The 110153-nt window shown below is 38.2% G+C and overlaps 4 protein-coding genes and 2 long non-coding RNA genes across 7 annotated transcripts; 5 read left to right on the top strand and 1 right to left on the bottom strand.

Annotated features, from left to right (window-relative positions):
- Window positions 1–2988: 2988 nt before the first annotated feature.
- LOC139117101 (serine beta-lactamase-like protein LACTB, mitochondrial) lies at window positions 2989–18689 on the bottom strand. 2 transcript variants are annotated; one of them, XR_011548455.1, is made up of 8 exons: window positions 18160–18689; window positions 17194–17260; window positions 13782–13972; window positions 11923–12328; window positions 10589–10754; window positions 9739–9893; window positions 4440–4942; window positions 2989–3487 (listed from the first exon to the last, which is right to left on the bottom strand). XR_011548455.1 is itself a non-coding variant. In XM_070679942.1 (7 exons), exons 1-7 carry the CDS (start codon window positions 18550–18552, stop codon window positions 4536–4538), a joined length of 1785 nt encoding a protein of 594 aa, XP_070536043.1. In that variant the 5' UTR covers window positions 18553–18683; the 3' UTR covers window positions 3851–4535. The 2 variants fall into 2 exon arrangements, 1 of the variants encoding a protein (XP_070536043.1); XM_070679942.1 differs by lacking the exon at window positions 2989–3487 and having other exon boundaries at window positions 3851–4942; window positions 18160–18683.
- A 199-nt stretch (window positions 18690–18888) lies between these two features.
- Window positions 18889–28021, top strand: LOC139117103 (riboflavin kinase-like). The gene is made up of 4 exons (XM_070679944.1): window positions 18889–19057; window positions 24153–24304; window positions 24794–24896; window positions 26911–28021. Exons 1-4 carry the CDS (start codon window positions 18904–18906, stop codon window positions 27054–27056), a joined length of 555 nt encoding a protein of 184 aa, XP_070536045.1. The 5' UTR covers window positions 18889–18903; the 3' UTR covers window positions 27057–28021.
- An 11964-nt stretch (window positions 28022–39985) lies between these two features.
- Window positions 39986–44157, top strand: LOC139117815 (uncharacterized). Its single transcript, XR_011548589.1, has 3 exons — window positions 39986–40383; window positions 42976–43065; window positions 44081–44157. It is a non-coding gene; the product is annotated as an uncharacterized lncRNA (long non-coding RNA).
- A 2198-nt stretch (window positions 44158–46355) lies between these two features.
- On the top strand, window positions 46356–52424 carry LOC139117644 (uncharacterized). The gene is made up of 6 exons (XM_070680885.1): window positions 46356–46575; window positions 47587–47805; window positions 49338–49556; window positions 49863–50048; window positions 50425–50652; window positions 51685–52424. The coding sequence occupies exons 1-6, from the start codon at window positions 46356–46358 to the stop codon at window positions 52047–52049; spliced, it is 1437 nt and encodes a 478-aa protein (XP_070536986.1). The 3' UTR covers window positions 52050–52424.
- A 2427-nt stretch (window positions 52425–54851) lies between these two features.
- LOC139117643 (mucin-like protein) lies at window positions 54852–109612 on the top strand. The gene is made up of 32 exons (XM_070680884.1): window positions 54852–55253; window positions 57222–57353; window positions 58257–58364; window positions 59376–59609; window positions 60530–60652; window positions 61533–61649; window positions 83041–83172; window positions 88579–88689; window positions 89371–89481; window positions 90193–90303; window positions 90662–90796; window positions 91667–91786; window positions 93711–93833; window positions 94365–94516; window positions 95320–95487; window positions 96105–96290; window positions 96541–97030; window positions 98041–98235; window positions 99012–99131; window positions 99222–99430; window positions 100644–100728; window positions 100918–101112; window positions 101776–101874; window positions 102382–102630; window positions 103369–103524; window positions 103958–104160; window positions 104551–104743; window positions 105345–105482; window positions 105909–106031; window positions 107142–107267; window positions 108859–109110; window positions 109446–109612. The coding sequence occupies exons 1-32, from the start codon at window positions 55070–55072 to the stop codon at window positions 109610–109612; spliced, it is 5247 nt and encodes a 1748-aa protein (XP_070536985.1). The 5' UTR covers window positions 54852–55069.
- Window positions 66999–69590, top strand: LOC139117100 (uncharacterized). The gene is made up of 3 exons (XR_011548454.1): window positions 66999–67227; window positions 68187–68309; window positions 69480–69590. It is a non-coding gene; the product is annotated as an uncharacterized lncRNA (long non-coding RNA).
- Window positions 109613–110153: the final 541 nt, after the last annotated feature.

Below are 110153 nucleotides of genomic sequence, written 5' to 3'. Positions count from 1 at the left end.
GCTTGGCATATCGAACTGTTCCCTACAGCTACACTTAGTGACAACAATGGAGAGATGTTATATTCCGATTGTGGACAACAATAGCAGTGAAAACAATAGGTGACGTTATCCACCTAATCCACTCGTATTCAATTGTACACTTTTGCTATCCGTGATACGTTTCGCTACTGTCTGTGGTTTCGCCGTAATCTCGTACTTTCAATGTGTGAAAGTGCTCCGGTGTAATAGTTCATGACGAATGAGCGCCCGAGTGCGTGAGTGTGTATTTATATGTGTGTGTGTGTGAGAGAGAGAGAGAGAGAGAGAGAGAGAGAGAGAGAGAGAGAGAGAGTTTGTGTGTACGGTTCAAGGTCAAGGCGCAGTACTGTAAACAATAACATATTACAGCAGTAAAACAACATCACACACGCGTTATCTAAGTGCAAGAAGGGGAGAAATATGAATCAATTTATAGACATTGGATTGTAATTGAAAGGGAAGGATCGTGTGGTCCGCATGGCTCAGTTAGGTTGTTACAGAGATATTTTATCTCAGACAAAGGTTAATGAACCTAGCGGTCATCGACACCAGTAAAATGGTTAATTAAAACAACAAGAATTCAATTATAAGTCGATATGCATACAAACCATATTTTAGGCAAACGCACAATAACGCTAATTCCGTTTTACGAGGGTGTTTACGGAAGTCAGGACGAAAGCAAGAACATGTGTCACAGTGAGGTTTGAATATTAATTGTGACACTGACGTTTATGATTGGATGTATCATTTTATCTTTAATTCATGTATATCGTATGATCGAAGCCACGCCTTACAACGAGCAGGGAGAGTTGCTCGGAGAGATTGGAACATTGAGAGGGGAACACAGCGGACCCAAGACATTTAGACAATGGGAGAAGCGTATCTTGGGCGATGGCAACTGTCAAGCTTGTCTACAGGGAAATAAAGTCTATGCAGAACCAATAAACTCTAAACGTCTCGTGTAGTCAATACACTGAAGATCCCCAGGGTACCTCTCAGCAGCCAAGGCGAGTTCAACACATAAACTCCCCTTTGAAAGAACGAATAGTAAAAGGGTAAACGGAACGTAACTACTACTTTGAAGAAAAAACGATAGTAACAAGGTCAGCGTTGTTTCGAGAGAGGGTCCCTGCCCGAGGAAACATCCTTAGCCAGCAAGGTTGAAAGAGAAGTGGGATTACAAAAGGTTGACGACTTGAAAAATTTAAAGTCTTCAATTGTAGATGAAATTGGTGTAACCATTTCGTAAATTTCAAAGTAATGCACATATCCTTTGACGAATTTGACTTTAATTTGCACCAACCAACCGACGATGAACGGCTGGTATACAATCTTTTGTGGAGACTGAAGAGGTTGTTACATAATTGCGGCTAATTGAAGGGTTTGACTCTTGGTGTCATTTTGAGGATTTATCTCAGTGACATTAAAGTTGAGAGAGAGAGAGAGAGAGAGAGAGAGAGAGAGAGAGAGAGAGAGAGAGAGAGAGAGGGAGGGAGAGGGGAGACATGTGAAGCAAAACGAAAAGGTGGGGTAAAGAGGGATTAAAGAGGGATAAATCAACATTAAGATTCTCACATTTTTCAGCATATTTACCAGTATTTTTATTGCAACATTGTCAAGACCCCATGATTTGTACTGAAAAAAGAGTACACATACCGGTACTTTGATGCCCTACATTGTGTCTCATACTTCTCAGTCTTTCTCATGTCACACTGATTGGAGGAAATTGTTTTCAAAAGTTTCAGGACCTATTTGCCAACTGCTAAATACCAGAGAACCCTAAACAATATGGATAAAAGCAGTGTCCTTCACAACACAAAAATCGAAAAATCAAGGAGTGACGCCTTGACAACAGCATTTCCTTGCGGTAATGTAGTTTAATCAATTATTCATTTCAAGATCAATAAGTATGCCTAAGAAATTGCTGACCATAAAAACGTCATATAATTGTCCCCATATTGTATATCATTGTTTCAGTACCTTTTTTCATATGCAGGTAATCTGCAAATAATATTTTGCTTTCTTGACTTGATCCTTGCATTACAGAAAATGTTATGAAATTGAGTTGTCTGCAATCAAAACCTCGTTTTTAACAGATATAGACTGTTTACTCCCCTTAATTACTACTTTCCCTTATATTTTCAAAACAGAACATTTTTTATACAAAAATTTTTTTTTCAATACAGATTTTTTGAAGTAATAAATCATAGAAGATAAACTCATTAAAAATGGAAAGCAACTACGTCTTCAAGACACCTTAAATGTACAGGGTTTCACATAGTAAAAATGGCACTTTACCTTTGTTCTCATCAACAAGCTGCAGAAAAAATGCTGGCTGTCCCAAAGAGAATCAAATGCACCCAATCACTTTAATGGAAAACACATACTGTACATACAATTCAGATGTTCAACAAATTTAGCTATTCACTCAATTTTTTTACACAAATCAAATCTTGTTATTCAAATTTCTTTCAGAAGCAACTAATTGACTGAAGCCTATACATAACGCTGGCGAAATGACTAAATATAGGCTTCAGGGTTTGTAGCTGCAAAGTTCTTCAAGGGACGAAGGCACCAACAGCTTGTCGTTGAGGGCGCTATTCAACTAAAACTTTTTCTCGAACACCTTACAAGGCCTTGTATTGCAAAAGTTAAAAAAAATTCTCTGAAAAACACTTATTTTAAAATGGAGTGCAAAGTAAAATATTGCAGTATGCATTCTTTAATTGTAACATCTGTATATTAAAATTGGAATAAATAATTTCTCTTTGCATTGTAAAAAACTGCCAATGTCGGTAGACAGAACCATCATGACATGCATTGGGAAGGCTAGGCTTGTAAATCAGTACAAATGTAAAAAAAATATATATATATCTTGTAAAATTCTAGTGTAAAAGTTGAAAATTCACTTTGTTTTGCACTGTTGTGATCCCTGATGATTGTTTGAATGTATCCAGTTGATTAAACCTAAATGCCAGGAGGAACACTTTTGTGAGAAAAAACCTATCAATGATCAATGATAGTCAGTGTAATTACCTGACATTTTACAATCAGTGAGGTATAGTTAGGATTGAGGCAATTATAAGTACTGAAAGGGTCTTACAATACCAATGACAACTGACGGAACTGATTAAGGTACATTGCATCTCAACCTTGACCTTCAGAACCAATGTCACAATGTCATTACCATTAGACTTTCTCTTTTTAAATATCACAAAATAGCTTTCTTTTTTTAAAATGTCACAAATTTCAAAAGGTTCATTGTATTACCACGAATAATGCTATGACATCAGAAGCTGTATAGACACCTGAAGTGTTTGTGGAAGCTTCACAGGATGTTTGCAGTTATTTGACCTCTTGCACAACCTTCAAGGTGAGAATGTAACATTCATGTACAACCATCTTAAAATTCAAGGTTGTCATAGGGGTGTGTTTCTATTTACCGTTAAAGTCATTTTATAAGACGCGTCTTTTATTATGATGTTGCAAATTTTGAACTCGAATTATTTCTCCAGAGAAGGGGTGCGACTTATAATATGTACTTTTGTGTTTTTTAAAGAGGTATACTCCTTCGTCAACCAGTAGGTTGAGAAACATGTGAAGTACGGTAATACAATTTTATTAAAACACAAGGAACAATAAAGTATCAACTTTTGATGAACATAGCCAACCTCAGTGGTGGCCGGTAGTGTGACAGATCTGCTGAAAAAGGGGTGCGACTTATAATGCATACATTCTCCATTTTCGATTTTTCATGGATTTCATCCTACACAAGTCAATCAAAGGAGGGTGCGACTTATAATGCAGATGCGTCTTATAAAATGACTTTAACGGTAATTATGTTAAAAGACCCCTTAAGAAAGGCAAACTAACATCAAATGATGATAGCAACCACAATGCTTCAGGAGTGTTGACAAGGGTGAAAATTCCCAAATTATTACATTGGATGGATGTGATTGACCTGACAGGAGCGTGACCAGTTTTTTCTGTCACACGGACAGGGTCATCCGACGGATCCTCCAATCAAGTGGCCGCCATATTGTATTTGTCGGCTCCCGACCAAAATCGATCAGGCTAGTCGGGGTTCCCTGAATAGATGTGCGGGGCGCAATCCCCGAACCAATCAAGTATGAACTTAGTGGCCTGCGTGCACCAGTTTACACCGGTCATCCCAATCAAGTCCACCCATTGCTTAGACTGAATGATCCGTTGCCCGAGGGCACGCTATACGCCTAAGAGGGGGGAGCGTAGAGAGCGCCCTCAAACAACAGATCTTTCAGTCTACACATTGTTGTGTCCATGAATTTGCTGTGAGCATGATTGCAACGACTGCTACAAAGGAGGGTATTTGTGAGAAACTGAAAAATCAAAACTGGTTGGACTGATGACAGGTCAACAGTCAATGAAGGGATTTTTTTAACAAACAATATATAGCTAGCAAGGATGTAATTGCTCAAAATTTGTGAACTGTTGTGACGACATGGAAAACCGGAATTGTGCTTGCATGTGTAATTTGTTTATTTCCTCGTCGCTTCCTGAAAGATCTGCGCAATCTCCAAGGCCAATGACCTCATTCCAACTCCGTCAAGGTTTGCCAGAATAGCAACCACTACACCCTGTGGGGGAGTCAGCATCCTTGGCACCTGGCTTGTGTTCTTGCTGTTGTCTGTCAATTCCTGCTGGGGTGCTGACGGTAATATCAACAGCACACTACTTGCTCCCATTGCACCTCCTGTGTGGTTGGTGTAGTACTGTTGGTGCCTACAACAGCCATGATCGGCTGTTTCAGGCACCACAAACCACCCCATTCCACTGTATTGCTCTGATTTCGGAGTGGTCCTTGCTTCTTTAACTTCTGTCCACATTGTTTTCAGTGTCTCCGGTTTCAGATATCCAGGCAGAAGTTTGGTACCCTCCGATGTCGCTGAAATTAGAGACAATAAAATAATTTTCATGATTGTTGATGAATTGGTGATTTTCATGAACCTTGTATCTTGCATCCTGATATTTCTGATAGTTCGTATTATTTAAAATAGTATTTTTCAGTAGGAAAGGGCACATTTTTGCTTAAATAAGGTACATTGATATTCATTCCAGGAATCAGAGAATATGGTTGGCTGTCACGCAGTAAACTATGAAACTGGTGGAGTTACATGAGGGAGAGTGCCAGGATGTATATGTGAGATCATGATGTGGTCAACAGCTAAGTCATTAACATTTTTATGTTGGTTTCCCAAGTGTTGTACGGTACCTTCTCATGATAAGGCAACAGACTATACAGATATGGCAATTTTGAACTGTAAGGTTGGTTTTGTTTCATATCTTTCATTGGCAAAATCACAACCTACATCTCTACTTCTGCTAGATATTGAGTCATAGTGATAGGACAAAAATGTCACTTGGTTTGTAAATTTTAGTATTAAATAAGTCATGAATCAGTATACACATATTGACTGGCCATGAGGGCAACAGCATACGTCTGTACCCCGAGGGACTGTGAGTCACCCCCAAAAACAGACTGTTTCCCGAGGCCGTAGGCCGAGGGAAACAGTCTGTTTTTGGGGGTGACTCACAGGCCCGAGGGGTTAAAGACGTATGCTGTTGCCCTAATGGCCAGTCAATATGTGTTTTGTAACACACCTCATCCGTAGTCATACATAAGAACGTACCATACACAAAAGTTGTCGCATGTAAGCTATATGATGTAATATGTTGGAGTGGTTCAGCAAGAAAAAGTTTTTGCCGACAGGGTCGCAATACTTCTGCAAAACGTTCAATGCACCTTTGATTATCGTCTTCGTTCGTTTCAAGTCCTTGTTTGAAACCAGAGCATTCAGTTCTTCTTCAGAAAGTAGGATAAACCGAGAAATTTCTCGACTATCGTTTCGCTCGTCCGCAGACGGCATCTTTGTTTACATTCCAGTTCGCGCATGCGCCAATGTTTTTTGACGTCAGCGGGCATCATTTTTCGGAACTGATGCCTGACAGGCAACAGTTCCGACAAATGATGCCTGATGACGTCGTTTACGTGGATCAGCACAAAAAGAACGCATCCCACGTGACTGTCAATTGGCGAATTAGAACACAGACTGCGGATGAGGTGTGTTACAATAAATTTTGTTGATGCGTTCAGTATTTCTGTTATTACACCACATAAACTTTCCCAATCGTCATCAACTTGGCATGCAGTAATACCAGCTATTTTGTTTGTCAACCTTCTGCAAACAAGAGCAATTTGCATCTTGGGCTTATGTGCAGCATCTCATAAGATTTTGATTGATAGGTTGTCTGAAACTATTTATTCTAATTATTTCAAAACAGCCAATCAGGTCAAAAATAGCCCTGAAGTTCTATCAATCAGATGTAACTTTCTGAGTGATAACCAGTGTGTCTTTATTGTGGAAAATCAAATTCACAAGTCCACACAGAAATTAAATTGAAATTACTCATAATGATGTAATTGATATATACAGTACAGGTTGTGTTTCTGAGGGCCCTCTTACTCAGCAAACTTGTTGAGTTAATGCAGGAATTTCTAGAAACATCTTTGTGTCAGCACACCTCTATTGCAGTCAGTGTACTATTGCAGTCAGTGTACTATTGCAGTGAGTGTACTATAGCAGTGAGTGTACTATTGCAGTCAGTGTACTATTGCAGTGAGTGTACTATTGCAGTGAGTGTACTATTGCAGTCAGTGTACTATTGCAGTGAGTGTACTATTGCAGTGAGTGTACTATTGCAGTCAGTGTACTATTGCAGTCAGTGTACTATTGCAGTCAGTGTACTATTGCAGTCAGTGTACTATTGCAGTGAGTGTACTATTGCAGTGAGTGTACTATTGCAGTCAGTGTACTATTGAAGTGAGTGTACTATTGCAGTCAGTGTACTATTGCAGTCAGTGTACTATTGCAGTCAGTGTACTATTGCAGTCAGTGTACTATTGCAGTCAGTGTACTATTGCAGTCAGTGTACTATTGCAGTCAGTGTACTATTGCAGTCAGTGTACTATTGCAGTGAGTGTACTTTTGTAGTGAGTGTACTATTGCAGTCACTGTACTATTGCAGTGAGTGTACTATTGAAGTGAGTGTACTATTGCAGTCAGTGTACTATTGCAGTCAGTGTACTATTGCAGTGAGTGTACTATTGTAGTGAGTGTACTATTGCAGTCACTGTACTATTGCAGTGAGTGTACTATTGCAGTGAGTGTAATTTGTTCAATTGCCTAGCATGCGAGTGAATGCCAATTTAGCTTTGTGGGTAAACTGCTGAGCTCATGAAGCTGGGTACTGGGAATTTCCACATAAAATACAGTATGGTGTACACCAAGGAACTGTGTTAATCGTTGAAAGATACATTGTGCAAAAATATTAACCCTTTGAGTACCAAAGTCAATTTTTGTCACCTTTAGAAAGTATATTCCAGTTAATTTTTTCAGATTTTTGTCAAAATTTTGATAACAAACTGTCGCAATGAAATATGATGTCAATTTAGTCTTAAATTATCAAAACAATTACAGAAAAATTCATAAAAATTGGTAAAATGTTGCACTAAAATTTGGTTTGAACAATTACAGCACTCAAAGGGCTAAGAGTGATATGTACAGAAGGGCCGTTCACATTAGCCAAAAAGACTAGGCCCTTGTCCTAGCCAGGTTCGTGGCCGACCAAAAAAACAGGTGTGAACGGTTCTGGCCGGCCACTGTCCGGACAATTTCTGTCCTAGTCGAGAGGGGTGGTTTGTGGCCGACCCAGGTCTCTGGCCGAGCAGTAAACAGCGTATGTGAACGCGTTTGTGTCCGACTCAGGTCCCAGTTGACGCCCTCTGTAGTTGACATGCAGTGTAGTCTTTGACCTATTCGACGATTCAGTATCATTTTAGACATGGCGAGTCGAGGAGTCAACTGGGCTATGGAAGAAATCAAGTGTTTTTTAGGCATTGGAACGAAGATATGGTTAAAAATCTGATGTCAAGGGATCGAATAGCCTACAATATCATCTCACAGCGTTTGTCAGAGCATGGGTTTGATGTAGTAGCCCAGATCAATGCAAACGTAAGATGAAACATTGAAGTCCGCGAATTCAAAAAAGTTTCTGATAATAATAGGACAAGCGGTCGGGGAAGAAAGACCTGTATGTTTTACGAAGAACTTAGCCAGATTATGGGCAGCAGACCTGCAGTAAATCCCGCTGCAGGCTCGGTTGTGGACAGTTGCAGACACTACCAAATGATCTAGGCTAGGACAGCGTTGAACGTAATGTGAACGCGGACAAAAGATTAGCTTATCTTCTCACATTCTGCCGGATTAGTTCTGGCCGGCCCTGGGCCTAGATGTGAACCCCATAAGAAAAGAAAAGAGAGCTATGAAGTTACTCAGGGTTTACATACTGTAAGTTGTTACACTTATTTGTGCTTAAAAATCCTATGTTATCTTTGACCATGAACCTGTTTGCTCAAGGGTCTGAAGTTTCAATGCAAGTCAGTCTGACTCGTGATCACATGATACCATGATGCAATCACATCAGATCTGTGACAGATCACATGACTACGGTTATGTGATCAGTATATCAAAAACACCAAAACGACAATTGCATCATCACAGAAGCTCCGGTCAGGTCTGGTTGTGACCTCACCTAACACAGCCCTGAGACAGAGCACCGACAATTGACTAATCGCTTTCATAATAAAATGACGTAAATCACCTTTCAACAAAATATAAAAAACATGGCAGATCCACGTGCAATGACATCCGCTCAGTTACACAAGCCCTTACATAAATTCTTATCGTGTATTTTGGGACAGAATATCTTAAGCTGAACTAACATCAGCAATGGAATATTTGCACAGGGTCTTAAGTCTGAAGGCTACTCCCGTCTTCTGATAAGACAACATTGTAATGTCCTAAGTGTTTAGAGAAATGCTGATTAGGAACCCATGAGGAAATGGATTCACCTCAACAGAAACTTGAACTAGCAGCAGCATCACTTTGGATATTCTTTGTAAATACAACGAGTTTACGGTGACGAGTTTACCAAAATTCCGCTACAAATTTTATTGACAAATGAAACATCAAGAAAAGGCCGGCATGAATTACGCAAGCTTTGGGGATAAATTTTACGTCAAATAAATACCTCATACTGAGACTACCTGTATACATGACCATAGAGCAAAATTTTATGTAAACAGCCTGGACATTTTTCTTGCATACACACTCCTATTCAACAAGGGCCTTAGTATTGAACCTTTATTATACATGTACACCGTTATGTGCGATAAGAATCTCTGCTGAACATTTTCATTAGATTCATGTTGCACTATGGGTCTTTTCCTAAAACAAAAATAATTTCTATACCCAAAACCAGAGTGACGGCAATACTGCTGACCATACTATGGAGACTCCACAAAGCTAATGAAATGGTGAGCTAAACAATTCATTCTTTGGGTATTCTGAGAACAAGCATTTAGATTAATTTGGAAGATCTTTTGCCTTCTTTGGCAATCTTGTATATAGCAGTTTTATCAAACATCTGCATTAGCATGAACACTTTGACTGAGTACTGAAAAGGAAAATTATCTCATTCAGGCAAAAGATTCAATGGTCCTGGACTTTGGTCACACTGACAGGTCACACTAACTGTTCAACAAACGCAGAAATTGCCAACTTGAAACTTGGAGGAAGAGTGGCAACTGCATTTTTTTATGTTTTGGCGGCTGACACTTACCATGTTGATTATCAGTATACTGGTAGCTGTATAACATTGCATTGCCGAACTTGGTCAAATCATGGACGTCAGAGATGAACCCACCACCTGCCCATTTGTAAGACACGTCCACATACGGTGCATTCATCAGTTTTCCATCCTTTCTATTGTAGTATCTGTGAATAGAAATGATTGTAAATAATCAATAAAAATTGAACAAAATAAAGAAAAAATTCATCATTTCACATGAAAACGTAACCATTATTATCACAAGTATCATCATCATTCTCATCTTTACTATAATTATGATTGATCATCTCTAGCCTTAGAATTTCATAAAACACATTTATTTCTGCTCTTCCTCTAGGAAATGAAGCATAATCATAATCCCAAATGCCTAACATAATCATTATCACACCATCATCAACCCCATCACCATCATCAACCCAATCACCATAATCAAATCCATCATTATTATCATCATCATCATCATCATCATCATCATCATCATCATCATCATCATCATCATCATCATCATCACCATCATCATCATCATCATCATCATCATCATCATCATCATCATCATCATCATCATCATCATCATCATCATCATCATCATCATCATCATCATTATCATCTTCATCATCACCATCATCATCATCATCATCATCATCATCATCACCATCACCATCATCATCATCATCATCATCATCATCATCATCATCATCATCATCATCATCATCGACATCCAAATTCACCACGTCTCTGCAATGACAGAAACCATTGACTTCACTACTATCATTGCCATGAAGATGCACTGAAAGTTACCATCAACTTTCATGATCTTACTTCATTACTCAATGCCTTTTACCTTGTTCTGTTGTAAATCAATGGTTCATGTTCATCCGGCCCGGTCTTGTCAAGTCCAAGTTCCTTGAAGATTTGTTTCATGTGGGGCACAAATTTTTCCTTAGAGGCAGCTTCCACCACGGCACTGACCACTGTCCATCCATGAGTAGTATATGCATATTTCGTTCCTGTATGATAGAAAGACATTTATCAAAAAAAACAATATTCAAATTAGTAAAGATAGTTGGAAGTAATTCTGTTATCTAATTTACCGCATTTCATAATTTTTCTGCCAATTTCCATGTAAAAGCAAGTCTTTCTTTTTTATTTCATATCTATTTTTCTGTTGTTTCTTACTATGAATACACACTACACACATGCATTAATATAATGTGATTATTGGTGTTGTACACATGATATTGACATACTGAAAACACACAACATGGCAGTTGTATCAAAGCTGCTAATAACTCCGTTCAAAGTGCCCATTATATTGTCTTAACAACTTGCCTAAAGGTTGATTGAACACCTAGTAGTACTCTTGTCAACGGTGCACACATAAGAAATATGGGCAATAAATATTGCCATTATTGATGATTAAATTAAACTCTCCACAGAAATTACATTCTGTGCAGTCAAGATGAACCCCAGGATGTAAACACTGTGGTGACAAGCAAAATACTGGGTATTGTCACATCATGCATGGGGCACACCAAGATACTGAGGCTGATTCACAGAACAAAAGTTTTCAAAAAAATTTTAGAGTTACAGTTACTGGCACTAAAACTTTTTTCCTGTCGCCTTCACCATGTGATACAATCCTATCATTTTATTTGGAACAGCTGAACATTTGTGGAGGAAAATCTCAGGTAAAGTAAGAGGATTGATAACAGAATTCTGATAAGTACCGGTACTACAAACAAAATTACAAAAAATTACAAATTACGGTTTTTGAAAAATAAGTTAATATTTTGTATCAAAATCATATTAATAATGATGATGACAATATCAGAAGAGCATATTCAATATTATATCATACCAGCATATTGATGGCGCAAATACAGCAATCTGATTGGTCAAGGCGCAAAAAGAACCATTATATATTAACGATACACCATGGCTGGCACATGCGCGAGCTCTCGGCAAAGGTATTTCAATATACTGTTATGATATGATAGCAATAAAACACACCCAGCGACGGTATACCACTCAATTTTGACCAGTTCACTTCATATATGCACTCGCTATTGCTCGTGCATATATGTCGTGAACTGGTCAAAATTTTGTGGTATACCGTCACTGGGTGTGCTTTATTGCATAAATATTGCTTGTAAAGTGAAAATAATGAGTTTGTACCTGGTTTATGTTTCAGTGGATCATTCTGGAACATTTTCAGAGCTTCTGTGACAGAATCACATTTCTCCTTGATAAGGAATTCTTTATATTCTCCATCTTGTCCTTCAGCTTTCCTTTTCTTCTTCTTTTTCTTGCCTCCCTGTGAGTCATCATTCCTTATTGCACCATCTTCCGACTTTTTAAGATTGTCAATGTCTCTGTTTGGTGTATTCTCACTGGGAACACTGTTGTCTTTCTCTTTATCTGCTTTCTCTTGATTGCTGACTTCAGTTGCACTTTTCTCCTCAATCTGAGTTGTTCCACTTTTTTTGTCATCGACATCATCATTCTTCTCCTCCAGGTACTCTTTGCTGTAGTGCCTGATGCCACTGAGATGAGAAACCAGATGTCTGGTTGTGATGGTGACCTGAAACAAAAAAAATCACCGTACTATTCTATGACACTCAAAGCAGTGATGGAATGTTCAGAAATGCTTAAACTACTGCTAAAATTAAATTTGCATAAACTGGTGATTTCAACATGAAAGATCCAAGGCTTCTATAAAAAGTCAAACAATTTACTATGAAGAAACATGTGTTTAGCTTTAATGGTAACGTATCAAGATTTAATTGGTAGAAACATTTGTAAACTGCCGTTTCCAATTGTCAAAGTCTGTCATTAAAGACAAGGAGTAAATATACTCAATAATTGAATGTAACTTTGTGATACTAAGTCACATGTGATGATGGTGTAAACATATTTCTTTGGATGGCCGTCGCCGTTAGAAGCATGTCATCTTATAAGATTCTGTACAGTTTTCATTGATAAAAGTGAAGCAAAGCTCCTCTCCTGATTTTAGTTTGATACAGAAACAAATACATATAGAGGTATAAAGTATCATGTTTTCCACATTTCAATGACACATCAAAGATGTACATATTTTGGTGACATCAACACAACACAGCATTTCGTTTTCTTGCTTTAATTTGGCCAGACTCTCTCACCGCTCTGTAATAACTTCACTCAATTGTACGTAACTTCAACACAAGAGAGCTGAATGTAGTCTGTGCCAATGAGCGGTATGATACACTGCCTCTGTAGTGATATGCCTCCATTACATCTACACTGATGTTTCACTATTGCTGTTGAATCTATTGAGTTGCGTTAGAATGTGCCTCCTGGACAGATATTCGGAATCTCAAACTTTTACATTTCTTTTCTGATCTGCCACTTGTGGGGGTTCATTTTAAAGCTCTTGGTGTAAGAAAACTTGTTATTGGCTTAGTTTTTTGAAATTCGGAAATTTTATTTTTCTACATAGAGTTACACAGGGATGGCAGCCATTTTGAATTTTAAATATCAGTAAATCTTAGGTCATTTGTTTCTCTAGTTTTAAAATTGCATGGTGACCCCCGATTCTTATTCTTTATTTTGAAGTGAATTATTGAACGATTCCTTAGGGAAAGTTTGAGCAAAAGTTTAAGTCTTTCACTTTCGAGGCACATATTACCTTAAGGTAGTTTGTGCCTCAAAATGAAAGACAAAAACATCCCGATTTTTTCAAAACCAAGCCAATGACAACTTTATTTACTGCATAAGCTTCAAAATGAGCCCCCACAAATGGTAGGCCAAAAGAATATTGTAAAAGTGAGAGAGTCCGAATATCTTTCCTCGAGTTGCATTCTATAGCGATAATTCATCAAACATTTAGGATGGTTCTACTGGTAGACAATTACCCCCTCAACTTTGCCTAGCCACCTCAACACTTTCACTGACCCTAACTCTAGCCCAAACTAGAGGTTCGCATGGAAAATGTCCAGCAGCAACCATCCTGTTAGGACAAAGGTGAAGCTGAATGATCTGTGATTTAATGTTGCTACCTTCTCTCCTTTATGTGTCTTCTCTGGAAAACTTGGCACATATTCTTGAATAGGTGTGTCTAAATTCAACTTTCCTTCCTCCAGAAGTCTGGCCACTGCAACCATTGTGAGTGACTTGCTGATACTGGCTATTCTCATGACGGTGTGGCTGTGACATTTGACCCTGTTCTCCACATCTGAGAATCCAATCCCTAAAGAGAAGCGGCAGAATGTTTAGTATCCACATAGAAAAATGAAAACTTTGACAAGATGGAATTAAACGAATTCTAACTCTTAACCAAAAATCAGCATTTAAAAATACAAATGCCATCTGTAATTCTCTGAGAGTATGTTTATTATTGTTCATAATTTTCATTTTTTGTAGTAATTTACAAACGTTACCAGTGGCAGTGAGAGCATTAGAAAACAAAAGATAAGGATGATGTAATTAACTACTACACTGTTCCTTTGATATGCACATGTAAACTTTGTTCTATCATTAAACCTTAAAAAAGTAGATTTGTAATTGTTGCAGGCAAAATCTAACAGTTTGTACACACGTAGTAAAGAATACACTAATCTAACAGTTTGTACACATGTAGTAAAGAATATACAATGTCACTGAAAATTGCTGAAATTGATGGCATTCTCAAAATGGTGGAAAGTATGGCCTGTGGTCATTGACCTTATTCACAATACAACATTGCCCAAGATCTGGATTTTGATGTTGAATGTTTCAACTTCCTTCCTTTATATTAGTGCAAGATGCAAGGTATATATTACCATTAATTTATGCAAATTATATTAATGAGCATTATTTTGGTATTGAAATTTTATGCTAGTGATTATTTATCAAGTGGAATATTCATGTATCTTACATCTTGCATTATATATTTGTTTATCTGGATGTTGACATTGAATGTTTCAACTTCATTTGTTTATAAACTTAAAACGGCAATAGCTGCTTTTGCTTTTGATATTTTCATTCATTTCCTCAAAAACAAGGGCACTTTCTCCTTCATGTCTATGTGTTGAAATGCCAGGTATCACCCTTGTAAACGCCTGGCCTTGTGCACTGTAAAAATCAATGTTATTATTCACATATGCATTGCAGTTAGGACTAAAATTGTCAACAACAAAATGAAGCTGTCAGCAGTAACATATTCATTACAACGAACAGGCTATGTTGACTAGTTGAGCACTGTGGCTTTGTCAACACACCGTAGAGGTAAACTAAAATTAGATTCAAAGATTCAGTCACATGTCGGTACATTCCACCAAAATCAGTCCTAACCAAAGAGCAAATGATAATGTAATTATGACTTGGTAATTATTTTAAATGAGTCATTAGGAATTTTCCGTCATATGCAACTCCTTCTGTGTCAGGTGTGGAGAGGTACGTTACGTATTTCAGTTCACCATGGCAACTTAAAATGTAACTTCAATTGTGGTTGGGGTCAAAACTGGCAGAGTACTGCACTACATGTACATGACTGAATCTGTTGATCTAAGTCTAAAGATTGCTCTTCAAAGACAGAACATATTGACAGAACATGCAGAACAAGTTTCAGCTAATGGTTTCAATAGTAAACAGCACACAACTTCAAGAACATTCTCACATTGTACTGTATGTAGTTCATCTGTGTTTTAATAGCACTGTGGGAATGTTGGCAAACATAATGAGTTCACATAAGGTCATCACTATCCAGACTTTGAGCATTACTGTACGTGTAAAATCAATACTTTTTTAAGTGCTAAAAGGAAACCTGAAGCCATTTTCAACACCCCTCAAATGCAAATCAAAATTTTAAAGAGGCACTCCCACTTTGTAACATTTTTAAAACACATTTTTTTAATGCCAACGGTCGATATTTGACTTGGCGACTGCGCGCGGATCGCGAGATATCGATAAAAACATGTCATTTCCCGAGCGTATTTTTCACATCCCGAAGTTTTACGATTGTTCTAAGTTTGACTCGAAATCCCCCGAAGGTTTGTTGTTGTGCTGATTGACGATATTCTAGGGAGTCTACAATAAGTTTGAATGACGCAATTAATTTATTTCCCACTGCAAAGACTTTATATACAGCATTATGCCTTTACCTCAGGTAAGTTTTTAAAAACTTCTCCTTAGTTTTTGTCGTTTTCATTATTCTAAATCGGTTGTATTATATTTTTAACCAATACCACATAAACATCAGTTTTTACATGTCAAATATTAGCCGCCTCCGATGACTACATTTTGTCGTCTGCCACACAGTACGCTGCGCGCGTGGTATGCGCGCGTGGCATGCGTCTATGCATATCACGCGGCGGCCGCTATGTATCAACCGCACGTAACTGTGCTAGTCACCTTTGCCAATTCTGGTGGAATCAGCAAAAATTGTTTTTCGTTCATACGCCAAGTCAGTAAGACTCAGCTTTCTCCCACATGCCATGACCGATCACCGACGCCAGTGGTACTGTGATACAGCAGCGTCAGCGTAGACTCGTACTCCCTAGCTGTGTTGACAATAGCCCCAGTGCCGAATGGTCGATGTTCGGAAGCTGAATTTATGTGGGCCACCGGAATTCAAACTTTTACTTTTTTGAGGACATGTTTTTATCGATTCTCGCGATCCGCGCGCAGTCGACACGTCAAATATCGACTGTTGGCATTAAAAATGTGCTTTAAAAATGTTACCAAGTGTGAGTGCCACTTTAAAGGGCTAGTAATGCTAACTTTTCATGATTTTTTCACTATTTTTGTTGTTACTGTCATACATAATTTCTTGTTCAACACCGCCCCCAAAAAAGCATGTTGATATAAACATTATTCAGCTTGTCTACTCAGCCTGTACATGCAAACTGCATTGTTATTGTTAACAAGTGAATTCTAGTCCAGACTAGAATTCAAATGTGAACAATAACAGTGTATTTTACACATATAGACCTATGTTGAAAAGCGAAATAATGGATGTTTCAACATGTTTTGGGGAGTAGAATAAGAATGCGCAATTGACATGCAGAAATTAATTAGCATGACAGCAACTTGGCTCTGTTCATTGTTCTGTCTGTCTCCAGCAAAGTAAAGTTTCAAAGAGAACTCCTTGCTTTTTATAGCATTATTTCTAGATCTGGTATGAAATCTGCAGGTGAACAAAGTCCTGACAGATTGAACGTCCTCTTACATGTGGAACTCTGATGTTGCCCCTACAAAGAGTTGATATCAAAGGTGATTTTATTGGAGGTGTGTATTCATGTCTCGAAAGATATAGCATTTTGTAAAAGAACCAAAGCCTAACAGACATATGCCATCCTGCTTCACAGGCAAATTCCTCTTTGTCTTGCTCTGTGATTGCATGTACATCACTTAACAGTGTTCTTGATTATCTAAAAATATAAATATGGCAGGTAATTAGCATATTCATATCCATATATTACTGTTTCCCACCTGTTGACCACATTTCCTTCCCATCCACTGTGACGGCCACTGACATACCAGGAATACCCATTTCATCCTACAGGAATGTAAAAAAGGAAAGAATAAACACTGATACAAATGGGATGAGATGTGTGTCACTTAGTACAGCACAATGTGCAATACTATATGGTCGAAAAGTGATGACTGCAAATTAACTTTCCAGTGGAAAAGCAGATGGTCCATCACACTAAAGTCTTCATGCTAGTACTGCAATGGTTCTACTCCAGAATAAAAAGGACGCGATGAGTTCTACAGACTCAGTACGCCTAAATAATCATGTGATGCCGGTACAAACAAGCCCACATGTGTACTAACGCGTATGGAAATACATGTACGTCTCAGTGCGTTTGCGCAGTACCGTGGTCGATTCGAATTCTGGGTTTGGCCTATTTATGGCCTATTGTGCCACACTGATTCATTCAGTCACTGATTCAAACAGTCATTCAGTCACTGATTCAAACAGTTATTCCAAATGGTGGAAGATTATTTTTAACAATAGAAACCACAGTCCCTCCAGAGGGACTATGGTTTAACCATTATCTGAGGCTTCCTCGGTACATGGATAATGCTTGTTTTAAAATTGACATTTAATTGGAGACTAATGAATATTCAGAACTGGTGTTATAGATGGCATCAAGAAAGTGCCCACTGATAATCAGTTTCTCTTTAAATGCATGAATACACTAAAACTAGAAAATTGAGATAGATTCACAGATGGATGGATGTGGAAGTATAAAGATTGATGGATGAGTGGATTGTGATATTGTTGTTGTGATATTGTTGGACTGTGTATACGTATACAGTACACAGACTATAAATTTGGGGTGAGAGAGGGGAGGGAGGGAAGGAGGGGGTCAGAACAGATCTTCAGATCTTTCAACATGTACCTGATATCCATGGGTAAATGACAGTTTATGTTATTTTTTGACACCTTACCCTTTTCCTGATTAGACAGTCTTTTGCTTTTCTGATCGCATTGTCCAGTTTGATTTTGTAGTCAATGTCATCTTTGATGTCATCAAGTCCATGGTCTTCCTTTTTCACCTGTTCAGCACAGTTGACCCTTTCTGATTTTTCCTTGGAACTGGTGTACAGCGCAATCGCAGTTATCCCAATACCCACCGCAAACCCAGTAATTGTGGCGTATTTAGGGTTTCTTCCATGAATCGGATGAGCTCTTCCAGGGTGGGCAGTATTTACATGTCTCTTCGGCAGAATTTCGGCTTTGTTCAGAACGCCGATAGCAAGTCTACGTTTTGTACTGAAGTTCGACCGATCTCTAACAAGGTAGGAAGTCGCCGTTCGATAAAAGAAAGTGTTGCAGGCCATGGTCACTCCTCAACACAATCGAAGTCCCTGTGTGACAGCACCAAAGGATAACAACATCCACAAATACGACTCAAAGTACAAGCTAACTGCATACATCACTCAGCTGTTTATCAGTTGGTTGACCCCACGCGTGACCTAACCTCCCTAGCCTTGCAAAAATATGTAACCAAGATTTAAAATCGAAAAAAAGCGGCTGTTTTGCTCCAGAAACAAATCATGAAATTAATTTTACGAATTGAAAATATCCAAATAAAAACAAACCACAAAACGTATAGAAAATAAGCTTTGCAATCGACGTAATTATACTATGAGTTAGGGGGTCTAATTTACCCTTTGACTTTTAAAGCCACTATGACGCGTTTCCTCAATCCGCACCGGTGCTCAGTGTTCATTCGACAGCTGACAACGTACGACGTCAAAATGAAGATGCCGCTGCCATACTTCTGTCGAGGAGAGGTGGTGAAAGGATTCGGAAGAGGCAGCAAAGAATTAGGAATTCCAACAGGTACGTCTTTTGGTGTTTGAATGTGTTGCTTATTCTGTTCAGTTGTGGTGAGTCAGTACACTGTACAGTACTCTAGCAGAACGAGAATCGTGAGAAGTGCATGCTGACCCAAAACCTGGGGAACATCACGCGCTTGTTTGTGACGATGTATCTTTATCTTTATCCCCGATCAGACTGACCATGGCAATATTGACCATACCTGTACCTGTTCATCATCCAATAGGCAAATATTACTCTTGAATAATAATATCATTTTTCAGTCCGCTTGCGTGCACTTGGCTGGTCTTTCGTCTCCGAAGGTCATTACGCAAGGCTTTACCGGCGCGTTACTAGTTTCCTCATGCCTCAAATTTTAACCGGTGAAGCTTATGAAGCACGGCATCGGTTGTCAGTGCACTTGACACACTTGGTACGCGTACTCTCGTTGGGTTTTAAATGTCATCACGTGTATTGAAGGGCTCTTGTGACCATGGTTTGATGTTATCAAATCTTTCAATGACAGTCGAAATCAAATTTATTACGCGTTATACCACATAACCGATAACGCCAGCAGATATGCGACCGCGGTCCGCCACGATAGGACGATGACAAAGTGTTCGTGCATGCACATGTATCTCAGTTTTGCACGCTCTAACCCAACGCTGCCTTATGAATGGTAGTATTTTATCTAGCCGGGCGTAGGGCCAAACGATAGGGTTTATGTACAACTTAGCACAGGACTTGCGAGGGCTGTGTAACAGCGTGTTTCGCAACTTGCCTACCCGCATTCTGTTCTTTCCGGTCTGCAGCTGCTGTAGTAGCGAGCCCCCATGTTTTCCTGCCAACTCACTCCGCTTCTGATCGTATTAAAGATGTTTTGTTGTATTTACAGGAAGTGCAACAGAGCCCATTGGACTTGTTGATTAATGCTTTTGTTTTTATGCTGTTGTGTCGACACGGAGTCATTTCCATGTGTGAATCCTCTTTGTCACTTTTATATTTATTTCAAGGACTGAATATTACTGTAGTATCTCCAATCACCAACCAGCAAATGTGATGCGGTGTTTGTGCCACTCTTTCAGTGTGTAGTATGATTGGTATCATCATCCATAGATAACTAGATGCCAGATACCCAGTTCAGGATCACACAAATTTTCTCAAATATTTTACATTTATCCCCCTTGTCAATGCAATGATTCTACCTCAATGGTTTTATTCAAACTATAGAACAGGGTCTTCCCTCTACTGTCCATACCATCTCTTCCTACCTCCATGGTCAAACCAACCCAATGTCCTCCATTGGTTACTATTATTATGTCTTCCATATACAGTGCATTTGTACATCTCACTGCATGACTAAATCAGTGCATCCGAAGAAGCCTGAAATTTGCCAGAATGCCCGCTGTGGCTTTGCATGCATCACACCATGGAGGTAGAAAGAAACACCTCCATGAGCACGCTGAATTTGAATGCAAGACTTTGATGTCCCCTTTGATTTTTTGGTACCTCCTGGTTATTAGTTCCCGCGGACGAAGTCCGGCGGGGACTTATAGATTGGGTCACGTCCGTCCGTCCGTCATCAACAGTTTCTCAGACACTGCTGAACCAATTTCGTTCAAACTTGGCACAAAGGCATAGCACTATGACCTACAGATGCATGTCGATTTATTTTGTGATACGATCGAATTTGGCCGCGAGGCGGCCATTTTGTTGCGATTTTTCATGTCTTTGGACCACAACTCAGACATCCTTGAGCAGATTATGTTCAAACTTGGCACAAAGGCATAACACTATGGATGTCAAATAATTTGCGATATAATCCAATATGGGCGCGAGGCAGCCATTTTGTTGCGATTTTTCGTGTCTTTGGACCATAACTCAGACATCCTTGAACAGATTCTGTTCAAACTTGGCACAAAGGCAAACCACTATGGCCTACATGTGCATGTCAAATAAGTTTGCGATACGATCCAATATGGCTGCGAGGTGGCCATTTTGTTTGCGATTTTTCGTGTCTTTGAACCATAACTCAAACATCCTCAAACTGATTCTGTTCAAACTTGGCACAAAGGCATAATACTATGGCCTACACATGCATGTCAAATTATATTGCGATACGATCCAATATGGGCGTGAGGCGGCCATTTTATTGCGATTTTTCATGTCTATGGACCATAACTCAGACATTCTTGAACCAATTCTGTTCAAATTTGGCACAAAAGCAAAATAGTATGCCCTTCATATGAACACCAATTTATTTTGTGAAATGATCCAATATGGCTGACAGGTGGCCATTTTGTTTGCAATTTTTTCATGTCTTTGAACCGTAACTCCAACATCCTTGAACCAATTTTGTTCACACTTGGCACAAAGGCAAAGCACGTACTGTGGCATGCATATGCATGTATCAATTAACCTTGCGATAGGATCCAATATGGCTGCAGAACTGCCATTTTGTTGGAATTTTGCATGTCTTTGAAGCATAATTCAAAGGTCATTACACCCATTTTGTCCAAACTTGGCACAAAGATCAAGCACTATGGCATACATGTCAATTTACTTTGTGATATGTTCCAATATGGCTGCCAGATTGTAAATTTTTTTCCAATATCTCTGCCCGATGGTCATTTTTGGATTTTTCATGTCTTTGAGGCTTAATCATATGCAAATATTCCTTAACCAATGTTGTTGAGACTTGGTACAAAGATAAAGTACCATGGCATACATATGCATGTCTACTAATTTTGTGCTATGATCCATATGGTCAAGAGACAGCCATTTGATTTCAATTTTGGTGTGATTTTTTTATGTCTTTGAAACATAAACATAGGTCACTGTCCCTCGATGGACTGATTTTGTTCAAACGTGATACGAAGATAAAATACTATGACTGCATTCTTGTGCACATTAAATTGTTTCATTATATGATCCGAAATGGCTGATGGCTGATTACAACAACATACCCAATCCCATAGCATTTCGAAAATTCCACCAAACCATGTGTATAGTATGTGCCGTCATGACACTAGAGGCAGTGAGGGCATCGTTATGTGTGATGTAATCAAAAGTTCCTTCAGTGGTCATTACCGGCAGAGATGAGTCATTTATTGAACGTTCCTAAGATTACTTCATTATGCAAGTCACAGGCCTGATGCACCCGTTGCATCAATGTCATTCCACAGCGACCTCGACCACAGCTACCTAGACACCAAAGATTATAACAAAATGGACAAGCGGGGACTGTGTCATCAACGATGACTTGTATCTTATAACATTTTGCAGATATACACACATAGTTAGCAGTACTATGGAGATCTGTCTATTACCACCATGACTTTACCTATGTATATAAGCGAATGTAGAGCTTGGGGTAGGGTGTGTTTTCAAGAAGCATCTGTTGTTGAAAAGCCAGGTAGATTGTACACCAAGGCAGGGAGGTCCTTTATGCAATTAATAATCCTTTGTGCATACAAATATTAAACACAGCCACAGTCCATGCCGTGTGGCCTCAACACAGCACACTCTTGTGAACAAGCTTTGATTTCACCATGGAAGTAGCACATCAGTTGTGATAGACTGGCCTTGTCGCTTGTCATTGCTTTGCAGCAGTTACTGGCTGGCCAAGCATTCACCTCCACAATCTACATGTATGCAGCATACTATCACAAACACAATAGTCTGCTGAGATGTGTATATCTCCATAGACTTGGAGCAAGTCTACAGTAATTACTCCGTTTGTGTGCTACCTCAATGGCTTTACTGTCTCTGTTCATTGCTACATTTTATTTAATATGTTTATCAGTGAAACATGGATTGAATCATTGAGATTACTAATTATTATTATTATTATTTCCTATACTTCAGGTCCTTAGCCCATACAATTACAAAAAGGAAGTCTAAAAGTGAGGAAAACTCTGAGAAAATCATTTCTGATGACAATGTTTTAGAAAAGCAAAAATATTATTGTCAAATCATTACGGAAAACATGCACAGTCCATCCAAGGGACTATGTATATATATACTCATTACAGTCTTGTGATGAACGCCTGGTACCAGCAATTTGCATTGTTTCATTATGTTTGGCCTTGGTTTTACAAATCACTGTCACTCCGGTCACTCTGTGGTTCAAGTGAACATACAGGGCTCTCCACAAAGAGATTTTTAGGGGTCGGCTATCCATCTGCTTTTTTAGCAATCTTTTCATATGTTGTATAAAAGAATACATTTTCACAACAAAAGAATATGCAAAATGATATATTGGTCACCCCTCTGCTTTTCCAAGCTGCGGAAACCTGTTTGAGAATAGTGGCATGATTTGAGTTTCATGCATCGTATTATTATACCATCACATCAACAAACTTCATAGCTTTACATTTTCCTGTTTAAAGCAAAACTGCAATATTTTGAGAGCAATTCATCCAACTTATAGTGGTCTTAAAGTCACAATCCTCAATCTCTGTTGTCAAATTACCTTGACATTTATCATGGTGTTTGTTAACCCTATGTTTGGCTTTTTGAAACTCTATCAATTTGCTTTTAGATTTAGCTGATAAATAACCTGTGCCTTCAGAAGGACATTATCAGAGTTGGAAAAAAGCTTATTAAATCATTCAATAATGAGAGGTGGATAGGTCTCTTCAGGTTGAAGCTGATGTGAAATTTCAACTTTCTATGGGTTCATTTCACTGCAGCTAGCAGTAAGCACAGTATGCCCAGTATCTAAATGTTCTGAATTTATTATTGAGAAATGTAGAATTAAATGCCTTTCTATGTAAAACTAGTCACAATGTTCAGTCATTTAGAGTCTGACCTTCATAGAATATCAAGTGCTGCAAGCAATACTAATGCTGTTCATTCCATTTCTTTTGTTAGTGTTTGGACAAAGTTGGACAAGCTTGTTGACGAGTGTGCTTTTTGCTCAATCACAGGGATGGAGGGTTTCCTCTTGAACACATAACATGTGTGAACTGCATATTGAGATGCTAATTACCCATTCAATAAAAGCTTGAAATCATATGGGGGATAATGTAAACTTGTTTGATGAACATGAGATAAACAGGCTTAGTGTGAAATTGATTTGTCCATCTGATTGTTGTATACATTTCATCTTTCACAGCAAATTATCCAGAAGATGTGGTCGACAGTTTGCCAGAGGGCATTACAACTGGTGTGTACTATGGTTGGGCATGTGTTGATGACGGTGATATACATAAAATGGTTATGAGTGTGGGCTGGAATCCATTCTACAAAAATGAAAAGAAGTCTATGGTAAGTCTATATATACAGACCATGAAACAAGTATAGATAATTTACTTGTTATTTGAGACCGTATAATGTCCTTTGTACATCTCCTCATGCAAGTGGTCATAGATTTTTCTATACAAGCTTATTGTAATGGTTTTACCTAAGTATAAATGAACTGTGGATGTCTGTCCAGTTCACACAATGGACTCTTAATCATAAATTATTATTTACAACAGTACTTGTTTATTGATGTCTAAAAACTTATTTTAACCATATTAAAAAGAATGCCTTATGTATATCCTAGGAGTGCTTTCAGAGGTTGCAAAGTTACAGCTGGGTGGCTCCAGGATATGGTGTAGAGCACCACCAGTGTTCAGTTTTGCAGTATCATTTGTTTTTGGTATGGTGAGCTCCCGTGGCCTCTCATGCACAACTACTGCATTCATTTTCTGGTGTATTAGTGTATATAATGTACAAATTTACTGATTTCAATATTTTTGCAATATTTGTCAGGAAACCCACATACTTCATGACTATCAGGCAGACTTTTATGGATCAACTCTCAGCCTAGTGATGATCGGTTATATTCGTGGAGAAAAAAATTTTAACTCACTAGGTAAGTCAACAATTATGTATCCGTTTATTCAAGTCATTTCTTGGAATGGTTCGTCACTTGTTTCGAAATTTTGGTTACACTTGTGAGAATCCATGGGTGCCTATCCCTGGATGGAGAACAACTTTAAATGAGTTTACAAAGGTGGCGCGTTTCAAGAGCCACATTTTCACTACACATGTTAACAGGATGGTTGATTTCTTCACTCCACAAGAACCAGTTGATGCCATACAATATGAAACCATTGTCCATCCTAGAAGATATTACGGTAAATTCCCATAAAAAAAACAAATCAGTTATTTGGGAATGAAGTAGGTCTGTCAACTAAAAATCCAAGATCTTCATGTGGGACTTTTGACCTAGTGAAGACATAGTGGACTTGTTTCAACAAGCATTAAAAATCAAAATGACCCTTTGAAAGCTACCAGGATTTCATGAAGGCTGGATTATACTTCACTTTGCCATCAATTTCAAAATTCTTGCTACAGCAAGAGCTGATCTTTAAGCCAATACATGTCTGGCGTATCATACGTGGTAAAAAAGATGCTCCACTTGGCTGCAGCAATTCATTTCTTTTTAGTGTTTTTGCATGGCCGCATTTTGTCCACGTGAAATATTCTCAATTCTAAGACATCATGACAAATCGTTCTGGCATCTCTATGCTATCATCTTTGTGCTGTTGATCAGGATATGCTAGCAGGGTTTTCTCTCGACTGCGTGATTGTAGAAATTGCGCATTTCGAGCCATTTTATGCCGACAGCACGAAAATCGCGCACAAAACACAGCGAGCAAATACATCCAGGCTATTGACAAGGTTGAGACGACCCAAACTAGCCAAAATTAGCCAAACCACCATAAACCACCATAAACGACCCATATCATCAAGTAAACGACCTAAAATAAGCACAGGGATGAAATATGTCTCAGATTTCTGGAGAAACCGCCCCAAAAACGGCGAAAACCAGCCGGCATTTTCGATCATTGCAAATTCCTATACATGCCATCAACGAGTTAAAGGGTTCGGTTTGTTTCTTCAATAGAGGGCGCTGTGCAAGATTGTTACTGCTTTTACAACGTAAAGTGTAGCACAGGAATTTCCCCGTTGTCGTGTTTAGTGGCTTACCAAGGAATGAGATCAAAGTTTTTAGTTTATTACATTTTTACAGCTCATTCACATTTTTTTTGATACCAACATTAATTTATTTGAATAAATTCTACAAACCAAATATTAAGATAACATGTGCCGTGGCCCTGGTTCCATACATGTACATACACATACCTGCATATATGTGCATGCATGCATGCATGCACACAAACATCTATATGCGTGCATGCAGGTTACCATGGTTAACATTATTGGCCGGTGAATGAGAGTCTGAAGACCACATGTTTTCGAAAATTCGTCAATTATGCCCCACTAGCACTGCACTGCACAAAGTTTGAAAAAGCGCCCTCCTTCGGTGAGCCCAGTTACGATGCTGAAGTTATTTTCGTTTTCAGTTGTGTCATCGAAATGAGCCCCACAACTTGGTAATTGATAGTACCAACAACATGGCTGCCCGCAATTCTGTCGACGGTTTCTCCAGAAGGTGGAGTTTTATTGTATCCCTGAATACCTAGAATGTTTGTTTTAGGTCGTTTACTTGATGATATGGGTCGTTTTTGGTGGTTTATGCTGGTTTGGCTAATTTTGGCTAGTTTGGGTCGTCTCAACCTTTGTCAATAGCCAATACATCCATATGATAGTGACCCAAGCGCATAGTAACCGGTAGTGACCTGTGACTTTGCTATTCTTTCTGCCCCCTAAAATGTCAAGTCTGCCCCCAAATTTTGATGAATGGGGCAGAAATTGCCCCTTCAGTGAACATGCAGACAAAACACTGTCCTAGTATTTAGTAGCATTTAGACACCCCAAATGAACAACAACAACACATCTTCTGCAAATTTTCACAAAGAACCACAGACGACCATGACCACCCCCAGTATTAACAGTCTTTTGTTTGTCTTTTGTTTCAGATGAACTTATACAAGCGATAAAATCAGACATAGCAGAAGCCAACGCACAACTAGAGAAACCAGAAAATCAGCAATTTAAACAATCAAATTTCTTCAAGCCAAAGCAAATCATCAACGCCCAGAAACCTGAAAGCCATCACCTTTAGTAGGGACAAGTTCAGGTGCCTTTTTTTTTTACTCCAACAAAATTTATCACAGGGATAACAGACATTTTATAGCTGTAGGTATCAGGAAAGATTGACCAGACTAACTGCTTGACAAGTGCATACGACAGTTTGCTACGTGAATGTTACCAATACATTGGAACCTGGATCACCAGTCTTAAAAAGTGAGAAAGACAGAGGCTAGATTTGTGTCATGCCTTCTCAGAACCTTTGTATTTTCATGGTTTTGTCAAGGCCAAGTGTATTTGAATGGCACTGTACAAAGTTTTAAGATTTGGAGCTCGTGTAAGTGGCATACATTATTGCCTTCATCACTGGACATCTATAACTTGAATTGACCACAGGAAACAGAAAATGGGTGCAGCAAAATGAATTAAATTCACAATCAAGAAATACCAGAGGCAGGAGTCTTGCCAAATTGCTAAGATGTAAGTTTTCACCATTTCAGAAACAAAATTTGCAGGAGGTGTATTTATGTGTTTTCAGTGAGAAGAAAATATAATGTGTTAATTGAAAAAAATACTTGAATTGCTCTGTACAATGCTGTACTTCATACTTTACAGCAATCAAATGTTCTCTACCTGTACGTCATATTACTGAACTACTCAAGACGTACCTTGATTGTGCTAAACTGCACTGCATTGTGCTGTACTGTACTGTACACTGTGTGAACAATGTTGAGGACAGCCTATAGCTAGCTGATTAGCTAGCTTTTGAGACTTTGTGTCACTTTCTTTATCTGTTCTGAAAGTACATTGCTGTCAACAAATCCTTCAGAGCAGTCAATTTCTCTGTCTTAATCATGACTTCTCTGGTAATAGAAATTTGGTGAAAAAACATGCAAAAATCAAGAATATATTAAACATGTTGTCATACAGCAGAAGTATGTGAATAAATCTGCCCCAAATTTGTAAAAAAAAAAACATTTGATGTGGAAAATTAAACATGCTGGTCTGATAGAGAAGCATTGCTAAACAATATATTGTTCAGCATCATATGAAAAGTAAGTGGGAATCAATCATGTTTTTACAGACATTTCCACTTTAGTTGTTGGATAGAAAATACAGGGCGATGGTCATACCACAACAGCTGTGTTTTTAAAGTGCAATACAGTGACTCAACCAGGTCCTAGACAGTTGGAGATAGAAGATTGTTTGTTCCCGTGTTCGAAAGTGTGTAAGAGAATTCAGCATTCTCAAAATGGTTCAGTGACCAAATGTAGACTTCAAGAATTCTCACAGTCATTGAGAATGTGAATGTACATTGTCAGAATGTGTGTGCAGTAAGTTTCACTCAAACTGTCTGTCTGAGGCTTCTGTTAAATTTTTTATTCTTTTAAACATAGACTTTTGGTAAGCCAAAATATCAAAGACTAGCAATTTTCATATAATGGTAATTTTTTGATAAGATTACATGGTTTTATGTCTATTCAAAATGTTCATAGTTTTAAATTTTATTACTGTTATAATTTTTGTCCTAATTTTATGCTTGGTTTTTAGGAGTTTATGCAGATAAGTACTTGAATCCTTGGCAGGAAGGATGGAATTTTCAGTGTTTATGGATAAATTTTGGAATTTTCAGTGGGAATGATGTATTTTTCTAACTTTAAGGCTTGGAAAAAAATCGCTGGTGATTGGTTTCAACACAGTCCACCATGTTAGGGGGGTGTTGTTTTCACCATTTATTTTGATGCTTTCCTCAAACCTTTTTCTGTTCTGTGATGTTGTCCAAATAAACCAGTGACACTGCTGAAGCGAAAACACAAAGTTGTGATTTCAATACTAAACAGAGCACAGATGCATTGCCTTGACTAAAATAAAACAACATAACATGAAATTTATGATTGAACAACTTACATTGCGTTCTGTAATTGCATGTGTTATTTTTACTGTGCCATAATGTGCTTTTTCAAGCTATGGCTAATAGAACACAATCAGACATTATGGAACTCTAGAGCCTGATAGCTGTAGTATGTGCTTGCCTATTTTGGTGCGCAACACATGACAGATGAAAGATACTCAATTATCACACTGACGTAAGTTGTTTGCCAATCTGGCAGAGATGCTGTCCTGATTTAGCAAGAGTATTGATGTGGACACTGTGCAACTGCTTGCTGCTATCCGTGAACCTTTCTTGGTTTTAAAAGAAAGTTTATCTCTGAGACGGAAATTAAGTCCCATATTTTTGTATGGTAAATAATCTACTCATAGGCATTCATCTATTTTGAATACTGCCTTGTGTTCTTTAAGACCAGTTGCTGTAACTTTTGATGCGATTTTTTTCACTATTTTTGTTCTTAATGTCAACTTAAAGTTTGCTATTCTACTGCACATAGTATATTTAGATACACCGTATTCAGCTTGTCAGCTCAGCCTGTACATGTGTAGACTGCACTGTTATTGTTGACAAGTGAATTCTGGTCAAGTCTAGAATTTAAGTTAAATAGTAACAGTGCATTTTACGCATATAAATGCAATGTTGAAAAGCTAAATATGTGGTGTTTAAACATGGTAAAGGGAGTAGAACAAGAAAATGTTGACATTTAAAACCGAGTTCGTAAAAAAAATTATTAAAAGTTATTGCTACTGGCCCTTTCATGCCGGAAAATGCCGAGAGGTTTTGACCGTTTAAGAAGGGCTTGACTACGCAGTTTCTGCGTAGTGAAGCTTCATTACGTATTCATGGTGACCCCTGGCCAGCTGTCAATAACTTTGGGGGTTTTGTCTTTTGGCCTGCTTTGCATATGCGTCGTTGGACACGACCTGCCAATCACCCAGGTAGTCAATTAAACTATTAATTGACTGTTTACCGACCCAATTAACACTATCCAGCAGTATCAGTCATATTTTAATCGCGTGGCCCGGGTGGGCACAACGTAGGAACGCGTGTATTTCTGTGTGTACGTTTCACTTGTGGTGTTGTTTGTACCATCGTGTGTCCTTGTTTCACCTACAGCATTACCTTCAAGGTGACAGGCTTACTATTAATGTTCAGTATCATTGCACCGAGTTCTGCCCACGGTGAAAACCACCTGTTTTGCCTACTAATTACTGCCCGTCGCTGCCCGTCCTGAATGTAGCCTATCTATAGCTACAGTAATCACATAAATCATTTATCAGTTTTGATATATACTCCTAAATTGTAAGTTTGATCAAATCGAGACCACATTCAAGGGCTATGCAGACTGTCCATGTAAGCACACACAGTGACAAGAAGGCGGCAAACACCTACTCACCAAGCACATCGAATCGGCGAAAAGAAGCATAAAAAGCTAGGCTTATCGCCAAAACAAACGCGCCAAGCGCTAACAAAAACCCATACCAAGCGGCCCTTTTCAGGGCCACCAAATACTCCAAAAAGGGAACTACCAAAAAATACGATAAGATGACATAGAACACACAAACACTTAAAAGAAATAACAAAAATCGTACACATAACAAACAACTGAAACACAACATTAAATACAAAATAAACAATCACAGTAACGTAACAGAAAACATGGCCGTGGAAATAAATCAGCTATTTCCAAAGAAAAGCCGACAACAACATGAAATTCAACAACAACCTATCATCGCTCAAACTATGAAACTCCGAAAAATAGTACTAGGCAAAAGCCTTAAAATTCATTCGGACACCAACAAAACCAAACAGAATAAAACCACCTCAGGATTTCAACAAATAAAGTCGTATAATGTGACTACGCTACATCGTGAGACACAAACAATCGCAACAACACCAATTCAAAGAAAAGTCAAATTGGACTCCACGAACAACAAAAAAACAAAAACTTGAAAGCTATCTGAAGCTTCTAAACTCGCACTTCTAGAGATACCCTTTCAAACAAGGAAAACATGTCGCGTGCCAAAAGAATCGCGATAAACCAGCTTGCAAACATTGGACAAATTTTGGGAAAATAACCCTTCGACAAGGGTCGGTTTTTCGTTATTGTCAACACAAACGATTACGTACTCGAATGCGAAAGGCAATTACGTAACACTCAGTATTATACACAACAAGCCAGAACAAACAGTAAACAAAGTAAATGAACTATTAATTAAAATGTACGAGAACAAGCACATCAACCAGGATACTTGTAAGTATCTTGATTCAATAAACATAAAATCCGTACCCCGCAGTGGTACTTATTGCCTAAAAATTCACAAACCTCCGCAAAAATCTAAAAGACACACCAGTCAAAACAAAATTTACCGAAGTAAAGAAATATAGAACAAACAAACCGAACCACCAAACGGACTCACAACGTGACCAAAATTAATATACTTGCCTCGCTAATCGGAAAGCAAGACCACTAAAATGCATTAAAATAAATTTTCACAAACACAAACTAAGGAAAGAATCGACACTGCGACTGATGAGAAACCACACTCGGGTTTCGAAACGCAAGCGTCAAAGGGCGACTCTATCAACTTTTGTAACAACATAGGTCCGGCTGCGTCTCGCCATAAGCTTTCCCCACACCATGGAGGTAGTAGAGACCTCCATGCCCACACAAACAAAACATTACCGTACACACTAATCCAAACTTCTCTACAAATATCCAAAGCGAAACAAACATTTCATTAACACAAACAATCGGATAAGGATGTAGGAACACATTTTCGAAACGAATCAAACACAAACTCGACACAAAAACATCTAGGATAGTTAGGTGGGGAGCCTGTTTCACATTTTTTACATCTCGCCATACTGTCTATGATTCTAAAAATAAAGTCATCTGCCACTTTTTCTGTATACGCGGTTTGGCAAAACTCATCTCTTCAATCGAAAGTCGGGCGATTTCATGGTTCTTTGGGGCACTTAAGTGTACGTCGAGCTTAAGGAATGTAGTTACATTCGCGATGTTTTATTCGAAAATTATTTATTCCTTCAAGGGCAAATGCACATAATTTATGCTGTTGGAAATACTGGCCGCTCATAAACAAGACAATAAACTCAATATATGTGCATTTTTACTTATATTGTCAAAGTACCACCGACACCCACAAAAAACCAAATGGTTCAGTCCAGGTATTTGCAACTCTGCCATCCGACTGGTCAACAGGAAATCAACCATAGGTGTCTTTTGGCACGCGTATACGCCAGTCACCTAGGCGACGGTAATCTGCACCACTTATCACCATCGGGAAGGTACTCCTCCCCCTATACCACTGGTGATCCCACCCTCAAGGCACTGCGTCATTCGACCAAGCATTGTTATTGTAATTTCCTGCATAAAATTAACAGCGAGGTCAAACGGTCAAAACCTCTCGGCATTTTTCTCATGAATGTTAGTATGCAAATCATGCATGGGGCATATCATACAAGTATCTTTTATCACATTTCTTGCAAAACCTACAATTTAGAAGTAAAAGTTTTCATTAACTTTGTATTTTTTACCACTTCGTGAAACCAAATTTTAATTTTAGACAAATGATGTCGTAGTTTTTGTCACAGTGTACTTCTCTTTTGTATTTGTGTTTCATATTTTTTTTCAATGAATTATATCAACAGCTCATCAGAGTTTAAACATATTTTCATGTAGATTTCCCAAAAATGGAAAATATATAAGTGGCTTCATTCATTGGTTGCGGTATTTTAACTAAAATGCAGTATAATACCTGGATCTATTTTTTTGCATAAAAAATTGAAATAAACAATCATAGGGCTTCATGGTCTATGATGCAGGGTTACAATAATTTGAATGTTGATTCGTGTGAAATTATTCATGAGTTATGGTAGAGAGTTACAGAATGAAAATCCTCGGGTTTCTTGTTGTTTTCTTGGTGTTTTCTTCACCAGTAAATCATACACAAGATAATGAAAACTTTAATTTGTAATTGCCCCAGTAGGGATGATAAAGTGACAGAGTATGAAAAGTTGCAGTCTTCAGTTCCTTGTTCTCGCATTAGTTCTTGTTTACATTCATTGTGTGCATAGTGTTAGTCCTTTGTCCTTTTGGAAGTTGTTGTTCATCAATATTTTAGGGATAACCAGCCTGGAAGAGAAGCTCAGTTGGTTCAGGATTATACTGCTACCAACAACTGCCGCTTCCAAGTCTCCAGCTTTGCACTGTAAAAGGCCTGTGTTTCCATTTGACATCTAGTTCGTGTATTTTGAGGTATACTGACTCAAACTTGCTCTGCCGCAGTTTTACAAGAGATTTATGTACACACCAGGTTTTTTGCGTTGCGTCAGTAGGTATCATAAACTATAGGTGGCGCTTCACCATATGGAAGCACAACATCTGAGTTTCAGTGAGTGACCGTAGGTGACGCTGCTCACCTAAGCGCTCAACAGGTAACCCCAAAGCTACACGCACGACCATGCTCGTCAACGGATGTCAGAATGTTATTCCGATGATATGAACGATTCATAATCTTTTTGAACTACACACGAGTGTCCAGAGTGTTATATAACCAGGGGCCCATGCTTCGTAGGGTTTAGATCCTACAAACAGATCGAACAGAAAATCGATCGATCTAGCAGACTACCAAACCCACTGGTGCCTGTGAATTTAACCCATGTTTTATAGTTTGTGAAATAGTACGAGGGTTTCCTTTCTGCCGACCACCATACCGCCGAGGTATGCACTGTAAACGTCCATCTCGTGGTTCGTAAGTCACCGTAGGTCATAACCCTCTGTTAGTCATACTGGCTGTCGTTGTGTGTCGTAATTTATAGCCTGTGGCAATTGGAAAGGCTCCTCTGCTAATTCTGACAAAGGGACGGTGGTCAAAATTTTTAAAATCCGACCCCGTAGCAAATATTTTTGCGGAAGAAAACTGCATCTTTTTACAAAAATTTTCACGATTTGAAAATTTTCATAATTTTAGATAACTTGAAAATAAACTAAAAACTTTGGAATTATCGTATCAAAAGATGCATATTCTAAACAAAAACTATTTCAAGTATAATAGACTGTTACAGAGATATTTATCTCAGACAAAGGTTAATGAACCTAGCGGTCATCGACACCAGTAAAATGGTTAATTAAAACAACAAGAATTCAATTATAAGTCGATATGCATACAAACCATATTTTAGGCAAACGCACAATAACGCTAATTCCGTTTTACGAGGGTGTTTACGGAAGTCAGGACGAAAACAAGAACATGTGTCACAGTGACGTTTGAATATTAATTGTGACACTGACGTTTATGATTGGATGTATCATTTTATCTTTAATTCATGTCTATCGTATGATCCAAGCCACGCCTTAAAGATAACGTTTAAAATCCCATCCTTAAACATACAACGAGCAGTCTGGGTTGCTAAAGGGAGAGATTGGAACATTGAGAGGGGAACACGGCGGACCCAAGACATTTAGACTATGGGAGAAGCGTATCTTGGGCGATGGCAACTGTCAAGCTTGTCTACAGAGAAATAAAGTCTATGTAGTACCAATGAACTCTAAACGTCTCGTGTAGTCAATACACTGAAGATCCCCAGGTACCTCTCGGCAGCCAAGGCGAGTTCAACATACAAACTCCCCCTATGAAAGAACGAATAGTAAAAGGGTGGTCGGAAGTAGTTACTACTACTTTGAAGAAAAAACGTATAGTAACAAGACGAAAACACAATCGGACCGATAGGCACAGAGTGACAGACATATAGTATCGCTGTAGAAATGAATTGAAGGTCTGGACTCCACCATCGTGGTAAGCGTGAATCTCATCGCATCACTACACCTTAAAACAGAATGTTCATATTACGCTCAGTCGTGCCCGAAACACTTCAGAATGTTTACGTGTCTGTATGAATATACGAATCGGTCACGTGCTTGTAACCTAGGCTACAAGAGGTCATCGATCATAAAAGCTGACGTGAAGAGGTATATTTCTATTGTTTAGTTTGAGCGTTACATACTAGTATATATATATTATATATATATAATATATATATATATATATATATATATATATATATATATATATTATATATATATATATTCTATTGTTGTGTATCCAAAACGGCGATGGTGATTACCAGATCATCCCATACGAAACGAGGCACAAGTTGTAATAGAAAAACAAGAGAAACTGTTTGCCAGGCTTGAATAAGATTATCTGAAATAAATGTGAGAGAGTGTATGCGATTTACAAATACAGAAGACGCAGTGCTTTAGATCGACGCCCTAACTATGATCATCTCAAATTATAAAAGTAATACCAATTTCGAAAAGGAAATGAAAGGACAGCGATCGAAAGTTGACGAAATAATATAGCGTTATTGCTTATTTTTGATGACCGAAAGTTCTCACCGGCATTATATCAATAAAGCTGTAAGGATTTAACCTTGTGACTTTTGCGTCGCAGTTAAGAAATGGCTATTGACAAAGGTTGAGACGACCCAAACTAGCCAAAATTAGCCAAACCACCATAAACCACCATAAACGACCCATATCATCAAGTAAACGACCTAAAATAAGCACAGGGATGAAATATGTCTCAGATTTCTGGAGAAACCGCCCCAAAAACGGCGAAAACCAGCCGGCATTTTCGATCATTGCAAATTCCTATACATGCAATCAACGAGTTAAGGGGTTCGGTTTGTTTCTTCAATAGAGGGCGCTGTGCAAGATTGTTACTGCTTTTACAACGTAAAGTGTAGCACAGGGAATTTCCCCGTTGTCGTGTTTAGTGGCTTACCAGGAATGAGATCAAAGTTTTTAGTTTATTACATTTTTACAGCTCATTCACATTTTTTTTGATACCAACATTAATTTATTTGAATAAATTCTACAAACCAAATATTAAGATAACATGTGCCGTGGCCCTGGTTCCATACATGTACATACACATACCTGCATATATGTGCATGCATGCATGCATGCACACACAACATATATATGCGTGCATGCAGTTACATTATTGGCCGGTGAATGAGAGTCTGGAGACCACATGTTTTCGAAATTCGTCAATTATGCCCCACTAGCACTGCACTGCACAAAGTTTGAAAAAGCGCCCTCCTTCGGTGAGCCCAGTTACGATGCTGAAGTTATTTCGTTTTCAGTTGTGTCATCGAAATGAGCCCCACAACTTGGTAATTGATAGTACCAACAACATGGCTGCCCGCAATTCTGTCGACGGTTTCTCCAGAAGGTGGAGTTTTATTGTATCCCTGAATACCTAGAATGTTGTTTTAGGTCGTTTACTGATGATATGGGTCGTTTTTGGTGGTTTATGCTGGTTTGGCTAATTTTGGCTAGTTTGGGTCGTCTCAACCTTTGTCAATAGCCGTTAAGAAACGGCTGGTCGGGCCGTTACCCTGGTTTCGCTCCAGTGTAAGTCTAGGGTCGGTGAACGTTAAAATAGGCTACCGCCTATGGCAGGATGTGCCTTGGGGATAGATATTCTGACTCTCAAACTTTTACAAAACCTTTTTGGTCTACCACTCGTGAGACTCATTTGGAAGCTGATAATGCAAATAAGATCATTCTCATTGGCTTATTTTGTGAACAATCAAAAATTTTATTTTTCCCCATAGAGTTAAAATCTGGATGGCGGCCATTTTGAATTTCAAGTGTCTTTATAAATAAGGGACATTTTTTTCTCTTGTACAAAATTCTGTTTGGCAACCTCTGATTTTTATTGTTGATTCCGAAAGGGAATTTCCCTTGAGGAAAGCGCTTACACTAATTTGCGGAACGGAATGAGCGGAACGGAACGGAACGGAAAGGAATAGCCACGCCAATTAAAAAATTAGTTTCTCTTCATTGGAGTCCATGTTTATTCGCCCACTGGATCATTTGAGGCGTAACAGAATGGAATTTCGGATCTAAAACAGAAATATATCATCATTTTTTCAACCCTATAAAAGTAATGCGTCTGTTTTTCCAAGTTTTCTTTTTTTTCCTGTGATGAAAATCGTGAATAAGACTACTATTAAGAACTTTATTCATAAAAACACACTTCGAGAAGTGTGGTAGAGGAAGAGCAATAAATCAAACATATATAATCAGGCAAGACTGCTCCCGAAACTGCTGTTGGGAATGAATAAGACTATTGGACTGAAGCTATAATTCAAATCTGAAACTACCCGAATCCAAACCTTACCCTGGATATCGCATCTGATAGAGGGTGATATGGCTACCATGAGCCATGTGAGGTGGCGGTCTGTGTATCAAATATTCACCTCGATGGCATGGCGCCAGAGGAAAAGAAAACCGGAGGTTTCTACAATTGATACATTGTCTCCTAAAATTGATACATTGTCAGAACATGGTATGATACTATATGCAAATGTTTCAGTACCAACAACCATATTGCTTAAACAGAAAGTTTTGTTTGCTGTTTCATTTCATTCCATTCATTGGAAGATTTTGTGTAACAAAGAGAATACTGTAGAATATTTTCACTTGGAACTTTTTTCAGTTGTTCGCTGAACTCATTTTTGTGCTAAAATAAATCCCAGTGAATATTCTTATTTTCCATTCTTTGCACATATATTGATAAGAAAGAGTGAAAATAAAATCACAGTGATGCCAGAACTGTTTGTTTTTAGTGAGAATAAATTCAAGTGATAATAAAGTATTCTAGAGTACATACTGAACACCACCGATGTTGAGCTTAAAAACCAATTAGTTTATGAATTGAAGGGTTTTAGGGAAATCCACTATAGTAGCCATGTCATGTGACTTAAACTATTTGTCTCTGCAGTTGCATGGTACTCTTATATGCACAGGATATCAATCCAAGTCGGCTTTTACCATTCAATAAAATCCCTGGGAAATTCAGTGGGCAAAAACAGAAAAATAAGGACCCAATGAAGAGAAACGAGTTTTTATTTTGTGTGGCCATTCATTCCGTTCTGTACAAATTAGTGTAAGCAGCGGCGGCAATGTCACAATTTTAGAGGTCAAAAGTCATCATCACCTCAAGTGGGAATGTGTCAGCGGAAGTTTGATATAGCCTTTAGACGGTGAAAGCATCATTGATCAATGAGCCAGCAGATAATTTTACCATTCACATGCCGATTTTGAATATTTATATAATTTAGCGTCAAACTAGGCTACATTGCCGATAAAATGATGGGAATCTTGGTTAACAAATCTGGCGGGAGATCTACAGCTTTTGTTATTTGTTGCCAAGGGTCTGCAGACTAAGGGGGCATCATTTTATTGGGGGGGGGGGGCACTGGAGGAAATGGACGTGTCGACAATTTTTTTTTCAAAGCATGCTCGCGCAACAAATTATTTTTTTCGGCATAACTGAAGGCAACACAAAATATTTCATTGGTTCTCAAAATGAAGTCCACGTGCATTTTTTGTGCTTGTCAAATTTCATTCATGTAACCTGTAATCTTTAATGGTGCAGAATTTTGCACATATAACCCTTCCCACATTAGAAAATTTTGAAATATGCAGATCTCAAAATCTAAAAATGCATTTTCATGAACTCAAACTAAACTGACTTCACAATGTTTATGTTGTATTAAAATTTTCTGATGAAATGAATCTGCGTCCATTCTTCAAATGCTAAACAGAGCAAAATTTGGAATAGTATATCATAACGGAGGTGTCAAAATCAATTTGGTTATTGTGAATTAACTACATGAATGTAAAGGAATCAACTGAAACATACACGTTGTAATACGATTGCCACAATAGGCGGCAGCTCAAAATACTAAGATCGGTTCTAAACACTCATTTTTGGTATTTCTAGCACCTCACATCACTTTTTTACCACCATCTCTAGGAAGTGGTAACTTCTTTGCTCACCTTGGGGTTATGCAGCAAATTATTTTTATTCACCATGCATGGGGGACGACAATATCCTGCAGCCCCTCCCTCAGAAACCAAATTGTTCTCCCCTTAGCATGCTCGGTTAAAATCTTTGTGACGTGGGGCTGAAATTAATCTATCGATTGGCCAATCACTTACACATACATACATACATACATACATACATACATACATACATACATGCATGCATGCATGCATGCATGCATGCATGCATGCATACATACATACATACATACATACATACATACATACATACATACATACATACATACATACATACATACATACATACATACATACATACATACATACATACATACATACATACATACATACATACATACAAAAGAACATCACAGTCGACAGTCGATCAACGCGGTAACTTGGAACTACGGTCGTTTTGCAATTTTAGCCATTCTTTTGTGAAAAGTTTATGACGGCAGGCTGTGTTGTCGTTGTATGCCGTACATATGCAATTATTGTTTGAAACTAAGTTGCGCTATTGCGATCGTACAAAACAGAGTGCGTAGTTACATGTTGGCCATAGATACGCCCTCTTTTGGGCTGACCGCCCATCCACAATATGGTAGTGCCCTCTATTAGGCGCGATTCTCGCGGTAAGATTTAAATTAAGATGTTGCTTCAAATTGAAGTTGTAGCTTTGTTTCCTGTGGTATTTGACACAATTTTCATCTTGAAAACTTCAAAAAATGAGGTGCTTTACTTGAGGTGAAGAAATAATAATATTTTATTTAAATTCTGCTCCGCTCCAAAATCCAGTGGGCGAAAAAACACGGACTCCAATGAAGAGAAAGTATTTTTTTATTTGGTGTGGCTGTTCCGTTCCGTTCCGTTTCGCTCATTCCGTTCCGCAAATTAGTGTAAGCCTGAGGAAGATTAAGTCTTTCAATTTCGAAGCGCGGCGCCGTGCTACTTTATTGACGAGTTTCTTACAACCCAATGCGTTAATTGTCGGAGTGCATTATCTCTGCTGAGATATATAAAAATAAAAAAAACAAACAACGCATACAACAAATAAAATACCGCAGAAACCAACCAATGGTAGAAACTCTTCGGGACCCCGGGGTTACGCCAGACTAATTCACCTTTGAACGATACCAATATTGCATGCAGTTTACTGTTTCCCTTCACATTATAGTACAATCCGTCGCTCGAGGCTGATCTGCCGCTTCCTCTTGCTAAAGAGGAAACGAGTGTTGGAGTGGAGTGCCCTCGAATTCCAGTCTACCTGCACAATGGCTGCCTGTTTCAGATGTACGTTGTTCCGAATTGTCAGATAACAACGTCCGATTACTGCGCCTTGCGATTAATATAAAGAAGCCAAGGTGGATTAAGATCGCAACCAACCGTGGAACAAATTGGTGATGTTGAGAATTTTTGTGTACCTTTTCCGTGTACGTTGAACTGATATTATGGGTGTACAAACAATAATTATGCTATACTGTGCAATATTGGCTATATTGTTAGCACAGTCACACACTAACACTAGTGGGATAGATTCCCCGCCTGGAAAGAAATCTGACCAAGAAATTCTTCATTCTCAAGGTAAGTGCATTTTGTCGTATAACCTGACTGCATAAAATCGATTAAGTATGTTTGAACAGAAGACAAATGTTGTTTGCCCAATCATTGTCCAGAAAAAAAAACTTGCCTTACATAAATGACAATAAAGATCACAATTTTTGACGATCGAGAGACCGACAGGCTTTCTATTCATCCAGTAGTAAAAAGACAGTAGCTGACAGGCTAAATATTTTCGTTCGATGACACGCTTCTTGACACACTGCATCAGAAATGCAATGTTAGGGTCAAAATCCGATGTTGTCAAAAACTGATAATATCACCAGCAGCGATTGCACTATTTGCTCACAAATATAGTACACGGTAAACTGGTTTTTGCCCGAAGCATGCAATATCACCGTGATCAGTTGACAAGAAACTTGTTGCAGCTCTGTTTCCGGGTCGGGGAAGTCAAACACGAACGGATTCATGAAATCTATAGCTTACGGAGGTATGTCCCTGCATCTCATCTCGAAATAGCGTCCAGAAAAAAAGGAAACACGGAAATTAATGTTTTTCGTTATAACAGTTTATCACACATTATCTAAACTGTCTGACACAAGCCTCACAAAGACAACGCTGGCGATATTTCATTTCCTTAAACTGTGTACCGTTTATTACATGTACAAGTACCATAATCGCGAAGTAGTGAGTCGTTCAGTCTGTGTAGTAAAAAGTATCGATCATTTAATTTAGAATATGGTCAGCTAAATCAAGCTTTGAATTCCTTACAAAAGGTTTAAAAATACATGTAGAAGTCTTGGTGGCGTGCTATCGAATCAAAAGTTAAATACTTGGGGTATCGCCATGAGGTATGTGACAATATAGAGAAAGTGTTCTCATATTCCAAGCAACAGACCACCGTTTCACGCTTCGCTCTTTGTCTCAAAGAAATTGTTACCGTGCGCTTTGCCATCCAAACCCAATACCGAACAATAATTAGCGAACACAACGCGATTAGTCGTAAATCTGCTCGTTTATTCTGATTCTGATTCAAATTCAATGGCTAAATTTCGATTCCCTCCACCAATGATTACATTATTATTTTCACTAGGCGTTCAAGCGTGCATACGATACAGAATGAACTTTTCTTTGACCCGAGTCGACCTACCCGCTCTTCAATTGTACGACTCGTGAGCCATACAAGCCATATAATGAACAATCGTTCGCCGAGAACAAAGCTACTTCCACCTGCAGTATATCAAAAGCCATTAGCAAAACAAACACACCAACGAGAACAAACGAGAAGAACTTTCGAAAAATAGCAATTAATGGAGCCGCGAAACACTTCTCGGTGTAATGTACACGACGACCCCTTGTAAAATTTCTGCTGTATGTCACTTTTACGCGCCTGTATCGATATTAGGGATGCTTCCAGAATCTTTGATATAGGAAACGACAAATCATAGGATGGCATATTTGAAGGATCGCTATGTGCGTAACGGCTAAGGACATGTACCAAGCAAAAACTCCAGTACATCAATTTAATCTGCGTAGGGAATTTTCGATCCTTTTATCTGCTTTTTATTGATAATGAGATATTGCTCGCTGTTTCTGTGTTGGTTCCAAAATTTGACATATTGGAGAAGTATCGACTCTGCATACTTTTTCACGGAATTTGAAACTCTTCATTTCAGTTAATAAATAGTCCGGCTAAATTTTTTTTTCAAATGCTGAAAGATAGCAATTATTTCGGTGATTTGCTCTCCGCAACTATTCTCAGTTCCACTTTCACCCTCCCCATTTTACCCTCTCCCCAGGTCAAATAGCCTACCCTTGAGCGAATCGAGGAAAGAGGGACAACATACAAAGATTTGTGTCTATAAGCATGACTTTTATATTGAACTTGATATTCATGGTCACTATCTGAATGCACTATGGCATTATTTCTCCTTCCCATAATTCCTGAAAAGATGGGTCTGACCCACATTGTTCAAATCGATGTTTATAGAATCTTGTTTAAGCCACTCATGGAGGGATCTGCGACCCTGACAGTGGCAGACACACTTGAACTGTCAACGATGTTACGGGGCGAAAAAGTGAGGGCATTTCAAAACGTTCTCAAATGACACAATGGCTGTAGCTTTCGACATTCCTGCGATGTTAATCTGGAAATAACTTGTATTGCATCTTCTGCACATCGAAGCGTTGTAAATAACGAACCGTTTGAAAGTTTTATTCGGTTGGCAAAACATACCATGCATATCAGAACGGTGCAATGATGAATCGGTGTTCGGACGTGACTTCTGCACCAGCTTGTACCTTATATCCATCAAAAGTAGACAGGTTGCCATAGCTCCTGCATTTTTAAGTGACGGTTGAGTCCAACAAAGTGTGTAGAGCAAGTATGAGGAAAAGCATGAATCTGCAATCTGCGTGTATTATGTAGCGAGTAGATCAAAATAGCCTGAATCATATCGAGGAACCCCCCCCCCCTACGCTTCGACTTGCCCGGTGATATGCGATGCCGATAACGAAGTTGATAGTTCTGAAATGTTGATCCTATTTAAATTAACAATCTACGCCATGACATGTCAGAATGTTTTCACATTTTTATTCCAAACATGTCCTTTACAGTCAGAGATGCTGGCCATCTTAAGAGATCGATGGCGTCTGTCTCTCAAACGACCGAAGAAGCCATCGCTGAAGCGATACGAATATGGGAAGGTATGTCCACTTGGCAATGAGTTCACTTATCTCCATGGCCGATACATTTAAACTCCAAATTTCCATGTCCAGGGCTCTCCATCTATGTTATACAACGCACAGCTTGACAAGGAAGATTGTTAACAGTGTGTGTTATCTATACATACAACTCTATGGAAGTTGTGCCAACCTTTGGCAACAAACATGACCAAAATGTCGGAGAAATCAGTTTTGTTTGGACACTTATAATCCTTTCTAAGGGAGGTGGCTGTACTATTGCTAAAGATGAAAATCTCTATAGACAATTACTTATTTGTTCTGTGTCACTACAATTCAGATTTCATTGAAAATCCGCAAAACAGAAATTAATCAGTTCTACTCTCTACGGTGTATCGTGGGTTTTTGGTGACGTAGAGAGTGTTGCCGTAAGTTCATTTTTTTTCAAATCCATGAAAGGCAAATATTGAACACATCTCTCTTCCGAGATCTAGTGATGCATTGCTGAGCATATTCGATTTGTAACTATCTGATATCGAGGCAAACCACAACGCATTTGCGTAATATGTTAGGAACAGTGCTCAGTGACACTAAAAAGTAGAATGCGCCTCGACGACAGATATTCGGACTCTCAAACTTTAACGATATTCTTTTGGCCTACCACTTGTGGGCGCTCATTTTGAAGCTTAAGAAGTGAAAAAGATTTTCACCGACTTATAGTTTATTTGTTAAACTCGGGAATTTTACTTTTCTCCATAGAGATAACACAGGGATGGCGGCCATTTTGAATTTCAAATATCGGCTAATGTTGTGTAATTTGTTTCTCTTGTACGAAAATTTGCATGGTGACCCCAGATTCTTACTCTTGATTTTAAAAGAGATTGAATGGTTGAAAGTTTGCCTGAGGAAAGCTTGAGCAAAAGTTCAAGTCTTTCATTTTCTTGGCGCGAACTACCTCATTGAAGGCCATTCTACTGACACTCTCTGCGCTGGCATAATACCAACGTTAGAGATTACAAGTCAGAAATTTTCTCAGCAGCTTCAACAACACAGGAGTTGACAACAACGGAAGAAGTCACAACAACTGCTGAGTGGACAACCATCGAGGCAACAACAGCTGAACCCACTACTACAGAGGAGCCAACCACTACAGATATAACAACGGAGCCCGAAACAACGACTGAAGTAGACACGACAACACAAATGGGAACTACCTCAGAGGAACCAACCACACTAACCGAGACAACAACAGAAGACTTAACTACCACAGAAGGTGAAATGTTGATTTTGCATCGCCTTGGAAGAAATGTCAAATGTTCCACACATAACGTCTAATATCTGAACATGTGTAATCTCTAAAATTAATATATTTCAAGGGGATCAAGGATGCGAGGCGAAAGTTTTAACAATGCCTTAAAATGTTTAAAAGTTATTTCCTTCCTTCAGACATTTTTATATCAGATGAAATAAACCTTGTGAAATCAATGCGTTTTTTTCCTGAATTCAATTGATAGTTACAGAATGACAACAACGGCAGAGGCCACCACAACTAAAATGACAACCACTGAGGTAACAACAGCTGAACCCACTACTACAGAGGAGCCAACCACCACAGATATAACAACGGAGCCTGAAACAACTACTCCATTAGAGACTACAACACACAAATGGTACACGACTACAGAAGAGACAACAACGACATTGCAGACAACAACAGAAGACTGGCCCACGACAGAAGGTTAAGTGCATGGCCTCTGAGTCAGTTATTTTTTGTTCAAAATGCATATGGTATTCAAAAATATAAATTGGATCAGGGGATCAAGGATATGAGACAGAATTTTTCACAATGTCTTAAAATGTTTTCAAGTTATTTCCTTCCTTTATATATTTTTATCTCAGGTGAAATAGACCTTGTGAAATCAATGCGATTTTAGCTCACATTTGGTATATGTATATATATCAAAAAGAGCTTCCAAGTATATGGTAGGTCGGCGGTGTCTTTATGTTTGTTAGTATGTGCGGATGAATGTCCGTCCACATCAAAAACTCAAAAACCGCAGCACCTACGATCTTAGTATTACGTATACAGTTGCACCCAGGGTAGAGATGTGATTATGTCAGTGTCAAAAATATGCAAATGAGGTAAAAAAGAGAAAATCCAGCGAATTGCTAAAACTCTGTAACCACGTGCTAGATATGGTTGAAACTTGTATTCACGTTGTTTATGGTGACTACAATTAGATTTGTTAAAATTGTGGAGAAATTTATATAGTTGTATTTGGAGGCATTTTTCCCGTTTTTGGTCAAAAAATCTTGTTCTCTGAAAGCGCTTGTCCTTTTGCCATGAAACTTGGTATTCGTGATCGTAGGGTTGGTCTCTATCGTATTTGACCAAATTGTGGTGAAATTTTCATATGTGTATATTTGGGCATTTTTTCCATATTTGGTCCAAAAAAAAATTTTCTCACAAAGTTCTTGTTGGATTGCTTTGAAGCTTGATACTCTTGATCCTGGGGTTGTCTTCTGTCGGATTTATAAAATTGTGGTGAAATTTTCATATTTTATTTTTGGGGCAATTTTTGTCATTTTTGGTCAAAAAATCATTTTCTCTGAATTAAATATTCTGATTGCTATGAAGATTGGTATGCCAGGGGTAAACATAGTTAAGTACACTCTCTCTGGCCTGCCATATCGAATCAAATGTGAGCAAAGTGTCATTGACGCTATGTTTTTCTGAATTTAATTGGTCGTTACAGAAATGACAACAACGGTAGAGGCCACTACAACTGCTGAAATGACAACCACTGAGGTAACAACAGCTGAACCCACTACTACAGAGGAGCCAACCACCACAGATATAACGATGTCAGTGCATACAACTACTCCATTAGAGACCACAACAGACATGTACACGACTACAGAGGAGACAACCACGGCATTGCAGTCAACAACAGCAGACTGGACCACATCGGAAGGTACAGATTGCTTGTTTACTCTTGTTTCGCGCTCGCAGAGACGTCTGTTGTAGTGGGCCCTTGGCCCAGTTGACACCTTAAATTGGCCTAAAAAGAGGTCGAAAAGCGACTAAACCCGGAGATTCAAAATAATGTGAACACGGCCCAAAATGTTTCTTATCTAAACACAATTTTGGCCAGGCCTCGGGTCTAAATGTGAACCCTTATGTGGGACAAAATTTTGGAAATGCTTTCCAAGTCTGATGTTTAAAATTAAGAATCCGCAAAGTATTTGTGCGATGTATTAATACCTTCAAAAATCAATATTTCTTTCTTGATTCGAATTTCCTGCTAAAAGAAATGACAACAACGGAAGAGGCCACCACAACTGCTGAAATGACAACCACTGAGGTAACAACAGCTGAACCCACTACTACAGAGGAGCCAACCACCACAGATATAACAACGGAGCCTGAAACAACTACTCCATTAGAGACTACAACACACAAATGGTACACGACTACAGAGGAGACAACAACGGCATTGCAGACAACAACAGAAGACTGGACAACGACAGAAGGTTAAGTGTATGGCCTCTGAGTCAGTTATTTTTTGTTGAAACATATAAATTGGATCAGGTTATCAAGGATGCGAGACAGAATTTTTCACCATATCTTAAAATGTTTTAAAGCTATTTCCTTCCTTTATATATTTTTATCTCTGAGTCAGATGAATTAAACCTTGTGAAATCTATTCGTTTTTAGCTCACATTTGGTATATGTATATATACCAAAAAGAGCTTACATGGTACGTCGGCGGCGTCTGTATGTATGTTAGTAAGTGCGGATGTATGACCGTCCACATCATAACTAAAAAACCGCAGCACCTACCAACTTAGTATTTGGTAAACAGGTGCACCCAGGGTTGGAGATGTGAATATGTCAGTGTCAAAAATATGGAAACGAGGTAAAACAAAGAGAAAATCCAGCAAATTGCTAAAACTCTGTAACCACGGGCTAGATTTGGTTGAAACTTTGTATGTACGTTGTTTATGGTGACTTTAGTTAGATTTGTTAGAATTGTGGGGAAATTTATACAGCTGTATTTTTGGAGCAGTTTTCCCGTATTTGGTCAAAAATCTCCTCTTCTGAAAGCGCTTGTCCTTTTGCCTTGAAACTTGGTATTCATGATCCTAGGTTGGTCACTATAATATTATTGAACAAATTGTGGTGAAATTTTTAAATGTGTATTTTTTAAGCATTTTTTCCATTTTTGGTAAAAAAACCCAAACATTTTCTCCCAAGTTCTTGTTGGATAGCTTTGAACCTTGATACTCTTGATCCTAGGGTTGTCTTCTGTTGGATTTCTTAAAATTGTGGTGTAATTTTCATATATTTGTATTTTTGGGGGAATTTTTGTTATTTTTGGTCAAAAATCATATTGTCTGAATTAAATATTATGATTGCTTTGAAACTTGGTATGCCAGGGGTAAACATAGTTAAGTATACTCCACCTGGCCTGCCACATTGAATCAAATGTGAGCAAAGTGTCATTGACGCTATGTTTTTCTTATTTCATTTGGTTGTTACAGAAATGACAACAACGGTAGAGGCCACCACAACTGCTGAAATGACAACCACTGAGGTAACAACAGCTGAACCCACTACTACAGAGGAGCCAACCACCACAGATATAACGATGTCAGTGCATACAACTACTCCATTAGAGACCACAACAGACATGTACACGACTACAGAGGAGACAACCACGGCATTGCAGACAACAACAGCAGACTGGACCACATCGGAAGGTACAGATTGCTTGTTTACTCTTGTTTCGCAGAGACCTTTGTTACGGTGGGCCCTTGGCCCAGTTGACACCTTAAATTCGCCAAGAGAGAGGTCGAAAAGCGACTAAACCCGGAGATTCAAAATAATGTGAACACGGCCCAAAATGTTTCTTATCTAAACACAATTTTGGCCAGGCCTCGGGTCTAAATGTGAACCCTTATGTGGGACAAAATTTTGGAAATGCTTTCCAAGTCTGATGTTTAAAATTAAGAATCCGCAAAGTATTTGTGCGATGTATTAATACCTTCAAAAATCAATATTTCTTTCTTGATTCAAATTCCTGCTAAAAGAAATGACAGCAACGACAGAGGCCACCACAACTGCTGAAATGACAACCACTGAGGTAACAACAGCTGAACCCACTACTACAGAGGAGCCAACCACAGCAGATATAACAACGGAGCCTGAAACAACTACTCCATTAGAGACTACAACACACAAATTGTACACAGAAGAGACAACATCGGCATTGCAGACAACAACAGAAGACTGGACAACGACAGAAGGTTAAGTGTATGGCCTCTGAGTCAGTTATTTTTTGTTGAAACATATAAATTGGATCAGGTTATCAAGGATGCCAGACAGAATTTGTCACCATATCTTAAAATGTTTTAAAGCTATTTCCTTCCTTTATATATTTTTATCTCAGATGAAATAAACCTTTGAAATCTATGCGTTTTTAGCTCACATTTGGTATATGTATATATACCAAACAGAGCTTATATGGTAGGTCGGCGGTATCTGAATGTATGTTAGTAAGTGCGTATGTATGTCCGTCCACATCAAAAACTCAAAAACCGCAGCACCTACCATCTTAGTATTTGGTGTACAGGTACACAAAGGGTTGGAGATGTGAATATGTCAGTGTCAAAAATATGGAAACGAGGTAAAACAAAGAAAAATCCTGCAAATTGCTAAAACTCTGTAACCACGGGCTAGATTTGGTTGAAACTTTGTATGTACGTTGTTTATGGTGACTTTAGTTAGATTTGTTAGAATTGTGGGGAAATTTATACAGCTGTATTTTTGGGGCAGTTTTCCCGTATTTGGTCAAAAAATCTCCTCTTCTGAAAGCGCTTGTCCTTTTGCCTTGAAACTTGGCATTCATGACCATAGGGTTGGTCTCTATCATATGGTGAAATTTTCATGTGCATTTTTTGGGCAATTTTTTCCATTTTTGGTCAAGAAAAAACATTTTCTCCCAATTATCTTGTTGGATTGCTTTGAAACTTGATACTCTTGATCCCAGGGTTGGCCTCTGTCGGCTTTGTTAAAATTGTGGTGAAATTTTCATATTTGTATTTTTGGGGCATTTTTGTCATTTTTGGTCAAAAAATCATTTTCTTTGAATTAAATATTCTGATTGCTATGAAACTTGGTATGCCAGGGGTAAACATAGTTAAGTACACTCTCTCTGGCCTGCCATATCGAATCAAATGTGAGCAAAGTGTCATTGACGCTATGTTTTTCTGAATTCACTTGGTCGTTGCAGAAATGACAACAACGGTAGAGGCCACCACAACTGCTGAAATGACAACCACTGAGGTAACAACCGCTGAACCCACTACTACAGAGGAGCCAACCACCACAGATATAACGATGTCAGTGCATACAACTACTCCATTAGAGACTACAACAGACATGTACACGACTACAGAGGAGACAACCTCGGCATTGCAGACAACCACAGAAGACTGGACCACAACAGAAGGTACAAATTGCTCGTTTACTCTTATTTCTCAGAGACCTCGAAAAAAAATGTTTTTTAAAAACATCGCTTCATATGTTCTTCTCTTGGAGCTTTTGGTTAAAAAAAAAAAACATATTTGAAGGCACCAACTTGTTCATGAAAATATACTATTCAAATGTTTTCCATACATCGGTGTCTGTGGAATGCCGAGTGCATATTGGCCGGCGAAAGGATGAAATCAGTGGCCATTTTCTCACATTATCAGCAAACGGAAATTTCTCAACTGTCACCCTGATGAAAATGGATGTCTGATGAACTGTTCTGTAGGTTCCACCACAACGGGTTTCACCATCACAGAAGAACCAACGACAACCGATATTTACTCGTCAACAGAAGAAACAACACCACTAAGCCCTTCTCCATCGACAACCGATGAACGAACGACCCTCGACCTGACAGTAACCATGGAATCATCCACCGAAACTTCGACGGATGACCTAGTGACTGGTACAGGTATCATGTGTCATGATTATTATAACGTTTCAGATTCACTCTTTAATATTCACTTGAATATGTTTCAAAATGGCGCTACATCCTTGACTTTCAATCACGAATGATGTTTTGGAAGTCATTACCAGACAGAGATCGCCTAACATCACCCCTTCTGTAGGGGAAAAAGCCGCCAGACCTCATCATTTCTATCTGGAGGCTGGTCGTTTGGGTTGTTGAAAATAAAGATAAGTAATTTAAACATAAGCTAAGCCGGGCATAGTCAATCGTCTGCCTTGGAGGTAAAGGGGTACTTATTCGTGGGAAGAGGGTTATTATCTGGTAATTGATGAACAAATGAACCACCTTTGATGTACTCCGATGCCTATTGTTACCATAGATACCACGGAGGATGCCATATCAACCGATCTGACGGCCAGCAGTTCCGAAACAACGTGGGTCATCTCAACAAGCGACGGCACGACGGACGAAGCCACGGAAACCAGACACACCGAGCACGACATCCCATCAACAACAAAACTTCGTACAACCCTCACGCAGACGACACTGAAAGAGTCGACTGTGACGTCACCATCAAATGCAACCGTTGAAACGACAGCCGCAGCTGGTATGTATGTTGACAAAGTAGACTTCCTCGCTCCTTCCTCTACACGAACGTCAAATTTATTTATTACCACATCATAGAGGGGGAATTTACATTGACAGAATCAACATTTTGGAAATGACACTGAACAAACTTCTTTCACAATAGGGCCGTTCACAGTTTACGTCACTGTTCTCTCATTAATATGCAAAAATAAATATTTGTCCGCATTTTTAGATTACGCTTTTGAAAATTACGCATGCAAGAACGACGAAAATACATCTCAGTGGGCGACTGCTAGTGTAACAGTGAATAATAAAAAACATATTCACGACTCAGAGTGCAAGCTGCAAAAACAGCCACTGCAACATTGATAAATTTGTCTGCATTTCAAGCAGTGCAGTGTCCATGTCACACACATACAGCTATAGTTAGTAACAAAGCTGTAACAGTGTACAGCACTATTGCGTTTTACGTTTATTGTACGACTCCTCCACATAATATCATCTGTGTAGAACTGAGAATAAATATTTGTCCAAAAGTTTTGGACGAGACATTTGTATATTAATCTTTCGGGAATATTGTTAAAATAGTACTTGCAATACATCTCGTTTCGTTTCACAACTACATGTAAGCCTTTCACTTTTTTAAAATATACAAGGCACAGTTTACTTACATTGAAAACTAATGTGAGCTAGTACAATAGTTGCCATGACTCATCAGCGAAATTTCTATTTGCGCCAATTTTCTTGGGAAAGAAGACGGGGAATGAATACGAACAATTTTGTGGGCGAAGAATCAAAATATAGCTTCTTCGGGTATGAGCATTGAAATAGGTTTGAACAGACCCTCAGAGTAGCATGTCATCAACACTGCACTCAAACATCGACCTATATCTGATCCGAATTTCATAGGGGAGTTTACGGATTAAGTAAATTACAACTATTCTTTGTAAAGTTTAAAATTATTCGGGAATCGAACCTGCACTCACGTGCGCAGACGTGACTGACACACCCTTTCATCAGGAAACTCAGTTATTCACTTTCAATCTTACAGAAACCTCAGCTACTGGTTTGATTATTGCAATAAGCGTCACCTCCACACTTGTTCTCATACTTGGTGGAGCACTGGCGCTGGTCATATTCCTCATGTTCCGGGGGCGGAGGAGGAAGGAAGACCGAGGACAGGACGAAGCAGACACGGAAGTAACAGAGGAAAATACCTATCAGACAATACGGACTTCTGTTGGTCCTGATGGGAGCCCCCTCTATGATACGATTCACGAGTCCGGCGATGGACAGCCTACTGATCTGCAAGAACACGAAAAATTGGACACTTTCCGATCGTCGGGTATCTACCAAGCGCTGGATCCCGCACATAGAAACAGTGAACACATATACATGAGCCTGCTCAACATATGAGATCGGACAGAAGTGTACTTCTTACTTACTGCCATTCGGACTTACTGATATATGAAATGAAGAAAGTCACTCTGATTCGCATCGCCTTGCTTTTTAATTCGAGTGTCTGTCGTTGACGACGTCGGATGTTCTCCCGTCTGTTGTTATATTTAAAATGTGCATACCGGATGTTTTACATTCTCGTACACTCAATTTCATTTACCCTGTAGTTGTCTGTACTCAAAACCAACACATTTATATCGATTAATATTTGGTTTGATCCCTGATGACAAATGATAATATTGTTGACTCAACATATTTGTCCACAGCATCCTAAAATTTTAGGGGTATTATTGCAATGAAGTGAAATTTGCTGACTCGCAACCACATAAACTTCTTACAAAAATCTTTCACTTTCGAGGCGCATACTACCTTAATGGCTAAGGTATAGATTTGAAATATAATGATGGAAATTGTGTATTGAAAATGTACTGAATTATTTACATTCGCGTGACAATTTTCCTTCATTTTCTACGGTTATTTATTCTATTCAAGACAAGAACTTTCCGTGTTTTGTTTTTTTCAAATCTTTTATTTCATTTCATTTCAATTGATCGACCAAAGTAAAACAGAATGGCGCTATATGTTAAAGTACTGTACCTGAGCCGCCATCGATCACAGACTCCGTCGTTGTACATCGGTATCACCGTCGAGCTGGGTGAAAGGTCACGAAGCTCGTCAAATGCCATGGTAACTATATGCCTGAACACTGAAGACTGCATTGTACTCTGATAATAAGTATATTATTTGTTTAATGTTTTACTCTTCTGGAATGTGTAATATTTAGATTGCGAATACCATGGGCTCTTCTTCCTCCATGGAGCTGTTGTACTCTGTGTTTGTTGGTTGTCTGTCTCATTGTACATATTTTTAACTGTACAGAAGCTGCCCGACTATCAGGTGCGCATAATCATCATATTAACAAGGCTTAGTTAAAAATCGAAAATTGGACAGAGAAGTATTCAGTAAAGGGAGGATTATTGAACTTTTTTAATTCAGGGAAAGTGACTTCTACCGGAGAAAACTAACTACAGGTTCTGAAACTATGAAAAGAGGTCTCGGCCGAAATGTCGAGAAGCAATGAAATGTCACATACTTTATACTATTTTCATACTTAAATTGAATTTACTCAAACATGTTGCTCTTTTTCAAGTTATGCATAGCATTACTGTCAATATTTCAAAATAAATAGAAATGGAAAACCCCAACTACCAGTTTCTAAGATGTCATATCTGGAAAGGCCGTACACCCTTTAATGATATGTACAGTGGGTTTCAATTCGGTGCCACAACTCAGCATGCAGACAGATACACTGTATGTACAATATACGATCAGCTTGGGTATCACCACACATTTTCAAAGTCAACGACTTATTGATTAGTTACAATAAACCAGCATAGGACAAGTCTGTCTGGACCGATAGCTGAATAGCTGATTGCACTTGATCAACGATGTAACTGTTTTTAGTAACAATTACAGCTGAAAGTTGGGAGATATTTGCAGAAGGTAAAACTGTCTCACATACAGAGTTGTGAAACCGAATTGAAACCCACTGTAAAAATCCTTCCTCGAAAGTCTACAGATATTGAACAATATCGGCTAACTTATATCTCATCAAAGACGATCTAATTCCTTCGCTAACTCCTCTGATTGACACACTTGTATAGGGATGATCATCTTCACCCGCGTCGTATACTTTACCCAGATCTTAGGCTTATATTTGCGTTGTGGTTGTACGGGACGCCACACGGAAATAAAATGTCACGTGACACATGTTTCTGACCTATACAGGGAATCAGTTTGCAGACGACAATTTTGAACAGACAAAGTAATCACGAAAACATGTATATTTTGTTGCCGTTCGAAACGACGTCACAATGGAAACAATATGAATTTTACTTTAAAATGGCAAGGTCATCAGATATAAGTGTAATTATAGGGTAACTGTTGTTATCAGTGTCCGCATTGTCACAGTTTGTATGGTTTTCTGACCATGTGACTGAAACTTGACAGAACTACGACGTCATGACTTTGATCAGAATCTTAGGCATTCCATGTCGCGATCATAATCGGCCCTGTGGTGGTGTTGTCAGAACCTCTTTCGAACTATCATTCATAAAGGTTACAGAAAAGTCATCTGCAACATGAGCAAATTTTTGCGTGCTAGGAAGAAATAAAATGTTCCTTTGTCAGCGATGACGTCATCGTTATCTTCTCACTGATAGTCTCTGAGATATGTCCACAATGGCAGAATGCCATTGATTGTTTTTCAAATTTAGGATAATTACCAAAGATGACAGTTGTCTTAGATCAAATGTACACTTTGTTTCATACAGACAATTGATTTTTTTTTCAAATCGATTGCCAGGTCACGTGACAACTAAATTCATCTGCCGTCATCAATAAACACGGAAACCAACCAGAGATAAGCCCTGTTGTCCACAGATAACCTTGTCATCAACAAAGGTCAGACGTACCACGATGGCAAATCTTCAATACTTGAACAGAGGAGTTTGGGTGTTACAAAGTCTCCCAGTCCTTGTAAAAATCAGACATTACATTTTGTTTCCCCCTAGCGGATATCACAATTTTCAGTGTATTTGGAAATGATCAAATTTAAGTCATATTAAATCTCCGTACCATTATCGTCGCTTGCAAAGCACAACCCACATGGTGCACGGCTTACCATTTGAACTAATTTATAATCTAGATTCAAACTTTAAAGGCGTTGACCATTAACCAGTCATTTTTGTGCACATTCGTTGCGGTCCTGTGTTATAGCTTTTCCCCAGATCAATCAGATTAAGTAATAGGTTGAGATCTCACGAACTGGGAGACAAATGATCTGAAAGGTAACGTGTCATATGTTCTAATACGGAACTAAAATCCTCCTGGCATCTCTTGCACATGACAATACGTGATTGTTCACACCAGACGAGGAGATACCCTGACCGCCCAGTGTTCTGTCACTGAACTGCGTCATGAGTATCTCTGCATTATTCTGCACGAAAATCGTAGTGTTTGTGTTATTCTTCGCGGTCGTTGTATTCGCTGACACAAATGATGTGTTCAGAGAAGACGAGGGAACTAATTTATTAATGACTCCAGCACAGAAGGAAAATGCGGAGAGCCTCCATACAGGACGTCGTAGTGCGGAAGCACCAAGTAAGTACAACAACTTTGTGGTAATCCGTCGGTGTTCATCAGGGAATTCAATCGTCGACAAACAATATCTCGATCATTGGATCCCAAGATGCACCGCAAATCCTAAACAGAAAGCCACCGTGCAGCGCAAAATATCCATAGCCATGGTGGTCGAGGTATCATCGCTGATATGACTGAACATGCTCAGCCAGGGGCGTAGTTCAACCCTCTCTTGCGGAAATAGAATGGGATTTAAATTTTGTCTGTCGATTCAATAAATTTTAAAACATTTGTGGACGATCTGATACAACAACAGATTTTGTGGTTTCTCATTTGTGGCACTATGTAAAGGCACATAAATCAGAGACTCTGGAACGTCAGAAGTCTATTGTCAACTTACAGAATATTCTGACCAGACTTGACGATGTAACCCTCGTGTCTGCAGTGACAAACCTACCATGACAAATAAAATGTCCAAAATTTCTGGTAAAAGATTCGAACGTAGTGACTAAGCTATCGAAGCTAACGATTGTCCGGCGAAAAATTCGAGGACACTTTCTCCCAATTTAAATTATTATTGACGCAGCACTAAATGGACTTGGTCAATTTAAACTCATAGATTATTTCATGTATGAAAATATGGGGAGAGAATCGTCATCCCCGAATTTCATTTCATTTCCGCATAGCAAAATCGTACCGACACCATGGTGTATAAAGAGTCTTTCAAAACAGTCTACCTGTTTGAACTTTACATCGCAATTGATAGCATACCGAAAGCTTATCACTCATGCGCACTTCTTTCTTTATATCGCGATCTTCAGCCATTTTAACTAACTGATCTAAATACAATAACTCAGCCTCAGACAAAAATATTGCGTTGTACCCATAGCCTGACCAATCGTAAGTTTTATTCGCTGAACGGATCCTGATTTTTTAGCGCAAAACGCAAGATCGGAAATGGGGGCATAAGCAAATTATTCAAATTCATCGCGACATGGCCTGAAGGTCGTCGCATCGGTGAGCCAAGAAACTTGGTTGCATATTAGTCTGGTAATGTATGGCTTCTTCCCCCATATTAAGTAATTATTAAACGCCCGTAACATTTCATGAACATAACAATAATGGTTGAGCAACATGGTGGTTTCCATAATTATTATTCCTTGAAACTCCATTAGCTGTAAAGTTTAGAAGTGTGTCCAAGTAATTTTGTTCTATGAAATCTACTTTCTTCTTTTTTACTCATAAAGTCATGTCTGAATGCCTGATGTCCAACTAATCAGTAATGCGTATATGAGAGTAATGACAAATGCTATGGATGTTAAGGCAAATAGATACGCTACTTATAAGTAACGTATCTATTTGCCTTGTCGTTTTGTGTTTTTAAACTCAACCGTAATTAAGATTGTCTCTTCGTTATTTTCCACGAGTTTGAGGTAGATAGGCTCCTGTTTCACCGGAGATTCACCAACTTCGACCAACTTTCTCATATACTTGACATAGTGTACTATACTTAAATGTAATTTCGTCAAAAAGTATCACAGCATAAATTCTCTTTTAATAGTAGATGGCCACAATCTTTGCGCTGCGTATCATGGCGCAACGTGTTTACCGACAAAGAAGATATCATAAGCGACTGTATTCTATGGAAGTTCATGTCACGTGATCAGGGTGCTTGATGCAGTTCCGGATAATTTTCTGTTTTAACTCCTACTTGCTTGATAATTTGTTATAATTACATTGCATTGTGGAAAATCGGGTCGGTCTGGCAAAGATTTACATAGCGTAGGTTTTACCGAATTTTGCCAGAGAATGATTTCCAAAATAGGTATGATCTGTTTTGGTTTATTATTAAAGTGATGTCATAATTGGCTTTTCAATAATTATCATGAAATTGCAAACTAATTTGTAAGGTTTTCAGAGAACTTTTTGTCACAATAGATCGAATATTGAAGGGTTTTTGTTCTTTGTTAATCTAACTTTTGAACACAGTCGTCCCTCCGATCAAACCGATGACAAAACCACGAGAAGAAATAGCCGTCTCCGCTACAGTATCGTCGTCATCATCAACAAGCGTCAGAATCCAAGCACTGGCTTTGAAAACACAAAGCGTATGTCGATGCGGTAAGTGTTCATGAAATCTCGTTTGGCACAGACTCTTGTCGCTCTTCTGCTATCGCTTCGAATCTCAGAATCCATGTCAACGAGACAATAAACTTAAAAAAGGGAAATCCAACCCCTCTTTTTGTGTGTCAGGTTGGGCCTGTATATTTCAAATGTATTAGTTCCTTGAAATGGACAAGATTCGATTTTCACAAAAGTAAGCTGATGAAAACTGTATGCATGCTCTGTGCGCTTCAAATCAATCAGCAACAAGCAATGGACAAGAAAAATATTTTGTAACTTTTAGAGCCCTATCCCCGAGACGTTAAGTAACTTTACCATCATGAATAATCAGTTTGGATCAGCTTTGAATGTGCATAACATATCATTGTGTAGATAAAGTGGGGAGGATGGGATATCTTTCACCATGGTGTGTTTTTACGTATGGCATCATAAGTGTTTCCGTATTTTCATGGAGTCGGGGAGATAATAGACTTGTATCTAAAATCGTCTTTCGCGAGTTACCACACGTGACACTACACATAAAGATTTAATACTATACTAAATAATCCTACATAAGAGAGTGCACAGCTGGCCATGGGGCAGTATTAGTATAACAAAACTATAAAAAATATTTATGTTGTTAATAAATTTATGATTATGAACATTAAAATATAATGTTCTGTTATTATCATAATTGTATACTAACATAAGTAACAAACTGCACTGCAATCCTGTATGGTGTCCAGAATTTATGCCAAATTCATGTGGTTGTAGTACATACCCTCGAGAATATAGTCTTTAGCCGTAGAATTGAATAGTAAAATGCGGTCATAGTACTGCCTCGGCAGTCTCTTTACTGTTCAATAAATTCGGCTATCTGGATAAGTCTAGCATTGAGAATAGCTTCACGCTTCGTTTTAGCAACATGTGTTCCTGAGTGTCAGAATGGAGGTGAATGTTACCAATGTGATGATGAACCAGCACGTTGTTTTTGTCCTCCAAACTGGCAGGGAAGCACTTGCAGTCATGGTAGGTGAACTTGCCATTGATGTAGAACCACTTAAGTTTTGGTGTTTTTACACTGATTGACGTCATTGCCTGCCTTCTCTAGGTCTCACTGACATGTTTATTTGACTATGAATTTCAGACTAGTTTGCGTGGTCTGTCTGTCTGTCTGTCTGTCTGTCTGTCTGTCTGTCTGTCTGTCTGTCTGTCTGTTTGAATGCATCTATGTATGCCAATCTATCTATCTATCTATCTATCTATCTATCTATCTATCTATCTATCTATCTATCTATCTATCTATCTATCTATCTATCTATCTATCTATCTATCTATCTATCTCTGTATTCTATGTATCTATGCATGTGTGTGCATGTATGATGTATATCTGTATGTATGTCTCTGTATGTATGTCTGTCTGCCCGTCTGACCATCTGTCTTTCTTTCTATCTGTCTGTCTGTCTGTCTTTGACGTTGAGCCGATAGCACTCATGCAACACGTTGGTGTTAGTGTTAAAGGGATATAGTCGTCGGAGCTGCGCCTGTGCGAGTTTCTTGTTTACAAACAATGTATTTCGTGCACGATATCAAGATGCACCTCATCATCATAGCTGCAACATTCAAATTATACGATGGTAGATTATGACAGACATATTTTAACTGTCATCAATCACCATTGAGCCTTGGATACATTGTTGCCATGGGTCGTATGAGTCCCATACGACCTTTGAGCGCAGTTCCGACGACTATATCCCTTTAATGTTGGTGTATATTAAACTGAGTGTATTTTCCAAAATGGCATACAAGTATAGCACAGAAACACAAAAGAAAATGAGGACAGGAAAAATTACAGGTCTCGCTCATTTCACCGACTAGCTATTTACTGTCATTTTGCCTATGTTTTCGTAAAAAAATGATATAAAAGAGATCAGCGAAAAAATGTGTCACTTTCACTCCGTTAACAAGAGCGATTGATCAACAATGATTATTTTGTGGTTAAATTGTACACAATCTGTGTATTATTTCTTTAACGTTTAGATGTTGACGAATGCCAACAAGGCTCCCATGATTGTGACGAAGTTGCTATCTGCACCAATACCATAGGTTCATATATTTGCACGTGCCCAGCTGGTTACCGTGGTGACGGCACCTACTGTGAGGACATTGACGAATGTGAGGAAGGACTGGACGCTTGTTACGGTGGTGCAACGTGTAAGAACACAGAAGGATCTTATGAGTGTATCTGCCCGAAAGGAGTAGACGATTGCAAAGGTATTGATCATCGTATAGTGACTTCCCGTAGCTACGCGTGCTCTATCACGTCCGCCAGTTTGTCGGCACAGATGCACCGTGGACGAACATACCAATCATATATACTTGTCCCATGTCACACCACAAACTATTATCTGTCGCACGGCATACATACAAATATATGGCCACATTTTAACATGCGTTCGTACACGGATATCGATTACTTTGTTTGTGGTTTGTTTCCTCACCCAATGAAAACACCTAGTGTACTCTGTAAATACAACAGTCAATTCCATATTCTCCTATGAGAGTTCTAAGAATTTGATACTGAAAGTGGAAGCCGTTATAAGCGCAGTTTCATCTTCATTTTCCTGCATAAATACACGGTGATATCATTCAGACATCCGAGTTTTCCAGAAATCCTTGACAAATGGACAAACAGAGGAATTTGAGTGAAGGCGAAGGGTTGCTTGTAAGAAAATACTGAGTGTTATCCTTTAACAGGACGAGGCAGAAAAACACTTGGCCCATATGAAGCATGGCGTGTGGGCTTGTCGTGATTCTCTCATCATGAAAGGCGCCCTCATACAAGAACAGATTACTACCATACGGTGAATCTTGTCCAGTGTTATTCCGTCGTGCCCTATGAAACAGTATCGAATTGTGAATAAGAGTCAAGGCAGGCGTGGATTTTGTTGCCAACACGGAGATAAATAGTCAAACCAATAGATATACGGATATTTGGTATTGCTTGATAGATGATTAAACGAGTGGCTTGTATATTTTGCCACAGGGTGGCGCCATTCTGTGTGACATCTAACGTAACGTAAATTTAGCCTAAAGCATTCGCTGCTAAGATCATATATTCTTTATTGAATTGTTATCCACTTATCTATTGGTTATTCAGACATTAAACGAGCCGTAATTTCTTTCATATGCAGATATCGACGAATGCGCTCTCGGGTTGGACGATTGTCAGCAACGATGTGAAAACACTTTGGGGAGCTATGTTTGCTATTGTGACCCGGGGTATGTCTTGCAAGAAGACGGGAAAACGTGTGAACGTAAGACATTCTTCTTTTGTAAAAAAACTGCATTAAGCTTTCTTTCACAGCCACAAGGTAATGAGATTCTGTGCAAAATTGGAAAACATAAATAGATACTAAAAGCGATGTATTCATTGCTTTGATGAAGATGGTCTGTGACGTGCGATGTTTGACTGTGAGTATGTTAGTGCGAGTGCTTTATGAACTCTACAGTGTGTCGAGGTCCGAATAATTTTAAAAACTTCGCTCGATTATTGAACCATTCTTTTTTGAGGATGAAGATTTAGTCGACCGCTATCGATTGTGATGAATTCGCTAGGTGACTGGGTGCCGTACGTTGTGAGATCGAATCCAGTAGAAAATTTACTGAACTCAATCGATTTACAAGTTACTTGGTACATCACGATTAATAAAAAGTAAATTTGTTGTCGAATCATTCTGCATGATTTTTAGTGTACATCTCTTTACGAGCTAAGATAGGTGAACAAAATCACAACGCGATTTGAACAAGAATAATATCCGAAGGTTACTGGAGATTTTGTCACCATTCACTTGATTCAGGTAGTCCATACACAAATATTAAACACGATATACATGTAGGCAATACTCTGAAATCCGCAAGCGTGTTCTTGGTTGTTTACGGCTATGCAGGCTTCTAAGTTTTGCTCAAAGTTTGGTATCACCGAAGATCGCCCTCACAAAATTTACAAATAAACAGCAACACTATAAGCTATAGCTTAGCAGAATGTGGGCTTTCACAAAATAAAGATATGATAACTTGAAAGCTTGTATTGTTACAAGCATCCATGTATGTCATTGCATATACGTTATCTTAGAGTCTTGTTTTCAGGCAATAATTACTTGGATAGTTCTCATTTTAAGTATCATATTTTAACAGCTGAAAATACCTGCAGCAGAACATGTGACAACGGAATTTGTTACCTTGACGGGCAAAATGAGCAGAAATGTCACTGTGACAGGGGCTATGAACAAGTCTTGGATGGCAGTTGTAAAGGTAATTAAAATTTCGTTCCTCGTGATTGATTAGCCTGACAATGGAAGGTTTTCTTCCTCTACATTAAGTGACATTTCGTGAACGTAACAATAATTACTTTCCCGCTTGTTTTCTTAAGACGTTTGTCACAGTTTGGCAAAATGGTGCTTTCCATGATTGCAAGTGTTATTCCTCGAAGCTCCATTAGCTATAACGTTTAGAAGTGTGTCGTAGTAATTTGCTTCCGTCAAATACAATTTCTTCTTCTTCTTCATTTTGCTCATAAATTCATTTCTGAATACCCGATGCCCAACTTGTCAGTAATACGTATATGAGAGTAATGTTCAATACTATGTTGACAACTGAATTTTAGTTGGAACTAAAATTCATTGTAACACACCTCATCCGCAGTCTGTGTTCTAATTCGCCAATTGATAGTCACGTGGGATGCGTTCTTTTTGTGCTGATCCACGTAAACGACGTCATCAGGCATCATTTGTCGGAACTGTTGCCTGCCAGGCATCAGTTCCGAAAAATGATGCCCGCTGACGTCAAAAAACATTTGCACATGCGCGAACTGGAATGTAAACAAAGATGTCGTCTGCGGCCGAGCGAAACGATAGTCGAGAAATTTCTCGGTTTATCCTACTTTCTGAAGAAGAACTGAATGCTCTGGTTTCAAACAAGGACTCGAAACGAACGAAGACGATAATCAAAGGTGCATTGAACGTTTTGCAGAGGTATTGCGACCCTGTCGGCAAAAACTTTTTCTTGCTGAACCACTCCAACATATTACATCATAAGCTTACATGCGACAACTTTTGTGAATGGTACGTTCTTATGTATGACTACGGATGAGGTGTGTACAAAACACATATTGACTGGCCATTAGGGCAACAGCATACGTCTGTACCCCGAGGGACTGTGAGTCACCCCAAAAACAGACTGTTTCCCGAGGCCGTAGTCAATATGTGTATACTGGTCAACAATAACTTTGTATGGTATGCATATTGTACACAATAGATCGTGTTGGCAAGGCTATTTCAGCTAATATGTCATTTTGTCAAAATGCTTGACGTAGAAGAATACGTTACCTATCTATTTGCCTTGTCGTTTTGTGTTTTTAAACTCAACTGTAATTAATGTTGTTTCTTCGTTATTTTCCATGAGTTAGACGTGATTCACAAACTTCAACTTGTATAATAATATTTGACATAGTGTTCTATACTTAAATGTAATTTCGTTAAACAATTATCACAGCATATATTCTCTTTTAATAATAGATGAATGGCCACAATCTTTGCGCTGCGCATCATGGCGCAACGTGTTTACGACAAATGAAGATATTATATAAGTGACTATTTTATGGAAGGTCATGTCCACGTGATCGGCTTTTTTGATGCAGTTCCTGATAATTTTCTGTTTTAACTCCTATTTGCCTGATAATTTTCATAATTACATTGCATTATGGTAAATGGGGTTGGTCTAGCAAAGATTTACATAGCGCAGGTTTTTACCCAATTTTGCCCTACAATGATTGCCAAAAATAGGTATTATCTGTTTTGGTTTATTATATAATGATGTCATAATTGGCTTTTCAATAATTATCATGAAATTGTAAACTAATTTGTAAGGTTTTCAGACAACTTTTTGTCACGATAGATCGAATATTGAAGAGTTTTTGTTCTTTTTAATCTAACCTTTGAACACAGTCGTCCCTCCAATCAAACCGATGACAAAACCACGAGAAGAAATAGCCGTCTCCGCTACAGTATCGTCGTCATCATCAACAAGCGTCAGAATCAAAGCACTGGCTTTGAAAACACAAAGCGTATGTCGATGCGGTAAGTGTTCATGAAATCTCGTTTGGCACAGACTCTTGTCGCTCTTCTGATATCGCTTTGAATCTCAGAATCCATGTCAACGAGACAATAAACTTAAAAAAAGGGAAATCCAACCCCTCTTTTTGTGTGTCAGGTTGGACCTGTATATTTAAAAATGTATTAGTTCCTTGAAATGGACAAGATTCGATTTTCATAAAAGAAATCTGATGAAAAGCGTATACATGCTCTGTGCGCTTCAAATCAATCAACAACAAGCAATGGACAAGACAAATATTTTCTAACTTTTAGAGCCCTATTCTCGAGACGTAATAAGTAATTTTATCATCATAAATAACCAGTTTGGATCAGCTTTGAATGTGCATAACATATCATTGTGTAGATAAAGTGGGGAGGATGGGATATCTTTCACCGTGGTGTGTTTTTACGTATGGCATCAGAAATGTTTCCGTATTTGCATGGAGTCGGGGAGATAATAGACTTGTATCTAAAATTGTCTTTCGCGAGTTACCACACGTGACACTACACATAAAGGTTTAATGCTATACTATATAATCCTATATAAGCGCGTGCAGAGCTGGCCACGTGGTAGTATTAGTATATGAAAACTGCAAAAATATATTTATGCTGTTAATAAATTTATGATTATGAACATAAAAATAAAATTTCCCGTTATTAACATAATTGTATACTAACATAAGTAACAAATTGCACTGCAATCATGTATGGTGTCCAGAATTTATGCACAATTCATGTGGTTGTAGTACATACCCTCGAAAATATAATCTTTAGCCGTAGAATTGAATAGTAAAATGCGGTCATAGTACTGCCTCGGCAGTCTCTTTACTGTTCAATAAATTCGGCTATCTAGATAAGGGAGCGTTCAGTTTTTACGGCCTGGGGGGCCGGCAAAATCTTGTCGCCGGTGTTCAAAAAATATAGACCCCCCTGCATTTTTTGTGAAAAAAAGATGACCCCCCCCCTTTGTCAGACGAAAAAAATTGATGACCCCCCCCCCTGAAAAATAACCAAAACCCATATGTCAAATTTACCAGCATGGTTTGGATTTGAACTCCGGTACGCGGCGCACTTTATTCGTGTAGCAGAGATGCCAGTGCACAAACTTCTCAGCCACATCCATTGAAACGTCTGTTAATTAGGACGACTGTAAGGCAATTTTAACTTCATTTCCATAGACAACTCATGTCCATGGACATTGTATAAAGTAAACTTTATTGGAGTGGTTCGCCAAAGGCAGCCCTCCGGTTAAGAGGGTCATGGGCCATTACGAAAAGTCAACTTTATTCTAGTGGGCCACCAAAGGTGGCACGCCGGTAAAGAGGGTCGATCATGGCTATTGCATAAAGTAGACTTTACTGGACAGGGCCGCTGAAGGCACGCGGCCATTACCATTATTCAGTGCGTGATCCCAGGGGTCCCTCAAAATGTTTCTAATACAAGCCGCGGCTTCAATTGGGAATTTTATGGTTAGATTGCTGTGGGGTATTACATAAAGTCAATTTATTGTAGTGGGCCGCCGCAGGCAGCCGCCGGTAAAGAGGGTCAATCATGGCCATTGCATGAAGTAAACCTAATTGGAGTGGGCCGCCAAAGGCGTCTGCCCATTAAGAGGGTCATGGGTACTAGTAATACATAATGTATATTTATTGTAGTGGGCCGCCGAAGGCGGCCCGCCGGTAAAGAGGGTCATCATGGCCATTGCATGAAGTAACCTAATTGAAGTGGGCCGCCCAAGGCGTCTGCCCGTTAAGAGGGTCATGGGTGATACATAATGTATATTTATTGTAGTGGGCCGCCGAAGGCAGCCCGCCGGTAAGAGGGTCGATCATGGCCATGGCATAAAGTGAACTTTATTGTTGGTATTATGTTTTTTGAAAATGTGGTGACCCCCCCTTTCCTACCAGTGAAAAAGCGATGACCCCCCCCCCCCTTTGCGGATTCCAAAATTATGATGACCCCCCCCCCCCCGCCGTAAAAACTGAACGGTACCTAAGTCCAGCATTGAGAATAGCGTCACACTTCATTTTAGCAACATGTGTTCCTGAGTGTCAGAATGGAGGTGAATGTTACCAATGTGATGATGAACCAGCACGTTGTTTTTGTCCTCCAAACTGGCAGGGAATCGCCTGCAATCATGGTAAGTGGACTTGCCATTGAAGTAGAACCACTTAAATTGTGATGTTACTACACAGATTGACGTCACTGCCTGCCTTGTCTAGGTCTCACTGACATGTTTATTTGACTATGAATGTCAGACTAGTTTGCGTCTGTCTGTCTGTTTGCATGCATCTATGTATCTATCTATCTATCTATCTATCTATGTATCTATCTATCTATCTATCTATCTATCTATCTATCTATCTACCTACCTACCTACCTACCTACCTACCTACCTACCTACCTACTACCTACCTACTATATATCTATCTATCTATTATCTATTATCTATCTGTCTATCTGTCTATCTAACTAATTATCTATCTATCTATCTATCTATCTATCTATCTATCTATCTATCTATCTATCTGTCTATCCATCCATCTCTGTATCTTATGTATCTATGTATGTGTGTGCATGTATGATGTATATCTGTATGTATGTATGTTTGTCTGTCTGTTTGCCTGTCTGTCTGTTTGAATACATCTATGTATCTGTCAATCGATCTATCTATCTATCTATCTATCTATCTATCTATCTATCTATCTATCTACCTACCTATCTATATATCTATCTATCTACCTACCTACCTATCTATCTATCTATCTATCTATCTATCTATCTATCTATCTATCTATCTATCTATCTATCTATCTATCTATCTATTCATCTCTGTATGCTATGTATCTATGCATGTGTGTGCATGTATGATGTATATCTGTATGTATGTCTCTGTCCACCTGCCTGCCCTTCTATCTGTCTGTCCGTCTGTCTTTGACGTTGAGCCGATAGCACTCATGCAACACGTTGGTGTTAGTGTTAAAGGGATATAGTCGTCGGAGCTGCGCCTGTGCGAGTTTCTTGTTTACAAACAATGTATTTCGTGCTCGATATCAAGATGCACCTCATCATCATAGCTGCAACATTTAAATTATACGATGATAGATTATGACAGACATGTTTTAACTGTCATCAATCACCATTGTGCCTTGGATACATTGTTGCCATGGGTCGTATGAGTCCCATACGACCTTTGAGCGCAGTTCCGACGACTATATCCCTTTAATGTTGTGTATATTAAACTGAGTGTATTTTCCAAAATTGCATACAAGTATAGCACAGAAACACAAAAGAAAATGAAGACAGGAAAAATTACAGGTCTCGCTCATTTCACCGACTAGCTATTTACTGTCATTTTGCCTATGTTTTCGTAAAAAAATGATATAAAAGAGATCAGCGAAAAAATGTGTCACTTTCACTCCGTTAAGAAGAACGATTGATCAACAATGATTATTTTGTGGTTAAATTGTACACAATCTGTGTATTACATCTTTTTTAACGTTTAGATGTTGACGAATGCTACGAAGGCTCACATGATTGTGACGAAGTTGCTATCTGCACCAATACCATAGGTTCATATATTTGCACGTGCCCAGGTGGTTACCGTGGTGACGGCACCTACTGTGAGGACATTGACGAATGTGAGGAAGGACTGGACGCTTGTTACGGTGGTGCAACGTGTAAGAACACAGAAGGATCCTATGAGTGTATCTGTCCGAAAGGAGTAGACGATTGCAAAGGTATTGATCACCGTAGAGTGACTTCCCATAGCCACGCGTATTCTATCACGTCCGCCAGAGTTTGTTGGCACAGATGCACCGCGGACGAACATACCAAACATATATACTTGTCCCAGGTCACACCACAGACTACTGTCTGTCGCACGGTAAACGTACAAAATATATGGCCACATTTTAACATGCGTTCGTACACGGATATCGATTACTTTGTTTGTGGTATGTTTCCCCCGCCTAATGAAACATCTAGTGGAAGTGTACGTCTGTAAATACAACAGTTAATTCTATATTCTTCTATGAGAGGTCTATGAATTTGATGCTCAAAGTGGAAGCCGTTTATAAGCGCAGTTTCATCTCCATTTTCCTGCATACACTCAGTTAAATCATTCAGACATCCGAGTACTTCAGAAATCCTTGACAAATGGACAAACAAAGGATCTGAGTGAAGGTAAAAGGGTTGCTTGTAAGAAAATACTGAGTGTTACCCGTACAGGACGAGGCAGAACAACACTTGGCCCATATGAAGCATGGCGTGTGGGCTTGTCATGATTTTCTGATCATCGAAGGCGCCCTCATACAAGAAGAGATTACTACCATACGGTGAATCTTGTTCTTTGTTATTCCGTCGTACCCTATGAAACAGTATCGGATTGTGCATAAGAGCAAAAGCAGGCGGGGATATCGTTGCCAACAGGGAGATAAATAGTCAAACCAATAGATATACGGATATTTGGTATTGCTAGATTTACCCGTCATTGCTTGATAGATGATTAAACGAGTGGCCTGTATATTTTTGCCACAGGATGGCGCCATTCTGTGTGACGTCTAACGTAACATAAATTTAGCCTAAAGCATTGCAGAAAGCATTCGCCGCTAAGATCATATATTCTTTATTTAATTGTTATCGACTTATCTATTGGTTATTCAGACATTAAACGAACAGTAATTTCTTTCATATGCAGATATTGACGAATGCGCTCTCGGGTTGGACGAATGTCAGCAACGATGTGAAAACACTTTGGGGAGCTATGTTTGCTATTGTGACCCGGGGTTTGTCTTGCAAGAAGACGGGAAAACGTGTGAACGTAAGACATTCTTCTTTTGTAAAAAAACTGCATTAAGCTTTCTTTCACAGCCACAAGGTAATGAGATTCTGTGCAAAATTGGAAAACATAAATAGATACTAAAAGCGATGTATTCATTGCTTTTATGAAGATGGTCTGTGCGATGTTTGATTGTGAGTATGTTAGTGCGAGTGCTTCATGAACTCTACAGTGTGTCGCGGTCGGAATAATTGTAAAAACTTCGCTCGATTATTGAACCATTGTTTTTTTTGAGGATGAAGATTTGGTCGAGCGGGTTTGACTGTGATGAATTCGCTAGGTGACTGGGTGCCGTACGTTATGAGTTCGAATCCAATAGAACATTTACTGAGAACTCAATCGATTTACAAGTTACTTGGTAAATCACGATTAATTAAAAGTAAATTTGTTGTCGAATCATTCTGCGTGATTTTTAGTGTACATCTCTTTACGAGCTTTAGATAGGTGAACAAAATCACAACGCGATTTGAACAAGAATCAGAGTTCCTTAATATCCGAAGGTTACTGGAGATTTTGTCACCATTCACTTGATTCAGGAAGTCCATACACAAATATTAAATACGGTATACATGTAGGCAATACACTGAAATCCGCAAGCGTGTTCTTGGTTGTTTACGGCTATGCAGGCTTCTACGTTTTGCTCAAAGTTTGGTATCACCGAAGATCGCCCTCACAAAATTTACAAATAAACAGCAACACTATAAGCTATAGCTTAGCAGAATGTGGGCTTTCACAAAATTAAGATATGATAACTTGAAGGCATGTATTATGTATTGTTACAAGCATCATACATTGCATATACGTTGTCTGAGAGTCTTGTTCCCATTACTTGGATAGTTCTCATTTTACGTTTAAGTATCATATGTAAGTAAGTAATTAAATTCTTTGTTTTGCGTCCACTCTAAATGGGAAAAGGTACGCGTCTAAGCGGCTGAAAAACACACACAAGAAAATTAACACAATGTAATTTGATTGCAGCAAATAAAAAATTGTAACAAAATTTTAGTTCAGAAAAGCTAAGCGGTCATGTCCTAAAATTTCCTTTTCAAATACATTGTGTGTGTTTTTCATGAAAACCTTAAAAACCTACGCGGGTGGGACGCAAAACAAAGAATTTAATTACTTATGTAAGTAAGTATCATATTTTAACAGCTGAAAATACCTGCAGCAGAACATGTGACAACGGAATTTGCTACATCGACGGGCAAAATGAGCAGAAATGTCACTGTGACAGGGGCTATGAACAAGTCTTGGATGGCACTTGTCAAGGTAATTAAAATTTCGTTCCTCGTGATTGATTAGCCTGACAATGGAAGGTTTTCTTCCTCTACATTAAGTGATATTTCGTGAACGTAACAATAATTACTTTTCCACTTGTTTTCTTAAGACGTTTGTCACAGTTTGGCAAATTGGTGCTTTCCATGATTGCAAGTATTATTCCTCGAAGCTCCATTAGCTATAACGTTTAGAAGTGTGTCTTAGTAATTTTGTTCCGTGAAATACAATTTCTTCTTTTCTTCTTCTTCTTCTTTTGCTCATAAAGTCATTTATTTCTGAATACCCGATGCCCAACTTGTCAGTAATACGTATATGAGAGTAATGTCCAATACTATGTTGACAACTGAATTTTAGTTGGAACTAGAATTCACTGGTCAACAATAACTTTGTATAGTATGCATATTGTACACAATAGATCGTGTTGGCAAGGCTATTTCAGCTAATATGTCATTTTGTCAAAATGCTTGACGTAGAAGAATACGTTACCTATCTATTTGCCTTGTCGTTTTGTGTTTTTAAACTCAACTGTAATTAATGTTGTTTCTTCGTTATTTTCCATGAGTTAGACGTGATTCACAAACTTCAACTTGTATAATAATATTTGACATAGTGTTCTATACTTAAATGTAATTTCGTTAAACAATTATCACAGCATATATTCTCTTTTAATAATAGATGCATGGCCACAATCTTTGCACTGCGTATCATGGCGCAACATGTTTGCCGACAAAGAAGATATATAAGCGAATGTATTCTAACATTTTTGGAATTGTTATGAAAGGTCATGTCCACGTGATCGGCTTTTTTTGATGCAGTTCTGGATAATTTTCTGTTTTAACTCCTCTTTGCGTGATAAATTATTATAATTATAGTGCTTTGTGGTAGATGGGGTCGGTCACGCAAAGGTTTACATACCGCAGTTTTTTACCGAATTTTGCATAAGAATGATTGCTAAAAGAAGGTACGATCTGTTTTGGTTTATTGTACAGTGATGCCATAATTGGCTTTTCATCAATCGAAATTTTGATGTCACATCAAATTGTAAACTAATGATTTGCAAGGTTTTCAGAGAGCGTTTTGTCACAATAGATGGAATATTGAAGAGTTGTTCTTCTTTTTCTAATCTAACCTTTGAACACAGTCGTCCCTCAAACCAAACCGATGACAAAACCGCCAGAAGAAACAGCCGTTTCCACCACAGCATCATCATCACCATCATCATCAACACCACCATCAACAACCGTCGGAATCAAAGCACTGGCTTTGAAAACGCAAACAGTATGTATAAACGGTAAGTATTAATGAAAGCTAGTTTCGCATCTACTCCTGTCGAATCTCAGAATCCATGTCCACGAGACAAAAAAAAACTTTAAAAAGGGGGAAATCCAACCCTCCATTTTGTCTGTGAGGCAGGGCCTGTCTTTGTAAAAATGTACTATTAGTTTCTTAAACTGGACAAGTTTCGATTTCCACAAAAGGAAGCCGGTGAAAACTGTATGCTCCGTGGACTTTAAAACAAGCCGCAACAAGCTATAGACCAGGAAAATATTTTCAAACATTTAGAGCTTTGTCCCCGGGGACATTCTACCCCATGAAACTTTATCATCATGAATAATCAGTTTGGATAAACTTTGAATGTGCACAAAAGATTATTGTGTGGGAAGGAGGGATTATCGTTCACCGTTATGTTCTTCTGCGTACGGAATTATAAGTTGTTTCAATATTTTCATTGTTGCATCTGAAGATTGTCTTTCGCCAGTAAGTACACGTAAGACTACCATACATACACTTAATCCTACCCTGTACAATCCTATATCAGATATTGCACAGGGCCAAAAGCCGGTATTATTATAACAAAACTGTAAAAATATATATTTAAGCCATAATAAATTATGATTATGAACATAAAAATATAAATACTTTTTAAATGCTTTATTGACACTCTTAACCCTATGGAAGGGTAAACATCGTCATACATAAAGACCTGAAAGAAGCAATACAATGAGAAGCAAAAAAAAACTAAACAAAACCAGCAAAAATATAATAATCTGTTATTATTTTACACTTACTTAAGTACCAAACTGCCCCGGAATCCTGTATAATTTTCATAAAGTTTGCCAAATTCATGCAGTTGAAGTACACATCCTGGAAATAGTCTTCTGTTTTAGCATTGCACAGTAATATGAGGTCACAGTACTGCCTCGGCAGTCTCTTTACGGTGTAGCAAGTGGGCTAGCTATAGATACGTCAAGTATTGAGAATACGTTCACGCTTCATTTTAGCAACATGTGATCCAGAGTGTCAGAATGGAGGTGAATGTTACCAATGTGATGATGAGCCAGCACGTTGTAGTTGTCCTCGAAACTGGAAGGGAAGCACTTGCGGTAATGGTGAGTAAACTCGTCATTGATGTAGAACCACTTAAGTTTCGGTGTTTTTTACAAAGATATGCTTTACTGTCTGCCTTCAATAGGTCACACTGCAATGCGTTTGTTTATGAATGTCGTACTGCTACGTATGTATGTATGTATGTATGTATGTATGTATGTATGTATGTATGTATGTATGTATGTATGTATGTATGTATGTATGTGTGTGTGTATTGTGTATGTATGTATGTAGTATGTATGTATGTATGTATGTATGTGCGTGCGTGCGTACGTACGTACGTGTACGTACGTAAGTACGTACGTGTGTGTGTGTGTGTGTGTGTGTGTGTGTGTATGTATGTATGTATGTATGTATGTATGTATGTATGTATGTATGTATGTATGTATGTATATGTGTGTGTTACATACATATGCGTGTACGTACGTATGTATCTATGTATCTACGTATCTGTGTATTTATCTATGTATAGGCAAATGAACATACTAACATACGTACGTACGGATGGAGGATTGATGGATATAAGAACTTCACTTCTCTCTGACGTTACGTTAAGCTGGCAGCATTCACCACTTTGGATTATAGGTAGTAAAGTTGGTGTATATTTAACAGAATTTTCCTGTAGGGCATGCAAGTTGCAAATAAGCACAAACGAGAATTAGACTCGAGCAAACCTCCTACACTTCTCGTTCATTTCACCGATTTCTATTTACTAAGATACTGTACTAATTTTTGTAAAATAATGATAACAATGCGACCCGAGAAAAAATATATAAAACAAAAATTTGTCGTTTTCATCGATTGATCCATCATGATTATCTTGTGGTTACATTTTACGTAATCTGACAGGTGTATTATATCTTTAACGTTTAGATGTTGACGAATGCCAAGAAGGTACACATGATTGTGACGAAGTTGCTACCTGCACAAATACCATCGGCTCATATAATTGCACGTGTCCAAGTGGTTACCGTGGTAACGGCACCTACTGTGAGGACATTGATGAATGTGAGGAAGGACTGGACGCTTGTTACGGTGGTGCAAGGTGTCAGAACACAGCAGGATCCTACGAGTGTATCTGCCCGGAAGAAGTAGACGATTGCAAAGGTATCGGTCACAGTGACTTTCTATCGGCGGGCGTGCTCTATCACGCCTGCCACAGTATATAAGTACAGGGCACAGATGCACTTTTGTCACACCTAGATCGAACTTACCTAACATATATAGTCCAAGCTTTAGTTCACACCATGGCCACATGTACAAATATACGACCAAATTTTATCATGCGTGTGTACCCAGATGAAGATAACTTTGGCAGAGTAATGCTTCATTACTCAATAAAAATCTTAGGAAGTGTACTCTGAAAATATATCAGTGAATTCCCACATTCTCAAATAACAATTTCGAGTATTTGTGCTGACAGTGGAAGTCCTTATAAACTTAGTTTAACTTCAAAAATTATCGTGAGGTCTGAAACTGTCGAGTACAACAGAAATCCTTGACAAATGGACAAAGCGGCAGACGGACAGAGGCAGAGGAGTGGGGATTTAGGCGAATGGTCGCTTGTAAACAAATATTGTTAGTACAAACTTGGCCCATTGAAAGCATGCCGTGTGTGCTTGTCTCGATTCTTCATCATGAAAGGCGCCCTCAAGCAAGCACCGTTTACCATACCATATTGAAGATGTCCAGTGCAGTGTAATATCAGTCGACGTGCCATATTAAACAGTATTGGATTGTGCATTGAACTGAGTAAAAGCAGACAGGGATTCCCGACAGCAACACTGAAATAAAATGTCAAACAAAAAGTCATACGGAAATTGGTATCGCTAGATTACTCGTCATTGTTTTAATAAATGATTCATTGTGTGGTCTCTATATTTCTATCGTAGGGTGGTGCAATTCTGTGTGGCATCTAACGAAATTTGAATTTAACCTAAATCATTCGTTGCTAAGTCTATAAATTATTTATCAAATGAATGTTGTCACCTTATCTATTGGCTACTTAAGACATTATGCAAATCGGTATTTCGTTATTATGCAGATATTGACGAATGCGATCTCGGGTTGGACGAATGTCAGCAACTATGTAACAACACTTTGGGGAGCTATGTTTGCTACTGTGAACCTGGGTTTGTGTTGCAAGAAGACGGGAAAACGTGTGAACGTAAGGGACATCGTTCTTTTGTAAAAAAACTAACTTGTGTTTTCCTTTACAGCCGCAAGGTAATGCCATTCTGTACAAAAAGATACTCAATCGATTTACAAGTAACTTGGTACATCACGATTAACGGAAAATTCAATTTCTTCTCTAGTATAACGCCGCATCATTATGCGTGATTTGTATTCTCTTTACGGGCTTGAAGATAGAACGCTTTGAGAACAGATGCTCGGGCTTTCAAACTTCATCAATTTTATTCTTATTTACCACTTGTTGGGGTTCATTTTAAAGCTCTTGGTAAAAGAAAACTTCAACGTCTTAGTTTTTCGAAAATCGAAGATTTTATTTTTCTTCATAGAGTTAACACAGGGATGGCGGTCACTTTGAATTTCAAGTATCTGTAAATCTGGGGTAATTTGTTTCCCTAGTACCAAATTTTATTCTTGAATTTGAAACTGAAGAGAACGGCTGAATGATTCATTGAGGAAAGTTTGAGCAAAAGTGTAAGTCTCTCACTTTCGAGGCGCATATCTACGGCGCGCCAAATGTTTCAAAAATATTTATCGTCATAGAGTAAAAATAAACTGTCAAATTTTCTTTCTAAAAAAGTCTTAAACGTATATGAATAATAAAGAAAAAAGTTCTTTCGTCCATATCATTGCATTTTATTAATGTACCTTTTCATAAAAATAGCATTCATTTGAAAATACGTGTCATTAAATATTTGAATGTGTCTGTACATGCAGATAAAGATGACGTGCAACCGTCTTTCTTGATTGAAATAAAAATTCGATGGAATTACGGAAAAAATAAACGAGAAAAGTATTATTGCAAAAAGGGCAGAATGTTATGTAATGCTTAATTGTAAAATATTCTTTAAACCGTAATGAGAAGATAACTTTTCAAAATTTTGGAAATACCACACTCCCATACTTATTGACGTACACATACACGTATATTTGATATAAAGGTGCAATGAATACTGATTATAAGGGAAAAAGAAAAAAAAATCAAGCACACACACAAAAAATATTGAAATGATTAAAAACAAAACCACAAATAGTACTTGCACTACAACCAAAAAACAAAACGAACCACCATCAGTCTGACTAAAAAAAGAAAGAGAATCACAATTGAAAAGTCGACCGAGATCGCGCCGGCGTTAAGGCTGTAAAGAAACCAAAACGAGGTCAGCTTGGAAAAAAACAAAGCGAGGTTACAAAAAAAAACGAGGTTACCATAAAAAATTAAAAAAAAACCTGTAGAAAAAAAAGAGGCCCGTTCGAGGAAAGAAAACAGAATGGGACACCCCGCAGAAAAAGCCCAACATGAAAATTGAATAATTGTCTACGTCATGATTGTTACAGTTTAATGCCAGAGGGATTAGGATCATCACACTCGGATGTTGGACAAGATGTTTGGGGTATTTCAGCGATAACTCTCAGCATCTAGTCTTCAATATCATCTCATGGACGTCCAAGTTACCGACACGTCCCATTCTATATTAAACAGTTACCAGTTTTGGTTAAAAGTGGACAAAACACTCGTGGTGGTTCGTCGGCTGCCAGCGGTCCCCTCGCTCCAATGTACATTCGAGGTGGTAAGCCAGCGGCTGGCGGTCCCGTCGCTAGTACAGTAGATAGGCCTACACGCTGGCAACCAGCGATCCCCTCGCTGTAATGTGTAGGGCCGCCTCTCCCAACCATAGACAGTCTGTGCCCAAACCCCAACAAAACGACGGCTTGCCGCCAGCCACGGTTGCGTGTGGTTCGATACATAGCGGCCGCCGTGTGGGTATGCATAGTAAATTGCATACCACGCAGCGCGCAGCGGCTTAGTTCTGCATGGCAGGGCTGTGTTACCGGCGTGACACGGCCTCCCGTATAACGCCGATAACACACAGCCCTGCCATGCAGAGCTAGCAGCGGCCGCTATGTATCGAACCATACACGTATCCCGTGGGTTTAGCCTCTAAACGGAGTGTGGCAAAGGCAAAAATACTCGGGCTGAAACACTCCGTTTAAAGAACGCGAACGCGCCCGACTTGACAAACACTGATCAGGCAGCCGCTATTTCTCTGTATACTGTAGCTCTGGGTGGCAGGACCGGGCTGTGAGTTACCAGATACGGCCAGGCCGTATAACACCGGTAACTCACAGCCCTGCCCTGCCATCCAGAGCTATGTATAGGCTACTGCACAAATGTCGTAGCTCAATATATTGGACTGTGTGGATATAAAGATTTCTGCACTGGGGATCGACATGTCGTGTATGTGCCGGTCTAGCCCTGCGAGTATAGTGAGAGTGTCTGGCGTTGGAAGGCCGGACACTCGCCATACTCGTAGTCGTAAGGCTTGTACAGTTGCCTCGCTCGTCTTGTCGAACACAGAAAACGATGGACGTTCTCTCAACACGCGGCAGATTTCTTCAGATTTCTTCTTTTATCATGATTTGGGTGATCTTTGAGGATAGACGAGGAATTAGCAAACAAGAGGTGATTTATTATCATGGTATTTGAACCCTACGGTGGCCCAAAACTACCTGTTCTCCGCATTCAAAGTCTGCGTCGCATTCAATTGTTTTTCTCTCACATATGTCTCCGCATTCAAAGTCTGCGTCGCATTCAATTTTTTTTCTCTCACATATGTCTCCGCATTCAAAGTCTGCGTCGCATTCAATTTTTTTTCTCTCACATAAGCTTACATCTCCGCATTCAAAGTCTGCGTCGCAATCAAATGTTTTTCTCTCACATATGTCTCCGCATTCAAAGTCTGCGTCGCAATCAAATGTTTTTCTCTCACATATGTCTCCGCATTCAAAGTCTGCGTCGCAATCAAATGTTTTTCTCTCACATATGTCTCCGCATTCAAAGTCTGCGTCGCAATCAAATGTTTTTCTCTCACATATGTCTCCGCATTCAAAGTCTGCGTCGCAATCAAATGTTTTTCTCTCACATATGTCTCCGCATTCAAAGTCTGCGTCGCAATCAAATGTTTTTCTCTCACATATGTCTCCGCATTCAAAGTCTGCGTCGCATTCAATTGTTTTTCTCTCACATATGTCTCTGCATTCAAAGTCTGCGTCGCAATCAAATGTTTTTCTCTCACATATGTCTCCGCATTCAAAGTCTGCGTCGCAATCAAATGTTTTTCTCTCACATATGTCTCCGCATTCAAAGTCTGCGTCACAATCAAATGTTTTTCTCTCACATATGTCTCCGCATTCAAAGTCTGCGTCGCAATCAAATGTTTTTCTCTCACATATGTCTCCGCTCTCACATATGTCTCCGCATTCAAAGTCTGCGTCGCAATCAATTGTTTTTCTCTCACATATGTCTCCGCATTCAAAGTCTGCGTCGCAATCAATTGTTTTTCTCTCACATATGTCTCCGCATTCAAAGTCTGCGTCGCATTCAATTGTTTTTCTCTCACATATGTCTCCGCATTCAAAGTCTGCGTCGCATTCAATTGTTTCTCTCCTAGATGGGCGTCGCAGTCAGTGATTTTGTCACCAACACATGAGGGCGTTTGCAAGTTTTTGTGAGCGTGACCCTCGCTCCATGACCCATGATTGCATCCGGAAAAAGTATCACTCTTTCAGTGTTCGTGATCGCGAAAAGCTCATTGATTTCAAAGGTAAGTGACAAAGGTATTCATTGTATTGTAAACTTATGGGGTTAATGATCTAGCCACCGTCTAGCCCTGGATGTATTGGCAGTTGTGGGACGGGCTGCCGTTTTACATTCGGACGCTCACGTGGGACCCATTATGATGCGCCCATACTGGTGAGCAGCGTACCCCCTTGGCTAGATCATTAACCCCATAAGCTTACAATACAATAAATTACTTTGTCACTTACCTTCAAAATGAGCTTTTCGCGATCACGAACACTAAAAGAGTGATACTTTTTCCGGATGGGTCATGGAGCGAGGGTCACGCTCACCAAAACTTGCCAACGCCTTCATGTGTTGGTGACCAGTGTTCTCCCCAGGATCAAGCAAAAGCGTAGCGGCTAATTTGCATAATCATTTGCATATCATTAATTTATATTTGCATATGGATATAAGCTTGCACATGCACCCACTCATTCATGTACACTCACAACAAAATGCAATGGTAACACACAAGTATGCAATTTGAACATCATGGAAACTCTTTATTACACAAATCATCACAGTATAGTACAAATACAAATACAAATACAATACCACCAATTGCAATTAAAAGAAAATTAAATAGAAGATTCAAACAGTAACAGCAAGTTCAGATTGAAAGCAAGAAATGGTTCGTCTGATTGGAGTTTCATTAATACATATATTGCTAATAAAATTGTCAAAATTGCCAACAAAGAAGAAATTCATAAGTTTGAGCTTTACACAATTCAAATGTAATTGAGTTTTATATCATTTTTGAACGACAAACACCGCGAATAATGTTTCATCACGGGGATCAATTTCAACCAGGCCCCCCCCCCCCCCCCCCCCCGCCTAACTACCACTGCCACTGAACATCGTCGTTCGATTCTTGATTTTAAAAATACCACCAAGATGATCACAAGACATGAACTAAGTACGACTAGAATCACTCGAAAATCAGGTGTAAATCTTTCAGAGAACGTGTCAGAGTGGAACCACACGCGACGCAAGGATCGATGTCAACACGTTATAAACACGTCGGCCAACATGGCCGCCGCCATATTGGAATTTATGCAATGTGAACTCGATCGCGATCGTGATCGTACTCGGACAAAAAAAGATCATCGTTGTAAAATCATAATCAACCTCACTAGTCAACTGCTTCTTTTGTTTCTTTTGCGGTCCATTTCGTTGATCAAAGCATGGGAATGTGATCAAAGGCCCCGCTAGTGCTACACCGCCTAACTCTGTGAATACTTGTCCTCGATGTATACCGACTAAAGGTCTTTGTTGGTCGTAATAGTCGTTGTAGAATGAAAACTTGTGAACAACCGGCCGATTCTTCTATTGTTTTAACGTTCCTCTCAACACTTACGGACAAGTTATCGGACGCATACCATACTTCACACCTTCCACTCTTTCACCAGGTTGAAAGTTGCAGTGAGCGCTAATGTGTAGACAATGCATGCAACAGCTGGTAGCTACGCAGAGCGCTAGCATGTGAACTAAAGGATGGCGGGAATATTTTAAAGCGTAGCGGGGAGAATCAAAGCGTAGCGGGGAGAGGCGAAAGCGTAGCGGGACCGCTACGCTAAAATGGCCTGGGGAGAACACTGGTGACAAAATCATTGACTGCGACGACCATCCACAGGCGGCCCAATCACTATTAATAAATCTTATTATTGAGTTTTTCTCAGTTTTCTCTGTCACTATCAGTCCCTCTCCTTTTCTTCATGCTCTGACTGATCGTAGTAAATAAAATAAATGACTATATAGCCTAACACAGTCCCTCTATCCACGATAGAGGGACTGTGGCCTAACCTAGCCTCTTGACTCTTTATTTATTTTACACCCCATTACAAGGATGTTTATCTCTCATATACACATCTTGTAATTAATTAGTCAACACAACTAATTATGCTAATCCGAGGACTTATCAAGGGTTGGTCAACATTGGAAAGATAGAGATGTAATGAAAAAGGAGTTTTAGTAACCTTTCCTATCTTTCGCGATGTTGACTAACCTATAAAATCCCTGATAAGTCCACGGATTAGCATAATTAGTCATGTTGACTAATTAATTACAAGATGTGTGTATATGAGAGATAAACGTCCTTGTAATGGGGTGTAAATAAATAAAGAGTCAAGAGGCTAGGTTAGGCTATAAAGTAATTTCTTTTTATTTTCCTACGACCAGTCAGAGCGTGAAGAAAGGGAGAAGAACTGATAGAGAAAACTGAGAAAAACTCAATAATAAGCTTATTAATAGTGTTTGGGCCGCCTGTGGCCCATCTAGGAGAGGAACAATTAACTGCGACGCAGACTTTGAATGCGGACACATATGTGAGAGAGAAACAATTGAATGCGACGCAGACTTTGAATGCGGAGACATATGTGAGAGAAAAACAATTGAATGCGATGCAGACTTTGAATGCGGAGACATATTGAGAGAAAAACATTTGATTGCGACGCAGACTTTGAATGCGGAGACATATGTGAGAGAAAAACATTTGATTGCGACGCAGACTTTGAATGCGGAGACATAAGCTTATGTGAGAGAAAAACATTTGATTGCGAAGCAGACTTTGAATGCGGAGACATATGTGAGAGAAAAACATTTGATTGCGAAGCAGACTTTGAATGCGGAGACATATGTGAGAGAAAAACATTTGATTGCGACGCAGACTTTGAATGCGGAGACATATGTGAGAGAAAAACAATTGAATGCGACGCAGACTTTGAATGCGGAGAACAGGTAGTTTTGGGCCACCGTAGAACCCGATGTATCGAACCACACGTATAAAACTGTGTAGAAATCATGTAGGCCAAAAGGCGATGACAGTGCGGCTCGGTGGAAGGCCTGCAGTGAGCTCCCTGCCATACCGCGCCTAAGGCATCGATATGTTCGCAGTGTTGCTATGAAGGGTCATGGGTTGTACGTCTCGCTCGTGATCTGACCTGTGGACTGCCTGAAATTGGCTCAGTTAACTTGACTCTCTGGAACTATTCACTGTTAACTTGGACGTTCTTTAGGTGATATTGCCCACTTCATTTCATCAAGTATGGTTTCAAGTAGAGCAGGGCCCAGCCAAACAGAGCTAGGTTTAAAGATGTCACGTTATCACTGAAATGCTCAATTAATGTGATCGGATTCCCCGCTGTTGGGGATTCATTGATCGAAGGAAACGTGAACCATGAGTTTTTTGAATAAAATAATTGTAATTTCGGGCTTGTTGTTTTTTTTTTCTGTGGCGAGTGCTCGTTTTTTTTTTTTTTTTTTTTTTTTTTTTTTTTCCTTTTTTTTTTTTTTTTGCTGTGGCGAGTCCTCATTTGTTTTTTCTTTCCACAGGCCCACGCGTTTTTTTGTATCTCTGTTCATGGCATTTTTTATTTTTTTCGTTTTTATTTTATTTTATTTTATTTTTTTGTAGATGAGATCCACTTTTGTTTAGAGCCATCACTGCCGAATTTTTTCACCGATTTTCTCTCTTTACTGTCAAAGCGGCTGGTGATTCATATTATATTTTTGATTATCTATAATACGTTTATTATGAGACGTAGTGCTTTTTAATTTTCTTAAGTACATAAATAATTTTATGTATGCATGGCTTTTTTGTCTGATTCTTTTATAATTATTTTCTGTATGTGGTTCACGTTTTTATTTTTTGTACTATTTTTTCCGAGTGGTAGTAGTGATTTTTAGTGATTTTCTTGTGAATTTTGTGGACGTACCACTGTATAACATATTTTTCTTTTCTTTTTTTGTAAAATCAGCACTAATTGCACCTTTTACGCGAACTATTATACGTGTATGTATGTCGATAAGTATGGATGTATGACTTTTTCAAATCGTTGAAAATTGTTTATTTCCTAATTACGCTTAAAAGATTTTTTCTCAAGTTAAAATGAAGTATTAAATGACATTTCTGTCTTTTGTTTTTTAATTATACTTTTCTTACTTATTTCCTTCCTAATGAGACCGAATTTTTATTTCAATTGAGAAAGACAGTTTATTTTTGCACTGAATCGATAAATATTTTTGAAACATTTGGCGCGCCGTACATATTACCTTAAATAAGTGAACAAAGTCACGACGCGATTTGAACAAGAATCAGGTTCCTTAATATCTTAAGGTTACTGGAGAATTTTGTCACCATTCACTTGATGCAGGGAGTCCCTATACAAATACGGTATACATGCAAGTAGTATAATGAAACCTCGCGAAAATGTTCTTGGTTATTCACTGTTTGCTCAATTATCGCAATACAAAGGACGGCGATCACTGAAGAGCGCCCTCAACAAATATACAAATAAACAGCAACACTATAACCTCCTTGTTGACACAGCGTAGCAGAGTGAGGGTTTTACAAAACAACGCTAGGGTAACTCGAAGGTATGTATTCACAATATACATTGGTTATACGTTATCTGACAGTCTTGTTCCCAGACAATAATTACCTGGATAGTTATCATTTTAAGTATCATATTTTAACAGCTGAAAGTGCCTGCAGAAGAACATGTGATAATGGAGTTTGCTACCTTGACGAGCAAAATGAGCAGAAATGTCAATGTGACAGGGGCTATGAACAAGTCTTGGATGGCAGTTGTCAAGGTAATCAAAATTTCGTGCCTCGTGACTGATTGCATTTTCTACACAATTTTTGTTTGGGTATGGTGAAACAGATTAGAACAGCGTTTGATCACAATAACCTAGTCTACACTCACTAATACATGAAATATAAAAACGTAACGATCGCGACATAATATGCCTTGCATGTTCCAAAACTATATGCTACTTAAGCAAATCTACAAAGTAAAATAGATTGTATTCGGCACGCATAAATTTCATCATTGTAGTAGCTCAACATACTAGGTTTTTTCCCCTTTAACGCAGTTAATTTACCTTTTAAAGACAAAAGAGGAACTATGTAGCTGTAATTGGAGGCAGAATTGGTTTAGGACACTACTCGTATCATTAATGGACAGAAAATGTTGGGCGGATCCTTGAAATAGTATGCATACACTGTGGCTTTGCGAATACCATTAATAATTCTCATGTTAGGTGAATACTGTCCTTTGTTGTCGTTTATTTACTTCACCTGAAAGTAGCCAGTAAAACTGTAATATTCTGCATCACAAAGGTCATTTGATCATTTTCTGCATAGATCTCTACAATTTATGGACGCGCAAGTGACCATATAACTTGTATAATTGAATGTTTTTGCATAACTAACATGCATGTTTTCACTCCTAGATTGTAATGAATGTCTGCGCCAGACGTGTGGTGCAGATAACTGCGAACAGCGATGTCAAAACACGGAAGGAAGCTATACCTGTGCTTGTTACGCTGGATATCTACTGGATCCTGATGGCTATAGCTGTATAGGTACGTGTAACAGATAACGATTTTATGTAATGCCCTTGCTCGTATTAGGCGAGCGGCGAATCCACAAAAAGGGCCTTATTTTAGGAGTTTAATGTACCCACCTTACATACGGCCACATCATACGTCATTTGAAAGCTTATTATCTCTACTTTAAGAAAATTGACGATGTGGAGCTGCCAAGTAGGGCCATAACCTCCTAATTTGCATAATTAACAAGGGTACCCAATTTGCATAAATGCGATATAATATTTGAAATTTATTGTTAACTTCTCTAACGATACGTTTAAACTATCGAGTGATATATCAAATGAAAGGTCTTTCCATGTAGAATACAAAATGGATATTCAAAGAGATATTGAAATTGATTATACTGAAATATTTTCATGTTTATATGGAAAACAATATTTTCCCGTATTGAATAACAATATTTAAAAAATTTGAACACATACAGCAACAACACACAGCCACACCATACGTCATTTGAAAGCTTATTATCTCTACTTCACCAAAATTGACAATTTGGAGCTACCAAATTGGGCCATAACCCCCTAATTTGCATAATAAACACGCATACCCAATTTGCATAAATGCGATATAGTATTATAAATTTATAGTTAACTTTTCTAAACATACGTTTAAACTATCGAGTGATATATCAAATGAAAGGTAGTTACTTGTAGAATGCAAAATGAATATTCAAAGAGATATTGAATTGGATTTCACTGAAATATTTTCATATTTATATGGAAAAAAATATTTTCCCCTTTAGAACAACAATATTTTAAAAATGTTAACACATAGAGTCCTATCATACAGCCACATCATACGTCATTTGAAAGCTTATTATCTCTACTTGAAGAAAATTGACAATGTGGAGCTATCAAGGAATGCCGTACCCCTTTATGTCCATAAATTACACTGGTAAGCAATTTGCAGAAATGAGATATGAAATTAGAAAATTCATTGTTAACTATTCTAAACACACTTTTACACTATCGAGTAATATATGGTCTGTGGTGATGGTATTTGCATGTAAAACACAAAACTTATATCAAAAGTGATATTTAAATTAATTTACGGAAATATTTTCATATTTCTGTCGAAATAAATATTTCCTCTTTTTAATAATGGTATTTAAAAAAATAATTTAAGTATCAATGCAACAAAAAGATCAACACGAAAGACACTATTGTAGTTGTTGAAATGTAGCTTTGTAGCTGAAACAATGTGTCAGAGTAAGCTTCAGTCAAAGAAATGGCATGATTTATGATCCAAATCATTCATGTCATTTCCAGTAAATCTAGTAATTGTAGGAATTCATCATCCTCTTCTTCACCAGCATTGTCATGAGTAAAAGGGTTGCCACAGTTATTGCTGCCTTGGCAGGAACAAAGGTCTGTGAAGGGAAGATTAATTCGACAGCAGACACAATTGGTGACATGTAATAAGAGAAAGCAGCTCCGCAAATCGTTCATATCTTAGTTGTTTGAATTTTGTGTACGGTACATGTGTATATTGTAAGTGTATATTATCTTATGTTTGGCCGTTTTATGTATAGTGTTGATTTGCCATGGCGAGACGCAACCCTAATCTACGTGTTCTGCCCTATGGGGTAGCATGACTAATGTGACACTGCGATATCCTTTGATGCTACCTTTCGAGAGTACTGAGTTGTCTTCATCAGTCCTTCATTTTCTTTTGGTGAAACATGTGCACTGATTGAATGATTGTAGGTGTTACCAATCGAGTTGTTCCACTGAAAGTTCAGTTTGTTCAAGTACGGAAGCTAGGATGTCTACTGTTTGTTCAGGCTGCATTTGTGTATGCTCATTTGAATCGGAGATCGGACTGTTGTAGGTTTTGTGAAGTTTGGCATCATCGTAACGCTTGTATTACCGTTTCTTATGTATGTGATTAGGCTACGCTCACAAATAACGGTGAGAGGCAGAGGAATTCGGGTTAGATTCGAAAATTTTGGGAGATTGTAGAGGGGTACTTGGAGATTTTGATCAGCATATAGGGGACCTGAAAATGTTTTGGTTCCCTTTTACTATTTACGATTCCAAGGAAATTTGAAATTAATTTAATGAAAATTTAATAACATTTAAATGTCATCCGATTGTCCAAAGTTAGTAATAATTTAACAAGATTTAGAATCGTTTGGTCGCATTTCATTACTTTTATCTCGAAAATATCTTGTATTCTCTATTGCCTTGTTGATGCATGATTGTTCTAATGTATCGTAATGTTTCGCGTTTAACAAGGCCCTTGAATGTTGCCGTTTGGTTTCGTGAACCGCACTGTATCAGTTGGTTTTGTGTGTGTTTTGCAGTCGAGAATGTCCTCTTTGTTCCACCGATGACCTTTATAGATAATGAGGTCTAACGATATGATTTCTTGAGAAGAGCTTTCGAAAATTTGAAAGTATGATGCATTTTTTCATGTTTGATATGAATTCATTAAGCTCGTGTTGAGTTCCAGTGAGAATCATACATCGTTTCTGAATCTCAGTCAGAGCGATATTTGTTCAGTGTGTTGCTGAATTATTCTCATTTTGTCTTGTGAATTGTAATGTCGGGAATTTCTGGTAAAACTGGAGATCTCGTACCGCACCCAAATACATGACGGTAAAATTCACTGTTGACTTGAAAGTGTGTTTTTCAAGATTATTTTCAGCATAGCTATCATGTATTTGTTGTTGGTTGTTTGATTATGCAATCATTTGATGATCTTTCCTGATTTAATGCTCTGTCGACTGATTCCATTGGTTCATTGTGCGTTGTATTAGTGTACATTGAAACAATTTCTAGTGTTACCAATGTCGCATTGGCCGGAACTTTTATTGTCTCAATTTTCCGTGTAAAATCAGTCGTATCTTTGATGTATGTTGTTTATTTCTTCACGATTTATTTGAGAAAATAGTCAATGAATTTTGATCTGTGAAAGGTTGGACTGCATCATCCACTTATAATTGGGCGGCCGACGAACTTTCCTCGTGGGCGTCATTTTGTTCACTTGTATTTTTAGCATAAGGTACCAACTTGTAAGTGGTGATAATGTTTTACTCTTAACTAGAATAATCGCCATGGCTAATTAACACTTTATATAAAACAGCCAAACATAATATACACTGACAATATACACAATATCTTACACAAAATGCAAACAACGAAGATATGAACGGTGTGTTGAGTTGCTTTTCCTTCATTATATGACAATAAATACGATAAATGAAATATGGTGCCTTCCGTCTACATATTCCACATAACTGAACTGAAAATACAGATGTAACACAGATGTAGTAACCAATGATGTCTCCATCAAACAAGATTGCTAGAGAAATTGAAACAAAAATGACATCAATAATACAAAAGGGTCATTCAACACACAGCTATTTATAACAAGATTGGAACTAATTTGGGATAATTGGATGATGAAGTAATGTCGCTTTAATTTGCAAATTTAAGCTCATCTGCTTTTCTTTTTACTTGTAATGTTTTTAAGAGTAACTTGTTATATTTCAACACTCAACTATAGAGCACAAAACACGCTTTAGAAAATTTGCAAAATATGAAGACCCAATTATCTCAAAATAGTTCCAATTGGTTTTATGTATTCTTGTTGTTCAGCTATATGGGAATTAGACAGGAAAATGTTCTAGTTTTCGTATCCTTAATAAACAAAAAATCAATTGCAAAACAAATTCAGATATTTATCCCCAAAACTTTAGCATTATTCGTTATTAGTACACAATATTTTGAATATTATAAACTAGTCAAAACGTTTACGATTTAATTGAAAATATTCAATAAGAATATTTTGAATACACGTTTGGAGTTCATGATTCTATTCTACATGCAAATACCTATCATTTGATATATCACTTGATAGTTGAAAAGTAAGTTTAGAGTACTTTACAATTGATTTTTGTAATTTTATATTGTATTCATGAAAATTAGGTACCCGTTTGCATTATGCAAATTAAATCATTACAGCCCTATTTGTCAGCTGCATATCGTCTTTTTTTCATGAGGCAAAGATAATAGGCTTTCAAATAACGTTTGATGTGGTTGTGTGATGCGGTTCTATGTGTTAACATTATTATAATATCGTTATTAAAAAGGGGAAAGTATATTGTTCTACATTAGTACGAAAATTTTTTAGTAAAATCATTTTAATATCTCTTTGGATATCCATTTTGTATTCTCCGTGCAAATACCTTTCATTTTATATATCACTCGATAGTTTAAAGTATGTTTATAGTAGTTAATAAATTTCTAATTTTATATTGCATTTATGCAAATAGGGTACCCATGTAAATTTACAAATTAAGGGCCACGTCCGTACCTGACAGCTCCACATTGTCAATTTTCTTGAAGAAGAGATAGTAAGCTTTTAAATAACGTATGATGATGCTGTAAGATTTGGCTTTTTGTATTAATTTTTTTTAAATATTGTTATTGAAAAGGGGAAAATATCTTTTCAATATAAATATGACAATATTTCAGTAAAATGAATTTAAATATATTTTTGGATGTCTTTTTAGTATTCTACATGCACATACCTTTCATTTGATATATCACTCGATAGTTTAAAAGTATTGTTCGAGTAGTGAATAATAAATATCTAATATTAATCGCATTTATGCAAATTGGGTACCCGTGGGTCTTATGCAAATTAGGGTTTACGGCCGTACTTGACAACTAAATGTTGTCTATTTTCTTCAAGTAGAGATAGTAAGCTTTCAAATGATGTATAATGTGGCTGTATGATGTGGCTGTATGTGTTCAAATTTTTAAGATATTGTTATTCAAAAGGGTTAAATATTTTTTTCAGTATGAATATGAAAATATTTCAGTAAAACCATTTTAAATATCTTTTTGGATATCAATTTTGTATTCTAGATGCAAATACCTTTCATTTGATATATCACTCAATAGTTTAAAAGTATGTTTTAGAGTAGTTAACAATGAATTTCCTAATTTTATATCACATTTATGCAAATCGGGTACCCATGTGAATTATGCAAATTAGGGGGTTATGGCCCTACTTGGCAGCTCCACATCGTCAATTTTCTTGAAGTAGAGATAATAAGCTTTCAAATGATGTATGATGTGGCCGTATGTAAGGTGGGTACATTAAGTGTGAAAAATGGGTGTGTCTGCCGCTCGCCCATATATGTTTATGTCCATTTCAATGGAACCTGTCGATCAACAGCGGCGGCTCCTGTATGCGTTACCGTAAATCTGTATTTTTGGAGGAATTCGGACCACTGTACACAAAATGAGGCACATGCGCAGAAGCGGGAGGACCGCATCATCAAACGCACGATTTGTATATATTAGTAAGAGAAACCTAATGCACATACGACGTCTTAATTTGTGTGCATATTTGTATTTACCACAGATATTGACGAATGTGAATCCAATCCGTGTGTAAACGGCACTTGTGAAGACAGAGTTAATGCTTACGAATGTATATGTGAGCCAGGATTCACTGGAGTGAACTGCGAAATAGGTAATTTTCATTGGCTCATTTGAAGACAATATTTACAAACCTCGGTAACAGCTAATATCATTTAATGAACACTGATATTTTTTTTCATATTGTTTCCATTTTGTACTACTTTGCGCGGTATATTTCACTTCCTGACAATTGAAATATCCACTTGAAATGTTTTTATATGACAGAAATTTTTGGGATAATTGGATGGTGAAGTAATGTCGATTTAATCTACAAATGTTTTTTATATTACACACTTGTTTTTATAAGTAATTTGCGATTTTGCAACATTCAGTTATATGGCACCTAACACTTTTGAGAAATTTGCAAAATATGAAAATCCAATAATCCCAAATTAGTTCCAATCGTGTTACTTGTCCATATCGCCGTTTGCAACCTCCATGGAAAGTGTACACGTGGCATCAATGGACCACAAATAATTCTAACTGGCATATCAGATGTTTGCGGTGAAATTATGAGTAGACTTGGAATTGTTTGCTATCAACCATTGATTATCAGCTTCTGTGGCCAAAAAAAATCAAATTTGACATGGCTTGCACGAATCCACGAATCGAGATGTGTCCCCTTATATGGTGTCACAGCGAAAGTAGGGATGCACTCTGTAATTATGAGGTTGTTTGAGATTCGAACGACTGAAGAATATGAAGTTATGTATGCTGTATCTCTATATTCTAGATATTGATGAGTGTGCATCAAACCCGTGTGTAAATGGTGACTGTGAAAACCTTATCGATGAATACATATGCGACTGTGATGCAGGATGGACAGGAACAAATTGTGATGACAGTAAGAAAACACTTTCTGATAAAAACGTATAATTACTCAATGATAAAAGTAGTTCTCAGGGCACAGTAAGTCAGGGGTATGCCCCTAGATTTGATTCTGGGATGTAAGTGATTTCTCTCTTTGCTATCGTTTTAGTAGGGTGAACGCGATGTAAGGGTAGTTACTAGTATATTCGAAATCGCGTTCCGGGTCTAATTAATCGCATTCAGCCCTACTGCGCAGACTCACCCCTGATTAGTTCGTTCTGAACTACTTGTAATATTTGCGCTCACGGAACTCAAATAGTATCATGCGTTTAATCTTTTCAACAAGATGGAGACGTATTATTTTTTATTTATCGACCCGAACTAAGTCTAATATGGCCCCTATTTTGAAACCTTTATCAAAACTCCTACTTCATAAACCCCTCAAAATGAAGACGATGAAAATTTTGTAATCACCGAGGGGACAATGCATTCATGGAAGATCAAGAGGACCATACTAGGATCACATTAGGATGGGTTATCTGAAAATAATGACCTCTATCTCCTCTCCACGTTGATGTTCTAAATTATGTTAAGTCTTATTAGGAATGCCAAAAAACCTATGTTAATAGTTGCAATTTTCGAGTAATTCGTAGATGAGAGTAATACTTTCTATCAACAGATGATCAAATGACAATCATCAGTACGAAGTAGCTCGGCTTTTTAAATCGATTTTCACTCTACCCAGATATTGACGAATGTGCCTCTAATCCGTGTTTGTATGGAACCTGTGTTGACGGCATTAACAGATATACGTGTGAATGTGAGGATGGCTGGACAGGGACGCACTGTGACGAAGGTAGGAGATACAGAGATGACCCTGATGACTCTTTAGAATGTCATTGTGGAGGTCAAGAGAGTAATGTAAAAATGGAGCATGCCCACCCTGACGTAATGTTTTGAATATAATCAATATTTACAGATATTTGATATTCAAAATGGCTGCAATCCCTGTGTTTACTCGGGGAGGGAGGATGAGATTCTCGAGTTTTAAAAACCAAGCCGCTGAAAACTTTATTTTAATACTGCATAATCTTCAAAATGAACCCCGACAAGTGGTAGGCCAAATGAATATTGTAAAAGTTTGAGTCTGAATATCTGCCCCGAGGCTTATTCTACGTTATATGAAGTACATATCTTTTTATTCTTGTGTACAGATATTGATGAATGTTTGGACTTCAATGTTTGCGATCACATTTGTTTGAATGTGAACCGGACTGTTAATCCAGACGGCTACATTTGCGAATGTCTCCAAGGATATGAACTGAACGATGACACCAACGTATGCGACGGTAAGCGATTTTACGATTACCGTGACTGCGTTTTGTCTTATCACATTGAGACAACACTTCTTACCATTTGAGCTGTCGAAAAGTCTCAAACGGTAAATTAAATGCCAAATGAATGTATCGCGTACTGGTTTGTTATCGTTCTTTGAAAACTTACATTCCAGATAAAAATATAAGTTCTATTATGTATGCGGTGTGATATTGGCTACAAAATGTTGATATCATTAACGTTCCTGAAACAACAAATCCATAAGAAAAGAGATTAGGTATCAATTAAAAGCTGTTTTGCAGATGAAATAACTGGATTAACGTTATGACACCAGTACCGCACATACCATTTCGTCCATAGGTGAGAATTTTAGGGACCAGGAAAAATAAAATAAAAACACATTTTGGGAAAACAAAGCCTCAATGATCAAGGTTATCGATGCAAGTGACAGCAATATTTCGCAACTGAGAACCCTACCATGTAAGAACAGAATACGAACGGAGGTTAGAAATTCTTATTGTGATAAAAACAAAGGTTTAGCCGGAAACACCTAATTATTAATAACCCTTACAACTTTGGCCAGAGATTCCTTGATCCAAGAGGCCTGACAGCTATCGTGTTTGTTTGTTTTGTTTGTTTGTTTTTCTTTTCTCAAGAAAAAAGAATCTATTTTTTTCAAGATACGATGCTGCAGTTTAGAATCAACATTTCATAGACCATTGGGTCCCCGACATTACAATATAATGCTACAACTCTATGTGCTTTTCGGACAAGTGGGCATTTTCAGGTTTGGTCAAATTTATCCAGTAGTCGAGATTTTCATTCATGTCAAGTTAGGATTGGTACAGCGAAAGAATGATGAAAATCTTTCTGTGTGTTTACAGATATTGACGAGTGTGACACAGGGACGGATGCCTGTGAACATAACTGCATCAACAACATTGGAAGCTACAGATGTTACTGCGATCGAGGATATGAGCTCGTGGACGACAAAACCTGCAACGGTAATGACATTCAATCTGTGACAAATATCGCCCCGAGTGTTTTCGAATTATGCTCTGACAAGTAAGGCAGTCATTTTAGCTGTGTAGTCGTGTAGGTGAACTATTTGGGAAATTTTGTATCTTAAAGGTGCAACACGTGACGACACATAATTGGTAACTGATATCTCATCGCTGTGACTTCGATTAGGAATTCATTAGTTTTCTTTCAAGAAGCAAATGTATCTTTCCTATTCTATCTTGTAGTATATTAAAATACAAACAGTTAGTCTAAACACCAAATACGATGTGTACAATATGAATTTGTTATTTGTCAACAAATGAATTTATTTATTTATTTATTTATTTATTCATTTATTTATTTATTTACTGGCTGGGAACAACGGGCTTTCGCCCAATTACAGTTCCAGCAAAAGAAAAAGAAACTAACAAAGAGCACAACAATGAAACAAAGACAGTAACAACACAGTTAAAAAAAACAATCATCGGTAAAAAATACAGATCTAAAAAGAGTCACCATTATTAAATAAAAATCTGCGAAATTGCCCATAGTTACAATTAAAAATATCAAAAGTCTCATTGTTTAAAATACTATTCAAATTTTTCATAGTTCTCTGTAAAAATGCTGAGGAATGAGCAATGACTCTTGATACATTAGGTTCAAAATGTTGTTTTGAGCGCAGAGTGCGAGAAGGCACATGCAGACAGATACGCTCTAGAATTTCGGAGCTGTTATAAAAAGAGAACATACATTTGTAAAAGAAGGTGGCATCCATAAAACTCCTACGGTCTTGTAGAGATGGGATTTTGAAGAAGGTACAGGGTTGGTTGTAGTAGCCAGATGAGTAGGTTATGCCAGTTTTATCAGTATTTGAGAAATTTACACTGAACTCTTTCGAGACGGTGAATGAGATACAGCTGCTTGAAAGCTTTTACAGTAAATGTATTAATGTGCGCAGAGTAGTTTAGATTTTGGGTGAGAAGAACACAAGGTTACTCTGCATAAATTGTCACCATTAATACTATAATCATACATAATGTGAGTTTTCTTGTTCGTAAAGGAAATAACCATACATTTTTTAAAATTCAGTTTTAGTTTCCATGTCGTGCACCATCTCTCAATTTGGTTAAGGTCTTGTTGGAGAGAACTGCAGTCCGAGTTGTTAGAAATTTGCCTATACAATTTTGAGTCGTCTGCATACAATGACATGAAACTTGAAACTGAAGAACTAATATCATTAACATAGAGAACAAATAGAAGCGGACCTAACTGAGACCCTTGAGGTACACCAGAAGTTACTTTACTCCATGAGGAGAAGTGCCCATTAAGTACCACACGCTGCACTCTATTACTAAGATATAAGTAGAACCAATTCAAAATGTTACTATGAATGCCAAAGTGGGAGAGTTTATGCAGTAAATTCTTATCTGGACTGAAAAAACAAATGCAGTGAACATCTCAAAATACACGGGCTATGATGACTAGTTGAACACCGGGCATTTTAAAGGTTTCGGGAGGTGAACAACAAACTAAGAGCAAAAACAGAGGAAATACATGACGAGTTGGACGTGTAATAAGGTAGAATGCGCCTCGAGGACATATACTCGGACTTAATTTTTCACCAGCTTATATTTGTGAAATCGAACCTGTATTTTTCACCCATAGAGTTAACACAGGGATATTTTCAATTGTCGGTAAATATTGGATAATTTGTTTCTCAAGCACCACATTTTTACGCTGCCCTGGTTTTAATTCTTGGTGTCGAAAGGGAAAGATTTAAAGGTTTTTCACGGACAGTTGGGCAGATATTTATCTTTCAATTCCGAGTACTACCTTGAAGTTGGAGTTCTCTTTCAAATTCTCCCTGACAAGTCAATGATCGCTCCGATCCTTTTCTGTACTCTTCTACCCATGTTTCATTTGCAGAAATCGACGAATGCAATGACGGCTCGCATCAATGCAGCGAATATGCAGATTGTAACAATGTTCCTGGGAGTTACGAATGCACTTGTCTTGATGGATATGAAGGCAATGGAGTCACATGTAAAGGTAAACACCCCTTGGAATAAAACAATCAAAGGTTACCTTATACCATTAATTTTAAGGAACAACATTGGTGCGAAAAGAACTTAGGGCATCAACATTTTACAATTACCAACACTTCATACGTAATGCTCCCAAAAATTTCAGTTTGCATGAAGGGAAGTCAGAATAGATACGTGTATGTTAGAATGAATGTCCTTCAAACATAGTCCATATTTTTGTATTTCGAAAATTTGGAAATTTTCCTCTTTTCTGCATACAAGTGATGGACAATAGTAGAAAGTGACCAAAAGTATGGACTGCGGCGACTTTTAAGTATCTAAAATAATATCAATAATAAGCTATTCACTGCTGTAGGAGGGACTTAAGCTGTTTTCTCTTTTTGTGTGGTGCTAGATAAGTGGGAGAAAGTACATCTATGGGCGTGCTAAAGCCATTTTATCGGTGTCCCTTCTTTAAATGTAAGTAATAGAATATTAACATCTGACTTTATGATCATCTGTTTTCTGATGCTCTTGCTGTCTTCTGCTCTTATAGAAATAATACTGTTTGCGTACGGTGATGAAAATGGAGATACAAGATTGAGGGAGACCCATGACTTCCGATTCGGATGGAATGATGTTATATCAACAACTCTACGTCCACCAGCTGGATTTCCATTCTGGGGAGAATTTTATTACAGCTTGTATGTAAGTATAGAGAGTTCCATTCCAGTAGTTCATTAATATATCTATCATAATTACAACATTGAGACAGTACGTGTCTTGAACCAGAAGCTTTTGCTCAAACGTTCATCGAGTAATAGTACATTATTCGCTTTCACAATTGAGAATGAAAATGGGATCGTTGTGCAACCTATTGAATCAGATAAACAAATTGCGTGAAATTTACCAATATTTGAAATTGAAATTCAAAATGGCAACTAAAACCTCTCTTAACTCTACAAAGGAAAAGTGGGATTTTAATTTTCATAAAAGAAGATGAAAATCGTCATTTACTGCTCATGTGCCAAAGCGAGTCCACAGAAGCAGCCGAAACAAAAATAAAAGAGATATTATGAAAATTTGAGTATCCTGAAAACGGAGATATCCTTTATCATCTTTCTTTCAAAATGTTGATTTACAGACGTATACCTTTCAGTGTAATAATTCTGGCCAGAATTTCAATTTGATCATTTATTTGATGGTTGAATTACTTTAATGTCATTACTCTTCTTCTTTTCAAGAGAAAATTTTGGGGTTTTTCTCCTTCTTCGATGATGCTTTTATGTTCAGGGTCTGATGGCCAAGCCAGTTACATTTACATATCACCTTGACCGACTTTTTCCAATACTTGAAAGACTCCATGAGTCAGAATAATTGCTTATGCGAGATATTCAAGCTTAAATAAGCCCTAATTTAGTATATCAGTTCTTGAGCCATGCCCTCTTGGTCTGGCCTGGATTTAATTTTGTAATGTTCTCATGGTAGTTCTACGTTTTATGTTCTAATAGTTCACAGACAATGGTTTGTTTGTTTTCAACTATGAAAATGACGACAAGTATGCATACCCTTACCCATATCCAGAAGGCTTCTCCACGAGCAGGGACGTTCCCATGGCAGCAATATTTTGGGATGATGTTGATCTGAACGAAGTAGACGCTGGAGAAGTCTACTATCAGGTCAGTTTATGAATCTTGTCTAATCTTTACCATGGTTCAATCCTCAATGTTCACATTCCGAAACCTGCACGAGTGCTTCACCAGGACTGTCTGAGTCCCGCTCTTCATGTGTATACCGACGTCCGAGATTTTAAACTGTTAGATTTGTTTTGTAGCAGCAATCGAACGGTGAGCTTATTTTCGAAAGAATCTTTCCAACAAAATCTGCTCAACAGACAACAAACTGCTCTTTGTTCCAGCATAGCTACTCTGGTTCGTTAGTGCCACATAAAGCAACAGTAGGTATAGAAACACTGCAATAATTAACACAAGAAGTTACAAATTAATTGTTCGACCACATCGCCTTTGATATTAATCTAGTCTCTCATAACATTATTTAGGAGTGGTTTTCATACAAAACAAACAAGGAAAGACTTTGCTGATTACTTTTACATTGCTTCACTTTACTGTGTGAAAAATCCTGTGCCAAGTTATCAAAGTCATGTCTTTTTTGTATTGTTCAGTGACGCGTGCCTGGGTTACAACATAGATATTGGCTAAACAATGCAGTAACGGAAATGAAAATGAATTTTGTATCCAATAAAGTAATTTCATAATGATTTATTTACATCTTTAAGGTGTACGATGGTGTGATGGGCACATTATCACCAGAAAAGCAAGCTATCGTGGATTCTGTCAACGAAAGAATTCGCACACAGTACGACGACCCTGAACAAGATTTCTCAGAATTCACAGCAAACTGGGTGGTAATAGTCACGTGGGAGAACGTGCCTTGCTTTACAGTTAAACACACCAAAAACACGGTAAATCTATTTTCACTAACCAAGTCAGAATTACTGGTTCAGTTTTTGTAGAATGTCCGTTTAAGACAACAAGAGAAGTCTTTGATATTGGGTATCAATGCACTAAGAGGAGGAAGTTTTGGGGAAGCATCCTTTAGTCAACGTGAATTAGTTATAATGTTGCACTATTATGTATATGGCCACTGAATCCTATCTTGGAAATTATTAATTAACCTGAAATAAATTGACCATAATTGTGTGACTATTTCAGCCAAACACTTTCCAAGGAGTCCTCGCAACAGATGGGAGGTATGGATTCGTTCTTGCTAATTTCAAGGAAGACGAAATGTTATGGCCTTACCAGACTCGCACCGATAATGCCATCATCGGTTACAATGGCGGCCGAGGCGTAGAAGAAGAACTTTACAATGTTCACGACGACTCCACCCCTCCAGAAGAACGCTACAGGCCGGATCAATACACGGGGAATACGAATCTCCAGGGAAGATGGATATTCCGCGTAGAAAATAACGACGAGACAACTTACAATGTCAAACAAGCATGTCTGAATTGGTACAACCAACAACCGAATCCTGACGACTGGAGTGATGGACTGGCATTGTGTCCCTGTGCCTTTAATCAAGGAAAGAGTGACAACTCATTCGGAAGAGCGAACGGTGCAAACAGTGATGTGTCTCCATTGATTCCCGATTACTGTAATATCAACAGCGAGTTAGCCGAACAGATCAATGGTCTCGAAGGTGGGTTAGAGTAGGCCTACATAATTATAATATCCCCACAATTGTGGCCTAATTAGCATATCGCTTTTCAATTTTAAACGCGCAGTGATGCAAAGTAGCAGTGCTTCAAAGAAGACGAAACTGCTAACCTATGTTTGCAGGAGATGCATCGACATAACAGATGCCCTGGCAAGACAGATGACCCGGTTGAATGGAAAGGTACCATCTTCTGCAGAATCAATGTCACTGCCGCAAACAAAACTTATCTCCAGTTATTTAAGTTTCATTGAAATGATAGCGTGGTTAAGCTAGTTCTTCTCGCCTCAAAAATGAAAGACGTAAACTTTCGCTTAAATTTTCATCAAGCAAACTTTCAACGATTCCTTTTCGAAATCAAGAATAAAAATTGGGCCTACCGTGCAAATATTGCTACTAGAGAAATAAATTACCCAACATTAATCGAATGGCCGCCATCCCTGTGTTAACTCCGTAGCAAAAATACAATGTCCTATTTCACAAAAGTATTAAAGCTGGTGAAACTTTATTTACATAAGTTTCAAAATGAGCACCCCACAAGTGGTTGACCAAAAGAACATTGTAAAAGTGTGAGAGTTCGAATATCTGTCCCCGAGGCGTAGTCTACTGTATATATAATAGTATGTATATATAATATATAAAGGAAGTACATGTATATATAAACGAATTTGATATTGCATCAGTTTTATAGATGAAATAAATCTCGCAGGGTTTTGCGTCGAACTATGCTGTTAAGCATGATGTTGGGTGACAATGTGAAAAATATTCATAAAAAATGTCGTAACGAGGATAGAATGTCTTTCAGTCTGATCAGAATACACCTACCCCAGCTCTTTAGAATTTCCCCGATTGCGACTTGGATAATCATGATCCCTGCCTGGTAAGCTGAAATCGTGTGCTTACCAACTTTACAAACTGTCGGACACCACGATATTAAGTTTACTGAATCACTTTGGTATGTATGTATTACTCTTGACTGCCGATGTGCCTTTCAGACACGGCTCTGTGCCTGCAGACAGCCTTTCCAAACCAACATGGAGCGGGACAGCGATGCTGCTACAGGTCAGACCACTCGTTGATCGAAGGATACGGCACAACGTGGGCCAGTAGTTTCATCGAACGGCATCAGTTTTTGACAACGTATGGAAGGTGGTCTCGATTTGACTGGGATGCCTACTGTGATTGGATAGGTAATAATCAAAGATGCAGAATAATATATTATGCAATATGCGCTCCAATCCCCTTCGCATATTTTATTGGCGTCTTGTCAGTGATAGTAATTTCGGCAGTATAAATAGATATTTATCTGCTTAAAATACCTGGCACCATTCTGTTATAAATAAGGACGGATGGCACATTATAAAACTATATGTAAATATCACACACGACGGTAGCAAATATATATATATATATATATATATATATATATATATTATATATATATATATAATATAATATATATATATATACATATACGTATGTATGTATGTATGTATCTATCTATCTATCTATCTATCTATGTATCTATGTCTGTCTGTCTGTCTGTCTGTCTGTCTGTCTGTCTGTCTGTCTGTATGCATGCATGCATGTATGTATGTATGTATGTATGTATGTATGTATGTATGTATGTATGTATGTATGTGTGTGTGTGTGTGTGTGTGTGTGTGTATGTATGTATGTATGTATGTATGTATGTATGTATGTATGTATGTATGTATGTATGTATGTATGTATGTATGTATGTATGCATGCATGCATGCATGCATGCATGCATGCATGCATGCATGTATGTATATATGTATGTATGTATGTATGTATGTATGTATGTATGTATGTATGTATGTATGTATGTATGTATGTAAGACAACGGTAGTGCATGCGGTAGTTAAGAGAATTTTTCATTTTAAGTCTACGTTCCTGAGAAGACGGTCAACTTAATTATAACTTGCAACTTGTACATCTACAGAGAATGACGTAACTCCGAGGTATTTATGTTGTGAGTTATCTGGAGACAGTTCTTTCTGCGAAAAATACGAAGAAAAAAGACCAGCTGGTAAATGTGCTGGCTACATACCACCTAAAACAGGTAATATTCATTCCTTTGTTTATCTTTGATTCCTCTGACATGCAGTGACGATGTTTGTAAGATGTCTGATGATTTCCCCAATTATGTTAGGTTGGACATACGGGGACCCTCACCTCGTGACGTTAGATGGCGCAAAGTACACTTTCAATGGCCATGGCGAATACACCCTAGTCAACGTGACAGAAGAATTCTTCCAGTTGCAAGGACGCACAGGAAGAGCACAAGTAAACGGCGGGGAAGAATTGGCGGACGCGACGATATTCACAGCATTTGCAGCTGAACAGAGGACCTCAACAACGGTAATCTTTTTTACTGTGCATAGCCTTGCTATATAACGTTATTTTATACTGTATAGCTATCCGAAAATAAAAATTGTGACCTTAACCTCCATTTTGCGTGTAATTTACCTGAAGTTATACACAAAAAATAATATATGTATGATCGTTTCTGTATTTCAATAAGTGAACGCCCTTTTCTCACGATATACATTTTTGTCATGGCTTAAAGTATTTCAATCATTTCGGACATTATCATACATTACAATACATTGACATTTTCCCCCGATGACAGATAATAAATTGTGGCATATCACCATACCTTATTGTAAAACCGATGTTCAAAATTACTTGGTCATGTCAATGTTCATATATTTTAAAGCTTCCAAAAAGTTAATGGTATACAGTCACCTGTAATCTAAATATGCCCATATATGGTCAAAGCTAAGCTATATGGTAACTTTGACGCTCAAATGCGTAAGCAGATTTATGGTTTGAGACAGCGACTTTTGAACAGTAGTAATACAATTGTACGTATATGTGACTTACTGTACTTTAAATCTGATATAGTTAAGGTTTGGAATAAGCTTCTTTTTGTTTGACTGATTGTCTTTCTTTTCAACCAATATGCAAGAGAACAATTAATTTTTCAAAGAGTCTGTAATAACCTTTCACAACATTTATATGGACATTTAAGTCCGAAATAAAGTTTATAATAATAAAAGGGGCGTTCCTTGGTATTCAAAATGCCCATGTGAGGGCGCTGTTTTTAAAAAGCGGTCATCCGCTTAAAATCTGTGATTGGTTAGATTTTCTCTTTCCATGGTAACTGTGGCAAAATTGGAACAGGTGACAGCATACCTTTAATTCGCATTGTAAAGTCATTGGAATTTTTTCAGAGCTCATCTGCGAAATGTTTTAGTTAAAACAGAGTTATGAAAATTTACATGACTAGGGTAAAAATAAATATGGGCGTTTCAGTAATATTGTATCTTGCCATTGTCTTCATCGAATCATGTTGTTGGTCCCGACTTTGCATTTCGCAGAAATGAAAACTTGAGTGTCATCTCCGAGGACAGAATTAAAATACATACTATTAGGATTTAGCTCACTTCGAACCAGAATCTAAAAGTGCCACGCGGCTATTGTCTCTTTTTGAATGATCATACTTTGGCCGGCAGAGGGACGTTCAAAGATCATGCAAACCCCCTTTAGTTTACTATTTATTTGATTTCAGATCCAAATGACATTAACCGAAGACAGATTAGACTATTATATACTTCTTGATGGTAGATATTTTGACAAGGATTTGCTTACCGAAGGTTTGTCTTTTCTACGTGTCTCCTTGATATACAACTGGTACAGTAAACACCAATCTGTTCATTGATAGTATCCGAACGATATGCTAAAGTTATATATAAATTAAAATTCTAATGGAATTTCCCTTTGATTCGTTCTTTGTTCGATCATTCATTACGATTGCTGATTTGTCTCTATATTCATGATGACAGATCCTATCGCCTACAATGCCACTGACCTCAAATTGTCATCAAAGCCTGAAGTGGTGAACGGTACGGTTGAACGTAATAGAACTGTAGCTGCGTTTTCGTCAGGGATATCTATCTCCGTTGGTGTTGTTGAACGAATGCTTGATGTCATATTCAGTGCAACGGATAGCTTCAAGGGAGAAACTGTGGGACTCTTTGGTAAGGTTTTTTCAGGTTACATACATACATACATACATACATACATACATACATACATACATACATACATACATACATACATACATACATACATACATACATACATACATACATACATACAGACAGACAGACAGACAGACAGACAGACAGACAGACAGACAGACAGACAGACAGACAGACAGACAGACAGACAGACAGACAGACAGACAGACAGACAGACAGGCAGGCAGACATTATTGTGATTCTCTGAAAACTGTATACACATATCGTATGTTACTTCACAGACCAGCACACCACAGCCCTTAACTGAAAAAATTATCAACCGATTCATGTTTTTTGCACATTAGGCTACTGACATCCACCAGGACAGAGAGATTGCTATGAAACAGCGCTACGTCATTATGAAATGCACGCCAATTATTCCGTTACTTGACGGTGGTTCAAGACAACCCTACAGATATATAAAAATTCACACAGCGCGTAACTACTTTGAATCAGATGAGAAATGTTCCTGGTTACTTGGCCGAAAAGCGCCCCAAACTGTAAAGTCATTCACAAAGCCAGAAGTCTTGTCTCTGCCTGGTATACCCTAGATAACGATGTAAAGAAAACATTTGAGTCGAAGGTCAATGTGAAAATGGATTTAACACTCCTTCATTCTAGGTGTGTGGGATGACGATCCTAGCAATGACTTCCTGCGTCGTGACGGAACCCTAGCTTACCCTGTCACAGAACGTGACTACTTCCAATTCGGTGAAACATGTAAGATAAATCTTGTCAGTGTTGTCTTATTGCATGGCTGAAAATTGCCACTGAGCTATCAAACTATTCCTCAACCATTTAAGAATGTGATATAGTATTTCCAATGTTATGTTGCCAAGCATGAAGACACATTAAACATGTTCGTTCACCAGATCAACGCTCATTTAAGAATTGAAATTGAATTCGTGCCCGACATAACTCACCATGATAGAAAGATTACCCGTGTCTTCGGAACCACAGTACCGCCATTCCTAAGATTTTAAGAGTTACTATATCAAAGATGACAATGATTGACAGCAAAAGTGTTGTATTTCACACAAAGATGAAGTTTTAAAAAAAAATGAAATTTTTGTTACTAATTAACACTTACTGGGTTAGAAAATATTGTATAATGTTCCTTCACTATTTCCCCCGTCCCCACGGTTATTTTGACCCCCTCCCCCATCCGACAAAAATACTTTTTATTAACTGAAACTTTAAAATGCAACAATTGCTCGAACATTTCAGGGCGCATTACTTCAGATGAATCGTTGTTCACATATGAAGATGGGGAATCTTGGGACGACTACAACGACTTAGAGTTTGTGCCGCTATTCATCGATGAAACTGAAAGCAACGAATACGAGGAGCTGGCCAGGGAGGTTTGTGGATCGCACCGGGACTGCATGTATGATGTCATTGCAACGGGTGACGCGGCTATCGGGGAGGCAACGCTTGCGACTTCAACAAACTTTCAAGAGGACGCTCATGATCTTGGTAAGGCAGCATTTACTGTATTTCATTATTGTATCAATTGCACCATGTATTTTGTTTTAAAGATCAGACAGAAGAAGTGGCAGGAAGCCACTCTTTTATTGTTTTACTCACAACGAATAGTACAATCACCAGACTTCGTGTCTTTTCGGATGTTTTCGGTATCATGCGATTGCACGGAAAGATGACCACAATTCGTTGCCTGTCCATGGGTTATGATGGTAATATTGATGATGTCCGAGCCGAAGGCGTGTATCTGGTATTGCAGTCATATGCAGACCGTCACCACCTCGAGCATATCTGTTTCCCGATCACCACACCTGAAATTGCTGGTTAATAATTTTTGCTCGCCTTGTGTACTTTACTGTCCCATTGTACAAGTATGTTGCCTAATTCAGCTTCAGTTATTAGTTAACGTGCACGTCAATTTATGCGCAAAATGATGCTCGCTGAACTCAAATGTATCCCGGCGGGCATCATCACTACATCCATTGGGCATCGGGCTACTCAAGTTTATAAAATCTCTTTTTTTGCCAAGTCTCAGCCATTCAGAACGATAGTGGAATAATACTGTAGGTGTGATAAACAGTTTATTGCACAGGTTGTGAATGCATTGGTATGGAGGCCACTCTCAGCTTTCGCTACTGTGACAGAGGGTAGCTGATTATTTTTTATCAAGGTGACCCTCACTTACGATTGTATATATCATCACCATAATTAATTGTTTGATACTTTCAACAGCCAACTTTCCACCGAATATAACCGCAAACTCGGTCATAAATGCTACCGTTGGTCAGCATGTCGTGGAGTGCGTTTATGCAACTGATCCCAATGACGACGAGGTCACATACAGTCTGCAGGAAGATGTACCCAATGGATCAATTCTCACGGCCGAAGGTTAGTATTGCATTCTCCGCCATCATTCATGTACATAGGTCTCTGCTATAATATACAGTGCAATTCATCAAGCAATTTCATGCAAAGTTAACTAGAAAAGAAAATGATTAAGACATTTCGTATGCCTGATGAGTTCCTTAATTTTACTCGTTGCCCTTGTTGGTGATTTCCCTCGGCCCAGCAGTCTGGTAATAAATGAAAGCTCCCTTATAACATATCATTGTCACTGTCGCTGCTGTCTGTTCTAAATTGCAACAGTAACTTCTCTTCAACGCAAATAAATTACATTTTTAAAGCAACTCGTTGGATTTTGAACACCACGTACCACCGAAATGCCCGTATATGTAAGCTAGTTTAGGGAGAACCAGGCAGTTACGTAGGCATATTGAATACCTAGTTGTTAATTCACATGCTGTGACGTTTTAAAATTCAGACGAGCCCTGTACAGGTTACGGACGCTTTGAATGGGAACCCAGAGACAAGGGCCAGGTTAGAGTGGCTTACGTTGCGTCAGACGACAAGGGAGCGTCGACCACTTTTGTTGTTGAAGTTCGCCTTTGTGAATGCATGAATGACGGCGAGTGTGACTTCATGGGAAGCACAAACGGTAGTGATGTGACGAACGACAATTTCAAAGTAAGTCGTCCTCTATAATTGTTTTGGTCATTGGCACATTCAGATAAAAAACAATAAGTTTGTACAGGACCGACCGGCCAACTAATTACTACTACAACTAATAACTGCAGCACCATTTTCCGGCGTAACTGCTGTCTTTTAAAGAGCTGTCAAGTTGAAGCACAAATAGGTTGTTTTCAATGAAATAACCGGATAGGCATATGTTCTGTATCTTACAGTGTTAACTTGCTATAGTAGTAGTACACACAGTATCTTTATTATTATTGAAGCAACGCTAATATGTTTCTTACGGTTGAAACTCGGGCTAAGTCCATCGATCCTACTTGAACATTCATAAATGTTATGAAGGTTCAGTAGTTGACATCAACTTTATTGATTTGCATAAAAAAGGTCGTGCCGTGCAAGTGTTTCAACGGCTGGACTGGGGATTTTTGCGAGGATGACTACGACGGTTGCCAAGATGACCCTTGCTATCCCAATGTCTTATGCTTTGATGAAGCAGCGGGTACTGGTTATACAGGGGAGGGCTTTACTTGCGGAGAGTGCCCAGAAGGCCTTGAAGGAGACGGAATAAAATGTGCAGGTATATGATGAAATTTATGATACTGGGGTTCAAGCCCTCTGTAATCTTGTCGCCATTCTCTAAAGCACGCACAGCAAGGTCGATGGGGACATATAGCACGAACAGCTATATGGATATATGAATGATATATGGCATATTGCAAGCTAAATGTTCTAATACGACTGTCAAAGTTCTAGGAACAATATTGGGAACGTTTACTTCGCTCTTACGAGTATCTCTAACCATGTATTAATCATTTAACTAGTTTTAATACCAATTTCCCCTGCTATATAAATTCCCTTTGTCTCAGCAATAAGCTTCTTTCCTAGTTCAGGGGCCCCCTCTAGCAGTGGTAAAACAGTTTTTACTACAGCCGGCGTAAGATCTGGTCCAATCAGAACGACGCACTAGCTTGGCTGACACGCTGATATATTATAATACCACTTCCATGTTCAAAGTAACACAACAATACTATAAAATACCTCATTGTTGATGAATGACTTCGAAGTCTTTATAATGTCTTTCATATTCACGATCATTATGTTCAAACATGCGAGGAAGATATCTTATTCGCGTCAGTTTTGCATGGAAATCTAATCGAAAGTCTATTATTTCCGTACAGACTTCGATGAATGTGCGGCCGGGCGAGATTTTTACAACATGACTTTTTGCAACCAGGAATGTGAAAATACAATCGGGAGTTACACCTGCAGCTGCTACAGTGGCTATAAGATGCAACCAGACGGTAAAACATGTGTTGGTGAGTGAATGCAACCCTCTTCGGTGGAACTGATTGTGTTGTCCCGTTTCACTCTCTGCGTTCCATGTACTCTCGCTAATGAAATGGTTAGCGTAATTATGTGAATATCCACGCATAAAATAAGATAATTGCCTTTTTGAACTATCCTCCACAATTTGTTTTTATCTTATTTAGAATTCGCCTCTCTCTCTCTCTCTCTCTCTCTCTCTCTCTCTCTCTCTCGCACACAAGTAGATTTCGACCCTCAAGCACGTTGTGTAAACAGAATGATAACTTTTTTACACTGGGAAAGAACATCTAGCTTGAAACATAATATTTTTTGAGATTGCGAGTGCAGTCCGTGAAACATGGTATCAACCGACAAAACCAAAATAAAGGTAGAGCTACGGACGACTTGTAATCTTTTTTGACTCCTCTATATTTCAGACATTGATGAATGTGACAGAGGTATTGACGAATGCCATGAACATGCAACGTGTACAAATACAGAGGGGAGTTACAATTGTTCCTGTAATGCTGGTTTCAGAGGAGACGGAATAGACTGCGAAAGTGAGTACATATCAAGCGTACACATGAGGAGAGACCTGGTCAAAACCTGGTACCCGACGCTTAAGTGGTTTCTAGCTATTATGCACTTTGGGCATATATTGGAAATCTTGCGTAAAACTTAACAGAATTTTTCTCTGACAGAGAGCTCGCCAACCAATCAGATTGCTATATTTTTGCCTTCAATGTACTTTTATATTATAATTGTAAATATCAGAGTTTAGTCTCAGGAAAATGGCCACATTACTCACTAGAAAATAAACAAACTCGACTATACTGTCAAAAGTTTTGTGTCGTGCAAGGATACAGTTATTTTTCAGCATTTTACATGTGTATCCTTGTAAAAAGGTGGAGTTTGCGTAATTGTAAACATCGTTAACAACATATTTCAAAGCTTTGCCAAATGTATTAAATACCACAGTACAGCTACTTGTTACAAACATTTGATTTCAAATTGATAATTTACAAATCAAAAATGTTTTACGAGATCGAGAAACTACCGAATATTCTCCTTGTTATCCACTGCACGTAAGTCGTACCGTATTAAAGCCCCGGTGCTGCTAACTTTTGATGATAATTTCACCATTTTTATTTGAATGTGAACCATAATTCCTAATTCTCCCCAAAGAATGTTGATATACACAGTATCAAGCTTGTCAACTCAGCCCCTATGGTTGTAATCTGCATTGTTATTGTTGAAAACTGACTTCAGGTCCGGACTAGAATTCAAATGTAAACAATATTCATGTATTTTACACATATAGACGCTAAGTTGACAAGCTAAATAGTTGATGTTTCAACATTCTTTGGGGAGTAGAATAAGAAGTTGCTATAGATTTATAAAATAAAAATGATGAAAAAACCATCGAAAGTTAGCAGCACTGGGGCTTTAAACAAACGGCTCTCTAGTTCATCACCAGTGCTGGGGCGCCCTCTCTTTCCCAGCAGACCTGGATCTTGAAGAAAAACTTTGTAAAATAGAAAGCTCTGACAAAATCAACATCGTCAAAATATGCACTTCAGCAAATGTATTGAGATAAAAATTTTAACTGCCTGAGCAAATGCGCCTCGTGCAACCTGTAAAGAGTTGATAACAATTGCTTCACTACACAGACATCGACGAGTGTGAGGTGGAGCAACCATGTGATTCCAACGCCATCTGTGAAGACACTATAGGGTCATTTACGTGTACTTGTAAAGAAGGATTTGAAGGCAATGGTCGTAGAGGGCAGTGTGCAGGTAAGATTATATCACCTGTAGTGGCGCCAGATACAAGATTTCCTTCCTGTGCTGTCGTTTTTCGCTCACGTGTTGACACACGTGAGCATATGTCGCAGCGATGTCTGTGTGTCAGTGTCTGTGTGTCTGTCCGTCTGTCTGTCCGTCTGTCTGTCTGTCTGTCTGTCTGTCTGTCTGTCTGTCTGTCTGTCTGTGTACTCAATATCTCAAAAACGGCTCATCAGATCAGAATCAAATCTGGTACATAGATTCAGTATGCAAATGGCAAGAACTGATTAGTTTTTGGTGGGTGTGGCTTGCTTACTTTTTGCTCATTTGCATAATTAATGATTTTAGAAAAAAACAGATATATATTTGATGAGAGTCGCTACAAATGATGATCACATCAAGATATATCAGCTATGAAAGGTATGAAGGGGTGACATAAAAGATAATGGATAATTTGCATATTTAATGAACTTTCCTCATTAGGGATATATATCTGATATAACTTGATCAAAATTGACAAAACTTGGTATGTGTATTGAAGATACTATGATTTAACATTATTGAAAGTCATTACGCATTTTTACTTCATCAAACTCTTAATTTGCATATTTAATGAACTTTTGAAATTAGGGATATTTATTTGAATTGACTTGACCAAAATTGATGAAACTTGCTATGTACATTATAACAGATACTATGATCATATATTTTTGAAAGTCATTAAGCATTTTTTTTCAGCCAAATACTTATTTGCATATTTGAAAAATTTTCCTAATTAGATATATTTATTTTAGCCAATCCCTTATTTGCAAATGTTATGAACTTTCCTAATTAAGGATATTTATCTGTCTTGACTAGACCAAAGTTGACGAATTGCTTTGTACATTAAAGATATTATGATACGAGATTATTGAAAGTCATTTAACATTTTTACTTCAGGCAATTCCTAATTTGCATATTTTAATGAACTTTCCTGATTGGGGATATACACTTGGATTTAGAATTAATCTGTGGTGAATATTATTCATTATGTTGATCATAACACTTTCAATGAAGTTGCAAACATGTGGCAAAGGTTCAAATTTATACATAACTCAATATATAATGAAACATGTGAGCATGTTCAGTTCATATCTGGTTTGGAGTTGCCATCCCAAAGAATCACAAAAACACCTAATGAATTAAAACATACATTTTGCTTCATTCTCTCTGTAAAGTTATACTTGAATATAACCATAAGATTCACATGGTTTAGAAGTCTTTTTTGCATTGAAATGCCTGTTGCATTAGAAACGTTACACATGTGCTCCTGTTTTTATGAAGCATAGCAATAAAATGCAAAGTGACCATTTGTTAGAGGCTAAGACCGTAAAAGGAAGCATTTGCTGTGTATAGCTATAAGAGGCAAGTACTCGGAATAAATTGATAATCCAGGAAAAATGAAAGTATATAAATCAGCAATCGCAGTACAGTGGCGTATGTATGTATGCTAGCATGCATTTCACGCCTGGTATCGTCTGGGAAAATATTAACTAATGTTAACGTTTAGTTAACCTTGTTTTTACATCCCTATAATAACTCCGATATTTTCCCTTTTATTTAGATATCGATGAATGCAGTCGGCGTCTTGACGACTGCCACGACACACTGGCTTGCTGTACCAATACTATCGGATCGTACAGGTGTACTTGTATCGATGGATACGACGGAGACGGAAGGACGTGTGAGGATGTGGACGAGTGCCAGGAAGATTATCCAAACGAGTGTCACAGAGACGCAATCTGTACCAACACTGTCGGAAGTTACACGTGTGTGTGTGAAGATGGCTACGTGGGAAATGGATACGATTGTGCAGGTCAGTAATGCATAAACACCATACATAGGTATACGTTATAAAGGATCTTTGATTGGTCCAAAGCACAATCATGAAGGATCTCTAGACATGGATGCTATACATAACGGCACACATGTGACTTTATGCGGTGAATTGAATGGCTATAAGATGCCGTCCAAAAATGTGTAGTGTCACAATTTTGATTGATTTCGTCGTCAATTATTGCCATTCGTATCATTACAGGCATTAAGAAATGTTCAAGTTTAAGGGTAAAAGTGCTAATCTTTGGAGTAATAACATGTACCTGAATAATGCCGTACGGGTCGATCAAAGTCTTTAATATTTTTTTCATTCAGATACTGATGAATGTGCAACTGGCGAACACAATTGCCATGAAGACGCAAACTGTATCAATCTACCAGGATCATACGGCTGTACTTGTAAAACTGGATTTACGGGTAGTGGCCGTCATTGTGAGGGTAAGTTGAATAACATGACACGAAGATTCCCAGTGACAAGTTGATGCCTAGGAATTAAAATTAAACTTTTCAAAACTTTGCTCAAACTTTAAAGCTTTTTCTTTTGAAATTGCTAAACATTTTCAAACTTTGTTTAAACTTTAAACAACTCCATTTCGAAATCCTTAGTAATAATAATTATTATAATAATTAAAACATTTATAGAGCTGCCCCCATATTTCCTTAAAAGTTCATAGGCGATTTACACAACACTAAAAATCACAGCAAAAGTAGCCGCAAAAAATGTAGTCAAAAACACGTAGACAAAAATTTCAAACGCTAAACTCAGATATTGTAAGCCACTGTAAAAAGCTGAGTAGGAATTAGGCGTCACTGTAATTAATTTTGTACTGGAGAAGCAAGTTGTCGAATATTTAATGACACTCGAATTTACAATTGCCGCCAACCCTGTATAAACTCTGTGGCAATTTTCACAGAGTGTGAACAAGTAAAAACTTCATGTACTCCATGAGCTTCAAAATGAAGCCCCACAAGTGGTAAACCAAAAATGTATTTGAAAAGTTTGAGAGTCCGAATATCGGTCCC

Source organism: Ptychodera flava, chromosome 18 (assembly GCF_041260155.1).
Source record: "Ptychodera flava strain L36383 chromosome 18, AS_Pfla_20210202, whole genome shotgun sequence".
NCBI classification, from domain to species: Eukaryota; Metazoa; Hemichordata; class Enteropneusta; family Ptychoderidae; genus Ptychodera; species Ptychodera flava.
Note: the sequence above shows the minus strand (reverse complement) of the source record. Positions and strands in the feature narration are given on the sequence as shown.

Bases quoted from the DNA above. Each gene is read 5' to 3' on its own strand.
- LOC139117101 (XM_070679942.1), bottom strand. From the start codon at position 18,552: ATGGCCTGCAACACTTTCTTTTATCGAACGGCGACTTCCTACCTTGTT. The intron at 17,261-18,159 runs GTAAGGTGTCAA...ACATTCCTGTAG, and splicing joins ACTGTCTAATCAGGAAAAGG to GATGAAATGGGTATTCCTGG. The intron at 13,973-17,193 runs GTGGGAAACAGT...GCTTCTCTTTAG, and splicing joins GAAGGAAATGTGGTCAACAG to GGATTGGATTCTCAGATGTG.
- LOC139117643 (XM_070680884.1), top strand. From the start codon at position 55,070: ATGAGTATCTCTGCATTATTCTGCACGAAAATCGTAGTGTTTGTGTTA. The intron at 91,787-93,710 runs GTAATGACATTC...TTTCATTTGCAG, and splicing joins GGACGACAAAACCTGCAACG to AAATCGACGAATGCAATGAC. The intron at 99,132-99,221 runs GTAATATTCATT...CAATTATGTTAG, and splicing joins CTACATACCACCTAAAACAG to GTTGGACATACGGGGACCCT.
- LOC139117103 (XM_070679944.1), top strand. From the start codon at position 18,904: ATGACGCGTTTCCTCAATCCGCACCGGTGCTCAGTGTTCATTCGACAG. The intron at 19,058-24,152 runs GTACGTCTTTTG...CATCTTTCACAG, and splicing joins AGAATTAGGAATTCCAACAG to CAAATTATCCAGAAGATGTG. The intron at 24,897-26,910 runs GTAAGTCAACAA...CTTTTGTTTCAG, and splicing joins AAAAAATTTTAACTCACTAG to ATGAACTTATACAAGCGATA.
- LOC139117644 (XM_070680885.1), top strand. From the start codon at position 46,356: ATGACAACAACGGAAGAGGCCACCACAACTGCTGAAATGACAACCACT. The intron at 50,049-50,424 runs GTATCATGTGTC...TTGTTACCATAG, and splicing joins TGACCTAGTGACTGGTACAG to ATACCACGGAGGATGCCATA. The intron at 50,653-51,684 runs GTATGTATGTTG...TCAATCTTACAG, and splicing joins TGAAACGACAGCCGCAGCTG to AAACCTCAGCTACTGGTTTG.